The 118006-nt window shown below is 47.5% G+C and overlaps 6 protein-coding genes across 14 annotated transcripts; 3 read left to right on the forward strand and 3 right to left on the reverse strand.

The window, feature by feature from the left end:
- Window positions 1–3099: 3099 nt before the first annotated feature.
- On the reverse strand, window positions 3100–65761 carry GRID2IP (Grid2 interacting protein). Of its 4 annotated transcripts, none has more exons than XM_028706907.2 (23): window positions 65201–65761; window positions 62438–63030; window positions 52775–52929; window positions 37411–37665; window positions 35340–35425; window positions 35003–35072; window positions 34576–34670; window positions 30911–31094; window positions 29624–29778; window positions 26003–26110; window positions 25076–25173; window positions 24844–24961; window positions 23553–23881; window positions 21726–22166; window positions 20989–21076; window positions 18984–19061; window positions 17998–18194; window positions 16154–16309; window positions 11812–11898; window positions 10647–10776; window positions 7927–8045; window positions 6866–7030; window positions 3100–5368 (listed from the first exon to the last, which is right to left on the reverse strand). In XM_028706907.2, exons 1-23 carry the CDS (start codon window positions 65214–65216, stop codon window positions 5294–5296), a joined length of 3798 nt encoding a protein of 1265 aa, XP_028562740.2. In that variant the 5' UTR covers window positions 65217–65761; the 3' UTR covers window positions 3100–5293. The 4 variants fall into 4 exon arrangements, with proteins under 4 accessions (XP_028562740.2, XP_028562739.2, XP_028562738.2 ...); XM_028706906.2 differs by having other exon boundaries at window positions 18984–19073; window positions 26003–26104; window positions 65201–65760; XM_028706905.2 differs by having other exon boundaries at window positions 18984–19073; window positions 65201–65760.
- A 5032-nt stretch (window positions 65762–70793) lies between these two features.
- On the forward strand, window positions 70794–81788 carry ZDHHC4 (zDHHC palmitoyltransferase 4). 4 transcript variants are annotated; one of them, XM_028706919.2, is made up of 7 exons: window positions 70794–70914; window positions 72477–72605; window positions 73630–73703; window positions 74936–75114; window positions 76483–76608; window positions 78601–78845; window positions 79747–81788. In XM_028706919.2, exons 2-7 carry the CDS (start codon window positions 72483–72485, stop codon window positions 80017–80019), a joined length of 1020 nt encoding a protein of 339 aa, XP_028562752.2. In that variant the 5' UTR covers window positions 70794–70914; window positions 72477–72482; the 3' UTR covers window positions 80020–81788. The 4 variants fall into 4 exon arrangements, with proteins under 4 accessions (XP_028562752.2, XP_077775300.1, XP_028562754.2 ...); XM_028706921.2 differs by having other exon boundaries at window positions 70905–70939; XM_028706920.2 differs by lacking the exon at window positions 70794–70914 and adding an exon at window positions 71007–71860.
- On the reverse strand, window positions 81586–92498 carry E4F1 (E4F transcription factor 1). Its single transcript, XM_077919169.1, has 14 exons — window positions 92225–92498; window positions 90992–91116; window positions 90265–90365; window positions 89366–89567; window positions 88320–88440; window positions 87819–87971; window positions 87163–87329; window positions 86247–86474; window positions 85899–85998; window positions 85161–85378; window positions 84410–84608; window positions 83734–83894; window positions 83309–83371; window positions 81586–82500 (listed from the first exon to the last, which is right to left on the reverse strand). The coding sequence occupies exons 1-14, from the start codon at window positions 92391–92393 to the stop codon at window positions 82147–82149; spliced, it is 2361 nt and encodes a 786-aa protein (XP_077775295.1). The 5' UTR covers window positions 92394–92498; the 3' UTR covers window positions 81586–82146.
- Window positions 92499–92541: 43 nt separating this feature from the next.
- PGP (phosphoglycolate phosphatase) lies at window positions 92542–97746 on the forward strand. The gene is made up of 2 exons (XM_028706926.2): window positions 92542–93503; window positions 95463–97746. Exons 1-2 carry the CDS (start codon window positions 92906–92908, stop codon window positions 95786–95788), a joined length of 924 nt encoding a protein of 307 aa, XP_028562759.2. The 5' UTR covers window positions 92542–92905; the 3' UTR covers window positions 95789–97746.
- A 125-nt stretch (window positions 97747–97871) lies between these two features.
- On the forward strand, window positions 97872–107413 carry BRICD5 (BRICHOS domain containing 5). The gene is made up of 6 exons (XM_028706928.2): window positions 97872–100019; window positions 101497–101628; window positions 102371–102523; window positions 103605–103712; window positions 106033–106186; window positions 107007–107413. The coding sequence occupies exons 1-6, from the start codon at window positions 99981–99983 to the stop codon at window positions 107099–107101; spliced, it is 681 nt and encodes a 226-aa protein (XP_028562761.2). The 5' UTR covers window positions 97872–99980; the 3' UTR covers window positions 107102–107413.
- Window positions 107414–108316: 903 nt separating this feature from the next.
- Window positions 108317–116282, reverse strand: MLST8 (MTOR associated protein MLST8). Of its 3 annotated transcripts, none has more exons than XM_077919176.1 (9): window positions 115924–116282; window positions 114641–114780; window positions 114475–114523; window positions 113294–113456; window positions 111868–111943; window positions 111067–111219; window positions 110505–110629; window positions 109825–109988; window positions 108317–109233 (listed from the first exon to the last, which is right to left on the reverse strand). In XM_077919176.1, exons 2-9 carry the CDS (start codon window positions 114767–114769, stop codon window positions 109115–109117), a joined length of 978 nt encoding a protein of 325 aa, XP_077775302.1. In that variant the 5' UTR covers window positions 114770–114780; window positions 115924–116282; the 3' UTR covers window positions 108317–109114. The 3 variants fall into 3 exon arrangements, with proteins under 3 accessions (XP_077775302.1, XP_028562756.1, XP_077775301.1); XM_028706923.2 differs by having other exon boundaries at window positions 114475–114526; window positions 115924–116276; XM_077919175.1 differs by lacking the exon at window positions 115924–116282 and adding an exon at window positions 115818–115838 and having other exon boundaries at window positions 114475–114526.
- Between the last annotated feature and the right edge of the window lie 1724 nt (window positions 116283–118006).

Below are 118006 nucleotides of genomic sequence, written 5' to 3' on the forward strand. Positions count from 1 at the left end.
CTTGGTAGCTGCTCCCAGACTTTGGAACTCCCTCCATAGAGAAGCCCGGGATGAAAATGTAATAAATAAATGCAAATAAAAGCATAAATAGACACTCAGAGAGTTCCCCGGGAAGAGGAGTTGATTGCTAAACCACCTTGGGAATTGTAGCTCTGGGAGATGAATAGGCATCCTTAGCAAACTACAGCTCCCAGAATTCTTTGGGGGAAGCCGTGGCTGTTTAAAGTAGAATCAAAGATCTTTAAATGTGCAGTGTAAATGGAGCTTGACTCCCTCTGGGGTTTCTGGCAGGAGACATTCCCAGCCCTTACACAGAATACCACTGGGGATTGAACCCAGGGCCTTCTGCATGCTGAGCAGGTGCCCTGCCACTGAGCTCAACCCCTTCACTGCAACGTCTACATCCTGGGGGAAACCCATCGCCTCCCACGCTACAGTGGTTGCATACTTGAAGGAGGATTGACCAAAGTTTACCCACCAGTGGAAGCACCATCATCCTCTTGGGACAGAAGAGCAGCTGACAAGGCTCCATCGCAAAAGCTGAGCTGACTGGGCACTCCGGAACTCTCTTCTCTCTCCTTTGGCGTTGTTCATTGCTACACCGTCCCCCATCAAGACAAGTGAAAGACGGGCCTCAGTTGCCTTGCCACCCTCTTGCACAAAAGAACAGCCGCCCCACCCCTGGGCATTGTGCCCAAAGTGATCTCAGGGCATCACATGAGCCACTGTGCCACCCTACCCCTGCTCTCCTTTCGGGGCTGGTGGGGGCGAGAGGGGAGTTAAGATCTTCACAAAGCCCTCATCTGGAGTTGCAGACATTTTTGCTGGGAGCTGCTTTTTAGGAAATTGCTAAATGTTGGCATTCTGCAGAAGGTTTTGTCAATAGACTCGTGGTTTACTCAGATGTGGTTTGTTGCTCTGGCTGAGAAATTGACATGCCAGGTCAGGGCAGCCAAAGGCAAGACGAGACTTTTATCCTTGCACAACACCTGGGCTTAATCCATCTTCCCATATGAGATGCAACGATCAATAAAGACAACTTCCCCAGACCCATGGAAACAGCTGGAGAGACCTAGTGGACTAGAGTCTTTAATATGCATTATGAGTAGGTTCTAAGTTGTGGATCCATTCTTAAGGAAATCAGCCCTGAGTGCTCACTGGAAGGACAGATCCTGAAGCTGAGGCTCCAATATTTTGGCCACCTCATGAGAAGAGAAGACTCCCTGGAAAAGACCCTGATGTTGGGAAAGATGGAGGGCACAAGGAGAAGGGGATGGCAGAGGACAAAATGGTTGGACAGTGTTCTTGAAGCTACCAGCATGAGTCTGACCAAGCTGTGGGAGGCAGTGGAAGACAGGAGTGCCTGGCATGCTCTGGTCCATGGGGTCACGAAGAGTTGGACACGACTAAACGACTAAACAACAACAAAGTTGTGGTTCCAACTTTAAGCTGTGGTTACATCTGCAAGAAATGACAGGCGAGCTGCTACTGCTTACATATTTTAGATTTAGATCAACACCTAGACAAACAAAACAGCAGCAGAAAGAAAAGTGCAAGTGCCCCGTGCTGGCAGTGGGGCCTGCTGAATGCCAGGTCTGTTACTGAGCGAGATTTTCAGAGGACCCAGCAAAACGCAGCAGGAGAGAGCCAGGGTTACTTTGGAAGAGTTGCTGTTTTTCATTGACCCACTTTCTGACCATCAATGAGCAGGTGATGTGGCTGACCTGCTCGCAGTTAATGATCACCCCTGCCAAGGCCGCCAGGGCTCCCTTGCACATGACCTCATCAAGAAGACTTTGCATTATCAACAAAGAACCACGTGCCCATCGAGAGACAGATCCGCTGCCAAGGCGTAGCAAAGAGCAGGCGACAGACCAGTGTTTCTTACTCCTGGCACGCTGACTGTCACGGCAGACACAGCAGTGGCTGTGGGCTAAAGCTCAGGGCAGGCTGTGCAGGAAGTTAGTGGAGATCTGGAGCTGCAAACATGCTTGGTTGGTGGCCACGAGCGACGGGTGCCATTCACGCTGGACTGGCGAGGCAACCCTCTGGGGAGGGAAACCTGCAGCTCTCCAGCAGTTGCTGGACTACATCTCCCATGATCACTGACCATTGGTGATCCTGGATTGGGATGAGGGGTCCAACCAGGGCCGGCCCACCCAAGAGACACGTTGAGGCAGTTGCCTCAGGGTGGCAGGCTCTCAGCAGCTGGGAGGAGTGACAGAACCGCCACTGCCACCTCCTCTATTGTGCATCTGCCACCCTCTGGGTGGGCAAACGGCAGAGGGTGGTGGGCAGGCACATGGCAGAGGAGGCTGGGGCAGCATTTCAAGTTTTGCCTCTAGGAGCAAAACAACCTGGCTGGCCCAAACAACACCTGGATAGCCAGCAGTTCCCCCATCCCTGCAGCAAAGAGGACAATGGATCTGCATTGCCTTCCTTATGTTTCTTTAACTCGCATCTCTGTGGCAAATGTCACTGTAATCAGCTGTGCTTAAATTGGAAGTGGGTGGCTCTTGAAAGGTCACCTTTCTCCCCTCCTTGGATACCTCCAGACGCACCTGCACCAATGATTAGTGAAAGCTAATGGATGGACTGTTCTCTCCATTGACTTGCAAGGGGGGGGAGAAGAGGCTGTACTCTCAGCAAGGGCTGCTGTAGAGAAGGATGAACACAGCTGCATCCCTCCCACTGGGGACCCAATCAATGCCTGGTCACCTCTTCCTACCTGCCTGCTCAGCTTGTAAGATATCACCAAGCCTTGCGCTCACAATCACAAGCATATCGTCGCAACCCAAATGAACCAGAAATGTGTGTTTCAAAAATCTGAGTGTCTCAAGAAGCTGCAGCCTACACAATGCCACACTCTGCTTTTCCTGCCTTTGTGCACCATCAACATCCACCCACCCACCGAGAGAGAGAGAGAGAAAGAGAGAGAGAGAGAGAGAGAGAGAGAGAGAGAGAGAGCTCTGAATGCCACCAAAACCACATTTGCACTGCAGCAATCTTTTGGCCAGCTCCAGAAACAAACCACAATTTCCCTCTCTAGAGGCTTGGTCTCACATCAGGGATCAAAGCAATGTAACATTGCACATGCAAAAGGTTTTGCTGCAAGGACAGCATCACTTTATTGGAGGGGAGCATGTCAGGTTGGATGGAAACTCAGCTCCAGGCATATATACATCGTCCTTGATAGGAGCTCTTCAATCCTCGAAAAACATCACAAGAAGATATTGTCTGGAAACAAAGAGGGGGACCTGGCTCTGTCACTTTGCAACATCAAGTCAGAATAGTCATACAACAGCCTCGAAAAGCTCCTTGAACAAGATTAGCTGGACACAGCACAGATCATCCAGTGGCAAGGCTGGTTACTGGTCAGCCTTCCTGGTAACCCAGCGCCCTCCCGAGATTTTGAACTCCAACTCCCATCAGCCCTAGCATCATATGGTCACGCCAGCTAAGGCTGATGGGAGTTGTAGTCCAAGATATCTGGAGGGCACCAGGTTGGAGGAAGGTTGGAAGAACCACAAATGGGAACCTGGGTGGCTCAGCTATGGCGAAGAGAGATGCCAATACCTGGCACTTGAAGCAGCGCAAGACGAAACAGTTTGCAGCGAGGGGATGGTACAGCTGGGCAGGGTTTAAAAACAACAACGGAAGAATTAAAAAAAATGAGAAGCCCAAGAGCCCACTAAGGTCAAGTGTAGTTAATGCACTGGGTGGTGACGAGTCTGTGCTTTCGGCCAAGGCTACCAAGAAGCTGCTTCCTCCAGAGTGGCATGGAGAGAAAAGGTTAGGTGGGAAAGGTGGCTTCTTCCTGAAGCACAACGGGTGGTGGGATGGAGATAAAATAAAGTCCTGGGTTTGATTTCCATCTAAGAGAACCTAGAGTAAGTGGGGCAGGTGGGGAATAGAAAAGCTTCTGCTTGGTCCTGGGCTGCACACAGCATCCCTCAGTATAAGGCAGCTCCTTGTATTTCATGGAGCGATGAGCAACTCCACTCGCTCTGCTGTGCTGAAAGAGGCTTTGCCACAGCCCAGGCAAGCATCCCCCGGCTTGGTGCCCCTCATGTGGGCTGGTGTTGCCATCCGAAATATATGGAGAGCACCAGATGACGATTAAGCCTTCCCAGGGAGCAGAGTGCAGCTTCAGGGAATGATCAGTCCTGGATGCTTTCCGTCTTATTTGCCAGGGTGAACCGGCTGGGGCAGAAGCGTTCCCCAGACGACTGGCCTGATGTGTTTCTGATGATATGGACACCCCTTTTGGGGAGCAGGTTGCAGAGCCCAGAGGGTAACCAGGACTAGCTGAGGCGAAAGAGCAAAGCGTCTCAGCCTAGACAACTTTAGATACCTGCCAGGGGCATCAAAGAATCCCCCAAGGAGAAGCTGTTTGGGGAATTGGTGCACAAACCTCCCTCCTCCCGCCCTGCCCAGATGCAACAGTAAACTGGTTGGATGAAACCAAAAGCCAGACTCCTCATGAAGGCCCATGAAATTTAGGGGAGAAATGAAAGGCAGTTCTGCCTGTCCCTCTCTGTGTCCTGGGTCTCACAGCTCAGGGCAGGGGTGTTGCCAGAATCAGCCCTGTGATACAAATATGCCAAACAGGATTTGCATGTGTTGATTTATACAAATAAATGCAAATTTTAAGCTGAACTTTTCAGGGAATGGAAGCCCAAACTTCTTGCTCTTGCTGTCAGGGCTTACTCTGAGCTACCAGATACCAAACAGGGTTTTCTGGGTCTGGTGCCCTCTATGTGGATTGGGTCACACACAAATTAGAATGGCGAGTGGGTCTGGGGTCTTGCCAGTACTGCACTAGGCAGTGCGTCCAGTTTCCCTATAAGCAAAGTTTTTTTCAAAAAAGTTTATGCTTTAAAAGAAGTGGGGAGAGAAAGGGTGGGAGATCTAGGGCTTTAAAAAAACAACAACCCACAGGGATTCAGTGCCCTGGGCAACCCACTAACATGCCAGGCTTAGGATTGGGTGGGCTGAAGGAATGCATGTCCTGAATGGAGGGGAGAAGAAAACCTGGTCCTTCAACAGTTTGTAGAAAGCCACGAACACCCAGAGGGTCCCACAGCCAGCAGGGCCGCTGATGCAACTCCTACTTCCTGCTCTCTTGCATCCAGGTCCACAATGGGGGCCACAGAGGTGTTTTCTCCAGCACCAGAAAGAGCACAAAGCGATGGTCCCTCATTCTCTCTCTCTCCTGCAGTTCCCAAGCCAAGCAGAGATGCAGCCCCCTCATCTTCTCTTGGCCACACCCAACGGCTGACAGGCTGTTGCATCACCAGGCAAGAGGCGGGGTCATCCTGGGGCTGCGCTGGGGCTCACCGCCAGCCTGCACGTCGCTGAAGGCGCGCTGCGGGGAGAGAAGGAGGAGGTGTGAGAGGCAGCCCTGGGGGTTCCCCAAAGAGAAGACCAAGCGAAGAACACACAAGGGGGTGTCCAACAGGGAAGGCTTTCCCCTTTGGTGCAATGGCAAGCTTCTCTTAAGCTCTACAGGAGGCCTGCCAGTCAAAAGGGGACAACTCAGGGCTTCTGGCAAATCACATTGTGGCAAATTGCAACCCAAATGCTGGAAGCTGCCTTATACCAAATCAGACCTTTGGTCCCTCCAGCTCAGTATTGTCCACACTGACTGGCAGCAGCACTTCAGGGTTCCAGGCAAGGACTCTCTCCCTGCCCTACCTGGTGATGCCATTGGGGATTGAACCTGGAACCTTCTGCTTGCAATATAGGTGCTCGACTGTGGGTCACTCCAGCTTTCCCAGCTGATGGGAATTGTTATTCTAAACATCTGGAGTCGCCAGTTTGGAAAAGGATGCCCTTCTCCAAGACTGTCCTGTCCTCTGGGGTTTCTTAACCCTTGAGGTTTCACATGCAGAGCCAACTATTCGCTCCAACCAGCAGAAACCCCCCTCACCACCTGCATGCGATGAAATTGCCTGGCACACATCTTTTTTAATGATTGTAAAGTGCTTCTGTCTTTCTTCATTTCAGGTTGTATGACGTGCGTCCAACATTAATTTCAGTGGGTCTGAATAACAATACAGTGGTACCTCGGGTTAAGTACTTAATTTGTTCCGGAGGTCCGTTCTTAACCTGAAGCACCACTTTAGCTAATGGGGCCTCCTGCTGCCGCCGCACCGCCGGAGCACAATTTCTGTTCTCATCCTGAAGCAAAGTTCTTAACCCGAGGTAATATTTCTGGGTTAGCGGAGTCTGTAACCTGAAGCGTATGTAACCCGAGGTACCACTGTAATAGACATGACACACTTAGGTCCTTTAATTTCGAAAGGCCTACTCTCTGAGTAGAACTAACGCTGGATATAGGAGGTGTAAGAAGACACCGTTTCCCCTTCTGCCCTGTATTTGTCGCAAGCAGTGCTGTTTCCGTTCTGCTGCAGTCAACCTTCTGCCCAAAGTGACATTATTCATCTCACAGTCCACTGCAGTGAAACTGCGCAACTTAGTTTACAAAATTAATTACGTAAGTTATGTTACCATTATTCTCCCATCCCATTCATTTTGGTACAAGAAAACAATGCAAAGGGCGGTGCGGTGAATGCAATGAACTGGGTCGCTTGCAACAACAACAGTGAATCCCAATCATATAATCCCAATCATATCTGCTGCTTCAACTTCTGTTCTAGGCATGGGACAACTAAGCAAACCTCAGCCATTTTCACTCCCATTTCACTCTTCGTCTGAATTTTCCACCCTCCCTAGTTGGATGCAGTCCTGCGTTTTTATGGTATTATGAGCAGTACTGACCAGGCCAGTGGCCACAAAAGGTAGCATGGAAATAATGCATTTTAAAAATAATAATTGTATTATTTGTAAGTTGGAAACAAACCTCAAACTTGCTCATGAATTCGGCGAAAATGCCGAAGAATGCTTCAGAGGTTGTGACTTTGGAGTCCTCCCCAAAGAAAGACAAAACTTTGCCAAACTCATCCATGGCTCTGTGTTGCAGGTCACTCAGGGACTGGATGGTGGGGTGAGCACTTTCCAGGAAAGCCTTGAGGAGGATGGCTAAGGAGGATAAACTCTGCCACTGTCTCTGCGTACCTGGGCTGCCAGTACTTAAGAGGAGAACCACTGAACAGACCACAGGAAACAGACTCCAAGCAGCCCCCCACTCCATTTATCCCAATTATGAGATAAAGAAAACAAACCCACAGCCATTTTATGCACAGGGATACACATGGGAGCCCAGAAGTGTTGCTAAGCACTAAAAAGGTTCATTTCATAAAACTAGCATAAAATTATCAAATGCCAATTTATATGAACAGGTGCAAATTTAGGCTTTTAAATGTCACAGGCAGCAGAAGCCACCTAATTCCCCATCCAAATCACACTCACTCATTTCCTTGGTTAATTTGCACTCCACCCTAAATCACTCCAGATTAGCTCCTCTTTAAATATTTCTCCCCCCACTTATTACTTCCAAATTGTCTCCAGATAACATCATTTCAGACTAATGTATTCACTCAAATTGATATCCTACCTAGGTATCAAGAGCACCTCCAATTAAAATTCCCCCAAATTCAGAAATGCTTGGGGACAATAGTGAAAAGGTTTTTTGGGGGGGGGTCCATGCCCCAGGGGGGCTCCTGCTAACAAAGCTCCTGCAGGGGCCAAATCAATATGAAGACAAAGGGTCTGTTCAGTGTCACTATTTTGCAGGAGGAATTTGAGTGCATAACATAGACTTGGGTTTGTGCAATTAAAGAGGATTGAATTGCTCTGTCTCTGCAGCACAACAAATCCACTTTGAAACTGAATCCAGCATTTTGCACCTCCCTGTGTGTGCCCAGGGCTATAGTGCCCCTGCCCCCCCCCCCCCCCACTACACTACACCCCTGGGCTGGAGAGGATGTCCGCAGCGCACTGGCCTTTTCAACCAAAGGATACATCCATCACTGTCACAAACCTGTCCTCTGGGGAATCCCCCATGTTCTGGCAGGCAACCTCAATCTCAGCAATGGTGGTGTGCAGGTCGTGGAGGTCAGCCATTAATGTTCTCTGGTTCACTGCGGAAGAAAAAGCAGTAGAGAGAAGAGGATTCTGACTGATATTTTAAAAAAATATTTTTATTAAGTTTTACATAACAAATTTAAATTAAATTCAAGCACACATTCACCTCTTCATTTAGAATTCTCTGCATCCTTTGACATCCCTCGGCACTTTCATGGTTACCATTATCAAATCTTTTTTTCCCTACTGCTTATCTTATTTTCTCTAATTTGTTAAAAAAATTACAAGCATTACTCAAATCCTACCAAACTTTTTAGTTGTTTACAATGTTCTCCTAAATACATTGTAAATTTTCCCCTTTCCTTCTTGAATTTCTTCTCTTCCTGGTATCTGATTTCCTTCTTTCCTATGACTAGTTCACCACTAGAAAGTGTGTGATGGGGAAAACTAACCTGGAAATGAGTTAACTATGGGCCTTTTGGCTGGTTGGTTCATAAAAGATATTTGTATACCACTGTGTCATAAAAAATATACATCAAAGTGGTTTATAGCGTTAAAAACACGGAACCACACCATTAAAAAGTTAAAAACTTATATCAACTAACCATTGTGGAAAGATGTATTCTTAATTGCTTGCATAGGCCTGGCAGAATAGAAAAGTTATCAGCAAGCATTTAAAAGCTGGCACAGAATGCACCTGCTGAATTTCTAGTGGCAGAGCATTCCACCGGACTGGGCTGTGTCATGTGACAAAGACACATGAGAGCAGAAGCAGTAAAGCATGCCTCAAATGGCTTGGTTTCTATGTTGGATGAGCCTTGCCAACCTACGGAATGATGACCAATGCTCTTACAATTATCTCACTGATCGAGCTGGGATAGAAGGGTTCAGGCGATCCCTACGGCATCCAATGTAGTGCAAATCAGCATAAGGTTTTAAGCTTGGGCAATGGAACTCCCCCACCCCATCTCCCCGCTCCCCAAATCTGCTCCAGAGAGTCCAGGACAGATTTAGGGAGGCGAGTTCCATTGCACAAGTTTAAATCCTTGTGCCAATACAAGGATTTAGCTGGCTATTTGCGTGGACAGGCGGAGTCCCCAGATCCCGCGTGGTCCCCCCGTCATGTGGAATAACGACTCGAGACAACGTGCTATGGGATTAAATTGGCCACAACTTTATTAAATTTCAAATGTGAGTAGACCTTGGCTCAGGCATTGGGAGTTCTCCCTCCCCAGTCCCCAGCCGGGGACCTAGGGAGCATCAGGGTTATCCAGTGGGGGGGGGATGGGCCAGCTCTGGAGAACATATGTTCAAGCAGAGATAGCCGCCCCCGTTACGCCGCAGGGGAGAGCAATGACGACCTTTCGGTGTACGGCCAAAGCCTCCCTTCAGAAAACCCCTTTAACGGGGAACCCTGGTATCACCACTGCAAAGAGGAAGATGGACTAAAGGATTCCGCCCAAGGCCTGATACCGCCAAAGTTGTGACGTTTTGCTACGGGAAAGGCGAAACCTGCCAATGCAGGGAAATTCCTTTCCGGCCCTTTAACAGCGACCTTGCGTAGCAGCGCCCGCATACCTGTGAAGAAAAGTTAACCTGCAAAACCTGTGAAGAAAAGTTAACCTGCAAAATAAGACATTAACTGAGGGTGGGTAGGGTGGGAGAAGCTCTGGAGCCAAGTGAGGACTCCCAGGTAAGATCCTCCCTCTATTGTGTGGGCAGGTAATCCCTCCCCTACCTGGCCTGGTCTCCTTGGCAACGCTTCCCCCAGGTGGGATTGGACAACTGACTGAGGTAGGTGGAGACCTCCAGGTATCCCACCTGAGGGAAGGCAAAGCCAAGCCTATGCTGTTGGAGCCGCTCCAGATCTAGGGGCTGCACGCATCCACGCAAAGGGCGCCCCCCCGTTTAAGCGGGGAGCGGTCATTCCCAAAGCCTCTCCCAGCCACTCTGCCCCAGTCCCCGAAACTGTCCCTGAGGCAACTCACAGAGGCTCATCGAGGGGGAAACGAGACCCTTCCTCACTAATCCCCCAGCCCAAATCTATGGGAAACAATGAAACTGGAAGCTTAACCTGGCAGGAGGAAGCTTTCAAGATGCCTGGGGAAAGCCCTTTGCTGAACCAAACTTATTACTGAATAGGCATGATCCATTTCTTCTGTAAATAATTGGTTTTTTGCATTTTTAAAAAAAGGAATGATGAAGGGATTAAAAAGCTGTGTGGAACCTCTGTTTAATTCCAGTCAAGTGCAGGAAGGCAAGGAATAAAAGAGTCTAGTGTGGGACCCCTCATGGGAAGGGCTGTAGCTCAGTGGTTAGAGCATCTGCCCCAGGTTCCATCTTCAATGGCATCTTGGGGATGGGGGTGTTCTGGGAGGGCCCCTGCCTGAAACCCTGGAAAGCTCATGCTTCCAGTCAGTGTCAACAATATTGCACCAGTTGGACTAAGGGCCTGGCTCAGGAATAGGCATTTTTCTATGGACCAAAATAAGGGCTAGGCAGCCTTCCTGCAACCTGATGCCCCCCCCCCCAGATGTTTTGGTCTATAACCTCCATGAGTCCTAGGATGGCACAGCTGGCTGGAGCTGATGGGAGTTGTCGTCTAAGCCATCTGCAGAGCCCCTGTTTCCTAGGTACTCCATCCTCGTCCGTTTTACCTTTGGCAGCATGTGGCACGGTGGGCAGGTCCTTGGCAAAGCCCAGGAGTTCTGGGAAATGTTGGCTAAGCGATTTGGCAAGAATGTGCAGGAAGGTGGATTTTCCATCGACAGTCTTGGTGGTATTCAGCTGGAAGAAAGCAAAGGGAAGGTGGAGGGTTGGAAGTGAAGGCTGCCAGGGGAACTTCAGGCCACAAGCAGCTCAGCCTGAGAATGTAGCTGACTCGGCGCAGGCATTTGCCACTGCATCAAAGCTTCTAGTCCACATGGGTGCAAAAAAATCATAGAACGAATTCTGGAAGTGACCCAGAGGGTCATCTAGTCAAACCTCAGGGCAAGCAGGAATAAAAGGACAGGGCAGTTCCTGCCCCTTTGTTTTGCTGGTGAATTGCACTGTGGTAATAATCTGCAACTATTTCATGAGCTGATTGTGATTTAAATGTGAAATGTTCTAGGCCCAGCGGTTCTCGACCTGTGGGTCCCCAGATGTTGTTGGACTACAACTCCCATCATCCCTTAGCTCTGGCCTTGCTAGCTAGGGGTGATGGGAGTTGTAGTTCAACAACATCTGGGGACCCACAGGTTGAGAAAGGCTGTGGGTTTGTCTTTCCTTTTTGTTCTAAACCACACTGAGTTCCCTATTGGGAAGAAGGGCGGGATATACATTTCACAAGCAATTGTTGCGCAGAGGTTGATGATTTCAGCAGATGAAACTTGCAAGGCAGGCTAGACCAGGGGAAATCCCTAGTCCTTCGCAGCTATTAAATGGGCACAAGCACCACCCTCTTCCCCATCTGGACTTCTGGTTGACGACTGTAACAGAGAGTATCTTGAAAGCGAATATTCTGTCCACACAGAAGCCTGAGGTTTCTACAAATGCACTCATCTCTCTCCATCCTCTGCCCAGGAAGCAAGAAGCATCACCCTGTTTGAGGACACATACCAGCCCAGGCAAAAGCACTTGAGCTGGTGAGAGGTGTGGCCTGGGGATGCGGGCCTGACAGATAGGCCTGGAGGGCCGCATTTTGGCCCCCAGGTCCAGGGACCACCACTCATGCCATCAGCCAAGAGAGAATGCCTCTCCCCTTGGAGGGCTCATTGAATCCCAAAACTGTCAAGTTGGAAGCCCCTTGCAATTCAGGAATGCTGCTCCCACTCCACTTACCTCAGTGAGGAAGTTGATCTTAAAGCCGGTCGTTTTGTTGGTCTTCGGTTGCCCATGATTCAGGTAGTTGCCCATGGCCAGCACAAACTGCAAAGGGAATTTCTTGTGAGTAGCCAGTCAAAAGGGCCTCCTCTCTTCCCAACCCTGAGGTCGAACCTCCCACAAGATGGTGGCCTTCAAACACTTCAGACTACAACTCCCATCAACCCCAGCAACCTAGAGTCATGCTGGCTGGGGCTGATGGGAGTTGTAGTCCAAACCACTGGGAGGAAATCAGGTTGGCAAAGGGTGGTCTACACAAGACTGAGGTCCAATTCTGCACAAGGCTTCTTCATTGTCTTCACAAGTCAGACCAACTTCTGCTACACAAGGAGCTGAAAACACATCAGCTGCTCAGATCACCTTCCAGTCCACCCCCACATAGATTTCCCCGCAGAACCAAACATGCTAAATCCCATGAGGAATTTGTTCAGGAGAAGCTGGTCACAGAATTGTAGACTTGGAAGGGACCACAGGGGTCATCTCCTCCAACCCCCTGCAATGCAGGATTCACAGCTGAAGACTCCCCGAAAGGTGGTCATCCAACCTCTGCTTAGAAACCTCCAATGGCCTTCCATGGTAGTTTGTTTGACTGTTGAATAGCTCTTGCTGTCCACCAGTGCAAGGTGGGGCAGAACCCTGCCATATTGTTTTCTGCACTCGAGATCCACAGCTATGTTTCAGGAGTCCTATATGCATAAATTTCTTATGGAATTATACAACTGTAGAGTTGGAAGGCACACACGATGATCTAGTCCAACCCCCAGAGTCACAGATCCCCCAGAGTCCTTCCTGTCCATTTCTCTTGGTAAAAGCAGAACTGGGAAATGACAGGTGCCTTTAGGTATTTGATGCTGACCTCTGGAAATAGGGAACCTCTAGCTGTTAAGTTTTTCTTCTCTGTTGCTTGGGGAAAGTGTCTTAGCTCAGTGATAGAGCATGTGCCTTGCATGAAGATTCTAGTTTCAACCCTTGGTATCTCAAAGGATGGCTGGCAAAGATTCCCTCTCCGAAACCCTGGAGAGCTGCTGCCAGTCAGTGCACACAACACTGACCTAGATGAACTAGTGGGTCTGATTCAATATATGGCAGCTTTCCATGGACTTTTGTCAAAGAACTGCTTAAGCGTACACTGAATTTTTTTGCAAAGGAGGAGAACATAAGAATAACCTGCTGGATCAGGACAATGGCCCACCTAGTCCAGGGGCCAACCAGATGCCTCAATGGGAAACCAGAAGCGGAACATGAGCACAAGCCGTGGTTTCCAGCAACTGGCGTTCAGAAGTATCGCTGCATCCAACAGTGGAGCCAGAGCAGAGTCATTAAAGCTAATAGCCATCGATAGCCCTTTCCTCTGTGAAATTGCCTAATCATCTTTTAAACCCACCTAAATTGGTGGCCATCACTGCTTCCTGTGGAAGGGAGTTCCACAGTTTAAATGCAAGAAGAATGGCTTTTTAAAAAATCTATCCTGCATCTTCCAACATTCAGCTTCATCAGATGCTTACGAGTTCCAGTGTTACGACAGAGGGAGAACAACTTTTCTCTCTCTGCTTTCTCCGGACCATATAAAATTTTTTTAATTTTAATTTTAAATTTCTATCACGTTGCCTCTTGAAGGATGTTGCCTCTTGAAGGAGCACCTCCAACCACATCGTTCAGCCCAGACACTGAGGTCCAGCTCCAAGGGCCTTCTGGCGGTTCCCTCACTGCGAGAAGTGAAGCTACAGGGAACCAGGCAGAGGGCCTTCTCAGGAGTGGCACCCACCCTGTGGAACACCCTCCCATCAGATATCAAGAAGGAGACAAGTAACTATATAACCTTTAGAAGACATATGAAGGCAGCCCTGCATGAGGAAGCTTTTCATGTGTAATGTTTCATTATGTTTTTATATATGTTGGAAGCCATCTAGAGTGGCTGGGGCAACCCAATCAGATGGGTGGGGTACAAATAATGAAACATTATTATTATTAAGCTAAGGAAGGCTGGGAAGAGACCCAGTAAAAAAACCCTCTGCCTCTGGTCACCTTCCATTCACTGTGCTGTTGCCCCAATACTCCCTGCATTTGTGTGAGTTTCTAACCCCTCCCTTGGGTCAAAGATGAGCTTTATGTCTCCAGGAGTCCCAAGGGCAGACCAAGACGGGGATGGGGCGAGAACCCAGTGCATGCCACGTCTTGAACATAACTTTTGGGTTAATCAACAGCCGGCTGAGGACGCTGTGCTGTTAACCAGGCGTGATTCGTGGCCTCATCAGTGGGTGTGAAGAATAGTTTGGGAACCCGCCAGGTCCTCTGGCCTCTTTTTCTCCCTTGGGGGGCCAACTACACACTACAGGTGAACGAACACGTGTGGCGAAGCCTCAGAGCCGCTCACAGTGGAAGGAAAACAGCTTGGGGAAGTGAGGATTTGGAGAAGAGAAGATTGTTAGGAGCAGGGGTGCTTCACTCCTTCTGATGGCCAGCAAATTGGGCAGCTTTAAATAAGGGGCATTATTTAGTTATTTATTGCCCAGCCTTCACCCAAAGGATCCAGAATGGGTTACACGTTTCAGCGTTAAAATACTATATTAAAAACTTTAATGAATTGGACTATGTGGAAATGGCAAAGTTGACGGCAACATTAAGAGATTGAAATAATGAACTTTTTAGAGTAGAATGGAGGCCTTTTGTGAACTATTTGAAAAAAATAAACCAGTCAAATGAAATTTGACAGGGCAGGATTCAAGATAGGCGCAGTGGAAGAAAAACGATAAAGTAATTGTATGAGACAGGTTTCTGTAATAGAGGAGAGTTTGCTATATAATGCAGTAGAAAAGGTCTTGAACAAAAACGCTGTGGAGGTTTGGATGGGAAGTGAAAACATGAAACAATGTAATTATTCCATTTGAAATTAATTTATATATAAAAAAGAAATTCAATAAAAATATATTATAAAAACTCCATATTAAAAACAATTTGAAGCTACTTACAAACATAAAAATAAGGTGCATCCTACAAACATACGCATCCCAGTGTCAAAAGCCAGGGTAAAGAGGCGCATCTTCAGCATTCTCCGAACACTGTATAATGAAGGTGCTAGGCACACCTTTGTGGGGAGGGAGTTCCACAACTTAAGGGGCCACCATAGAGAAGGCCCTGCCCCGGACTGCCACCACCTGAGCCTCTGAGAGTGGAGGAGGAACATTGGAAGCTGACACATACTTGGTCAGACCATGGTCCATCTAGCTTAGTATTGTCTGCACTGACTGGCAGTGGCTCGCCAGGGTCTCAGGTGGGAGATATTCCCCGCAGGTCCTACCTGGAGGTCTAGCTGGGGATTGAACCTGGGACCTTCTGTATGTGAAACAGCTGCTCTACCACTGAGCTACAGTCCTTCCTCTCACACATAAGATAGAGATTTTTATTTTTATTTTAGAAAGCGGGCTGGGTGGAGAGGTGGGGAAGGAGAGTACAGGCTAGCCAAAGCTATCCCTGGCTGCACCTGCATCCCAGCAAAGCTCAGCTGAAAACAAAGGGGCATTTTGGACTGCATTTTTTCCCATTCCCATGTCAAGGAGAGACTCCATCAGGCAAGGCCTCTTTCCACCTGCCCTGTCCCACCCGCTGGCTCTGGGACTCCTTCCACCTGCCTTGCTCCACCCTCTAGTCTCTGCTTTTCAATTTGTATTGTATTATTTCATTTACTGTGGCTTGCCGCTGTTTTATTGATTATAGTTTAGAAATTATTTATCGTAAATTTAAGGGTGAATTTCTGTAACTTTTATATGCTGATATTATTTTATATTACTCCAATGGTTGTTGAATGTTACTTTTTTGATGTAGGTTGTTGGTTCTAAAGTTATGTTCTATTATCACATTTTTGTATTGCATTAGATTGTTATAAGATGTACATTTTTTTGTTTCTTCAGCTCGTAAACCGCCTTGAGTATTGTAAGATAGAAAGACGGTATACAAATTAAAAATGTTGATGTTGTTGTTGCTGTTGAAGGAGCAGTCCTTTGCAAAAGAAAAAAAGGAAAAGATGCACAATCGCTCCAGGATTGTGCTTCTGTTCCATTCCTTTGTCAGATTTCTCAAAAAAAAAAAAAAAAAAAAGCACTTGAAAAGCATGGGAGGACAATTCTGGAGTAATAAAGATGTCGGGTAAGAAGTGAGTTTGCCCGTTTGCATTCTAAATGCCTAGAGTTGTGAAGCCCTGCCACCCCTGGAACCAGGAGGGAAGGAGCCAGCAAACTCTGGCTGAGTGAGAAGCGGCTGCCCCCTGGTGGTGCACACAAGCAACAAAACCAACTCTCCTGACCTCTAAGATCTTGGCCAGCTTCTTGCTGTTCTTCAGCTCCAGGGAGGCATTGTAGATGCACTCGTAGCTGGCTGTGAGCTCCTCCATCTTCTCCGGCAGGGTGGTCTTGAAGTGGAGGCTGCGCAGGCGGGTCTTGTAGTCGGGTACCAAAAGCATCTGGAAGAGGAAGGAGGAAGGGAATAGGGAGGGGAGTCCCCACTTTATTCTACCATCTCTTTTCGCTACCACCAAAATTGCTGAGGTCTGGGCAGGGCAGGAAAAATTGCTTGGAGTGGGGGCTAGATCAGGCCGCTGAACCAAGGGCTAGCTGGCCCTTCTTTCAATTGACCCTCCCCACATTTGCTTTATAGACAAAGTGACAAGGGTGTTTAATAGAAACATATCTTGGTTATCTCAAAGCCAGCAAGGATGGGTGGATCTATCAATTTCAGTTACTCGTTTATCCAATCTTAAGTGTAGATTGCATTACATTAGTTTGCAGAAATCCTCATGAAAATTCATCTGCAAATTTATCCTAACATACATATATTTGCAAGGCAGTTTTCCTTAACAGAGTGTGATTTTGTGTGTTATTTTCACTAACATACACATTTAATGTAGGCTTTACCATAGCAAATGTGTTTTAGTACACGTTACTGGGCTGGAAAACTGGTCTGCAAAATTCAGAGAAGTATTGCTTTGTACAACAGTTTCAGAAAGTGTGACACAGGCCTTTTAACTGCAAACTGAATGGGATCCCCCTCCCAGTTCTTTGTCAGTGAGCTTCTCCAGACCTTAATGTCAGAAGGGAATAGATCCAGCTTGAAAAGCATTTACGGGAGTCTCCAAATTGTTAGTAATTTGCAGTGTGCCAATTTGGCCAATTGAAGTGGATTAAAGCATTCTGCTGCTCTTGTGCAAGAAATCTACCTGGAAAAAACAGACTGGGAAGTGCATTGAAAAGTGTGGGACAAGCAAATGATTGACAGAAATACATAGAAACACCCCATAAGCAAAGGAGCACGAATGTTCAATGTCATTTAACCTCCCCACAAACAATTAAGGATGAGTGATCAATGGAGATCAGGCTTGGCCGAACCTCTGTACAACTTTTGCGCAAACAGATCAGGGTGAGTGCTCAGGAGCTTGTGTGTGCTTATGTCTCGTGTGTGTGTGTGTGTGTGTTTTGAAGAACAGACAAATCTCACATGGTCTTTCGATGAACTACACACCTGACCTGAATCCGTTCATGGCCTGGTGGGTCACAGCCCCCCCCCCCTCATGCAGCCAGACTGACGCTCTCCCTCCTCGCCATGACACTGGGCCAACTTCCCTGCCTTTGTGTAGCACCTTGGTTTTCCCAAACTTAGGTTGCCAGCTGTTTTTGGACTACAACCCCCATCATCCCTAGCTAGCAGGACCAGTGATCAGGGGTGATGGGAGCTGTAGTCCAAAAACAGGTGGGGAGCCAAGTTTGGGAAACCCTGGTTTAGACTAGTGGTTCACAAAGTGGACAGTAGTGCCCCCTGGGAGGGGCAAGGGGATTAGCTAGGGGGTTGGTAAGAGGCAAGGGGATGTCAGGGAGCTGCTGGAAGGGTAAATTGCTACCAGACTTTGAAAAGCTGGGTTCACTGGATCAATCTCATGCACTTTGTTGCATTAATTAGACAAAATAGTTTGAATTGGATTTTGAATGCATGTGCATTTGTTTGTTGCTGTTCTGAATTTTATTGTGTTACGTTCCTTAGTGGGTCATGCAAACTGCTATTCTGAAGACTGCTTTTTATAGGGTAGACGGGACTGGGGATGCGTTTATGGGACCAAGGGGGCCTGAAAAGATTCGGGAACCACTAGCTTAGACTCACCTGCAGCACAAACTGGTCCGGCTCGCTGAGTTTGCTGAGACTGCCCTGGTAATTGTGGTACTGCTCCACTTCCTCTGCGTCAGGCGCATAGAGCAGCAGCTGCTTGATGTGAGAAGCCTCCAGGCGGTCGCTCTCCATGGTCAAGAGGATTTGGCGCAGCTCGATGTGGGAGAGCTTGAGGTGGGCAATTAAGATGGCTGGGCAGAGAAGAAGAGCGGGGTGGGCGCCCTGCCAAGGATTTCCAACCCAGAACCGAGAGACTGGGCCAGAGCACAAGTGCACCCATGGAAAGGACAGGCAAATCTCAGGTTCTCATTTTCTTCCCTGTCTTGTCCTTTCCTCCCCCCCCCCCCATTTTCACACCAGGATTTTGGGGTGTTAGTCCTACTCAGAGTAGGCCCACTGAAGTTAGTAGGCCTGGCTAACTGAGACTCATTCATTTCAATGGGTCTACTTTGTGTAGGACTTAAGAGGCCATGCTTTATTTTATATTTGTAAGTCTGCATGAAAATACTTATGCATGCTGAAGTTTCAGGAAATATGCACGTTTTTGCGTGCAATTTCCCCATATGCAGTCCGTTTTGGTTATTTTCACGAATATATGCATTTTTGTGCTCACTTTACCCTAACAGGCACAGTATATATTTGGTTGGCAAAGTGCATTGCAAAATTCAAGCAAGGGAGAACTGCATTGTGCATGCTGCTTTGGTTCAGGAACCATGAATTAGGTTGGTTCCCTTTAAAAACACAATCTGCGCACATTTCTTCCGCACCTTTAATGTTCCCCAACCCACAAGGGGAGCACCAGAAGGCCTTGCAGTACTTCAGGGGATTGGCACCCCTAAAAATATCACAGTCTCCAGCCCCACCCTGAGTCCTGCCAAAAGAGACCCCAACCAGTATTGGCTCAGACATCTCTCTCTCTCGTTTACCTGCCTGCCTCTCGGCCCCTGGACCTGCTGCGTCCTTCACCAGGCGCTACTTACATGTGTTATAGGCCTTTTTGTGTGACAGAATCTCAACCACATCTTTCTTTTTCAAGGACTCTGGCAGGGGGCTCGGCTCTGGAAGAGAAACTGAAAGATTTAATCAGAGATAAGGACAGGGGTCGGAGGGATTCGGGAGAAGAGAGAGAAAAAAGAAGCAGATGGGATCAGGATGGGATGGAAACAAACGGAGCTTGCAGGGCTGGAAGTTTGCATGCTGGGTGGGGGTTCCTTGAGCGCCGTCCTGAGCTTGCCCACCCCCGGCTGGAGAAAGAAGGACACTCGGCTGCAAAAGGCAAGACAAGACGTCAGATACACAGGAAATCCCAGACCCCGGTCCTATCATGGCTCACCCACTCTTTGTCCTATTTCTCCACCTGGGGTTCTCACATGCAGTGCTTCTTCCTCAAGAGAGTCCCCTCGGCTTCTCTCATTTGCCTGCCAAGCCTCTTCGCCTTTGCTGTACCCCCACTAGCCCCCTGCTCCTTAGCAGAGAGGTGAAGGTAAAGGTAAAGGGACCCCTGACCTTAGGGTCCAGTTGCGAACGACTCTGGGGTTGTGGCGCTCATCTCGCTTTATTGGCCGAGGGAGCCGGCGTACAGCTTCTGGGTCATGTGGCCAGCATAACTAAGCCGCTTCTGGCGAACCAGAGCAGTGCACGGAAACGCCGCTTAGCTTCCCGCCGGAGCAGTACCAATTTATCTACTTGCACTTTGACGTGCTTTCGAACTGCTAGGTGGGCAGGAGCAGGGACCGAGCAACGGGAGCTCACCCCGTCATGGGGATTTGAACTGCTGACCTTCTGATTGGCAAGCCCTAGGCTCTGTGGTTTAGACCACAGCGCCACCCATGTCCCTTTAGCAGAGAGGTAGTGCAGAATAAAATAACTTCTGGGGCTCCTTCAGGATTAGGGGCCCTGAGGCTTAAGCTTCATTAGTTTCAGAGTACATCTGCCCCGCCCCCTTCATGCTATGTATAATTTTATAAATAGTAAAAGCTAAAGGAGTGTTGGATGGTTAAGTCCAGTCAAAAGTGACTATGGGGTGCAGCGCTCATCTAGCTTTCAGGCCAATGGAGCTGGTGTTTGTCTACAGACAGCTTTCCGGGTCATGTGGCCAGCATGACTAAATCACTTCTGGCGCAACGGAACACTGTAACTGAAGCCAGAGCACACGGGAACATCATTTACCTTCCCGCTGCAGTGGTACCTATTTATCTACTTGCACTTTGACATGCTTTCAAACTGCTAGGTTTGCAGGAGCTGGGACAGAGCAACAGGAGCTCACCCCATTGCAGGGATTCAAACCACTGACCTTCCAATCAGCAAGCCCAAGAGGCTCAGTGGTTTAGACCACAGCGCCACCTATTACCCCTGACTCACCTTTTCTCTGAACTTAAAAGTCCCAAACATTGCAACCCTTATTCATAGGGGAGTTGCTCCACCCCCTTGATCGTTCTGGTTTTCCTTTCCTGGCTCTTTCTCAACTCTGCAATGTCCTCTTTTGAGGTGAGGAGACCAGAATTGCACACAGCATCTCAGGTGTGGAATCTGCCTTTTCCACGGTTGCCACCCTCACATCTTCTCAATCTATGACTCAAGGTGGGCTTGAGTCCTGGCAGCCCACCCAAAAGGGGAGGACGCACAAGACACCAGGATGATGGGACAGAGAAAACAAAGGGAGCCCCCGCCCATTGAAACACAGAGGGAAGACAATCCCCTTAAAGAGACAACCACCCCCTTGGAGAGAAGACAATGGCAAGGAGATGGTCATGCTTCTCCCATGTCAACAGCCAAAGGGCAGCAACAGAGTTTGACAAGGGTTCACAAGCAGCCATTGTGCAAATTGTGCGCCCTTCTCAGGACCATGGAGGGGACTCTGGCAAGATCCCCAAGACGAGATTGGCTCGGCTCTTGTTTCTCTCCCTCCATCCCCCCACCTGCCTCTGGCAGATGAGGGCTGCCGGTGCTTGCAGAGAGAGACAGACAGACAGATGGAGGACTCACTCGCTGGCTTCTGGGTTCCAAAATGCAACTCCAGGTTGAGGTATTTGACCATGTCGCTCAGTTTGTCGTAGTCCGAGTCTTCCCCGAGCTGCGCAAGGAAAAGGCGTGGTCAAGGATTCCAGAGGCCAAGAGCAGAGGGTAAACATGCTCTTTCTTCCACATCAGAAGCATGCAAGAGGGACTTGGATGGTGCTCAAGCAGGCCTTTATCTGGCAATTTGGGGTCAACCACTGGGACACACACACACACACACACACACACACACCTCCCCTGCAGAGAGGGATTTAAAGCAATATCATAGCTGGGTCTGGAAGTGGCTGGAGAGAGCAGCCTCCCAGACAGACTTCCCTTGGGTTTAATACAGTGATTTGTTATCTGCAATGTTCGTCTGTCTCTTGCAGACCACAAGGACAGCTCCAGCCTCTTGCTATATATTTGGGGCACTTCTTCACAGCTAGAAATGTGGAGGTTTGTGCCCCACAAAAGTAAACAAACGAACACCGCCCACAAAGTACTCCTGTGGCCCGCTTGATATGAAAAGTTGGAACACCCTGCATTTTCCCGCACATTACTCAGCTGGAAAATTGGATCGCAACATTCAGAGATGAGCAAATCTCAAAGGATGGTTGTGGTTCGGTCTGTTTATTATTTCAGAGAGTGCAAACTGAGTGGGTGGACGTGGTGCAGGGGGAGATGTGTCTTTAAATGCGAACTGAATGGAGCTTCCTCAACATTACCTGTCCCCAGATGGTGCCTTCGGAATTCTCCACCTGCTCCCAGCGCAGCCGCTTGACGCTCATGTGCTTGGACTCGTTCCTGCGCTGAATGATGCCCTGAGTCACCGGAGGAAGAACACAGGGGACCGGAGGGGGCAGGGGAGGGGGAGGGGGTGGAGGGGCTTGCTGAGAGTGGCTGTCTGGGGGCTTGGGGTGGGGGGCGGAGGAGGAGGGAAAGGAGGAGGAGGGAGTCTTCTTCACGGCCTCCGTGCTCCGGTGCTCCTCTTTGGGCTCGTGAGAGTGCAGCGGAGGCGGGAGTGGGGGTGGGCTGATGGGGGGCGGAGGGATGTGATCGGACAAGGTGGAGTAGGTCAAGGAGCTGCCTTCGCTGCTGCTCAGGTACTCGCTGGCGCTGCTCATGTCGTTGGTGACGTAGCTGCCCTGGTCGTCGTGGAAACTCATCTGGGGAGAGAAAGACGAGAGATTAGATGGCTAAAGCACTCTGGAACTCCCTGCCAGTGGACGTCAGGCAGGCACCTTCGCTGTTCACCTTTTTGCCACCTTTTGAAAACACTGCAGTGGTACCTCGGGTTACATTCGCTTCAGGTTACATACGCTTCAGGTTACAGACTCCGCTAACCCAGAAATAGTACCTCACGTTAAGAACTTTGCTTCAGGATGAGAACAGAAATCGGGCTCCGGCGGCGCGGCAGCAACAGGAGGCCCCATAGCTAAAGTGGTGCTTCAGGTTAAGAACAGTTTCAGGTTAAGAACGGACCTCCGGAACGAATTAAGTACTTAACCCAAGGTACCACTGTGGTGTTTAGACAAGCCTACCCAGAGGTAGAGAATACTGGTGTGTGCTTTAATCTGCTTTCAGTTTATTGTTGATTTTGTCCTCTGTTTTACAGAGTTGTTCTTGCTGATGACTTTATTATTTCATTCTCCATGTGAACTGCTTTGAGGGTTTTGGTGTGTGTTTTTTAAAAAAAACAAACAGTGTATAAATTCCATGCAATAAATAAATAAATAGATGGGTCATCTCAAGAGGCAGCTCCAGAGCACAAGAAGATGCCTTTCCCAAGAGGGGTTCTGGGATGCAAAAGGATGCCATTGGCATTGTTAAGGGATGGCCCAGGGGGACAGAGGCCCACACCATTTGTACTGGGCCTTGTTATCTCCTGGACCTCCCTTCGTTGGCTGGTGGGAAGGGGACTTCACTGTAAAAACAAACTTGCTTACAGGGCAGCTCCTGGACTGGGCTAGCCTGGCCTCAGGTGCCTGTGCTCTGGTGGCATCCTGTCTGGGTTACTGCATTGTACTGTGTGGGGGGCTGCCCTTGAAGATGGTCTGTAGGGTTGGAAGGGACCCAAAGGATCATCTAGCCCAACCCCCGGCAATCAATATCAATCAATAATATTGTTGCTGATATGCTTGCTGTCCTGGGAACCTTTGGGAGTAAGAGCTGGATATAAATTGAAATTATTATTGTTATTATTATTATTACGACACCAGTTACCAGCCTTCATTTATTGAGAGGCCTCCATGCAAATAAATTAGCATATGCAAACTGTAGTCAGATTTATTCCATGGGTCTTCACCCTATGTCCTATATGCACCAACCCACAATGCCCCTGGGCATCACCTTGGTTTTGCCCACAGTTTGAAGCATTATGGGATGCCCATTCCACCATGTTCCAGCATTCCCCACCTACACCATCGAAATTGCTGGGTGCAGGGATGGGTGGCAGGGGGCGAGGTTCCCGGTCAGAGGATGAAGACTTGCCACGGAAGCTTCCCCCCAGCACTTTTTACCGGAGCAGCAAAGCGCCACTCTCTCTCTCCCACCTCCTCGTAGTCATTCTCGGGCGTGAGGAAGTCATCCACAATGGTGATCCGGTGCCCCAGCTGCTCACTCAGAGCATCCAGGAAGCGGTCCGTATCCCGGCTACGTGGAGGGCGGGAGAAAGTGAAGAGCTTCTTCCTCCGGGAGAGCGGGCTGAGGGCGTAGCCTGTGTGCTTCGGGGACGGGGCGGGGCTGCAGTCCAGGCTGACGTAGGGGTTGGATTCGGTGCTGCAGGGGGAGGGGATCCCACCGTGCGAGTGGTAATAGCACGCCTGGTCGGGTGGAGGGTGGTCGTTCTGCCAGGAGATGCTCAGGCCCGACTTCCGAGTACCTGCAGAGGGATAGAAAGGGAACAAAGCGGCTCCGTTGGATTTGGCCTTGCCCTGCAAAGGGGGCGGGGCAGCCGATAATTATGGCTCTGAGTTTGCTGAATGTCCACATGTGCAGACCTTGGAATGGAATCAAATCACTGCAGAGTAGGGAGTTAATATGCGGAGACAGCATAGTGTAGTGGTCAGAGGGTCAGACTAGAACCTGGGAGACCTGGGTTCAAATCCCCATTTGACATAAAGCTCATTGGGTGACCTCGGCCCAGTCGCTGCCTCTCAGCCTAACCTACCTCACAGAGTTGTTGTGGGGAATAAATGAGGAGGGAAAGAACTATTTGTGCCACTTTGAGCACCTTAGAGAGAAAAAAGATGGGATAGCAATACAATAAATAATGGCTATAGCCATCCCAGTCGATCCCATACAGCTAAACTTGTGGCATCTTAAAAAAACAAGCAAACTTGGTGCCAAGTTGGGATGGGTGAATCTGTCAATTCGGGTTTTTCGTTCTTCCAACTCAATGCTGAGCTCTTCATACTTCTGCATCTGTTTGCATTTTTTTTTAAGTGCTCCTGAAAATTCACCAGGATTTTTGTGTACATCTCTCCTCCCTTTTGGAGCTGCAGAAAGACACAGCCAGCTCCCTTAACTGTTCCTCACAAGGGTTTGTTTCTGGACCCTTGACCATCTTAGTCACCCTCCTCTTAACTCCTCCTTCCAGCTTGTCAATATCCTTCTTAAACTGGGGTGCCCAGAACAGGAGACAGGGCTCCAGGTGGGGTCTGACCAAGCAGTTGAATAGAGTGGTATTATCGCTTCCCTTGATCTGAAAACTATATGGGTGAAGTTATCCCAGCATACACCAGTCCTCTGACTTTTGTGATGTGTTATGTGCACCATCTCAAATTCACAAGTCGCTTCTGCTGCCAAGCCAAGACACAAGGAGGGTGGGGGGTATATTTTCACCTGCTGGGTTTCCTTGCTCTGGAATGGGAGGTGATGTCCTGTGCATGGCTAAGTTGCCCAGCTTCCCTCCAAAGCCAGTGGTCAGCCTGGTTTCCAGTTCTGCATAGACAGCAGACATCTGAAAAAGAGCAGAGGGGAGGAAGGAGTCCCTGTGCGCTTAGCTGCCTGCCTGGCCCTGTCTCCCACCCTTCCTCACTAGCTTCATCTTCCATAAGCCAGACCCAGAACTCACCATTTTGGGGTTGGGCGTCTCCGGAAGGGAAGTCCCATCCCCTGCTTGCCTCTCCCCTGCAGCCAAGCGGACTGGCACCTCGGAGGCTTCGCTGGGACCTGATGGGAAGAGAAATGGAGAGGCAGCAGGGGCAGAGGCTGCCAGAGGTGGCTGGGGACCAATTGGGACTGGCAGCGTGGAAAGCAGGGGCACAGGTGAAGCCAGAACCAATGGCAGGCAGAGCCAACACATCTTAGTTTTTGTCCCCATCCTAGTGCCCAGCTGAGTTCTGCAAGGCAACATCCAGGCTATGAAGGAGGAAGCTGGCTGCCAGTTCTTCTCCACAGCAACACTGTCCTTGTTGCACCATGGCCAAACAGCCAAAGGTAGGGGAGTCCCAAACAGGAAAGCAGGAACCTCATCTTCTCAAGCCACTCAAGAGCCACTGTGCATTCCACAGCATGTCCCAAAAAAGTGAAGAGCTGGACTGGGGAACCTTTGGGAGAGGGTGGATGTGGCCCTCTAGGACTCTCTGTCTGGCCCCCAGAAATCTCCCCCAGCCACACCCTTCCCCACAAAGGAAGAAGTGCCTTTATTGTTTAATCATCATGAAAATTCATCAGTGCGAATTTCTCCTAATAAACACTTTTTTGCAGTTTTGATTCATGTTCACATTTTTGGAAGCAATTTCCCTTAATGCGATGCAGTCTCACTACATTGCTTTCGCTAATATATGCATACTTTACCTTTGTACATGCACATTTATAGACATTTCTTGGGCAGGGAACTGCATTGCAAAGTGTGTGGATTTCAAAGGAGGGCTGAGCTTCAGCTTTCATATTGTTTCAGGAAGTGAGAATTGGATAGATTTGCCTCTCAATGAGAGCTAGTCAAAAGTGGGAAGGAACAGAAAGGCAACCTTCTGAGAACACACAGAATGTGACCTACCTCCAGCTCCACTGCCCTCAGGACTGTGGGTGGGGACACTTTCCCGGCACGCTGAGGCCCCCCGCATGGAGCTGCGGTGCCGATCCTCTGCTTCTGTCTCAACTGCGGCTGAAAAAGAAGTGGAACTGCCTGAGGGATGCCCAAGGCTGCAGTGTTTGGGACTTGACAGTCCCGATTTAAAGAGATTAAGAGGAGGCACAAGAGAAGCTTATCAAATCCTACACCACATGGATGGTTTTTGTCTCCATCCATTGTAACTCATGGGCATCCAATGAAGCTGAACGTTGGAAGAGTCGAGACACACAAGAAAGTCTTTCTTCATGCAGCGCATAATTAAACTATGGAACTCCCTTCCACAGGAGGCAGGGATGGTCATGAGTTGCAATGTTAGGAGAGAGGGAGAAAAACTTTTCTCTATCCACTTTCTCCAAATTATGCATAATTGTATAAGTTTCCTCTCAGGGTTCATCCACACTTCCTCTGGTCCAGCTGTTTCCCCCCAGAGAAAACTGCTCTTCGGTGCTCAATCGGAGCAGACAGCAATACAAGTGTTCTATGGATTGTTGTTTGTTCTGATTTAGAGCTAAAGAGTAGATTTTCCCTGGGAACGGAGTGTGGCAGAGAGAAAACCGCAAGCGGAAGTGTGGACGAGCCCTTTATATCCTTTTCTCTAACTAAAAATCCCCAGATGCTTCCATCTTTCCTCAAAGGGGAGTCATTGGGGTTGCTCTTTTCTGAACCATGAGGACATCCAGCAATAACAAGTGCATGGAGGATAAGGCTATCAGCAGCTAGTAGCCACAATGGCTGTGTATGACCTCCAGTAACAAAGGTGAGATGCCTCCCCATATAACTTGCAAGGAATCATAAGTGGGGAGTGTTGATGTTGGACCCAAGGTCCTGCTTGCAGGTTTCCTGGAAGAGGAATCCAGTTGGCCACTGTGAGAACAGGTTGATGGACTAAATAGCTCCCCCCTCCCGCGAGATCCAGCACTGCAGGGCCCTTCATAATAACAGCAACTATTTTATTATTTGTACCCCACCCATCTGACTGGGTTGCCATAGCCTCTCCCGGTGGCTTCCAACAAATATAAAAGCATCATAAAACATCCAACATTAAAAGCTTCCCCATACAGGGCTGCCTTCAGATGCCTTCTAAAAGTCGTATAGCTATTTATCTCCTTGACATCTAATGGGAGGGCGTTCCATAGGGAGGGTGCCACTACAGAGAAGGCCCTCCACCCGGTTCTCTTCTTATAAACTCCCTGGAGGAAGCATAGGCTATAAATGACAAAAGTAACATTCAGGGCAAGGGCATGGAATAGAATCCAGGGGGGTGGGCTTCAGCAGCTCCCAGCCAGCTATGGCTACATCCAGCACAGCCACACTGGGGGTTTCTGGTCAAACTCTGAATCTATTCATTCCAAGACTACAGCAGCTGTTTCTGGAAGGGCTGTAGCTCAGTGATAGAACACCTGCTTTGCATGCAGAAGGTCCCAGGTTCAAATCCTGACAAAGGTTATATCTAACCTTCAGAAGACATCTGAAGGCAGCCCTGTCTAAGGAAGCTATTTAGTGTGGTGGTGTTGTTGTTTCCAGGTAAGGCTGGGAAATGTTCCCTGGCTGAATCCCTGGAGAGTCCCTGCCAGTCAGTGTAGACAATACTGAGCCAGTCTACAGCAGGTTCCCATGATCTTCCTCATGGCTGCTTTTGATCTTTGTGACAGGGCTGGTGTGTTTACACACATCCTCTCAGGCGCCTGCTCTCCCAAAGCGCCCTCTCCCCTTTGGCCTCAACGGCGTTTGAGCTGCTCCCTGGTGTAAAAATAATCTCATTGCCACAAACACGGGCATTTGCTCGCAAATAACTGTTCCCCAAAGCCGAAGATTAAGACCTTTCATTCTAAATTTACCCTGCTGGGGATCTAATGCCCACAATCCCCTAAAACACACAGCTGGTGCCGAGGTTGCCACAGCAACTGGAGAGAGCAACAGTGAGGGAAGGAGGTGGGGTGGGCCCTTCACGGCAGGAACTCGGGTGATGCGTTAATACCCACACACCACTGCTACTGCTCTGTAGCAAGGACACTTTCCCTAAAAGAGAGCTTTGTGGGCTGGTGTTTTTACGAGCTGGCTGGATTCCTTAACTTATGGGTGGCAAATGCAGCCCTCCACACCTTTCTGTCTGGCCCTCAGGACTCTTCCCTGAACGCTTTTGTTTGGTTGGAATGTGCCCAGCACTGTGATAACACCTCTTGCTTGTCTGGGTGCAGAGATATAGATGGATGCCACTCCTGTGTGGCTGGAATGCACCTGTTTTCCGTGGATTGTGTCCAGCTAAGTTTTAATCGGCATTAGACCCATGGAAATGAATACACCTAAGTTAAATCACACTCACTGATTTCAATGGGTCTACTATAAGGGTGACTAATGCTGGGCACAACCCCATTGTATTCATATAGAGCATTTCGTCCCAAGTGGCCTCAATGTTATTTACACGGTCGTAAATCTAATTCCAAGTTAACAGAATGTACTAAAAATAGCTGCAGGTTATCAATAACAAAACTAAAAACAAACAAACCCAATAATATAATACAAAGCAGGCTCAAAAACCATCTAACTAAAGTCTGAAAAGTGAAAGAAAAGTAAATTTAAGCATTTCATGCCAAAAGCAGCTCTATCTAGAATAGCTGTTTTGGCTTGTATCTCATTCCGAGAAGTGCAAATTAGGTTGTTTCCCATTAAAGTGCAGACAAAAAAGACCTTCTCACCCACTGCTATCTTGAACATGACAACATAAGAAGCACCTGCTTGCTGGATCAGGCCCTAGGGGGTCCATCAAAGCTCAGCATCCTGTTCTCATTGTAACCAACCAAATGCCCCACTAGGAAACTCAAAAGCAGGCTTTGCCCAGGCCCTCTCCTGGCTTGTGATCCTTGCTGACTGGCACTCAGGGGCAAATGCGCTCTGCATATGTTTGGCTTGAGTAATATCCAAGGCAACACAATGACCAAGTACAACAATGCAATCTCAATATGAACTCTTTATATAATCTATACAGAACATTGAACAGTATGAAATATATGAAATATGCACTCTCTGCAAAAACAAATAAACAGAAATCTTATAAATCTCTGAAAATCACAAAATATGCACTCTTGATGGATTCTCTTGAAAACATAGAACTCTCTATATAATCTATACAGAACATTGAACAGTATGAAACATTGAATCTGACCCATTGCTTCTTTCAGAGACTTGCATAGTCTACAAAGACTTTCATAGACTTATAAGACTTATGCTTATTTGGTTCTATTTTTTCAAGAGAATCCACCAAGAGTGCATATTTTGTGATTTTCAGAGATTTATAAGAGTTCTGTTTATTTGGTTTTGCAGAGAGTGCATATTTCATATATTTCATACTGTTCAATGTTCTGTATAGATTATATAAAGAGTTCATATTGAGATCGCATTGTTGTACTTGGTCATCGTGTTGCCTTGGGTATTACTGATAATTGTTTGCAACACAGGGGTTTAATATGTTTGGCTTGAGACAGACACTCGAGCTCCTAAGCAGTGCCACCGACGGGCGCTCCTCCCCACCAGGTGCTGGCTGCTCACCCGCCACTGATTTGTAGCCAAGGAACCTGGTGATCTTCTGCTGGCAGTGCTCCTGCTCCTCATACGTCAGCAGCTGGTAGATGAACTGCCAGATGACCTGCTTGGATGGGGTGTCCAGGACTGGGTAGACGTCCACTATGAGGGTGTCTATGTTCCTGGGGGGGATGACAAGAGAAAATACAACAGTGTTTTTTGGGGGGGAGCTGGAAAATAGGATGCAATGTTCTTTGGTGCCACCAGAAGATGCCGTGGTCTCTTGACCTCTGCTGCCCCTGTGCCTCTAAAAGGAAATCGGACAGGCAGAAATTAGTTAGGTGAGGCTTCCCACATTGCTTGTCCTCCTTGCCAGCAAGAAAGCCTCACTTTTGTCAGGTTGCTACTGAAGGCACTTGAGAATTCAAAGATGCCTCCCATCTTTCCGTAGGAAGATTTAAGTTCTGTCTTGCTAGATCACAGCTTTCAGTGTGGTGTAGTGGTTAAGAGCAGTGGACTCCTAATCTGGTGAACTGGGTTCGATTCCCTGCTTCTCCACATGCAGCTGCTGGGTGACCTTGGGCCAGTCACACTTCTCTGAAGTCTCTCAGCCTCACTCACCTCACAGAGTGTTTGTTGTGGGGGAGGAAGGGAAAGGAGATTGTTAGCCGCTTTGAGACTCCTTAGGGTAGTGATAAAGTGGGATATCAAATCCAAATACATTAGTATGTTGGCTGCAGTGTGTAGGTGTGCCAAATGAACACTCCCCATGCTCCTTCTGGGGCTAGAAAGCAGTTAGCTTAACCTCTGGTTTGCTAGTAAAACTGAATTACTGTCACGAAATGATGTAAAACTGAATTACCGTGTCACAAAATGATGCCTGTCTATAAAGTGTGTCACCAACATGAAAAGCTTGGAAAGCTCTGCGCTAGATAGTGCTATCAGGAAGAGACAGCTCTGCTTGGAATTAGGTTAGTTGCAATAAGGCATATGGGCAAGTTAGACCTGCCTTAGCCCACTTGCTGGCACATGGTGTCAGAAGTGGGACATTTTCTTAAGAACATACCTCTGGCGGTGGTGGAAACCCACCCACCAGCTCCTGGTGCTAGCCTTGAACTGCAAGCCCCTGGCTCCTGATGAAAGGAATCGTGTGGACTCAGCTGTCAAAGTGTTGGGTCTACAAGAACCACACTAGGCCCGGATGCAGGACTCAGGTAACAGAGAGCACATGATAAATGGATGCTGCTGCAGGTCCTAACAGGGCTTTGGATGCCCCACTCAGAAATGAATGGAGGGAACAACCAGCAAGGCTACCTGTGCTGGAAGAAACTCTCCAGTGCTTTGCAGATTGTGTAGCGTTCTGGCGGCGTAAGCAGGTGTTCCAGCTGCTGGTGGAATGTCCTCCCTTGGATCTTGATGCTGGAGGGCAGGATCTCAGCAACCCACTGCAGGGAGGTGAGTGCCGAAGAGGAGTTGGGGCTCTCCGATGACTCGCCGTCTGCACATAAATGGATAAATCATGGTAAAGCAGGAAAAGAGGCAGGTGTGCCTTTGAGCCAAGGTGGGAGATTGGGGCATGAACCCTCCAGTGACCATTCAGCATAAGCAAGGGTTTGGGGAGGGTTGCACAATAAATGAACCCCTTTCCCTCTTGTTTTGACTGTGCAAGTCTTTGCATTGCCCCTCAATGTGGTAGGAAGAGAAGACGCTGCTTTAGTCAGACCCTTGGGTCCATCTAGCTGAGTACTGTCAGCGACCTTTTGCATCCACAGCATGTGATCTAGCACTGAGATAGAGCCCTTTCCCTAAAAATAAGATTCTAGTTCTCATGGTTTGGGATAAAGGGCCAAATTATAAGGACACAGGGAACTTCCTTTTCCCGGAAGTTTCCTGGTCCATCTAGCTCAGTACTATCTACACTGACTGGCAGCAACCCTCCAGGATTTCATATATTTTCCCAGCCCTACCTGGAGATGCTGGGGATTGAATCTGGGACCTTCTGCAGGCAAAGCAGGTGCTCTACCACTGGGCTACGGCCTTTCGCCAGACCTAGCAAAGTGACTTATCTCTCTATACTTCCCATATACAGGAGTCATACAAATGACAGCGCCACTTCCACCGTGATGTGCATGAGTTTACTCATGAGTCCATCCCATTCAGGGGCTTACTCACTAGTAAGAGTGCTTAGAGCTGCAGCCTTAATGCTCATGGATGGCATAGGATTTGGACCGTGTTTAAGAATTCGAGCAATACTCTCCCCATATCCACCTGGCAGCTCTATGAAGTTTCTTGCGATTTGTTTCTGCGGTGCCAAAGGAACGGATGTTGACTTCCATTACCTCCCTAAAGCAGACAACCGCCTATTTTGCAAAATCACAAGCTACAAACTGCTCCTGTCCAAAAGCTATGTAGCAGGTTGTTAAACCTTCCTGTGCTTGAAGAGATGTGGTCCGGAAAGAACCCCCACCGTGATAAATCGGAGTTAGCATTCCCCCTGGAAGTTTAGCTGACATGAACCATGCCCAGTCCTCACCACCCTGGTGTAATCACTGTTCTGAACCTGTCTTTTAAAGTGGCAGGGCTTCCCAGTACCTCCCTCTCAAAGCACATGACTCCATCCCAAGTAAAACAACAAAACAAAAACCCAGCTGAATCCTCTTGCAAATCTTTGGCCGCTCCAAATATTAACTTTCCCCAACACAGAGATCACTCAGGGTACTGATAGCATGTCATCGCTTGTGTCCATCCTTTGAAACAGCCACATTCTCCTTTCAAGCCCTATCAGGTAACTTTTATTTTATTTTATTTTATTTTATTTTATTTTATTTATTTTATTTTATTTTATTTTATTTTATTTTCTTGAAACAAATTAACTAAATACTAAACCTCTTAACTACAACAGTCTCTAAGCCAGGCATAGCCAAACTTGGCCCTCCAGCTGTTTTGGGACTACAGTTCCCATCATCCCTGACCATTGGTCCTGTTAGCTAGGGATGATGGGAGTTGTAGCCCCAAAACAGCTGGAGGGCCAAGTTTGGCCATGCCTGCTCTAAGCGGTTTGCGGAGATAACAATATTTAAAAATAAAAATCAATATCAGGCAGGTGCCTTCCCAGTACACTTTTCAGCACCTACTAATAACGTTTTTGCTTAGGCAAGCCTACTCAAATGCTGAGAATCAGTTCTCGGTTTATTTTAACTTTTCAAAAGTCTTATTGTCATCCATTCTTCTTATTGATAATTGCATTATTTTATCTTTTTGTGAATCGCTTTGAAGGTCCCCCCCCCCCCAATTAAGCAGTGTATAGATTTTATGAAATAAAGAATGATAATAAATGGAAATAAGTTGAAATTATAAAATCAAACATCAGTTGAAATGCCTGCTGGATTATTTTATTTTTTAACTCTTTAATAGAAACTGGATGTTCAATGGGGGAAAGAGGCTTGTTTGACCTCAACCAGAAGGGACTTTCCTAAAACTGGGCCCACAATACTGAGTGTGCAGCTGCTGGTGAATATAAGCCTCGCATCTAAGTCACAAGGGACCACCGACCAGGGTTGGAAACTAAGATATGAAAGCTAGGAGCTAAATGGCCCCTTAAACCTAGGTTATGGGTGCAACAACAGAATGTCTAGGCGTACCTTTCTTTTATAAGAATACAGTACAAAGCTGAAAATGAATGAACTGCAGCTAAAATATTATGTTTATTTTTCACATGGTCTAGTCCTTCCCCTGCCCACACCCCTAATATTCTTAAGAGGGTCTCTTCTCCAGACTTCAGAGAGTAGCTGGAAGTGGAGAGGCAGAAAAAGGTCCTCCTTTCCTTCCACTCTGCAGTTTTAATCTGAAATCTTAGGTGCAGTACTGCACCCAGAGCTCAGAAACTGCTCACACTAATGAAATTCCCTGTCGCAAAATGCGCCTTGAACAATGGGAGTTTCGAACACTGCCACTGACAGACAGCCCTGAAGACCTAAATGACCAGGTATGGAAACAGGGGGTCCTTGAGAGCCAGTGTGGTGTAGTGGTTAAGAGCAGTGGACTCGTAATCTGGTGAACCGGGTTCGTGTCTCCGCTCCTCCACATGCAGCTGCTGGGTGACCTTGGGCCAGTCACACTTTGAAGTCTCTCAGCCCCACTCACCTCACAGAGTGTTTGTTGTGGGGGAGGAAGGGAAAGGAGAATGTTAGCCGCTTTGAGACTCCTCAGGGTAGTGATAAAGCGGTATATCAAATCCAAACTCTTCTTCCTGAGGTATCCCAGGTTCTTAAGGTCCTTGTAACCTGCATGCTCCCTCCAACCCCAACACACAGAATGCTGTGTTGCTTATAAGCAACATGAGGTTTCTCATAAATAAGGAAACAACAAAAATTGCCACATCAGGAATAGTAAAAATGTGAAGGGGCCCTAACTTGGCAACTTTTAAGCCCCCTGACTCAGTTGCAGGAACATAGGAAGCTGCCTTATACAGAGCCAGACCAGGATCAGCCCATTGAGCTCAATATTGTCTACACTAACTGGCAGCGGCTGTCCAGAGTTTCAGGCAGGGGTCTCTCCCAGCCCCATCTGGAGATGCCAGGGACTGAACCAGGGACCTTCTGAATGCAAAGCAAGTATTCTGCCGCTGAGCTGCAGTCTTCCCCAGGCTGATCTTCTCTTTGCCACCTAGTTTTGTGAGCACCTTGACTTAGACTCTTAGAAATGCATGACTGTATTCAATGCTGTGCCTACTCAAAGCAGAAGCACTGAAATTAAGGGACATGATCAAGCAAGGTTCATTACTTTCAGTAGTTCTATTGTAAGAAGAACTTGGTTGACACAACCCATAATTTCCAGGGTTGCTACCTTGGGAGTCCTGCAAGCTGCAGGTGAGAGGTGGCAGCTCGCCTCATGCAGAGGCTGAGAAGAAAGTAGAATGTGCTCCCCTCCCATTCCAACCCTGGGACCAAATCTTCCCCTCGACCCATCTGTGTTCTTACCACTGGAAAAGCTCACAATGCCTTCTTCAACCACCAAGGTGGGCATTGCCCCGCTGCCCTGGAGCATGGACACAACCTTCTCATGGGAGCAGTTCCTGCAAAGCGAGAGAAAGACTCTTGTGACATTTCAAGGAGAGCCACAGCCGCACAAGAAAAGCCCTTCGAGGAAGGGCAGGTGGGTACTGCTCTGAGCAGGTTTGCACAAAGTAGGACAGCGTTCATCGACCTGGTGCCCTCCAGACACATTGGACCACAGCTCCCATCAGCCTCTGCCAGCACAGCCATAGCATCTGGAGACCACCCACCAGGTCAACAAAGGCTGAAGCAGGATAATGCATCTCCTTATTGGGATGCAGCCTCCCTGGGTGCAGGCATTCTAGAGCCCCAGGGGTGATCATGGGTAGACACAAAGGAGCAGCTCCTTCACCTCATATCTAGGCCGTTTAGGAACAAGATCCTGTCCCCAGCTCTCAAGGATGCTTTGTCAGCTGGACTCCCTAGAGATGGGGGCAGAGGGAGAGAGAGCACAAATTGATCAGTCATTCAGGACTGGGCAGATGATCCCCTGCCTCAAAAGCAGAGTTTCCTGAAGATACAACACCCACACCAACCACACACCTTTCTCTTCCCTGGTTGCATTTATGGGCTTAAAGTTTGGTCGGAGAAATGAAAAACACACAGAGAACTTGGAGTTAACCTGCAAGTGCCATTTCTGGAAATGAAACCATCAGTGGTATTCTGCAGGACACCTTGGTTCTCCTTACCAGGCAAGACGGACTCTATCCACACGGGGGCATGTCCACGCAACGTAAACCCAAAGCTCCTGCTGCCTTTGTAGACACGAACAGTCCTGGGGGAAAACAAGCAAGTTACTAGTCCTTATCAGTGGCAGAGCTTCATGCTCCAGCACCGGGGGGGGGGGGGCGGACAGCAGGCAGGGGCGGGGCTGGCACATGTCCTGGGGGTGGGTCTTGCCACCTGCAGAAGCATGGTGCCCAGCACAGGCAGGGGGGCAGCCGCGATGGCACCCTACCAGGATCGTGCTGCCAGGGGCAGTGTGCTCCTCCCACACTCCTCTTCCTCCACCATTGGTCCTTATGTTGGTTGGCACTGGGGCAAGAGCTTCAGAAACTCCAGGGAAGAAGAAGCCTTTTTCTGACTTCTATTCTCCAGCCCCACCTCCCTTTCCTTGTGAATATGAGTCTCCTCTCCCCCCCCCCCCTTTTTTAAAAATAATAAAATGTTATTAAGACTTTTCATAACACAATAAAACAAATTAACTAACCTAGCCAAAAGAAGAAAAGAAAGAGCCCGGGAAATGAAAAGAATTTAAAGTCCTCTCTCACAGGTATATCTTAAAACTTTTGTCCCATACAGAAAAGGTTGTACCTTCCCAGCTCTCACCTTCCCCCAGCCTAGGAGATCTCGCCTCCCCTGCCCCCTTCAACAACCGTCTATCATAGGGGTCAGCAACCTTTTTCAGCAGGGGGCCAGTCCACCATCCCTCAGATCATGTGGTGGGTTGGACTATATTGGGGGGGGGGGGTGAACGAATTCCTATGCCCCACAAATAACCCAGAGATGCATTTTAAATAAAAGCAGACATTCTACTCATGTAAAAACACCCTGATCCCCAGACTGTCCGCGGGCCGGATTGAAAAGGCGATTGGGCGGCATCCGGCCCCCGGGCCTTAGTTTGCCTACCGCTGATTGGCATGCAATTCTTCCCAGTTCTGCCATTACTACCTCTGACTGTGGCTAGTGGCGGCCTTCTCCAGTTCTATGAGGAAGAGGCTCAGGCACCCTCACTGCACCTTGAACTCGGATGTCAGGGTCGCAGTTCCTAGCATGGTTAGTAATTCTCAAGCAAGGTCCTGCATCAGATAATGATATACTGGATGGCTGAAGGAGAGAGACATAGAGATGGCCTCCTCTGCTTGTTGCCATGGTTGTTGTCCCCACCATTGATGGCTTGCTGTACAAAGGAAGGTTGGTGTGGCATGTTACCTACGCACACCCCACAGCATCAGCATCAAGAGCATGGGGAAGGCCACCAGCTTAGGAAAATGTGACAGATTGTTATTTCAAAGCCAGTGCTTCTTTGTTTGTTTATGACATTTCTATTTAACCGCAGGTGAAACAACAGCAGATAGAATCAGGATTCAAGGTGACCTTAACAGGTAAGAGAACTGGGCCAAAACTAACAACATGAATTTCAACAGGGACCAAGGTAAGTTTCTGCAATTAGGCAGGAATATTCAGATGCACAAATGCAGGGTGGGGGACACCTGGCTTGACAGTAGTGCATGTGAAAAGAATCTAGGTGTCTCAACTCTACAATTCTAGGATCAACAGCTGGCAGCCTTGTACGGCACCTGTTAATTCAAGGGTAGCCAATGTGGGGCCCTCCAGTTGTTAGAATCATAGAATCATAGGGTTAGAAGGGAACCTGAGGATCATCTAGCCCAATCCCCTACAATGCAGGAATATGCAGGTGCCCCATACGGGGATCAAACCTGCAACCTTAGCGTTATCAGCACCACCCCCTAACAAACAGAGCTATCCTATGAGACTACAACTCCCATCAGCTCCAGTGCGCATGGCCATTGGCTAGGGAGTCTGGAGGGCACTCCATCGATTACGCTCCTGTGCTAAATAAGTCCATACATAAAACAAAACACTTAAGAATCACACAGGGGTTTGTTTTGCAGCCCTTAAGATTCTGCGGCGATGGCTTCTTCCTTCATTCTATAGATTCACAGATCTATACTGTTTAAATCACAGAATGCAAACACCTGCAGTGAGTTCCAAAGGTCTGTGGGAAGGGGGAGTTACCTGCGAGCAGCCCCTGAGCCCACATTGCTGGCGATGAGGGAAGTCGCCTTCCTCAAGCTTTTGCCGTTCTCCTCGTGGCTCCTCGGCACTGAGCTGGCCCGCGTGGAGACCAGGAGGCGCTCATGGTGGTCCTCGCTGCGGCTGCGCCTCAGCCGACTGGCAGAGTGCTTGCTCTTGGCGTGGCACAGTTTGCTGATGAGGCTCTGGGAGACCACCTCGTCGAAGCGCTGTCGGTGTTTCCTGGGGATGAAGATCCTGGAGAACATGGCAAGGGAGAAGCGTTAGGAAAGTGGCAGAGAAAGGGCAGGGTGGGTTCCAGCAATCCAGAGCCTTACAAACCCATCACGGCAGAAGAAAACCCAGCATTTATAAGAGCACAGAGGGAGGTGAAGCAGAGTCCTCTGATCATCAGCTGCTGCGTCCTGTTATTATCGGAATCAGATGCACAGCTCGTCCTCCTGAATGCTGGATCTAAACACCTTGCAAAGAGGAACGAGCTTCTGAGCTCACTACAGCCATGTGCCGCTTGCAATTTGGTGCCTTTGGCTGGCTGGTGTTGCACCAGCTACCCTTTTATTCTCCCAACATAGGAAGTACATCTGATCTGGCAGGTGAAATCTGCACACGGGTGACACGCTTGCCGTTTGCAAGCCAGCCCCAAAGTGTAGAGTATTTTTAAAGCTCAACTCACAGATGGTGTTTTCTCTTCACTACGGTCTGACAGCAAAATCACAATGAGCTCACCAGCCCCGCATCCCACCCCGCTGAAGGCATCTTTGCTGCGCTTGGCATTCGGGAACGCAAACGCCCACGCCAAGCCTACCCACGCAGGCAGAGCAGCTGAGGACGCTTTGGTCTTTTTGCAGGGCTACTCGGCAGCTACCAGGATGCCCAACATATTGGAACAAAGTCGCTGCCAGGCGGAATCGAGCGTGGGTTTTAATTTCCCATGACCTCTGCAGGGGCATACAGGTTGAGATGGACCTCACCTGAGGCTAAAGGTGTGTGTGTGCAGAGGTGGGCTCAGTGGAAGACTGATGGCATTACTGTGAGATAAGGTTTAATTTATGCCAATATACAGGATGAGCATAGGATGAAAGGATGCAGGGGTGGACTACATGACCCTTAGAGTCCTTTCCAGCTCAGCAACCCTACGATTAACACTCCGACGGGGCCTATTCCCCACTTGGTGGTGGGGGAGGTAATCACAGGGCTGTTGAAGGGACCCCAAGAGCATACATTGGGCAAAAGATTCCTGCATTGCAGCGGGTTGGACTAGATGACCCTCATGGTGCCTTCAACTCTACAATTCTAGGGCATCCACCTAACCCCAGTCCTACAATATTTTTCACTGACTGCTTTGTATGCAGTTGGGCTATTCCCCCCCCCTCCACATGTGGCAGAGGTTGCAGGGCATGTGGGGCACCAGCTGGCAGACCGCCTGAGGGGCTCCTGCCACTTGAGGCACCAGCCCCACCCTGCCTAATGGCTAGGCAAGTTCTCCTCACCACAGGCGTTCTTTGCATCGCAAATGGCTTTGCCTGATGGGGGGTCACCACTGTCCTCCCCTTTCCCCTTCTTGCTCCAGAGATGAGAAGGCCTTGCACCTTTCTCCCCCTCCAGCCTCCTTGGTTCTCCCTGCCTTTCCCTTCTGTCTCCAGTGCCTGAAGCCCAGGCAGGCAGCCTCCCCTCCCTCTCCCCCTTCTCCTGCCTCTTTCACAGAGCTGCCTGTTTCCCATGGAGGTGACGCCACTGCAGCTTCTCTGAGGAAGAGGGCTCCAAAAAGCACCAATTAATTGGCCTCAAATTACATCCTGTGATCAGGGGGAGAAACTTCACACAGCAAAAGTATTAACAGTAGCAGCGGGAACAGCAGCTATTCTAGAAAAGGCAACACGTACTAATAGTTCACCCTTCGCAGAGTTACCACTCCTGGCTGCCCTTAACAGTGCCCAGAATAATTTGAGGTGAAAAAAAATATGCTTGGAAGGAATTGTATGTATGCAGCCGATTGATTTTGTTGCTGGGCTTAGCTGGACAGAAGGCCTGCCCCGGGGGGCTGCTGGACCTTTCAGCCCCTTCCTCCTCTCCACCGGTAAAGTGTGTTGATCAGGGCACAGACCAGTGATATATTTCCCTGGCGTTAAAAACTGAGCCTGTCATAAGGCCAAGGGCCCGTTCAGTCCAGCATCCTGTTCTGACAGTGGCCAACCTGATGCCTCTTCTGAGAAACCCACAAGCAGCGCCCAAGTAGACGTCAATAACCTTTTCCTCCATGAATTTGTCTGATCCCCCTTGAAAGCCCTCCATGTGAATGCCATGCTTCCTGTGGCAGTGAGTGCCACAGTTTAACTATACAGTCGCTCACTTGAATCCCTCTCCCACTGAGGCAAAAAGGAAATTGAATGAAAATAAGGCCAGTGGCAGGGGAGGAGGGGTAGAGGAGGAGGGGAATGGTGACCAGTGCGCTGCTTGTGGGCCTAGATCTGCTGCCACTCCCAATGGCCCAGAGGCTGAGGCAATTGCTCCACCTTGCCTCATGGGAGGGCCGTCCCAGCCCTCTCCTGATTTGTAGTCAAGTGATGGGCCCAGACTGGCACATAATCAGAGAGTAGTAGCAGGAGGTGGGATATTTCTATCTGCTATTTCTGCACCATGCACCTCTACCATGTCTCTATTTTCTTGCCTTTTTTCTAAACTAGGAAGCCCCAGAGGTTGCAACCTTTCCTTATCTGGGGACTAGTCCTAGCCCTTTGATCATTCTGCACAGGTATCGTGCAGTTACGCTTTTGCACAAGAGGGAAAGGCAGGCAGCTGCTCAGGGCCTGGCCTTGGATAACAACCCCTCGAACTTGTTTCAGCTGCTGAGGAGGTTTAAAGAGCCGAATAGATGGGCTGAGTCAAAGATTCACTCACATCCATGTCAACAGGCATTGTGCAGAAGACCCTCCTGGTAGACTGTGATCTGTCATCTACCAGTCCCCAAACCTCCTGCCTGATGTGGCTCTTCATTTTTCTTCATTCTGGGTCACCTGTTGACAACTCAGTGAGAGCTGGTGGACAGGAGGGGGATGAGTGGGTTATCATTGCAAAAGCAGCTAAAGTGCACCTTGGACCTATCAGCTCCACAGGAAGACACATCTCCAGGTAGATTAAATACATCGCACTGGATTACTCTCGGTTTATAGCGTATAAACCCAGCCAGGCTGCCAGATTGGGAGGGGTGGGAGGAGGGATGAAATGCCATAGCCTCAGGGGACTGCATTAGCTTGAAACTAAGGACCAAGTTACCCAGTTATAGCTGCCACAAATGGCTGGACTTGGCCTGGCGGCCAATCTTGCCAATATCTCTGATGCAAACTGAGATCCTTGAGGCCCATGTCTCCTGCTGGGAAAGGCTCCGAGGACTGTGTAGAGAGCATCAGAAGGCTGGAGTGGGCAAAGGGATTGTTTTTTAAGAGCAGGGAATGGCATGGTAGAGGCAGCATCGCTCTTCACAAACACAGGAATCCGCCTTACACCAAGTCAGACTATGGTCGCCTTCACGCCATGCATTGAAAGCCATATCATACCACTTTGAATAGTCATGCCTTCCCCCAAAGAATTCTGGGAACTGTAGTTTGCAAAGAGTTTGCTGAGAGTTGTTAGAAGGCCCTTATTCCCCTTACAGAGCTTCGGCTCTCAGTGTTCCCCGGGAAGAGGCATTGATTGCTAAATCACTCTAGGAACTGTACCCTAGTGAGGTTCTCCTACCAATTCTCAGAACCCTTCACTACACTTCCCAGGATTCACTGGGAGAAGCCAGGGCTGTTTAAAGTGATATTGGTGCTTTAAATGCATGGTGCAAATGTGGCCAAATTGGTCCATCTAGCTCGGTATTGCCTACACTGACTGGCAGAGGCTCCCTGTGGGCTTCAGATGGGGACATTCCGCAGTCCTATCCAGAGACGCTGGTCCTGGAATCTGAGGCCTTCTGCATGCATAGCAGACGCTCAACCAATGAGCTGCAACCCTTCCTGTAGGAATGCAAGAAGCTGCCTTCCAGAGTCAGACCACTGGTTTATCAAGCTCAGTGTTATCTGTTTTAACTGGAAACGGCTCTCTAAGGTTTCAGGCAGGGAACATGCCCAGCACTGCCAGCAGACGCCATTGAGGGCAGAACAGAAATCGGTCAAGTGAATACAATTGGTCTTAGCGCACATTGTTTTGGGTGGTGGCTTTTTTTTTTAAGTCTGCAAACAAAGCATTGCATCGCATTGATTGCATTTATACCCCACATTTTCTCCAAGGGGCTTAAAGTGGTGTACATAGGTCTCCCCCCCCCCCATCATCATTTAATCCCCACAACAACCCTGTGAGATAGATCAAGCTGAGAGGCAGTGACTGGCCCAAGGTCACTCAGTGAGCTTCATGTCTGAGTTGGGATTTGAACCCTGGTCTCCCAGGTCCTAGTACAACACTCTAAACATTACACCACACCGGCTCTCATGCAAAATTGATTGTTCTGTTTTGAAGTTTCCTTTGCACTGAAATGAACGTAGGTTGCATAAATAGTTACATAACTCACCATTAAGTAGTGAGCAGTGATAGGAATAACATGGTATTTGGCAGAAACTGAACTGCATTGGAACAAAAACATAGGACAGGGTGGAAATTATTGTTTTTTTACATCGCTCCCCAGGAGTAGCCTTTGATATTGTTGTGACAACTCTGGGAAATGTTTTTGGCTGGCAACAGATGACAGCTCCATGCTCCCCCCCCCCCCACTATCACTACAGCTTTTTTTATGACGGGTTTAGTAGGGCAACCTCCTGTCTGCATTAATCCCCTCCGCGCATACCCCCTGCTGCCATCTGCCTGGCTTGCCATCGCTTCACATGGCCCAGGGCAGGAAGCCAGAAGAGGGGGAGGGAGGAGAGAGGAGAGAGGCCTCCAATGCTCTGCCAGGTATTTGGGTGACCTTCCCTATTAATAGGCAGAAACTTAGTCCCTGGGGTGCTATCACTAGACTGACAGCTTGGTGGACTCCACAGTCGGCTGGGATGCATCAGAGAGGGGTGGGACCTGCTGCAATGCACCTTTTGGTAACCAGAGAAGATCCTGCCTTCCCTGCTTGGGGAATGTAATACACACTGATCAAGTGGCTTTTGTCCTTCCTCCTCTTCCAAAGGGTGACTCTGCCAGAGGAACAGCCAAGAGGGATGGGAAGAGATGGCACTGAAGAGGCAAAGCACAAATGGCGAGCAAGGAACCTTCTGTCCCCAACTCCTCTCTTCTAAGCAGGCTTTCATAGGATCCTAGAGCTGGAAGGGACCCAGCGGATAATCTATTCCACCACCCCACGCCCACCCCCGCAATGCAAGGGTCTTTTGCAAAGTGAAAACAGCAAGCTTTTTGCTCTAGCTCAACCTTGTCACTTTCTGGCTGGCACTGTCCCCAGGGGACCTTCTGGCCACATGCCATGTGGGCCACTGCACACTCCTTGACAAAGCCAATGCAAAATTCCTTCAAAGGGGACAGAGCCAGCCGGTCCTACCATGCTGCAGGGGGGAGCAGGGTGCTTCAGGTGCAGGCGGAATTTAGGGAGATGGATGAGTAGAGGAGCTGGTGTCCAAGAGATGCAGCTTTTTAAAGTTGGCCCTCAAACGGATGGGGGCTAAGGCCCTGAAGGGGAGTTCCAAAGGAAGAGTGATGCTCCTCAGGAGAGACTGATCAGGCCTTGTTTTGATAGTTGGGAGTGTAAAGCTCCTCCTTCTCCCCAAGCTCTGGGAGCAAACTCTCCTCACTCCAAAGTGGGGGCTCAGCTGACATTTGCAATCTTCAAAGCCCAGTCAATCGCATTGGTTGACTTGCTGTCAGTTCTGAGTTTTCCAATTCCAGCAGACTTTGAAATAATGGATCAGATTTTGGCTCCCCGCAGTGCTGATGCAAACGGAGGAAAGAAGCTCTGTGGATCAAACAGTGGCTCCTATGATCTGACACACACACATAACCAAAAAAAAATTTTTTTGACAAAACTGCAAAAGCCCTTCCTTAGCTTGCTCAAGTCTTCTGCAGCAACTAGAGCAGCTTTCCACAACCTGGTGCCCTCCAAATATTTTATGCTACAAATCCCACCAGCCTCAGCCAGCCTAATCACAGAGGCACAACCTAGAGTCCAAAACATCTAAAGGACACTGGGTTGACAAAAGCGTCATCTCTCTTGATGAATGCAAAGAAAAGTGGACTCTTTATTACTACGTTTGCAATTGTTCAAGATAAAACATATTTTGGGGGGGGGGAAACTACTTTTGACATTTTAATGGACGTTTATTGTTTGTTTACAGATAGTTGCCTTGGTGATATTATCTTGTGTCGATTGCAGTAGTAATTGTATCACCACCCTCTTCATTGTTTTATTGTTTTGGCTCCCACCTGTCTGTCTATTCTCAAAAGCAAGGGCTGCCAGCAGTGGCGTAGCGTGGGTTGTCAGCACCCGGGGCAAGGCAAGTAATTTGCGCCCCCTAACCCGTGGATTTGCGCCCCCTAACCCGTGGATTTGCGCCCCCTAACCTGTGGATTTGCCCTAACCCCAGATGTTGCGCCCGGTGCGGCCGGCCCCCCCTGCACCCCCCACGCTACGCCACTGGCTGCCAGTCTGGTTGGATGGGCTCCTTCGCCCACATGCTTGCTTAAGCCAAGGCCGCCTCAGCTCCTGGCAACCAGCACCCCCTGGCCAGCCCCAGAGGCAGTATTCGCCTGTGGAGCTTGTAGTCAGTGTTGCCACAAACAGCTGTGCAAGCCTTTGTGAGGCAGAGATGTGAGAGGGCATCAGAGGAGGGAGGGAAGTAAAGAGGGACAGGTGCCAGTGTTGCCTGCGGCACCCCTGACCATCATTCAAGGCATCTTAGGGTGCCCCGGCACACTGGTTGGAAACCACTGCCATAATGAGAAGCCCACAAGGAAGAACCGAACACAAGAGCATTCTCCCCTCCCGTGGTTTCCAGCAACTGGCACTACAGCCTCAGTGTGCTTAGTCTGACAAACAGGAGTCCCCATAAGATCCTCCCATGCCAACAGGCATGAGGCAGGATGCTCAGGGCACTTCCCCCCAAGTCTGAGAAACCAAATGGCTCCCACAGTACTTCACTGGTTCAGCTGAGCAGGGAGTGCTCCAGGTGGGTGGCAGGAGGGGCTGGGAATGAAAGAGTGTCTGTCTTCAGGCCAGAGGGTTGGCCCTGTAAGAATCCAAAATTATCCACAAGGAATCAGATTGCTTGGGAGAGACGGAAAGGGCTCAGTCTGCTCTCAGCCCTTGTTGGAGCAAGTGGCTCCTTTTGAGCTCTCCGTGGTCCTGAAACTCCTACCTTCAACTATGAACTCTAGCACCAGACCAGCAAGCAGTGAAGAGTCCTGGGGAAGAAATGCATTGGAAGGCTGGTCTGAGATGGTTCTTGCTGCCTGAAGTGCAGGACAAAATGCCCCACCCACCCCCATCAGACAGCCCATGTACAGAAATGAAGTGGACTGGCCCTTGAATCCTTACTTCAACAGCATCCTCCAGGGATTGCACAGCAAGCAAAGCTCTGCCCAGCATCAGCCTCCCCAGGCACCTGCCTCCCTCTGCCTAATGACAGAGCTGGCTCTGGTTCCCAGTCATGACTCAGGCCTTGTGACTATTGCCCCTTGCCAGGCCTATGCAGAGAGGCTTACCCAAATCCCGTTTGTTTTATGGGTTAGGGTTATTTATCCAGCAAGCCTCACTGATGGGTGCAACATTTTAATACTGTCACATTTTTAGCAGTTTCTGCTAAAACAAAACATCCAAGCACAGAAGAAGGAGAATAAATTGATTGTTCTTCAGCTACTGCTAAAACAAACTCTACAGCGTTTTCTTCTGTAGTGGAGTATGGTGTCCCTGATGGGAAGAGATTTAATCTTTGCCAGAGACACAATGCAGCTCAGTTCTAGAAGCACATGTTCCTCTGCAACCTCTGGGCAAGAGGGAAAGACAGTAGCTCGACAAAAGAGGAGGCTGTCTAAAATATGCGACCTGCTGCCCTTGCTAGCCACTGTTGGAAAAGCAACCAAAGTAATAGTGGCAAATCAAAGCCTCCATCATACTGCATTGCAGAAAGGGAATATGCGAAAGCAATAAAATCCACTTGAAGAGCCTTTTGGAAAAGGGAAGCTTAAACATATAACTCATTATGAAAGGTCTCTTGGGAGATGAATACAGATACTCTTAAATTAAGTGTAGCCAAAAAGAACTTTTTAAAGAAAATCTATTGGATGCTGAAACCACAGTCCAAAACCATTGCGGTTTGTTGTGTGAAACTGCAGTGCAAGGGTTCCTTCTGGTCCCTTAACTGAGGTTTACCTTTCCAGATACTGAAAGAATTGCTCGACATCAGTGCCAATTTTTGAAGTCGGAGTCAGTACCCTGAGTTGTTGTTGTTGTTGTTGTATAAAACCACAATTCTGCTGAGAAGAAGCTGGGTTTTATACATCCAACCATGTCAAGCAAGGGTAAGGAAACAGTGGAGATACCAGAAGGACCCATTTGAGGTTATTAGTTTGAAGACCAGTTTTTGAGTCCATAGTGTGTGTGCAGTCCAGTGTGGTGTAGCGGTTAGAGTCAGGCTAGGACCTAGGAGACCAAGGTTCGAATCCCCACTTGGCCATGAGGCTTACTGGGCGACCTCATCTGCCTCAGAGGGCTGTTGTGGGGATTAAATGGGGGGGGGGACACCACATATACCAGCTTGAGCTCTTGGGAGGAAGAAGGTGGGATATAAATGCAATATATATGAAACGAAATGAATGAAAAACCAAAATGGAAAGTCCAGGAGGTACAGCTTAGGCTGACCTGGTGCCCTTCAGATGTTTTGTACTACAGCTCTCATCAGCCCCAGCCAGCAACTTGGAAGGCACAAAGTTGGTGAAGGCTGATCTAAAGCAACGGCAGGCAGAGAAATACCACACTGTCCCTCAAACCCATTCCAATTGCAAGAAGAGAAGAGCTCAGGGACAGGGACAACCCAATAACCCTTTTCTGCATTGCAGGACCCTTTCCCTTCAATTCATGGCAGCCCATAAAGACTGACTGCTGGCTCAGATCCTTATACTTTATGAAGATAAGAAGCAGCCACATCCATATCCAGATCAGCTACTGGGGATGTTTCCTCAAGCAGAGATGCTACAGATAAACCCCAAGACTTTTGGGGAGCAAATTAAGTAGAGGCCTGAATCTTTTACTGTGCCCTGCATGTTTCTGGGTAAGAAATACATTTGGGGGGAGGGGGATGAGCAGCAGGAGTGATCTGAGTCACTAGGTAAGGTATTAATTTGAGGGAATAATTTAAGATGGCCTAATTTAGAGATAATTTGGGAGGGTAATGAACAGTGGTACTTGGAGGGGAACTGAACTGATCTGCAAACCTCAGAGGCTGCCATGTACCAAGCCGAACCATTGATCCATCTAGCTCAGTATTACCTACACTGACTGGCAGCAGCTCTCCAGAGTTCCAGACAAAGGACATTCCCAGCCCTACTTAGAGATGCCATCAGGGATTGAACCTGGGACCCTCTATAGGTAAATCAGGCATCCCGCCACTGACCTATTTGCAGCAGGATCTTTGGGGAAATTAATAAGGGTATACAAATGAAAGAGGAATTGGGGTGAGGTATTCTGGGCTGGGCTGCAAATTAAATAAAGGATTGATATGGAATTTATCTGAAGGGGAAATCAGTTAATTTGCCTTCTGTGGCATTCTAGATCCACATCTGTTCATATGAACCGGGATGGGCAGATTTCATACAAATATGCATCTCTGGTCCCATGCCCCAAATCTTTTAGGCCCCTAGCAACATCCCCGAATGCAGAATCTTCACCCCAGACCTATGCCCATTCCCCATGCTATAAATCTCTGTAATGCTGTCACTATAAGCAAAGCAGTTTGGCTGTCTGACAAACTCACCAAAAAAATTGCAAATACTTCAGTGAACTAATTACTGATTTTGCAGCATACTGTGCTTGTCATGCTCACCCTGAAAAGGTGACCCAAAATAGGCAAGACTGACTGTTATATTTATAGAGGACTGGCCAAAGTAGGTGAAAGAGAACGCAAGCGTTTGAGTTTCACATAATTCTTCATTGGGGATGTAGCAGTCTTTCAAGTACACACAGAGCACTGCTGAGTTTCACAAGTGACTGGAAAACAGTTGCCTTGCTAGGTCTGATAATGGCAAAAGCTGGAAAATCTGAATTGATAGCAGGCTGCTTGCAAAGCTAGCCTTAAAAGTGCAAAAAGTGCAAATGTTTTCCAGTAGCTTGGAACCCACCAAGCTGACTCTAGTGAGTTCACTTTCCATTCCACCAAGGGAAGAATTCTTTGAAGACTGAAAGCTTGCATACTTCTACCCTTATCTGCCCATTTCAGTTTTTCCAAGTTTCTTATTTTTCCAGCTTGCCACTTTTCTTCACGAGTGTGATTTTAAAAAGTCCTCATCAGAATTCATCAACATTACAGGACATGTTTCTCCTAAATATATACATTTTGCATGTAATTTGCACATTTTTGCAAACTCATTTAGTGGATTTTTGGTACGTTATTTTCACATATATGCACGCTTTCCCCCCAACATATAAATTTTCATTTGCATTTTTGGGGGGGGGGGAGAACCCAGCTTTTGCAATCCAAATATCAACCGATAGATGTGCTTCTATCTGCATGTTGGTTCCCCAACTGAAAATCAGGTAAGGTTCACACTACAATGCAAACTGAGCTGAACTGAATTTCTCCACCCATATCAGCCTGAGCTGGTTCAAATATTTTGCCTTTACTCCCTGCCTCTTCAGATTGTAATAACGGAGGGGATTGGGTGTCTGACTGCGATGTGTCTAGATCAGTGGTAGAGCATCTGCTTTGCATGCAGAAGTTTCCAGGGTTCAATCTCCAGTGGCATCTATAGATACAGCTGGGGGGGGTGGAAGTCCTTGCCTGAAACCCTGGAGAACCACTGCTGCGAGTCAGTGTAGACAACACTAAGCTAGATGGACTGTTGGTCTGTGTGAGCTGTGCCAATGTAATGCATGCACCCAGAAAGAACCTATTCTCACATCAGTGGGGGACCAAGAAGCTTTAGGATCACGGGTCCAGAATCACTATTTTAAAAGAACCCTTTCCCAAAAAGTGTAGCACCCAGCTTCTCTGCAACCCCCCTGCAGATTTAACAGCGGTCCAAAGTCATCTCGAGCTTTGAGCATCAGCCATCTCCATCATCAAGATTACCCACCAGCAGCCCCTAACTGCCCCGTCTTGCCACAACATCTGGTCACCCCCGCTGACCTTGGTGTGTGACAGTAACCCCATGGTGTCCAGGCCACCGTTTCCCTGGTAATGAGAGCCCGGAAATCCCTTTTTGTCATGAAACGCTTTGGACGGGAGGACTCTCATGTGTCTACCGGACTGCAGCAGAATTGTAAGTCTAAAATAAAAAGTTTGTCTCTCTCTCTCTCCCTCTCCCTCTTTAACCGGGTCACATCTGCAAAAGCCGGTTGTTTTCTTTGCTTCCTTTTCTCCTTGCTCCTAGAGGATGCCAGCAAACCTTTGCAGATGCAGTGTGCTACAATTCATTGCAGAATTAAGTGGTTTGAGTAAAAAATCATAAAGGCATTCTCTCTCTCTCTCTCTCTCTCTCTCTCTCTCTCTCTCTCACACACACACACACACACACACACACACACACACACACACAGCCTTCTGAGTCCAAGAAAAGAACAATTTGCCACTTACCCAAGACAGCTCATCTTCCGATTCTGTCGTTCTTCTCTCGCATCCTTTAAAGGGAGACTAAAAATGTGCACTTTTCCAGTGTGTGCAAACCATATGGCAGTGTTGGGGGGGGTGGAGAGGCACACAAACAGGAGAAGCACGTGCTCAGCCCCTCGCCTCCCCGCCCCAGCCAAACGGATAAAGAAAATGTCAGCAAATTAAAATCAGATAGAGCTTAATTCTGGATAAATAGGTTGGAAATCCATGGGAGCCAGAAAAAAAAAGAATAAAACAAATAAATAAGCAAACAAATAATAATGATTAAAGGGGAAGGGGGGGGGGACGAGTCTAGTGGAGAATGTGGGGGGGGGGCAGATGCAGGGGGTCGTTGATCCAGCCAGAGGATTTAGCATGTGTTGGATGTAGGGAGTCAGGGAGGATGCTACAAGCAAAATGCTATGCAAGGAAGATATCAATCGCTCCTGCGAAAGAGGAGGGTAGTGTACTGTATATAACACAAGAGGCCGTCCGGAAGAGTAGCAGTTCTCCCACCCTGCTCCCCTTGGTGGTGGAAATCAGCAATGAAGGAAGATCCAATCAGGCAGCTACAGAAGGTTCTTGTCTCTCCTTGGAATGTCAGAGATGCTTTGCTGGGCATGGGAGACTACGGTCGCAGTCAAGGGTGCGCATGGAGGGAGATGGGGAATGATTAACTATCTCACACCACACATGCATTAACACAGACACACACACACAGGCACTCTCCCTCCCCCAAAACCAAAAGCAGCAGGAAAGTTGTCTCAATCCCACAGCACAAGTGGCAGAGCTGAGCATGATATCAGAGCCCAACCCTGGAATCCACTCTGCGTGGTGTCAGTGCTCAGCCCTGGAAGGTTCCAAGAGAGAACAATAGCAGCAAAGTCTCTGCCACGGTCTCATTGTCTGACCTTGAGCAAGATTCTCTCTCTCTCTTGCTCGCTCTCTTTTCGACTCAGTTTTCCCATATGGGTAATGGGGCCACAGAGGCCCACCTCATAGGGCAGTTCTGAGAGCTCTAAAGCTTTTAAAGCAGTACTTTTTTAATAAAAAAAAGCAACATAGTAAAGATAATTGCAGTTTTCTGTTTTCCAACCCCCCACCCTCCCAATCCATTTTTCCTTTTGTGTTGTGTCTTTTAGTTTGTACACATGAGGGCAGGGGACTGTCTTATCATTGACTTTTGTAAGCCGCTTTGGGAGTTGTTTCAGGATGAACAGCAAGAGAAAAATATTGTAACTAGATAAATGATATTAATAATGTGTCAAAGAAGGTAAAATTATGGCATTGGCACTCTCACGCAGCAAGAGGCAACAAGATTCTCTGACCCACGAAGTACCTGAGTATGGACTTTATTAGAAACTGCCCAGAAACCTAGAAATTCTTTTTAAAAAATCAAGATGGATAGAGGATGTTAGAAAGAAGCCAAATTTTCAGTTGGAAATATAAAGCCCATTTCTGAGCACCGCAGTTTAAGAAGGATGTTGACAAGCTGGGACATGTGCAGAGGAGGGTGGCCAAGATGATCAAGGATCTGGAAACAAAGGCTACTGATCTACAGTTGAGGGAATTGGGTCCGTTTAGCCTGGAGAAGAGAAGGCTTAGAGGCGATGTGATAGTCACCTTCAAACATGAAAAGATGGAGCAAGTTTGTTTTCTGCCGCTCCAGAGGGTAGAACCCAAACCAAATGACCAGGAAGGAGATTCCAATTAAACATTAGGAAGACTTTTCTGATGGTAAGAGCTGGTCGACAGTGGAACGGACTCCCTGAGAAGGTGGTGGACTCTCCTTCACTGGAGGTTTTTAAGCAGAGGTTAGATGGTCATCTGCCAGAGCTTCCTGAGCTGCGATTCCTGCATTGCAGGGGTTGATGGGACCTTTGGTTCCCTTCTAGGATTCTGGATTTCAGTGTTGCTAGCTTAGACTAATGGAGAGGAGAATGTTGCCCAGATGAAGTCGCCTTCCCAGCCTGCACTATGTCTTCCCCTCTCGTATCCCGGGGGATTATTCCGCAGTGGGGCACTGTCTGCACGTGAGGCTCATAGCAGGGATTAGAGACCTTGGGAGCTCCTGGTCATTAAGCAATCAGGCCTCCATCTGGCCCTGTTTTCCCAACTCCTGCTTGTAATCTGTGGAACCAGGAGAAATTGCAATATCCAGGGGAAAAGCTCACAAAGGGTTAGGCATAGTGGGATGCCAACTAACCACACAGCCAAACAAGACAAACCTGAGACAAACCTGATTCAATTTGCCAACATTCTTCCCAGTCTCTTGAGCACAATCCTGGATATTACGGCATCTCAAACCTGCCACATTCTGTTCTCTGTTTCCCACCCCCAGCAATGTTATCTGGGCTTAACTGAATAATTGCAACTTTAAAAATAATAGAATTAACCAGTCCAAATGCCATCATCCCACAGTCCCAAAGAGAGGGGTGGGAGTGCTTATGTGCAGAGTACGCAGGTAGGAATCGGGAAGAAATTTGGTTTGGTTCACCATTTAATGCCAACACACCTAATATGTGAACTGAAATACAGTGATCCTTTTGACCTTTGCATTTGCTCTGAATTCAGCGATGCAGTTCTCCAACCAAACGGTGTGGGCAAGCATGTGTGGGCAAAAGATTCATATATACTGGTGAAATGGACATGCAAAAATGTGTGATGTTAGGGGAAATTCCTTGCAAAAATGTCCACATTAGGCAAAATTCCATGCAGAAATTTGTATGTTCAGGAGAAAAGCACCCTCAAAATTCTATGGGGACTTCCTTTATCTAAAAAAAAAAATGTAAGCTGGTGCAAGAAAGTGGCAGACTGAGCTGAAAACTGGAAAACAGAGAAACTGAGAGACCCTGGAATTGGCAGATTCACCCATCCTGGCATGCAGGAAGAGATGGAAGAGGATAACAGGGGCAAAGCAGGCCAGCAGGAAGGTAAGATGAGCCCTGCAGCTGGATCAAACCAAAGGAAGACCATCAAGTCCAGCATCCTTTTCTCACAGTGCCCAACCAGATGCCTGTGAAAAGTTCCCAAGCAATAAAAAGGTAAAGGGACCCCTGACAGTTAAGTCCAGTCGCGAACGACTCTGGGGTTGCGGCGCTCATCTCGCTTTACTGGCCGAGGGAGCCAATGTTTGTCTGGGTCATGTACCCAAGCACAAAAAGCAACCAGTTTCCAGCATCTGGCATTCAGAAGCATCGCTGCCTCTGACATTGGAGGCACTGGCGGAGGAAGAGGGGTGCGGGGGGGGGGGAAATGCACCGCCCCTGGCAGCGTGATCCCGATAGGGTGCCATGGCGGCTGCTCCCTTACCCGCGCTGGGCGCCACGCACCTGGTGGTGGCGTGCCCTGCCCCCAGGACGTGCGCCAGCCCCGCCCCCTCCTGCTCTCCGAATGAAGCTCCGCCACTGGTTTGAGGTACAACACAGCCATCAGGGATAGCCATTGAAGAAACCAGGTGTGCTGGGGCACTCAGAGCCCTTTGTGCCACTCATCTCACATGCCTATGCTGCATGAAGGTTATCAACAAGGGCAGGGAGGATAGCATAGAAAAGGTGTCCCAAACTCAGTACCTGATATTGTCTATAAGGAGGTGGTGCGAGTCCTTGGTGAGGATCATGGGGAGGGCGTAAGCTAAGTAATCAACCTTCCTCTCAGCTGCATATTGCTTTAAGATGGTGAACATCTTCTCTTTCACCTCTGGTTGGTCGCCCAGGATCTCTTGCACCTGCACAAAGGACAGAGCAAAGGGGGAAATGGTGGAGGTTGCAATTTACCGTAAATTTGTTATGTGAGATCGTAAACCACTTTGCTGTTGTTTTTGGAAAAATGAAACTGCGGTGTTTTTTACACAAAAATAGAGAGATAAACATTCCACCCACCACCTCCAAAAGGCCTCCAGACCTAGAAACAACCAACTTTTCAAGGTAGCAAATTCCTTTCCTCTGCATTCTTGTTTTAGGTACCTGGAGTCTTTATTGCTAGTGTTATTCTCTATGGACAAAACGGGACCTGTCAGGGTGACTAGGACAGGCCTAGAATGCTTTGCTGTAGAGGCTCCAAGTTAAAAAGGGAGAGAGAGCAGAAAGGCAATCCCAGCCCATTATGGGGAGATGGGGTATTGGGCTTTTGACCACCCAATCTGTTTTTTTCAGGCTGAGAATAAAAAGTTTATAAGGTCACCCTTGGGTCAACTGCATAGCGAAGGGTCTGCTCCAATGATGGCTGCAATATGGTGGGCAAATTCTGGTGCTCACCAGAGGAGGGCAGCAGAGAACCCTCAAAGCATTTTAAAAACAAAACTCCACAATGCGCACCCCACATGATCCCGACTCCAGTACCAGGTGTGCCCTTTTTTAGTCTACAATAATTGCAGATCGTTATCACCTTCCCCGGGCCAGGACCTCTCCCCAAACTCCACTCCTCATTTCCCCTGTTCTGCACTCTCATCAGAGGCTAGAATGTGCTCCTGAATTACAGTCATGTCTTTTGAGTGCCTGGATAGAGGATGGATAGATATATATTTGGTATTTGTATGGCTGGGACAACATGCAATGAGTATGTGCAAAAGGAAGGGTTGCTCCACCCACTGTGGCCTCTGGCTCCATCCACCATTGGCAAATGCCAGCCCGGAAGTTTGCCCACAGAGGCATGGGGCCCTCAGGCTGAAAAGGACTCCCTTCTTTTGCTTTAACAGAAGGTGCAAGCTGACCTCTCTCATCCCTCTTGTTGGGTCCATTTTAGAGAGCTAGTGGAACCTTTCCTGGTATGGAGCCTATTCTGCCCCCACAGGGTTCAGTTATTTAGTAATAGCAAATCTGTGTACAGTGGTACCTCGGGTTAAGTACTTAATTCGTTCTGGAGGTCCGTTCTTAACCTGAAACTGTTCTTAACCTGAAGACCACTTTAGCTAATGGGGCCTCCTGCTGCTGCCGCGCCGCCGGAGCACGATTTCTGTTCTCATCCTGAAGCAAAATTCTTAACCCGAGGTACTATTTCTGGGTGTAACCTGAAGCGTCTGTAACCTGAAGCATATGTAACCCGAAGTACCACTGTATTAGTATTAGGTAGAAGGAATAACAGGGACGCGGGTGGCGCTGTGGGTAAAAGCCTCAGTGCCTAGGGCTTGCCGATCGAAAGGTCGGCGGTTCGAATCCCCGCGGTGAGGTGCGCTCCCGTTGCTCGGTCCCAGCGCCTGCCAACCTAGCAGTTCGAAAGCACCCCCGGGTGCAAGTAGATAAATAGGGACCGCTTTCTAGCAGGAAGGTAAACAGCGTTTCCGTGTGTGCTGCACTGGCTCGCCAGAGCAGCGATGTCACGCTGGCCACGTGACCTGGAAGTGTCTCCGGACAGCGCTGGCCCTCGGCCTCTTGAGTGAGATGGGCGCACAACCCCAGAGTCTGGCAAGACTGGCCCGTACGGGCAGGGGTACCTTTACCTTTACCTTTTTAGAAGGAATAACAATGCTGCCCCTTTAAGAAAATATTGCACCTTTCCCCCTTTTTAGACCCCAAGGCAGGTTGGGAAATGTAGGCACAGAAATAGCCTACTTTCTATTGGCTCTGTCAGAGAGCGGGCAAATACCTCCTTTCTATTGGCTCTGGCCAGAGTGGGAAGAAACCTCCCTGCCGTCTAGTGGCAGTCTAGTTATGGCAAACCCAAGAAGAAGGGTGAACCCATCCTTACAGAGCTCCACAGAGAACTTCATAAAAAGTTTATAATCATCTACATTCAGAGCCATAGAACAGCTTATTTGTATGTGAGCAATATTTCTACATGTGCCTTGATTATCTTTGATCTATGTAGGAGAGTTTTGTTAATACTATCCAGAAAGAGAGAGAGAGAGAACTCTCCAGATGAAACAGAACCCAACCTGCTCACTGCTGCAGATCAAATGGCAGTTAAAGTGACAGCTACAAAGCCCAGCTCAAGTTTTATTAAGTATCTCTATCTGGTTTTTACACCAACATTCAATGGGAAAGGAACGAGAAATTCAACTCAGGTCACATTCAAAGGCAGACTTGCCTAAATCACCTTTTCCAAAACAGCATGCAAACCCATCCTTGGAAATGCATACTTTTCTGAATTTTGCAATGCAGTTCTCCAGTCAAGTAATGTGCAAAACTGCATTTACAATGTGCATACAAATGCATATGTTAATGAAAATAACAGAAAAATGCATCATATTGGGCAATGTTGCATGCCCAGATGCGTATATTAGGAGAAAACAGCACTAAATACTGTACTGATGAGTTTTCGAAAGGATTATATGCATATGTGGTGTGGAAATGTGGAGAACTGAACACAAAATTGAAAAAATGAGAAACAAAGAGAAACCGAAATTGAGAGATGCACGTCCTCCGCACACAACCAGTTGCCAGTGAGAGTGAGAAAGTGAGAGTTAAAATGCAACCAAGTATCAGCAAACTGCATCTGACCACCCAGCTCTGATCCACAGCAGGGTGGGAGCTCAGACTCCCCTTCGCCCTTTTCTGCAAGATGGGCAGAGGTGAAGCCAGGGAGCACCAGCCCCTCTGGCACTCTGTCCTTTGCGCTAAAGCCTGCCCACATCTGGGTGGGTCTTGAAGCGCAGGAGGAACAGAAAGCACCTCTCATCGCCAGCGCTCTCTGGCCTGAGCAGAGCCCAACTGCCCCCAAACACTCTGTGTGGGTACTTCAAACACTGTCCCAGTTTGGACATCACACTAAACTACGGTTGACAAGAATGAGCCAGGTTCAGGAATGGACAAATCTATCCATTTTGGTCTCTAATATCTCTAGTCTTAAGTTTGCTTCACTCCATTTCCTTCAGACATTTGCAAAAGAAAGTATGGTTTGTTTAAAGAAGCCTGATTGATATGAAGAACAAACAAGCCATATGAACAAACCATACTTAACATGAACCACAGTTTAGGGTTTGGGCAACACACTAAACTGTGGCTGGTGGAAAGTCAAAGCAAAAGCTTCTGAACTCCTCCTCTCACCCTCATCAGAAGGATGGGGTAATATGGAAGCACACGCAGTAGATGTTTGCAGTGGCTCATTCTTAACATGTTAAGCTGCATTTCAGGGTGATGTACAAGTGCAGCTGTACACCTTTCATTTGCACCTACTACAGACATTTTGTGCATACTTTCAAAAGAGCGGTAGGTTGTGTCATGACCCCGTCCTCAAGGTCCCAGTGTTAATTTGAGGAGGACTCTGGTTCAAATAATGCACGTCACCCCACTTGAGGAGTAGCCCTCCGCACTGCCTACTACACTGCCCTGGCCTGAGGATGTGGTGCAGGCACAGGCAAACTCGGGCCCCCAGATGTTTTGGGACTACAACTCCCATGATCCCTAGCTAACAGGACCCGTGGTTAGGGATGATGGGGATTGTAGTCCCAAAACATCTGGAGGGCCGAGTTTGCCTATGCCTGGTGTGGTGGCTCTCCCATCATACTCAGAGTCAGATTCTCCTGCAGCCTCCCTGCTCTACAACCACATACAACTGCAGAATAAGCTACATAACATTGACATATTACAAACAGTACTCCGGGGGGGGGGGGCAAAATCACTGGAAGGTCAAGGCTTTATAGCCTTTTGAAGGCATCAGATGACTCCAAGCCTTTGCTGAGACAACCTCTTCCCTGACTCACTAGGAGCTCTCCCAGGACCTTACGCTCTTGACTCACCAGAACTGTCCAAGGTCCTGATCTGCCTTGCCCTAGTCTCTGGTCCTATTCACCCATTTCCCCTGCATTCCCCTGGGACACAGCAGAACAGGATAGGTTTCTCCACCCCTGCAACAATCCATCCGCAATGTCGGCATGGTTATGGGAGCTGGAGTGAGATGCATAAGCAGAAGAGAGGGAGCTGTTCACATCCCCCCTGGTGCTCGTCCCACTTTGATGCTCTCCAAAGCCAATTATCACAGGCTTTTTGTAACCTACATCCAGAAACCACAAGGTACCCAGCAGTTTCAAGGCACCATCATGTGACCAGGATGGAAGTCCTAATGAGGCACCAGACATTTCAAGGTTACTACATCTGGAGCAGTGACAGCAAGAAAAGGGGTCTCTTCAAGGAAGCTGCCTTGCATCCCTTTCCATCTCTCATGATGGGGAAAGCAGGATTCTTTGGAAGACAGAGAAGGGAGCTCAGTGGTAGAGCAGTGTGAAACCCTGGAGTGCTGCTGCTGGTCAGTGTAGACAATACTAGGCTACATGGGCCAATGGTCTAACCCAATATGAGGCAGTTTCCTATATTCTTAATCTACTGCCCATTCTCGACAATGAAACTTTCCCATAGGCATTGGGCTGTAGTAACAGTCTTGCTCACAGTCACAGCCTTCAAATCCATAGCATAAACAATAAGGATGTACATCAGAGACAAACACAGGACCAGATTTTGCAGCAGAATCCAGAGGCAAATCCTGTCCCCATATTCACTTTGACAACACATAAGAACATAAGAAAAGCCAGTTAGATCAGGCCAGTGGCCCATCTAGTCTTGCATCCTGTTCTCACAGGAGCCAACCAGATGGGCCAGTGGGAAGCCAACAAAGATCTGAGCACAAGAGCAACTCTCCCCTGAATTCCAGCAACTGGGACTCAGAGGCATTGCTCCCTCTGACCATAGAGGCTATAGTCTAAACCCCCATGAATTTCTCTAATCCTTTGTTGAAGTCATCCAAGTTGATGGTCATCACTTTCTCCTGTGGCAGCGAGTTCCACAGTTTAACTCTGTGCTGTGTGAAGAAGTTGGATGTCCATGAAGTCTAGTGACATGCATCATTTTAGAATAATTTATCATGTCACCTCTGACTCATCTTTCCCCCCCTAACTATAAAGTCCCAAATGCTGCAACCTTTCTTCATAGGGGAGTCATTTTGATTGCCTTTCTCTGAACCTTTTCCATCTCCACAATATCCTTTTTGAGATGAAGTGACAAGAAACTATACACAGTATTTCAAATGCAGTTGCACCATAGATTTGTGTAACAGCATTATGATATTGCCAGTTTTATTTCCAATTTCTTTCCTAGTGATTCCTTGCATGGAATTTGCCTTTCTCACAGCTGCTGCACAAAAGGTTGACATCTTCATCGAACTATCCACAAAGGTCGTGTTCTTGGCCAGTCACACCAGTTCAGACCCCATGAGCATGAAATTAAGATTTTTTTGCCCTGGCATGCATCACTTTACACTTGTTTATATTGGATTGCTGTTGCCATTTTACCACTCACTAAGTTTGGAGATGTCCTTTTGGAGCTCTTCACAATCTCTTTTTGTATTATTAGATTCTGTTCTCTGAGCAGGGAGTTTTTTGTGCTTACCCCAATGAAGACAGCACTTTGCTCATGCTCAGAGGCATCCTTTACCATCGAGGGGGGAAGGACTCTAAATTGGAGAAACAGGGTTTTAATTGATCAGTCACTAGATGGCTCTTCTGTTACTCAGAGCAGACCCACTGAAATCAGTGGGTCTTAAATGATGATTGATTCAGTGGGACTACTCTGAATGTGACTGAGGTTGGGGATGCCCTTGGAGTTTTTAAATCATTAGTTTGTGATCAGATGGAGGCCTTCCAGTCTTCAGGCCAAATGTGGCCCTTCAGAATACTTTCTGGCCCCCAGGGCTCTCCCCAGGATACACCCCTTGCTGGCCTTGCTCCACACACTCCTCAGGTGATGTGTCCATGAACTGTGTGATGCCTCTTGCTTTCCTGAATTGGAGAGGCAGGAGAGTGCGTAAACTTTTGACTTTTGCACAGCTGGAGTGGAGACTCCTGTGCAAAGAAAAGAGCCACATCTGCTGCTCCACCCATCCTTGCATCTGGCCACATCTAATTTTTGCCCCTGCCCCCTGCTGGCATGCAGCCCCTGAGATGTTGCCTATGTGGGAGGGTGGTCCTCAGACTGAACAATCTTCCCCGGTTCAGTAACTGTACCCATGAAGGGTGGCCTGTAATAAATACCATATTTTTCGCTCCATAAGACACACTTTTTTCCTCCTAAAAAGTAAGGGGAAATGTCTGTGCGTCTTATGGAGTCAATGTGTGCCCAATCGCTGGCTCCCTTTCTGGCCCCGCCCCCTTGCCCAGGCCTCCATTGTTGAATGTTCTGCAGACGGAGGCTGTTTGTTTCCCCAGGGACATTTGACCGGCTGATTAGATTATCTGTCTGGAAACTGTAGAAATGGCTCCCTTTCCTTTCCTAAAGAAGCTGCAGAACTGCGAGTTGAACCCCATAAAAACAGGATTTTTTTTCCCTTTGCAAAGTAAGCTCAACAACTTTGAGCTGATCCTCAAAAAGGGGGCTTTTCTCCTTTGCAAAAGAAGCTGCACAACTGTGAGCTGACCCCCCCCCCCAAAATGGGGCTTTCCCCCTTTCCTCCTCTAAAAACTAGGTGCGTCTTATGGAGTGAAAAATATGGTATTTTAAACCATAAACAAACACACACAAAAATGAATCACTGCTGGGGTGTACCCACAACTGTGAGGCTTGAAGAGGTTCTGATGATGCACCCCACTCTGTGGCCATTGGCTGAGGACTGACTGTGATGTCACAAAGGCACATGTCTACTGAGTGGGCTTTTTCCTCTTCTCCAGCAGAACACAGCGGGCAGCAGTTGTGATATTCAGCATTGCCCAGTCTTCTTCCACTTGGAGGATACAAATTGGCAGGTGAGTGGCAGATGCTATGAAGGATGCTGCAGGAGGCTATGGAACGATAACAAGGCAAGTTTACTTCCTAAGAGGGATTGGCTGATATCCATGATCTGAAGTTGGCTGATGTGTGGTGATGGACCTAGTGGAAGTTGGCAGATGTATAGTGGGTGGAAGCCAGTGGGGTTCTCATTCGGAAGCAAGGCTGAATGGAGAGTGAAAGATGAGCAAATGGCGTTCTTCGTGGATGTCGGCTGGCTGTGTGTTTATGTTTCTGAATGGGAGGTTTTGAATGTGGTTGAGGCACATGGTGTGTAAAACTGTGTAAATGGGATGTGCAAAAGGTGACGGGTGGATATTCATGAATATAAGGAGCTTTTGGCAGTGGGCAGGCTGAAATTAGAGATTAAGTTTTCAGGCCGAAGGCAGTGGAGGTGCCTGGATGATGCTGTCGGATGGTAGCCATTCCCCACCACCATCTGTTTCTCCTGCCCCAGGGACGTCTGATGCCGGTGAGTTTTCCCCAAGACTGTGCATGGAAGCATGGAAGAAGGCCATGGGCTGGCTGAAGCCAACAAGGCTTTCTCAAGACATTCCCGTCCCTTTAGAAAGCATGCCAACTTATAGTTCCAAATAAGTGTTTTTCAAAATACATCCAAGTGTAATGTCTATTCTGTCTGAGTTATGTGATGTACCCCTCCCTGGTGTTAGCATAACAAAAGGAATATTTTTTAATAAGTGAGTTGCTGGTGAGATGCCCCCACAATGTCAGGCCTGGGGAGGGTGAACTGTTGCCGTTAGCTACAGATGGTCTGTGACATCACAAAAGGACATGACAACATCATTCCATGTCCTAAGAGCATCTTCGGCTGCAGTATCCAGGGTTCATATATTTGTTCATCTTCCAACATGTTATATGCCATTATCTGCCACCAGTGTCCTTCTGGCTTCTACGTAGGACAAACAGTCTCCATGTGGAAGAATTACAGGCACGAATCTGACATTAGAAAGGGCAGCTTTCAAAAGCTAGTGAGGGAACGTCTCCATCTCCCAAGATACTCCACGGCTGATCTAAAAGCTGCATCTCCCAAGACACTCAGCTGCATTGATCTAAAAGATTTTCTGACAAAGGAATTTCAAAGGTAGACTGCAGTGTGAAATTTCAGAATTACAGCTCATCGGGACTTTTTAGTCTACACCTTGGGGATGAATGCTTCTTTTTCCCACTAACACATCTTGCCCCAGCAATGCTGTTGTGCTGTCACCCAAAAATGCTGCCATGAGAGGTCTCTGCCCCTCATTCTGCATACATTTAAGATCCAATTGAATTGTCACCATCTGTATTTTTTCATTTATTTGAAATATAAACAGCTAAGCATTACAAAACACCATAGTGATGGACAGCAGCAATTAAAACACAACAAATAAGAGCAATTCTCCAAAGAGGAATAAGATTTCTTCATCCATTTCCTGCTGACCCTGCTAGAGTGTAAGACTAGGATCTGGGGAACCAGGATTCAAATTCCCAGCCAACCAGGAAGCTCACTGGCTCATCTTAGGCCACAGTCACTATATCTCTGCCTAACCTACCTCACATTTGGAACACAAATGCAGCAAATAAAATAAACAGATCTCCACATACATACTATACACCATTTCTCTTTTGAAAGAAAGAACATAAGCAGAGCCCTAATATATGCATCTATGTAGACATTGTTTGGCTGGAGAGCTGCATCACAAAATTCAGAAAAATGCCAAATGTTGACGGATAGCTGTTTTTCAGATCTCATATTGTTTCAGAATGTGCTGATCTGATGTGCCTTTAAATGAGAACTGAGCAAGATTTCTCCCCTACCTGTACTCGCTAGATCAGTGGATTTCCAAAAATAAAAAAATAAAAATTGGGGCCACTACCCCCTTGGTTCCATAAATTCACCCCCAGTGCCCCCAACCCTACCCTACCCTATAAAAAACAATATTCAAAATAGCAGTTTGTACAATCCACTAAAGAATATAATAACAGAATAAAAATTAAGACAGCAGCAATTAATTGCACATTTGTTGACAATCCAGTTACAGTGGTACCTCGGGTTACATACGCTTCAGGTTACAGACTCTGCTAACCCAGAAATAGTGCTTCAGGTTAAGAACTTTGCTTCAGGATGAGAACAGAAATTGTGCTCCGGCGGCGCGGCGGCAGCAGGAGGCCCCATTAGCTAAAATGGTGCTTCAGGTTAAGAACAGTTTCAGGTTAAGTATGGACCTCCGGAACGAATGAAGTACTTAACCCAAGGTACCACTGTATAGCCATTTAGTTTAATTAATTCAGCAAAATGGATAAACTTGATCCAGTGATCCCAGCGTTTCAAAGCCTGATAGTCCTTTGCACCTCCAACATCCCCTTGCCGCCCTCTTGCCTCTTAGCAACCGAACAGGCAATCCCACTGCCCCCCAGGAGGGTGGTACTTTGGGAACCACTGCTCTAGATGGTCTGGACCACAATTCCTTTCAGTCCTGCGCTGGCTGGGGCTGATGGGAGTTGTAGTCCAAATTCTGCCAAAGGCTCCCATTTCAGAGACGGCCTTACCTTCTTGCTGAACTCATGCGCCTTCTGCCTCCGCTCTTGATGGATGGCGTCAGCGCTTTGGACAAACTCCCGCACGCTGCTGCTGGCCCACCTCTGCTGCCGCCCGAGGCGCAGGAGCCCCAACCTGAGGCCCTTTCCCTGGCACGCCTGGATCATGACAGCCGCCTCTTCATAGAGCTTAACTGGGGTCCCGTTGATCTCCAGGATGTAGTCTCCAGCTTTGACCCCGCATTCGGAGGCTGGCGAGGCAGAATCCACGCTGCCCACTTGCAAGGGGCATCCTCCCTCGCATGCCAGAGTGAAGCCAAAGCGCCCCTCTTGGCCCGGCTTGAGTTCCACCTGCTGGATGCGCGAGACCACCCCAATGCTGGGGGGCACGTTCTCGCACTGCTTCGCCAGGGCAACCAGCGCCTCTGCGTTCATGGAGGAGACGTGCTGGCCTTCAATCTCCAGGATCTGGTCTCCCAGCTGGAGGCCAGCCAGCTGGGCGCTGCTGCCTTCTTCCACAGCCAAGATGTAGCAAGGGCCATTCCCGCTGATCTTGAACCCGAATTCCTCAGGCCACCCATCGTTGGTAGTTGGCATGGCGGTGACTGGGGAAAAGGAGAGCGTGGAAAGGTCAGCCGCTGAATCTGGTTCCCTCATGGAAAGAACGGTTCCTTGATTCAGGCCACGTTCCCACCAGACATCTAAAGCACTAGGACAGTCGTGGTTTCCCCTAAAAAAAAAAAAAATCTGGCAGGGGAGAGTTATTAGAAGACCCATTTTCCCCTCACAGAGTTCCCTGTGAAGGAGGGTTGACAGATAAACCCCTCTGGGAAGTGCAGTCCCATGAGTGGAATAAGAGCCTCCTAACATTTAGCACTCTTAACAAACAACAGCTCCCAGGTTGCTAATGTGTTAAGGGTGCTATTAGGAATGTTAGGAGACCCCTTAACCTCCCCCCCCCCCGGCCCAGTTTCCACTCCCAGAGTGGTTTAACAGTCAATCCTTCTTCCTAGGAGACTCTGTGGCCCTGTGAAGGGAATAGGGGCCTCCTAACAACTCTCAGGACCCTTGATAAGCTACAGCTCCCAGAATTCTTTGGGTGGGAAGCCATGACTGTTTAAAGAGGCATCATAGAACATCTCAGATGTATGGTGTGAATGTGGTCTTAATAAAGTTCTTTCCAACCATATGCGCAATTTCCAACACAAATGCCAATATTTGTGTGATCAACCACTCCTTTGAGAACTTTCCCAAGAGGACAACATGATAGTCTCTTCCAACAACATTTTTTAAAAAAAGTTCTATGGCTTCTGAAAGACTAGTGATTTAATTTATTTTGTGGCCTCAAGCCTACTCTGTCAGAGATATGAAGTAAGTTTGCCATTGGACCTCATTGCCGTTCAACTCCCAACTTACAATTAGATGTTCAGTTGCCTGGCTGTCTCTTCCTTATTTATCCTAAATGGGATCAGACCCCAGTTGAGATGACCTCTGGCACCTATGGGAGGGACTGTAGCTCCATGACAGAGCATCTGCTTTGGAGGCTGAAGGTCCCAGGTCCAATCCCTGGTGGCAGCTCCAGGTAGGGCTTATCCTCCAACATTTATCTGATGGAAATAAGGACGTCCCATTCCATAATGATAAATTTTACTATTTATACACCACACATCTTACTTGGTTGCCCCAGCCACTCTGGGCAGCTTCCAACATATATAAAAAGATAATAGAACATTAAACATTTTTTTTAAAAATTCCCTATACAGAATTGCCTTCAGATGACTCAGGGGTCAGATAACGCCATACCCTCCAACATTTCTCCAATGAAAACAGAGACATCCTAAGGAAAAGTGGGACATTATGGGATCAAATCAGAAACCAGGTTTCTCTAAATCAGGGAGGTCCCTGGAAAATAGGCACACTTGGAGGATCTGGCGGGGCTGGGAGAGACCCCTGCCTGAAACCCTCAAGAGCTGCTGCCAGTCAGTGTAGGCAGTACTGAGCTAGATGGACCAGGGATCTGATTATTATTATTTTTTTAAGAAGAGCTGTGACTCAGGAGTAGAACACCTGCTTTGCATGCAGAAGGTCCCAGGCTCAATCCTCAATGGCATCTCCAGGTACAGCTGGGAGAGAAATCCCTGCTTCAAACCCTGGCAAGCTACTGCCACTCAGTGCAGTCAGTACTGAACTAGATGGATCACTGGTCTCAGAGTAAGGCAGCTTCCTATGTACATCCCATTCTGGAGAACAATATTCCCTTTCACTGTTATTAAACATATATATATATATCCCACCTTTCCTCCCCAAGGGAGGCAAACACACAACGCATTAAACAAAACATCTAAAAACAATTCCAGAACAGGTGCAGTCTGGGTGGGCCTGATCTTGCCGACAGACACAGCCCCCTCAACTAAAGCGGCTACCCACAGACGATGGAAATGCACAACAGAGTCACAGACACAGGGTCCAGGTTCTGCAGGAGGGACCAGACTCAAACACTGTCCCTGTATATCCTTTCTGGAAATACATGCCCTACGGTCTAAGGCAGCCTCCTGTACACTCACCTGACTGGCCCTTACTTTGGCCCTGACGATGGGGCAGCATCCTCCAGCAGGGCAGCTGTGTCAGGGGGTGTGAAGCTCAGGACAGGCCACACACAGAGAAAAATGGCTGAGGAGCTCAGAGGGGTTGACCACTGCTGCCCCCCACCCCGGCGACAGCTGCCTGAAGAAGACACCTCATTCCTCCACTCCCAGGTCTTAAGTAAAGACTTACAGAAATTGCAGGCCATTAGGATCGGGCTGAGGTCTTGCGAAGAAGGCCGCCGTCATTTCTCTGCGGGGTCTGGAGTTTTGTGGTTCTCTTCAGCTTGGGAAGCTGCTTCCCCTACCCCAAAGCTTCACTTGCCACGGAAAATGGAGGACTTGGGTACAAGAGTCTCTCAGGCCCACAGTGCTGACCAGGCCACGTTCTTGAGAATGTGGAAGGCCAAGTCACCCGAGAAGTTCACCCAGCCTGGGTTGGAGCTTTTACCTTCCCATTCCGTCAAGCTAGGAAGATGTGACAGCTCCAGCACGGCTGAGCCCTACTCCTTCCCTCCATTGTCTCCCCACTTGCCTGCTTTTGGGGAGGGGGGAGAATATTACAACCAAGTGGGTAGATGGATCGACTAAGTCAGACCCAGACAATGGCCATGTCTTCTTGTCTCTGAGGCCTCTGAGGGGAATTAGAACTGGTCAAGAGCTAAACTGGATTAGAGGCCCAGTCTGGGTGTTGTGTGAGCAAATTGAAGTCGACGCTAATACAACAGCAGACAAGGCTCACGTGGGTTGAGACAGGAAGACAGCGACAGTTTGCTTCAGAAGGAGGTGGGGAGATGCCATCACAAAGAGGAACACTGGAAGATGCCTTGAACTGTGCCTTAGCATCAGCCCATCTAGCTAAGGCTAGCAGCCCTTTATTCAAAACCATGAGGACTGAAACCACAGCACCTGATTTACATGTAGAAGCTCCAGGGTTGAGAGACTTGGAATGCCCCTTGCCTGAAACCCTAGAGAGCAGTTGTCAGTCATTGTGTAGTAGGCAATATTGAGTTTGATGGACTTGGAATAAGAGGACATGAAAATTTTCCTAAGTGCTCTGTGTGCTTCTAAATGGGTGATCTGTTTCTGGGGAACTGAATTGGGCATGAAAGGGCAATGATCTGGGTTACTGGGTTGAATATTAATTTGAAGCAAGAAATTCGTGTAACAACTTTATCTAGAGAAAAATTGGAGGGCAATGAAAGTGGGTAAATGGAGGGGAAATGAAGTGATTTGGGGCAGGCTCTGCTGGAGAATTAATATGTGAGTAAATTGAAGAGGAACTGATTTGGGGTGCAAGTTAACTGGAGAATCTGTCAAGGGAGAGTTGGAGGGGGGCACTAATTGACTTCTGTGACACTGAAATTCTAAAATTTGCATCTACACCCATTAATTAGCATATGTAAATTTTGTTTCTAGGCCCCAGATTTTTAAATCACCTAACAATGCCACACCACAAGGATTCCATTTTAGTTGCACTGTTGCACATATCAATCAGAGCTACATGCACCCATAAAGCATGTTTATTTATTTCATAAAATTTACACACCACTAGATTGTAGAAGGCAAAAAAAATAATCAACATGGTTTACAAAAAAGATGAAACATTATCAATAAGAAGTTAAAATAACAATAAACTGAAAACAGATGAAAACTTGCTTCAACTTTCTAAACTTCTGGATAGGCTTGTCTAAACAAAAATATTTTTTTAGCAAGGGTACAGTGAAGGCACCTGCCTGGTATCAATTGGCAGGGAGTTCCAAAGTGTAGGTGCTGCCACACAAAAAGGGGAAGTTCTCACAAATAAGGAATGGGTATGTGGTGGCACCTGTGGACAGTGCCAGTTCTGCACTGTGGGGGGAGAGAGAGAGAGAGAGAGAGAGAGAGAGAGAGAGAGAGAGAGAGAGAGAGAGAAGGTAGGGCCTGCCTGCTCCACTTCTCCCTGGGTGTCAAAGCTTCAGTCACTAATTGCTGCATCCTGCTAATGCCTCAGAAATGTGTTGTGCTAATTTCCAGGGCTATTCTAATAGCCTCCCCCTCATCCTCCACCCTGACACAACTGCAAAGAAGCAGCTTGCAGTCTGTGATGGGTTTGTTATTTTTAAAAAGCTGTTGTTAGTCAAAAACATTTGCTTCCTTTTGCAAGAGCTCCTTTGACAACAATTTAAGAAGTCTTCTGTGTTGATTCCCCCTGACCCCCTTTCCCTTCCTCCACATGAATGCATGTCAAGCAAAGCTTACCTCTCTTGCGCAGGGCCTAGCCTGCACCTGTAGCACAGAATGAGGACCTGTTACCCAGCTAAACCATCCCGGCAGTTTCAGCACTTCTGGATCAATTTCAGACCTGTGGGGCAAGCGCCTGAGTTTCTATGGCAAACTCTATCCAGGCACGGTAACCTAATAGGACAGTCATTAGTAGGCTGACCTTGGCGGGGAGCGAAGGAGTGCAAACGTCTGGGAGAGAGGCAGCTTCTCTGCAGCTACAGAGGCAACTAGGGAATTTCCCAGCTCTCAAAAGATTTAAGCAGCTTAGAGCTGTTAGGGAAATTACAGGGGGGAGCACATCTTTAAAGTTGTTAAATGTTACAAATATTATGCCTGGATGTATCCTTTTGACTTGACAGCTCAGGGAAGATACCTAGCTTTATAAATCATATAAAATCAACCCCTTTGCAAAGTTCCTCCATTCCAACGCCTTTTGCCCTTGGAAAAAGGACTCTTTCCCCTGCCACCTCCCCAAGATTGAAGACATGTATACCCACCTCCTACCCCAGAAAGTGCCCAGAGGTGACAATTGCTGGGCTCATTGTTCTCCAATGGAAGCCAAATCTCATCACCAGACTTGCCTCAGGCTCCAGACATGCAAAGGAAGTTCTATTGTACTTTTGGGTGGTGGGTACTTACCTGTAAGACATGTTTGCCTATGCTAATCTTGTGTAACTTTCCCCTTTTGAAGAAGAAGAGAAGAGTTTGGATTTGATATCCCGCTTTATCACTACCCGAAGGAGTCTCAAAGCGGCTAACATTCTCCTTTCCCTTCTTCCCCCACAACAAACACTCTGTGAGGTGAGTGGGGCTGAGAGACTTCAGAGAAGTGTGACTAGCCCAAGGTCACCCAAGCAGCTGCATGTGGAGGAGCGGAGACGCGAACCCGGTTCCCCAGATTACGAGACTACTGCTCTTAACCACTACACCACACTGGCTCTGATGTAGCAATGATATATTGATGATGCTGTGCGAAGTGTATTCTGGTATATGGTGGGAAAATTTTAAAAGTCAATGTCGCCTCATGCTCTGGTTTCACTCACTGCTGTTGAACCTGTTGCGCAACAATAAAGGATCTAAGTCTACTGACTGCTGTTTTGCTCCAAATTGCTTGGCTGGAATTTCCTCCTTTTACTGACCACATGGATCCACGGGGGACTTGTACCCCGATGAGCTGCGCTGTTGAGTATTCTCTCAACCCAGAATTTTCCTTAACAGAGCATATATGGGGTGGATGCTGAACCCAGAGATGATGTGTGCATGCTGCTGCTACAAATTCAGGATTGGCTTGAACCTTTCAAGCTAAGAAGAAGCAACAGGCAATCTCAGAGACACATTTGTTAGAGCTGGTGTTCTTTCAACAAAGGTAAGCTCAATAAGGTTATATTATAAAAAGTCTCCTCTTATATTCTTGTTTACAAGATAGTAAAACATGGGCCGGAGAACGCTACTGTTAGGTGATCCCCACAGCCAGATGACTAACCAAACCCAACAAGGGCTTATGAATGACTCTGTTTCCAGGGTTGCAGATCCAAAAAATCAACACTTCCGATATGGGCTGCTATGTGTACAGATTTTCCCAGATGTTTTTGCCACTTTTTGAAAATTCTGCCTGGACACTATTTTTGATGGACGAATCCATGGTATGTCCAAGAAATTCCGGGTGTATGGCACCTCTGTCTTACTCCTTCCTCCATCTTCTGAGAGTTAGTCATATGCAAGGCAAGGCAAGAGAGTATTGGATGTTCCATTCCTGGCAGAGGTGCACTTGCAGCAGGCCTCAGAAAAGTTGAGATTGGAACGGTGATATACAAATGCACCGTGACTGAGGTTTGACATAACAATCCCAAGACTCCAATCCAGCCTTCCCCAATCTGGTGCCCTCAAAGCATTTTGGACAACAACAACACCCACCAGATGGCCACATATCCTCTACTTCAGCTTCCTGTAACTCAGTGCCATGCTGGTTGGGCCTGATGGGAGTTGTAGCCCAACACATCTAGAGGGCACCAGGTTGAGGAAGCTGAAATGCAAGTGAACGGGTGCCATGGAAAGAGCTACTTTTCTACAGAGCTTTCCCATTCACTTTTGTCTCTGTCCTTATCTTGACCCCTCAAAGAGATTTCCATTATGTCCCATAAACAGAAATCAAATATTTGCAGCCAGCATTAAGCGATTTGTGTAGGGTCAGGGAGTCCAGGATCTAAATCCAGCCTTCACCATTAGAAAAGGATTTATTGGGAAAGCCCCAGGGCTAGAGGCTGATCCAATTACCCACAGTGAGCTGCAGGAATACTGGAGAAGGCTTCAATCTTCCTCAGCCATATGGAACTACTATTCATTTTTCTGTTCTTCTGTGCTGTGAATAAACTGTATCATGAGCTTCTAAAACTCAGATCAGAGGTCAGCAAACTTTTTCAGCAGGTGGCCGGTCCACTGTCCCTGCGACCTTGTGGGGGGCCAGACTATATTTTGAAGGGGGGGGGAATGAACGAATTCCTATGCCCCACAAATAACCCAGATGCATTTTAAATAAAAGGACACATTCTACTCATGTAAAAACACGCTGATTACTGGACTGTCTGTGGGCCGGATTTAGAAGGCGATTAGGCCGGATCCGGCCCCCGGGCCTTAGTTTGCCTACCCATGACTTAGATCCACGCTATACATTTAAAGTACATGGCTTCACCCAAAGAATCCTGGGAACTGGTATGGATGTGACAATGAGGGAAGAGCTCTAGTGGGCACCCATTGATATCAGGCAGGAGACTTCGCTATGCTCTTTTCAGTGCCTACTACAAACATTATTGTTCAGATAAGCCCATTTAGAAAATTGATGCGAGTTTTAATCTCAGTAGTGACGCCCTCCCTGTGGAACACCCTCCCTTCGGATGTCAAGGAAATACAAACAACTATCTGACTTTTAGAAGACATCTGAAGGCAGCCCTGTTTAGGGAAGTTTTTAAGGATGGGTGTTTTTATTATGTTTTTAGATATGTTGTAAGCCGGCCAGAGTGGCTAGGAAAACCCAGCCAGATGGGCTGTGGTATAAATAATAAAATCGTTGTTGTTTTTACTATCTGAAGTGTTATTTTAACTGTATTCAAAAGTGCTAAATTATTGTTAATTCTTATTGACAATTTCATTATGCTATCTTTTTTGTAAGGCATTTTGAGGTTTTTGTTTTTTAAAAATAATAATAAAGCAATGTATAAATTTTATTAAATAAATGAACCGACCAAGCCCCCTCGCCCCAGCCCAGTTATGAAGGACATGAGAGAGGTGTGACACTCAGACACTGCCTGCATCACTTAATCCGGAGCAGTTATGGCCTCCCTCCGTGGTCCCAGATTAGGAAAGTCAGCTAGCAAACCTAAACCACGCCAGAAGAAGAACTTTAGGGGGTCAGCTACCCCGTCGTTTTAATCCGTTGCAAGAGGGGCGGGGCCAGAAAGGGGCGGGGCCGTGACGCGACCGCAGCAGTCGTTGGGTCCCTGGCGTCATCGCTGGCTGCTCTCGCGTTTCCGTGGTAACGCGCCCTTAGTCAAGTGGCGCCGTTAGGCTTCCGGCGCTCTAGGAAAGGACTCGCCGTTCTCCGCCCGCTTCCGGCTCCGTCATGGCGGCGCCCTAACTTGGAGTCACGTGAGCGAAAAGCGGCCTGCTTCTGGTGCTGTTGCCAGGCAACGCGCCTTCCCCAACCCCGGCAACTCTGCTTCAATGGAGGGGGGCGGGGGTCGCTCTGCTAGTTCTCCCCTCTTGAAGGCCGTTGCATGTAGCTCTTAAGGGGGGGGGGGGTTGACGGGAGCGGGGCGGGCTGTGTTCTGGCGCCGGATCTGTTCCTTCCGCCAAGCAAAGAGGAAACCTCCCACAGCCCTCCTTCAGCAGGGCCGCTCGCGGGTCTTGGGTTTAAATGGCATCAAACGTGGGAAGACGGGCTCTGCCCCAAGGAGCCTGCAGTCTCCCAAGTCCCATCATCCCTGAGCATTGGCCAAGTTGGGTGTGCTAATGGGCGTTATTTATAAGCAGTATTTTTGTAAAAATTATACACAACTGGATTGTGAAAACGAACAAACCTCCAAGCGGTTTACAAAAAAACCCCATAAAATCACCATAAATTGCTAAACATAATTTAAGACCTTTGAAAAGTTATATTTTACCCTATCTGAGTAGGCTTGTATTTAGCAGGTGCTGAAAAGAGTGCTGTGAAAGTGTCCTGCTGATATGAATAGACAGAGAGTTTCAAAGAGTATTGTTTTTTTTATTTATTAGATTTAGATACTGCCCTTCATCAAAAGACCTTAGGGCAGTTCACAAGATAAAAATACAAGATAAAAACACAGATAGTTCAAGTAAAAACCACAAAGCAATATAATATTCTACAATGGCTGAAGAATTTTAATCAGCCAAAGTCAAAATGTAGGTGCTGCTGTTCTAAAAAATTGAGTTCTTACCAGCGGGGGAGAAGTATTCTGTGGCACCTGTAATAGTGCCACTTGGGCACAGCTATTCCCCATGCCCTGCACTAAAACAAGACATACAACGTTGGGAGGGGGAACAGGATGAAACGGTGCCTGAAGGTGTGCAGAAGGTGAGCAGGGAGTTTCCCTGCTTCTCTCAGTCATAAGACTGGAACTCAGTGGGGACATGCAAGAAAGCTGGAGGTTGGGAGATTCAGGACAGGCAAAAGGAATCAGACAAATTCAGGGAGGACAAGGCTATTGATGGCTACTAGTCACAATGACTATGCTCTGCTTCCACAGTTAGAGGCAGTAATGCTTCTGAATACCAGTGGGTGGAAACCACAGGATAGGAGAGTTCTCTTGTTCTTGAATCCTGCTTGTGGGTTTCCCATTGGGATATCTGTTTGGTTGCAGTTGAGAACAGGATGGGCCATTGACTTGATCCAGCGGACTTTCCTTATGTTCATATCCTGATCCAAGAAATAGGTCCGCCTGCTCACACACCTAGCTTAGAGACCAATATCCTGGCATGTTTTATGGGAAGCTATGAATTGGCAAACCAAGAGATCAGCGCCAGACCTTGGCACACAATGGGTGAGGCAAGTGGGCAGGGAGCAGGCACAAATCTTGTTCCTGGACTGTTAGATACAGCCTTTCTTTGGTGGTATATTTGTGGGGGTTCCCTGCACTTTTTCCCTGTTGGAATTGGCTCCTCTTTAATCAGCTGCTTTTTGGATTTTGTAGGGCAGGATGGACTTCTTGAGCCTCTTCCTCCTCTATGTGTTTCTGGTTCTGCTGACCATTCTCCTTGTTTGTTTCTATTCCGGAAGGAAGCAAAGCATCCCCTCAAGGCTTATCACCTGCATAACTCAGGTAAGGAATGTTTAAGCTGATCACATCAGTTTGTCACCCCACTGCTGTGCCCACTTGCCAACAGTGGTACTTAAAATTTGCCCGCAAGGTTTCTAGCATGATGGCAAGTCAGCTTCCATCCCACCAATCTCTATTTCATGCTGCCAGAGGAGCATCTACACAAAATGGTGATGTTCAGTCTGTGTGTCAATCCTGTTCTTACATATTGCAGGTAAAGGCAGGTGTTCCCATCCATCATTGGCTCTTCAGTCTTGTGATAGAACGAAAGCATTTTTCTATGCCAAAGATATGTGACTTGTATGTGAAAGAGAATTGACTAGTAGTGATTATTTATTTACATTTAACAATTTACATTTAATACACACACACACACACACACACACACACACACAAAATAACTACAAATAGGCACATAAACAGCCAGCAGTAAGAACAGATAAAGGTAGAGCATGACCAGTGGTTACAGATGATGGGAACTGGAATCCAGCAACACCATGAGGACCACAAATTCTCCTCCATCTCCATTCTCTTTAGAAGAGATGCAAATGCCATTTCCAAAAAACAGCAAAAGGGGTAGACTTGAGTCTGGGTTGTACCATTTCAGTAGTGCAGGTAAGGAGCTCATGGGCGTGGATACTTCTCCATACAATTACAAAAACCTTTACACATAGAAAGCCAAACGTTAGGGAGATGAATTCTAGCTCAATCTTCTCTGCTATGAGCTAATTTTATATGTGGGTGAGTTTTCTTTTCTGTGGGAGGAAGATTTAGTCTTCTGAACCCCACTGGCAATCTGAAGTGGTTCACCCTCAAAACCAGTTTGAGAACTAGACCTTCATGCCAAATAAACAGTTTCTGAAGTCTTCCAGTGTCAAGAATCAGTTAAGAAATACAGCTGGATTCTGTCCATGTGGCACTTACTCTGTCGCCCCAAGAATGTAAAAAACTCAATGATTGGGGGTGTTTTATTTCCCCCTTTAAAAAAAAAAAAATCCTCCCTCCCCCTTTGTTTTCTGTCATGTAGGTGCTGTTGCGTATAGTCCCATCCCAAGTCCAAGGAGCTGCTCATTGGGTGCTTCATGGACTCTTCCATAAACGGTACTGCTTCTACCTCTTCTTTTGTGCCTACTCCTTGCCTGTCTCATTGTTAGCACTAACATTTTCGTTTTATTTATGTCACTTTTTAAATTATCATTTCAATTTATTACCATAAGGTTCCAGGGTGCAATGTTAAAACAATTTAAAACAAGCCACAGACATGAGAATAGGGTGAGTCACAAAAACATACATCTCAGATATCAAAGGCAAGGGGAAGGAGGTGTGTATTTCTATGGTGCCTATCAGTTGCCTTTTCTAAGGAGGCTCACTTCCACATTAAGACACAAAGTATTACACCCCTAAAGTCATAGTGTAAAACTCTTTGAATTGCCGTAGCTTTGCAGAATGGCTTCCGAAGATGGCTTCCCTGTGCTTTCCAAGAGTGCAGCAGGTCTTCTGCATTCCTGGTTCTCTGTTGTGCACTGATGGCCATGCTGGTTGGGGCTGCAGGGAGTTGTAGTTGGAACCATCTGAAGGGCTCCAGGTTAGACAAGTCTGTTTTAAGCCATGATTTTTCTGTATATCTTGGGTAACCCTTGGAGATGGAGAAACTTCCCTTTTTTATCTGGGTGACTGTTGCCAAGACTGGCTGCGTAATGGCGTCCGCTTCACCATTCAAGGAAATGGAGTGGCATCCCAGCAAAAATATATTCGAATTAAAAAGAAAACATGGTAATGCAAATTATTGATGAAGGCATTATGTTTTGGGTTACATACAGAAAGTGACACACAGGAAGGAACTATCAAGATAATGGGAGACAGAAACAAATAAGAGTGAGCAAATGATTTAGTAATGTGATATATCTACAGCACTGTTGCTTTTACTCCAATTTAGCAAATGCAGGTATTTTTGCTTCATTTCCTGGTTGGATTAAAGTTTCTGCATTCAGAATGTCACTGATTTCATCCAGCTCAAGAGAAACAGCAAGGCTGACAAAGGGCAAAGAGGTAGTCTTATTGTACAATCCTGTGCATATTTATTTGGAAGTGTGTTTAATGGGGATTACTCTCAAGTCTGTTTAGGATGGCAGCTTTATTTCTTTTATTACAGTTTTCAAAACAGGACCAGTTAGGAGACCAATAGCTTAATTTGGCTTTTAGGTTTCTCTGAGGACAGTTACTCTTCACCTCTAAAACACCTTAGGCTGCAATATCCAGTGCAAAACATCACAAGCCTGATATATTTCTGAGTGGGAGTCTACCCTTACGCACCTCTTTTCTTTTTGCTGCAGAAACTGTACATTTGTGGTCCTGCACTTGCTCTTGGAAACTTTGGTTTACGGGGAATATTCCTGGGAAGTGTTTGGCTATTGTCAGGAGCTGGAGTTCAGCAGTCACTTCCTCCTCCTCCCTTACCTACTCTTGGCTGTGAGCATAGGTTTCTTCATTCTGTGCTGCAAGACTAACCCAGGTAAGACTGCTTTCCCTGCAATTGTAACTCTTGGGCAGCAGGGAAGTACCCCATAAATGGCCTTGATTTCAGCGGATGGGGTGATGAACCTATGCCTGCTTCCAGTTAATATAAGACGCCCATTATAAAACCTGGGAATACAAAGAAATGAGCATTCTTCTTCAGTTGCTCTGTGACCTTACAAAAAGCTTCAGTTGGGTAGATTCTGCAGCTAGATTAGAGTTTTGGCTGGTGCCCTACCCATACCGTTTATGCCATCTTTTGCCAACTGGTGCCCTCCAGATGCTTTGGACACCCAGGCAGCACAGCTGGTTGATGGGAATTGTAGTCCATACAAGGCACCAGGTTGGCAAAGGCTGCTCTATACACACATACACCAAGGATGCATGGGTACCTCCTTCCCACTGAGTTATCTTTGGATGCCCAAAGCAGGCACCTCTCTGGAACATGCAGACTAGGTAATTCCCACCCCCCTGCAGGGAAGTTCCTTCACAGTACCACTCTTTTAGTTGAGTTCATTTATCTTGTGTACATTACTTTCCAGTTATTTCCTCCTTTCAGTTTTGCTTCATAGTTGCTCACCCTTTGCTATGTGCCTTTGCTATTTGCCGAGCTTTATGGCCCAGCCAATTGTCTTCTTTCTCAAGTGTGAGAATTGCAGCAGTCGCAACCTGTCTCCGGGGTTTTGGAGAGTCTCACCAACACGTGCAAGCACTATTATGCCTTCACCAAGCAGTTAAACTACATTATTTGCTCCCACAGGTCTTAGGTGGCCTAAAACGGGAATTAGACAAATTTGTGGAGAATACTAAGGATATAAGTGGCTACTAGTCATGATGGGATGGCTGCATACTGCCTCTGGTGCCAGAGTTTGTTATACCTTTGAGAGAGCCAGTGTGGTGTAGTGGTTAAGAGCGGTAGTCTCATAATCTGGGAAACCGGGTTCGAGTCTCCGCTCCTCCACATGCAGCTGCTGGGTGACCTTGGGCCAGTCACACTTCCTTGAAGTCTCTCAGCCCCACTCACCTCACAGAGTGTTTGTTGTGGGGGAGGAAGGGAAAGGAGAATGTTAGCCGCTTTGAGACTCCTTAAAGGGAGTGAAAGGCGGGATATCAAATCCAAACTCTTCTTCTTCTTTGAATGCCAGTTGCCGGAGAGCACAACTGGGGAAAGCTGCAGCTTTTGCACTCAGGTCCTACTTTTGGGCTTCCCATTGGGGCACAATTAAAAACAGGATGCTGACTTAGATGGACCCCCTTTGGGCTGATGTAGCAGGGCAAATTATTATATTTGCTGGATTTTGAAATCGGATGTCAGGAAAGAATCCTAGCAACAAGACACCATTTGCTACTTCCTTTCCTGGTCCAGGTACCATAACCAAATCCAACCAGGTGCAGTTTCTCCATGCATATGCCTATGACGGTGTGATGTTTGAGAAAGGGGTTGAGTGCTCCACTTGCAAAGTGAGGAAACCTGCCCGATCCAAGCACTGTGGTGAGTTTATATTATAATTATTCCCACATGACTGTATATGTGTGCCAAGATCTGCCTTGGAGGATGTCCATTTAATGGGTCCCACCATCATGGGCAGTGAGGCAGGTAGAGGCTGGAGACGGGGCCTTCTTGGTGGTGGTGTTTCAGCCCTTGAACTCTTTCCCAAGAGAGGCTCACCTGACACCAGTTAATGTCCTTTTGGCACAGGATGGAAACTCTTTCCCCTGGTCTTCTCTGGATGGTGTGTAGGTGGTCCCAAGTTCAACCATGGGATAAGGCCAGTCCCAAGGATGGGCTGGTCACATGACATAGGATTGTTAAACACCACTCCTGTCACTCCACCTCCATTTATTTTGCCTGTCTTGCCAGAACAGATGGATATCTCTTGCCTGCTTTGTCATCATGTAATAATCTGACCTTCACCTATGTTGATGAGTCTTGACAGAACTTTTGGTTACCGTTTTTGTTTATTGTTATTATTCTGTTCAATTTGTGTTGTAAAACACTCTTGAGAACATTTGTGTCTTGGGACCTTCTAGGATTAAAAGGGATTGCTCATCCTGGCATCTGTTTCTGCTCTGGCCCTAAACTCCTTGTATCCACTGTGTCCTTTTTCTAGGTTGACCCATCCCATTTTGCTTAGAAGGTGGCACCCTGCATTTGTGCTGCCCATCCCCCACTTACCATGTCCGCTGAAGCCCTGCTTACAGAGGTCACACAGTTCTGAGGGCTCTGATTCCAGTGAAAACCTCACAAAATCGTGCAGAGGCCTCACATGACCTTCCCCAGACCCCAGCTGCCTTGCTTAACAGAGGCCTCTGCATAATCTCGCAGGGATCTCGTGAGATTCTCCCTACAATCCAGAAGCTGCCATAGCCACAGGTGTGCCCCTTGGATTCTGCCACCTGAGGCAGTTGCCTTAGCCCAGTGTTTCCCAACCGGTGTTCCGCGGCACACGAGTGTGCCGTGAGACGTTGCCTCGTGTGCCGCGAGATGCCTGGAGGGAGGCGGGCGAGTCGGGCGGCGAGAGGCGGGGCGGCGGCGGCGAGGAGAGGCCGCGCCTCCTGCTGTTGCCTGGCGCTCCTCCTCGCAGCCGGAAGCGCTGCCTGGGCGCCTCCGCGCGACTCTGCCTTGCTGGGTTTGGTCTCCCAGCAGAGACGGGTCACACGCGCCCCTCCCTCCCTCCCTCCCTCAGCCTGCGCGGAGGGAAAGCCAGAGAGAGGCATCGCTCCTGCGCGGCGGGAGAGGGAGCAGCCGGAGCGATGCCCCAAACGAACGCATGGGACCGGAGGGGAAATCCTCTCCGAGGCGGATTGAGCGCAGCTGAGAGAAGCCTTTCGAGGAGCTGCCGTGTCCCCTGGAAACCCCCTTCCCAGCTCTGCCTCAGCCGCCGCCGCCTCAGTTGCCGCCGTCCCTCAGTCCCTCGCTCTGCTGCCTCCTCCCACCCCCAAAGCTTGGAGGTTCCCCAGCAAGGGGGAGGGAAAAAACTTTCACTTTTGTGCGTCCCTCCCGGCGTGACGCTGCGCGCTGACGTCACGGGGCGGGGCTTTAATGGTGGTGTGCCGCGAGATTTTTTTTTAGTAAACAGGTGTGCCGTTGCCCAAAAACATTTGGGAAACACTGCCTTAGCCTACCTGATGGCCTTGCCTTTTTAAAATGTCAAACACCCCCTCCCCCATCTGCCTTTAGCTCTGCTCTCACCCTGTGCATTGCTGGAGGCCTCTTCAGAAGAGATTTTGCACCAGGAGACCTGCCACATATGGTCAAATTGGGTCAAAAATCTTTTATTTGGTTTGCTGCTTTCTTTCCCTCCACTCATTCACACACCTTCCCCTTTAAACAATGGGGCTGTTATGAGCGACCCAGCATGCTAATAGCTCATGCCTGGTTTTTTATTTGTTTGTTTTAACTGGTATGTTTTAAACTCAGGAGGGTTATGGGTTGGTTTCTTGATAACCAGAACATCATGACCTTTCTTCTGGCTTTGATCAGGTGTGTGCAACAGCTGCGTGCATCGTTTTGATCACCACTGTGTCTGGGTCAACAATTGCATTGGTGCCTTCAACATCAGATACTTCCTGCTCTACCTCCTTACCTTAACCTCCATGGCTGTTTCCATCGCAGTCTTAACAGCCAGTTTCCTCATCCAGGTGGTCTTTCTGTCAAATATGATGCAGGGGTATTACACAGATGACCAAGGCCAGGAGCGCCCGATTGATGCCTTCTTCCTTATTCAGGTAAAAATTGACAAAGTGACGTGGGCTGTACCCAACTAAATCCTGCTCAGAGTAGCCCTGTTGAAATTAATGGACCAGTAGTTTCAGTGAGCCTGCTGTGAGCAGGGTTTAGTTGGATACAACCCTTAATTTCTGATGCCTTCATCTGTATGTAGCTGTGGACTCCCTTGAAGGGAACAGCAAGCTTTTGCTGAAAGGGTCTCACTTCTTCTGATTTGCAGAATACATTTCAAAGCCTGAATGAAATTTAATCAAAACAATCATTAATTTGGAGGCTAAATATGCCTTTCTGACGTTGACATTAAATTAACGTGCTTTTATTATCAAGGGGTGGGATCCAGCTAAACAGTTCCACTAGTCGCAAGCACTTTGGATGCACAGTGGAACTTCTTTTCCCCACCTACCCCCTAAAGCTTAAGGCTTGGGGTGACCCCCAGAACAAATATAGGGGATGCATGGGGGTGGGATTCCATTGTGCAGTCAAAAATGCTAGCCATAGTGAAACTGTTCAGATGGATACCACCCAAGAAACTAATAGTATGCACCTTCTTGAGAATAGTTGTTTTACAAAGCTACTTAGATGTGCATTTGTTTTTCTTTGATATAAGGGCTACTGGTACTAAAAGCAAAAGATAAGTGCGTATTATATGGTGATCAGAGGAACTATGGTTAGTCTGGGTTTTCTTAGTAATTTGAATTTTAGCTTTTCTTTTACTGTCAAGATAAAAGCTAAGTTTTCAAATTATTCAAGATGCAAACTTACTGATCACATTGATCAAAGTGCAGTATTGACAAGCTGTCTACCATTGAAGGAAGAAGTAGGCACATGAATCACCAGGACAGGGGGGTTAGGCTATTCTTTGTGCATTTTGACTCCAGCTGGGTATTTTTCTCTTCGCAGCATCTTTTCCTGACCTTCCCCAGGATCGTGTTCATGCTGGGCTTTGTTGTTGTCCTTTCAATTGTACTGGGCTCCTATTTTTGTTTTACTCTGTATCTGATCCTGACCAACCAGACAAGCAATGAGTGGTTCAAGTCAGGAAGATATAAATGTTCATCCTCAGAGGACGACACCAGGCAGAGGGGTTACAAAAATATTTATTCTAGAGGCATCCAGGGCAACATCACAGAAATTCTTAAGCCTATTATGAGCCCTGAAAAAAAGCAAAGGTGAGTTGCCATTGACAGCAGTGGACTGTACAAATCTTAAATTTTTAATCTAGTACAAGGGTAGTCAATGTGGTGCCCATGGGCATCCAGTGTGCTGGACACTACTTACCTCTTACGGGGCCTGTGAAAGGTCTTAGTTCTCATCACAATGCGCAGAGAGGGTGTTTGCTCTTTCTGTGCTCTTTCTTTTTGCACTGTCTCAGCCTATCCTTCAGTGGCTGGCAGAACTGGATATAGTGGCCCTCCACCCATGCTCTTGGAAGTGGCAACCATCTCCAAATGTGCCTACTGGCCCCAAAAGGTTAATGACTCCTGACCTTAACTGTTAAGTCAGCCTTGCAAGCAAGCCCCAACATACCAGTGCAACTGGAGTAAACATACACTGCTAGTGTCTGGCTGAAATGGAAGCTGAAGCTGCAGTTTGTGGTAGGGACAAGGAAATACCGTATTTTTCGCACTATAGGACGCACTTTTCCCCCTCCAAAAATGAAGGGGAAATGTGTGTGCGTCCTATGGAGCGAATGCAGGCTCCCTGGCTTCAGCGATAGCAACGCGAAGCCTCCGAAGCCTGCGCTCCGGAGGCTTCGTGTTGCTTTCGCTGAAGCCAGGAGAGTGGTCTTTGAGGCTGGCGGTGGGGGAAAGCAGAGCTTCCCCCCAACGCCAGCCCCACAGGCTCGGGGGGCAGTGGCAAGGCGCGCGACGGGGAAGGGCTTTTCAAACGTGCCTGTGGAGCTGGCGGTGGGGGAAAGCAGCACTTCCCCCCGCCGCCAGCCCCACAGGCTCAGGGGACAGCGGGAAGGCGCGCAACGCCTTCGCGCTACTCCCAGACCTGGTGGACCCGCCAGCTCCACAGGCTTGGTTGAAAAGCCCGCAGGAGCAGCCCGCTCTTTAAAGGGTGTGCTGCTTTTACGGGCTTGTCTACGGGGGGGGGGGTTCCCCCCCTCGTAGAAAAGCCCGCAGGAACCGCGCACCCTTTAAAGAGCGTGCCGCTCTTGGGGGCTTTTCCCCAAGGAGGGAAAAATGACTGACTGGCCGAGTCAGTCCCTTCTCTCTCCTGTGGGCTTCTGCGGGAGATGGGGGAATTCCCCCACCTCCCACAATAGCAGGGAGGAGGTCTGGGAGAAGTGCACAGGCTGCGTGCAGCCTGTCTGCTGCTCCCAGAGCTGGGGGGGGGGGGTCATATTTTTTTCCTTGATTTCCACCTCTGAAAACTAGGTGCGCCCTATGGTCAGGTGTGCCCTATAGAGTGAAAAATACGGTAACCTCTAGAATACTGCACTGCAGATGGTTGGATTATAGATGATCCTCATGGTCCCTTCCAATTCTATGATTCTGATTAGGAGCCCTAAGCCCCTGCTTGCTTCCTGAGACTTTAGGCACTACCCTAGTTTCCAATCATGAGAACTAGAAACTTGTTAACTGGAATAATCTAAGGCTACTGACTGCTTTTGCACAGCTAACATTCATTTCAAGAGTCTGGCATATACAGAGTCCTGCTGGATTACATTTAATCTGTAGGATAAGAGAAGTGACAGCTACTTTTTACCAGAACAAAAAACAAATAACCAGCTTTCATCTAATAATAGCTCTCTTTTTATTATATCAGAATTTTGTAGAAAATTATGTATTTTAAAAACATTTACAAACTGTACAATAAGCAATTAAATGTTACATGGTTACAAAATGTACATTGTGGCCTTTATGTAGCAGTTGCAGGATATTAAGATAACCTGTTTTCCTGTATAGTAAAGCATTTTCAAACTTTTCTTTAAAGTTTGCGTCCATTATGAATAGCTTACATTCCATGCCTTATATGGACTTACATATGAAAGGCAAGTAGGTGCCCCAGAAAGGAGGCCTCTGGTTGCATGGCATAGTGTACTTTCCCTGCAAATTCCCCCACCATCCATTTTTTCTCCTCCCACTAAGCTAAGATTAAAGTGCTTCGCTCCATCACTGCCTGGTTTCAACAAGCAGCAGCTGAGCACAAGTGCTATGAGGACACTAGTCATCAAGCCCTTTGGCACCACCAGAGTGCCCCAGCCCCATGTGACATTTTCCACAGTGCTGAAGACCACCCACAGGGCAGCCTCCAGAGATTGAATGTAGATATGGCTCTCTCTCCCCTGGTCTAGACTATAACAGTCTGAACCTCCACTTCCTCCTCCTGGGTGGCAATCACAAACTCCCCCGTGTGCTCCATTATTTCAATGTCTTCGGATGCCACCATTGTCACCGTTGCCTCTTCAGCCTCGCTGCTCCCCTCTGTGGCCAACACAGCTCCTTCACCAATGGCTGAAGCCAGCGTCATGGCAACCTGCTCCGTGAGACTCTCGGGAGTTGCTATGGCAATTGTGTCTGCATCTGTGCCGTCGGGTGTCAAGGCAGAACTTTCTGCCACAGTGACATTCTGGACAATTATCTGATGGCCAGAATTTGCTTGGTTGACGATCTGCTGAACTACTTTCATGATGTGACTGTCCACCTGCATGGAAGGAAGGAAATACACCAATGATTCAAAGCCAGATGTGCACCCACTGTATCAGAGTTGCTGCACGTGTAGTTTGAGTCCAACAGAGGATGACAAGCGTGGCGTACATTTTCATAAACAGCAGCATTCCTCAATGCCCTCCAAATGTTTCAGAATACAACTCCTAGCCAGCACAGCCACTCTTTTAAAAATGTGTCCAGAGATAAAGAAACAAAAACCATGGAGCCAAAAAGCCCTAAGGGATGGGGTATGTCAACTGCTTGACAATGAACAGATGTTAGTTCCTTTCACCTATTCTATAAAGTGCAAAGAAATATATAAGTAGACACAAATCTGACATGCTGTCCAGCTCCAAACTAGCAAGTTCTTCCCTCCTCCAGCAAAATAACAAAGCGACTTTTATTTTAAAGCAAGAGCCATTCTAAGACCAAATCACTTGCTTTTCTTTCTCAGTGCCAGGAAGTGGGGAGGTTCTCCTCTCTGAAAGGGGTTGTGGAACTTTGGGAAGTGGACACAGAGCACCTGTGTTGCACACAGAAAACCTCAGGTTCAATCCCTGGTGGATGGCAAAGACCTTTTTTTGCCCTAGATCCTGGAGGGCAGAACCGGTAGAAAGCAGCTTCCTAGATCCACTCTCCCACCCAAGAAGGTATTAAACAAACAGGCTGCCTAGTCTTTTGTGTGTGTGTGTGTTTTCTACAAAGACATCTCTTGGTAATTTTATCAATGAATTAATCACTTCAAGCGTCAAAGATTTTAGTAGCAAGGATTGTAAGGAGCCTCTTCAGGGAGAGCAACCTACCTCATGCCTTGTCCCTTCTATGATTTCAGCAGCTTCCGTGGTTTCCATCTCTTCGGTAGCTGTCTAAAAGAGAGAGAAGACAGATTTCCCCTAAAGCAGGAACTTTACTTTGCAGTGTAATCACATGCAGGTAATGTCCTCAGGAATGCTCTTTGCTCCAAGCACAATCCACCACATACCTTCTGCTATGCCTCTCAGGCTCAGCCAGCACAGCCATAGGATGCTGGTGCTCATAAAAATGGTTCAAAAAGTAGAATGAACTGGGCTGGTGAAGCCTGGCCTATTCTATTCAGAAGCACTTGACAGATTACAGTCTGGCTCTCGATGCCCCTGGACAAACCACAACTGAAAACCTCCCACCAACCCTGCAGTGTAGGAAAACTTAGTTTTCTCCAAGAGATTTTCCCTCAGTGCTGCTCAGCTACCTCAATGATGTACTCTTGCGTATCTGCCACCACCGAAGAGAACTCCACGAGGACTGTAGGAGGATCTTCAGAAATGACTGTTGCAGCCAAATTGTCAGCAGACTGACCTTCCTCTGACACTGCTTCTTCTTCAGCTTCTTTCAAGGCAAGCAGACAGCCACCTAGGTGACGGATAAGGTAACTCTTGTCAAATTAAAGTAATTTCTGTATACTGTACATGTTCAATCCTGACATGCTCAAGTCTCTTATCAAAATAACCTCTGTCTAAAAAAAAACCCTCTGTGCCAAGGAATGCCAAATTCTTGGCCCCACTGTTTGCAAATATAGCTTGTTTCCTTATTCTGGATTATTTGTTCAGGGAGCAACGAACTATTATATAATATTTTAAAATATTAAGCCATTTATATATGCTTTTAAACAAATACTCAGCCACTACAAGAAATCCAGTTCTCCCCACCACCACAGATCAAAAGATCAACCAATATTCTGACCTCTAGAAACTTCACCAGGAAGGTTCTGCACCCGCCTCCCAACCTCTTGGCCTCTAAATCTTATAGCACTCTACAGAGATGGCGGGCGATGGGGTTGCCAAAAAGCTTCTCCTATTCTAGAAGCTAGCACATGTTGTCCTTGGCTCCAGCTTGCATTTTACATGAAAAAGAGACAGCTCCCTTACCTTTGGTCCTCAGGTGCCTGTTGAGGGTGCCATGCTCTGCAAAACCACGGCCACATTTGTAACATTTGAAGGGCTTCTCCCCTGTGTGGTGGCGGATGTGGCGCACCAGGGAACCCTTTTCCCGAAATCCCTGATTGCAGAACTGGCAGACGTATGGTTTGTCATCGAGGTGTGTCCGAAAATGCACCTGCTGGGCATTCTGCAGGACAGGAGAGCATGGAAGCCATGAGTGAACATAGACAAATGCAGCAAACTTCCTACACTGGACCTCCTGAGCAGACATAAGCATTATCCATCGCACACCACTCTTAAAAGTAAAAAAATAAATAATCATCTGCTTCACTTTGAGCACTTCACAAAGCTTCTTGTCTGCCAAGAGCAGTTTTTTAAATAAAGGACAGGTGACTCCAAGGCACTGGAGGCAGACTTGCTGCAAATAAAAATAAACCACCCAACTTTTGGCACAAAGCCCAGCAGAATCCTTGAGCAGTGCTCAGAAATTTTCATTTGAGCACTTTCGGGACACTCGGAGAACACTAGCGAAGCACTAGTGCCCTTTGGACAAAATGGAAAGCAATGCTCCTCACAAGTCTCCCAGTCACTTTGAGTGCTAATGCAAAGGTAAAATTGCTCTGCCCACTTTTCCCTACTGGCACATGGCCCTCCAAAACTCACCTAAAAGGGAATGCGGCCCTGGGGCTTAACCAGGTTCCCATCAAAGAACAAGTCCCAAAAGATGTGGGGCTCCTACCTTCGTCTTGTATCTCTTGCCACATTTGGAGCAAGGATATGGCCGCTCATCAGAGTGAACCCTCCTGTGTCCCTTCACATGCGCAATTGTTTTGTACAGCTTGCCGCAATCCCCACAACGGAACCGCCGCTCGTTCACGTGCACTTCCTGGTGTTTCTTCAGCAAGTAGCCCTTGGTGAATCCTTTGCCACACTCTTCACATGGGAAAGGTTTGTAGTCTGGGCAAGGGGTGGGAGGTTTCACAAAAAAGAGGATTGGAGCAGGCAGAATGTCCAGTATTTATGACATTTGAAAATGCAAGGCGGTAGGATATCAAAGAAGAAACTGCCTTCATAGCCGCAGAGGAACTGCCCATAAATTTTCTGTTCGTAGCTAAGACGACAGGTGCCTCAGGCATGAGGCTGATTTAGCCAGAGATCTCGGGGTTGACCTTTGCTCAAAGACTAACCCGCATACAGAAGCTAAACTTAAAGCCAGTATCTGCAATACTCAGCCAAATAATTGAGACATCTACCATTTTTGCTACTGAGTAAATAATTTCTCAGCAATTCTGAGGCATTCAAACTATTTTTAGTTTTATGGTATCTTGCAGCAATGTGCACCAATCTAACAGAGAAAATAAATTATTTGCATGCCTTGGAAAGCCAGCTAGCTGCAGCCTGATAAAACTTTGTGGCTGTATAAGGAAGCAATTTGTCCATGGATACCTTGACGAGACACAACAAGATGTCCCCTTACCAAAATGTCTGCTGATGTGCTGGTCGAGGGAGCTGTGTTCCCGGAAGACTTCACTGCAGTAGGGGCACACCTGGCCCTCATCAGTCGCATCTGCATCTGGCTATGAGACAGAGGGGGGCAGCATAAGTACTTGACATTGCAAAAGCTTGAATCGGGATATCCTATTTGAAAGGCAGCATATGCCACTGTTAAAGCAGCACTGAAGGCAGCAAAAGGGGGCCCAGCTCATGAGTTAACCCGTAAACAGCTGCACACCACCAAGACCTGTTGTCATGCATCAGCCAAACCTGACTTCAGGAGAGTGAGTTAACCTAAATACAGGAAAAGCAGCCACCCTGACAAACTTACAGTTTCTGCTTGCTCAATCTTCACATACTGCTCCCCACAAAGCTTCTCAGGCATCTCCACCTCTTCATTCTTTGACTCCTCTGCAACAGTCACCTCATTGGCTTCATCTGATTTGCTCGCCTCCTCCATGGACACCTGTTCTATCACAATCCCAGAATTCCTCATGGCTTCCCTCAGCAAGTTCTCATTGTCATCTCCCTCATGGGGCAGATCCTCGGGATTTGAAGGCTAAAGAAAACCAGGGACAGATGCAGGGCAGTTAACTGCAAAGTAGAGACCAATTGTTTTAGCCCCAGAAGTTGCTAAAAGCTCTCTCTTAAGCCAGCATTCCTCAGCCTTTTGAACTCAGGAAACCACTGGCATCTCTTCTCCCGGGCCCCACAACCCATCAGAAAATGCAAATGACTCCCAGAGAATGCCATATGCAAGGTTTAGATTAACATTTAACTCTTAGATGTTCCTTGCCTCTCTGCAATTTAGTTAGAACAGCCATTTTTGATGAAGCGACATTAAACCCCTACCACTGGGCCTGCTCACTACATAATCTTTTTACCCTTTGCAATTTTACACTTACACCCACTCAGTGGTGGCCCATCTTACAATTTGAGACCCTCTCTCTTAAACAGAAAAACCAAACTGTTAGCAAACTGATCTCAGATGCCTGTGCAGAGCGCACCAAAAGTTCTCAAATTTCTAAAGAGGGAGACATTATTTAGAACCGCTTGCTTTCTTGCAGATGAGCTTTGAGTTTTGATGCCTTGTGTTGGGCTTGATATTCTCCTTTAGAATTTTCTTTCCACCTAGCCCCTTGAGACTGGTCAGGCATGTTGTCTCATCATGCCAAACCCATAGCTGGAAATCAGTGTGTGTCTCTAAGCCAAATGCCAACCTTCCCCTCATCATGGGTGGCACTAACCTCTTGGCCCAACAATTTCTCCTCTGTGATTGGGAGCTCCTGCACCTGGACGTGGACTTCATGGAGGACATTCCCTTTTGCATCCGTCACTAAATGAATCACAGGAGGGGACTCCACAGACTGAGCTGCTAGCGAGGGAACAGCCTCTACAGTGGAGTCATTTGACCCTTCAAGAAAAGCAGCAAACAGGAGTCTCAGCAAGCAGCCTAGCTCCCAAATACAACTTCCCACTTTGAGGTCTTCTCTTTCCCCAGTATCCAAAGCAATTTCCTCTGTTTGCATTATTTCTGCATTTACATGATGCTTTCAAATTGTTGAAGTACTTCAAACACCATCTTGTTTACAAGCAACTATTTAAAGTAGGCATGTTGCGGAATGCCTAAGGCCTCCTAGAGGCAAGATTTGGATTTCTGTATTCAGGGCCTGATTGTTTTGCCACCATGCTAATCAACAAGAAAAGGCCTCTCAGAAAACAGAGGCAAAGTCACAAAGGACATCCCACACGTGAGGTCAGAAATGTCCCACCTTACTCAACTGCCTTCTAGATCTGCCATAAACACAAGCTGTATCTTGCTTTGGACCAACAGAAAATATTTTCAATGAAAGACAACAAAACTGTACAAACAGCAGGGCAAGCTGCTGGTCTTTTCACTGACCTGCTGCTAAATCCTCTTTGCTCACAACTATTTCCTTGTTCATATTGAAGCGGGTTTTCTCAGTACAAGGTGTCAAGGATTTCAGGTGCCGGGTCAAGGCTCCTGACTCTCGGAAGCTTTTCCCACATTTCTTGCACTTGTACGGACGCTCATCTTAACAGGTTGAGAAGTAAAAGACAAGAGTTATGACATGGAAGAAAATGGCCCATGGACTCCAGCTAAGAAATTTTTCCTCTTCTGCTTCTCTCAGAAAAGGAAGCAGATGGGGATGACGTGACTGGATCCCGATGGGATGCTCCTTTCATAGCATCTACAGTAGGCATCCTTTTGGCAGTGCTAGCAAACTGGAGCCTTAGTGCATGGCTCTCATGCCTTCCATTGTCGCCAGCAGAGGGGGTTTGTCCGTTCTGACTCAATCATTATACACCAACAAGCACTGAGGGGTTTTCTACACACGTAGCACCATCATGGATTTTATAACAAACCAATCTGTCCTCTCACCTGTATGGCGACGATGGTGTCTGATCAGCGAGCCCTTGGTCCTGAAAGATGTCCCACATATCTTACACTCATAATCCTTCCTGCTGCTGTGAGTGATCATGTGAGCTTTGAGGATGCTGGCCTGGAGCAAGGAGAAAGGAACTATTGGTGATGCTGCCAGGCACACAGATCACCTGTTTTAACCAATGGAGAATTTCAAGCTGTAGCTACACAAGCACACACATATATTCACACAAAAACACACACACAGTTGTACCTCGGAAGTCGAACGGAATCCATTCTGGAAGTCCATTCGACTTCCAAAACATTCAGGAACCAAGGCACAGCTTCCGATGGGCTGCAGGAAGCTCCTGCAGCCCATCGGAAGCCACAACAGACGTTCAGGTTCCAAAGAACGTTCACAAACCGCAACAATCACTTCCGGGTTTGCACCATTTGGGAGCCAAAACATTCAACTCGCAAGGCGTTTGACTTCCGAGGTACGACTGTACAGTGGTGCCTCGCAAGACGAAAAGACTCCGTTCCGCGATTCTCTTCGTCTAGCGAAGCAACCCCATTAGCGGCTAAGCGGATTAGCGCTATTAGCGGTTTAGCGGCTATTAAAGGCTTAGCGGCTTAGCTGCTAAAAGGCTATTAGCGGCTTAGCGGCTTAGAAAAAGGGGGGGAAAGCAGGGGGGAAATGGCGAGACTCGCAAGACGTTTTCGTCTTGCGAAGCAAGCCCATAGGGAAAATCGTCTTGCGAAGCGCATCGCAAATGGAAAACCCTTTCGTCTAGCGGGTTTTCCGTCTTGCGAGGCATTCGTCTTGCGGGGCACCACTGTATAGGCAAAAACGATGGAGTATACATAAAAATTAAAATTGTTTCGATTTTGAAGGTTTGGCAACATTTTACTTGTATTCAGATTCGGGTTTTTTACTTGTCTATTGCAAGCCACCCAAATGCTATGAATAAATAAATCTATAATTAAATAAATGCAAATCTCTACAGTATTTTCTCATTTGTCCAGCACTATCTTATACGATCTGGTACAAACTTCAAACATACCGTTTTGAATGTCTTGTGGCACAGTTCACAGACGTATCGGCCTTCTTTATTAACCAGCAGCTTAACTTTGATGAGCTCCATGGAGGCCCCTTCTTCTGGGCCTTCAGGACTGTCCTGCCCCTCTCCAGTGTCACCATCAATATGGCCATTTGGGCTTTCAAATACATGGTCTCCGGCTACAATGACTTCTTTGATGTGCCCACTACCTGCAACCACAACACCACACAGTAAACCAGATACTATCAAACATACAAACTATCAAAGTCTGCCTAAAGGTCTTATGACAATGACCATTTTGATCCTTGTCATAATACTGTCTTGCATAATTTTTTCACTTTTTCACTGCAAGTGCATTTGATAGTTTTACCAAGTTATTCCTCACAACCCCAAATTCTCTTTCCTGGACAGCCAGTTCATTGCACCCAGAACTTGTGGTTCTCTTTGTTATTCTCCTAACTTATGTGCCTCAGTTTATACTCGGCTTACATTGAACCTCATTTGCCGTTCTGCTGACTGTTCATCTGGTTTGGAGAGCCTATCACATTTCTCATTGTTTGCTTGGATTTTCACCATCCTGCATAATTTGGTTTCATCTGGAAACTTTGCTACTTCATCAAACCCCAGGTTAATTATTAGAGTTAAACAGCTTGGGTCCCTGAGCAACAACACTGCATTTTCCTGTGTTGTGAGAACTGTTTACTCCTACAATCTTTTTGCTGTTCTTTCACCAGCTACCTATCCCCATGACAAGCTGTGAATGAAAAGGTAACTTAGGAACTTTTATTAGGGGGGGGTTGTCAAAGGATTATGGAATTCAAGCTTATACTGTTTGATTCACCTTTATGTACTTTCTACAAGTTTATTGACACACTCAAAATACCTCAGAAACTTTGGTGAACCTACCTAGTATTGCAGATGTATTGCTGATTTCTTCTGTTATTGGAGAAGCTTCAACAACTATATGAGCTACAGTTATAGGCTCTTCAACAGATGAAATGACCTGTACAGCAAACTGAGTTTTAGTAAAGGAATGCATATTGCAGTAGTTATAGCCAAACAGTGAGATGCAAAATTAAAAATATTTCTCTGCTCACACTTTATTCACTCTTCCTCAAAGTGATGGGGAATTTCCCTAGTGCAGCCAAACACTTAAGAGGTTTGTTGTCTGCACCAATCAAGTGCTGCTTGCAAAGGAACACCTGGGAACTCCTTTTGAGGTTCAGTGGTTCCTTTGGAATCATGTTCTTAGATGCCTTAAAACTTGACATCAGGTGCGGAGGTGTGCTTTGGGGGAAATGGCCTCAGAAGTCAAACTAGGACCCATGCCAGGACCAATTAGGCCCACTGGCCAGAGGCTTCCCACTACTGATTTCAACAGTAGTCAGTTGACTTACCCTGCCACTCTTGCAGTAGGACTTAAAAAAGACATCTCTGTGAATTTTCCAGGCATCAAACCTAAGCCTCCCTCAAATCCATCCAGTAATTACACAAAACTACTAGAGCAATATTGTCATGCTTTTCCCCCACCCACTGCCCTCAATGAGAAAACTTGTTCTATCAAGCTGTCTCAGGGCTAGAAGAGAATCCAGCCATCGCCATCCCCACATCCTGCCTCAGGAAACTTGCCGGGGTTGTTACTGCTGTAGTATCTTGCTGCCTCTGGCAAAGCTTTTGTAATTTGTGCTGTACAAATTCTTCCAAAGAAGTGAACTCAGACTGGCACCGACCACACTTGTGCCTGTCATCTTCATCTAAAATTCAAAGGATAAGAAAACTGTCACCATCTTCAGATGGAATAACAAGACTATTTAAAGACAAAGCGTTCAGACCAGCTAACTTATATTGGTTTCTAGCTTATATTGGTCATTATATGATTGGAAGGAAGTTGTATAAATTGTTACCTAAGCACTGATAGGATAGCTTGAAGACATACCCTGACATAAAAGCATCCAGTAAATATGAAAAAACAAGCTAAGAAGAATTTAACATTGATTAAGATTTGAACATGATTTTGCAATGCTTAATAAGGGTCAAGTGCAAAAAGGGGCAGAGCTCCTGCACCCTAAAAAAGCTGTGTAGAAGAGAATTTCAATACAGCAGATTGCACAACAAGTTACACTGCTGAAATCCCCATTCCCAGCACTTCCACTGTCCTCTCTTAAATGTGACCATGAAATGCATGCTTTCTCAGAGAAAAGATGTAGGCAGGAGCTATTTTACAACTGAGCAACTCTGGCTAAGAAATAAGTCTGTCATGTTTCTTTCCTGACACAGGCACATTAGCAGAAGCAGTGTTCCTGATCATTCTCATCCAGGCTGCGGTTTAAAATAACAGGTTTTGGGTTAGATTAAAAAGAAGTGAAACTTCAGGGATATAGACTCTGAAAGCTCAGTGCGGCTTTCGCAGACCTGCCACCCTCCAGATGTCTTGGACTACAACTCCCATCAACCTCAAGCATGCCCACGTTGACTGAGGCTCATGAGAGTAGTAGTTCTGAGAGTTGTAGAGGCTGGAAGCGAGAACCTGACAGGAGGCTGCGTGGCACCCTTTTCTCGAGGCTCAACCAACTTTTTGCCTGCAAGTGAGTGGCACGCTTGCCATTCCTCGCTCCAAAGCAGGAGGAGCGCAGGCGCGACACCGTAATTCTCAGGAGAGAGGGGCTTCCACTCTCCCATCGTATTGGACCTTCGCCTTTATTGGGTGGTTTAACGAGCTGCTGCATCGACATGCCCAAGAGCGGGCTGCGAAAAGAGCTGAGGGGACCACGGGCACCCCTTCCTCCTCGGGAGGAACATTACTTTACAGAGTAAGAGACCCCTCCCCTCCCCCGCATCCCTGCCTGCCTGCCAAGCCGGTACCTTCTTCATCGAAAGGCGCCGGGAGACTGAGGAAGGCGGCGGGCCCCTGGTTCGCGCCGGAGACCGCCTCAGCCGCACACTCCTGTCCCCGTGGCCCAACTGCCGTAAGCCCCGCCGGCCCAGCACTCGTTGCCATCGCGGCCTCCATGTCGCAAGGCGCCGCAACCATCAAGATGGCGGCTTTACGGCCGTGTCGTCATAACAACGAGCCCGGCGCCGCCACGGGGCGGGGCCGCAGAGCCCGAACTTTTGCCAATTGAGGCGAAGCTCGGGGTTTCCTCTCCTCAGCTCACCTGAAGTGGGCAGAACCACCACGGCGCCGCAGCCAATGAGGAGCAAGGGCGGAAAGGCTCTATTTCGGCTAGGCCAATGGGAACCTGGCAAATGCGGACGAAGCCCGAGCAAATGAAGCGAGGAGACGGCGTCTCACCCAATAGCAAAGTGGCTTCGCTTCATCTCGGCCAATAAGCAGCTACGGCGGGCGGGGCTCAGGCAGAGGTCTAAAGGCTGCGGTCACCTCACTCTCTCCCTCAAGGCGCAAGATGAGGCGGAGCCTGAAAAGCCGGCCCCGCCCAATCAGCGCCAGCTCGCGCCGCCTCCCAGCCAATCGACGTCGAGGAGAAGTCGTGAGAAGAAAGCAGCGCCGGTTTCTCTCAGTCCGTCCATCTGAGGAGGTCCGCGATGGCGAAGCGGTGCGAACGGCTGGGAACGTCGGCCGCGGCGCGGTCGGCGCTACGGGACGCGGAGGCGGTGCTGTTCGACTGCGACGGGGTGCTGTGGCGGGGCGAGGCGGCGATTCCCGGGGCGGCGGAGGCGCTGTGCCGCCTGGCGGGCGCCGGGAAGCAGCTGTGCTACGTGACCAATAACTCTTCGCGCACGCGCCAGGCCTACGTGGAGAAGTTGCAGCGCCTGGGCTTCCCGCCGGCCGAGACGCGGCAGGTCTTCGGCTCCGCCTACTGCGCCGCGCGCTACTTGAGCCACGCCCTTCCTGCGGGAGGCGCCGCCTACGTGCTGGGCGGGGCCGCTCTCAGCGCCGAGCTGGAGGCGGTGGGCGTGGCGCACCTGGGCGCGGGCCCCGCCCCCGAGCCGGGGTCCGCCAACTTTGGCTCCCGCGCCCCGCTGGATCCTTCTGTGCGGGCGGTGCTGGTGGGCTACGACGAGCACTTCAGCTACGGCAAGCTTTGCCTGGCCCTGCGCTACCTGATGCGCGACGGGTGTCTCCTGGTGGGCACCAACCGGGACAACCGTCTGCCGCTCGAGGGAGGGAGCGCCGTTCCCGGTGCGTAAACGCGTGTTGTTGTGTATGTGTGCGCGCTCCCGCGCGCTTAAGTGCGTCAGACCGCATTTGAGCTCCAGCTGAGCGCGACCGTCCGGAAGGGCACAGGTGGCTGAGCGAGCATAGGACGTGACGGAGGACACGTTCACACGCTCACATTTAAAGCGCTACAATATCACTTGAACAGCCATAGTTTTCCCTAAAGAAAGCTGGGAGTTGTGGTTTAAAGGTGCCGAGAGTTGTCAGTAGACCTCTAGTTGCCTCAGTTCACAGTGTAGTGTGACAATCAGTCCCTCTTCCCAGGGAGCTCTGGGAATTGTAGATATGTGAAGCGAAGGGTGGTCTAGCAATGCTCAGCACCCTTAACAATCTATGGCTACCATAAGTCTTTGGGCAAAGCCACAACTAATTAAAGTGGTGTACTGCTTTAAATGTATGGTATGAATGTGGCCTGGGTCTGGCTATATCTGAGTGCATGCAGAATGTGATGGGCCCAGAGAGACCTAGGCTGAGTAAGCAAGTAAGCAAAGTGTCTCCCTTGCCTTTCCCCTGCAGGAATGTTGCTTTTTAATGTTTTGTTATACTGACCTTGTATTGGAAGCCATTTTTGAAATCTAGCCCAATTTTTATCATCACTACCCTGTTGAGATAGATTACGTAGTCCAAAATCACTCAGTGAGCTTCATAGAGAGCTTCATCTCAGGTCAAAACTAACCCTCATCCCAAGCTTCCTCTAGCCCATTTGTTCAATTCATGTTGGCCCTCATTAGTATGGCTAAGTGTGAGGAATGATGGGAGCTGTAATAGGAACAGAGAATGCTCCCTTATACTTAGATCATTAGCCTCTCTAGTTCAGGACCTGCCACATTGACTGGTAACTGCTTTCCATGATCAGTACTTTTACGGTATGTGGGCTGCACGCTGCAACAACCTTTCCCAACTTAGTGCCCTTCAGGTGTTGCTTGGCAAATGGCTGTAACTTAATAGTAGAGCTCTTGTCCTGCATGCAGAATGTGCCAAATTCAGTTTTTGGATTATGTATTGGAAGCTGTGACTCCATCTGTCTTTCACCTGATGTCACATTTGGTGTGTGTGTGGTAGGTGTTCATTCATGGTTCGGGGGAAATGGCCTCGTGAGCCAATCTGGAACCCATGCCAGGCCTAATTAGGCCCATGGGTCATAGGGTCTCCATGTCTGGGTTGGGCAAAGAGTTTGAGACTTGAAAAGCAGAAGCAGAGATACCATTGGTAGTGGGTGAACACACATGAAAGAGAAGGAGGAGGCCTAAAATGAAGACAAAGTTCTGATTGGATGCAGACAGGTGGAGGCCTTTCTGATGAGGAGGATCTTGTTAGACCCACCACACAAGCTGCTTCCTGATATGTGGGCAGATGTTTTCATTAAAAAAATGTTTAATGTCTTTTGCCTCTGCTCTAGAACCTCAGCCCCTTAAAGGTAGCCTCACAGTTGTTTTGCTCTCAATTGGGTCTCTTCCCAACTCTTTCAAGCATTTGTCACACACCATGGCATGACCATCCTATGTCAGTCTTTAGCTGTGGGGGTTGTCCAGTGGGATGTACCAACTAGTGGCTGTTGTGGAGTACCAGCAACTACTTTAAAATGGTGCAGAGATTAGGATAAATGTGTGGGCTGGGGGTGGGTGGGATCATTTGTGAGGCTTGGCAGATTTGACCTGAAAGATTGCATTTAACATTTCTGAGGAACAGGACTTTACATTGTTCAGCCAATGTGGGAGTGACACTGTTTTCTGTATGATTCCCTGCTTGAGTATTGCTCAGCGCATGACTAGTGTTTGCCTTCTTTAGTAGTACAACATAGCTGGGTTCTCACAGCTGGCTTCCCCCACTGACAGGCTTTATAGACTACTGAGATGAGTTTGGGGTTTGCACTTGTTCCTCAGTGCTGTATCTGGCTCACAATTGCTTTGCTTCTCTTTTTAGGAACTGGCTGCCTTGTCAAAGCAGTGGAGACAGCAGCAGAGCGTGAAGCATTCATCATTGGCAAGCCCAGCCGCTACATCTTTGAGTGTGTGGGCAAGGAGTTCAACATCGATCCTGCTCGCACCATCATGGTCGGCGACCGCTTGGACACAGACATCCTCATGGGCAACAACTGCGGCTTGACAACTCTTCTGACCCTCACAGGGGTCTCTACCCTAGAAGAAGTAAAAGGTCACTTAGAGAGTGACTGTCCTGAGCGGAAAAACCTAGTCCCTGATTACTATGTTGATAGCATAGCCGACCTTCTCCCCATCCTCCAGGATTAAAAAAGGGAAGTTTTCCAGCTTTTAAAATGTATCTTCTCCCCACCCCCTGCACCCTCAGTGGCTTGAGGCTGGTAGTATCACCTCGGTTACTGCAATGCACATGATTGCTGCTTGCAACTTCAGAGACTTTTAGTGTGTAACTTAGAATTCAAGGTCTCTGTTTACAAATTCCTTTAAAATGCACTTTGGAACAAAGAGGGAAGTGTGTTGTTTTGGTTAGCTTTCAGATGTTGTGAAGCATTAAGTATGTCTTAAACAACCACAGTGTTAATGGCATCAGGGTAGAGTCTTGCTCAGCTGGGTTAAAGGGATTGGGCAGGCTTCTCTTAAAACTTTTCACTGTGGTTCTTTGTGGAAACTATATCCTCATCTGTGGGAAATTCAGGGAAATGAGCAGTAGGAGGGCAATTGCTCTTTTCTGACCTGTAGAACTTGACTTTAAGCTTGGCTTTGATGCTTACTCAGGTCCCGGTTTTAGGCAGCCTGCTTCAGATGTGATTTCAGGAAATAGAAAATCACTTGTGTGTTCAATAATTTTGTTCTTGCGCCTTTCCACACAGCCATTTGCACTTGCTTCAATATGCAAAACACGAAAGATGCTGTCGTGTTTCATGTATTCCTCTAAGATAGTAGGGGTGTGTATGTGTGTATAAATATAAATATATATATAGTGATGTGAAGAACAGATATCTATTTTAAAAGTGAATTATAATATATCAAAAATAGAATTTATTGTTCAGGAGAAATATCAATAGATTTCCAAAAGATCCTGCTTGTGTTCTTCAGTACATACCACAGCAATACCTGCGCAGTCTGCAAGATGAAGTACCATTTTAAGTAAGGATCATTTGAGGATTCCCAAATTGTGCTAATGGTTGAATTACACATGCAAAGTTACAAAAATGCCACAGTCACATGAAGGTCTTGCTACAAGTTGTAGTAGTTAATGATCCCAAGCATAAATTGTACCATCTGTGGGATCCTCTGTCATAAATATTTTGCGTTCAAGCCATTTTGAAGTCAGTGCTGATGAAGCAACTACAGTAACTTGTCCTGTGCTTCCTATTAAGATCTTAATAGTGGGTTGTTCAGAGGACATTGGAAGTCCTTTGCAGATCCACCTTGGCACCAATTGTCTGCTGAAAATGGGAGTTCAAGCCATTTTGTTTTGCTGTTTTGTAGGAAACATGATTAAATGCACTCTTGAAGTGTCTGGGTAGTTTTGTCCTTTTGACACTAAATGCCAAATTGTGTAATAACAGCTGAAGAAATCTGATATAGAGATGTAAGGATGAAAGCAGCACTCACTTTGGGTAAACAACAGATGATGCTTGTTTGCTTTCATTTTCCAAATTGTGTGCACATCCATTGTGTGCAGATTATGCTTCCTGTATCACAGATACTTGAAACTTGCATGAACTTGCCACTTTTTGATGCAGCAATAATTGTGTTGTCCACCGTGAAATATATTTTGTATTTATAAATATTATAGGTTTAGCATTGACACTTACTTAGAAGTGCTAAAGATACACAATAACACCCACCCCCCCAGCAAGGTACCCTTTATAATCTGTTTCTCAATAGAATTTTTTTTCTTCTTAGGCTTGCTGAACTGATTTGTAAGCCTAAAGGTTTTCTCCATCTTCGATGATAATGCAAACGGTTTCTTTCTTTCTGTTTGGACTGACTTGAAAATAACATGATGTCCTTTTGCTAGGACTTGTGCTTATGCAAATCTGGGGAGATTGAGGAATTGTTCCATATATGATAAATGTTGTTTAGAAACCTGTCAACAACTGCTCATACTTACTAGCCATGCAATAGAGCTTTTCACCTCTTTTCACTGTTTCTTCCCTTGTTGTGAAACTCTGCTGGTGAAAGACCAAGCAGTCTGTGTAAAAGCATCTGGGGAAATTCAGTCCTGTTCTTGAGTCATATTAAACAAGAAGTCTCTCTTTTTTCTTTGTGTTGTTGCCTTTTAATTTTGCATGCTATGAACCTCATTCATGTTCATCAAAAATAATATGCAAAATAAGCCTTTTACCCTGTTTTTTTAAAATTGGAATTGTTTCCATAAGGTTTCATTTGAATTGTCTGTAGCGTCATGATCAAATGTGGAAGAGACCTGCTTGAGAGCTAAATTGTCCAATGTTGTAAACATCCAGGAGACACCAGTGGGAAGAATATTTTTCTTTTATTTAAATTGGCTGTGCTTTCCCATTTCAAATTAATAGTTTGAATTTCTGGTTCCTAATGTAAGGTTAGTGAGAATTGTTTTTTGGTAAAATAAGACTAGCAATCCTATATAACTTTGTGTAGAAATAAGTCCTACTGTTGTCAGTGGAGTTTATTGTTTACAGTTGCAGCCTTAATCTCCCTTTTTAGAACTCCGTACCTCTGTACACATACAGACTAGGTTCAAAAATAATGGCAAATTGTGGTTTATCCATCAGGTCTGAGCCTTGTGTTTGCCTGTCACGTCATCCCTGAAGGTTTTGGATTTCTGAAAATTTTTGGATTCAGAATTAGTGCCCTAAGGCAACAGAGATCTAATTTAGCATGTTTTTACTTATTTTTAGTGAAAATAAATCTCCAGATGTTTTGTGCTACAACTTCCATCACTTCCAGCCAGCACATTCCTTAAAGAATTCACCACCCTGAGCCGGTATTTGGCTACATATCGCAAAGTTGATGACTGGTTTGCTTTTAGCTATTTAGAGACATGAAAGGGCTGTTTAGCCACAGCTGACCAGGAGCAGAATGGGTGTTCTGAGAAATGGTGCCAGAGGAAAATGTGCCCAGCCTTAACTTTGAGCCATGAAATGCACGAGTGTGTGTGTTAATTATGAGAATGAGCATGTCTGCATGAAAGCATTTTTCTTCTGGCCCCCACCCCTTTTTCTAATAGGCCTCAAGCAAACACCGCAGGACAGCGGTATGATCTTTTGCCAGAAGAAATAGCTTGGAAGCAAAAGATGGCAGGTGCTTCATAAGACGATGATGACAAGCTGTCATCATAGCCTTGCCCCAGATGATCTTGGGGCAAGCTCACTGTGGAAATAGCGAAGGCTTCAGGCCATTTCATTGGACGTGAAACAAAGTAAACTGGGCCAGTGCTGGTGAGCTGATCCACTGACTCTACAAGTAGAGGTTCTTTCTATGGGCCTTTGCATTCTATTTTTTAGTTTCTCTTTATTCCTGTTCGCCACCTATCATAGGTATGTGCCCACTTTGCTGCTTGCATTTACTGACATGGATGATCAGCCATTCTCCCCTCCTTCCTCCCAGGAGGCTGTGGTGCAACTTGAAAACTGCCAGCACCTGAAAGTACCTCATTTGAAAGTGCGCTAGCTCCTCTCACACCCCCATCTTAAAACTTGACCAGCTGCAGACAAGGATGGCTTGAGAGAAACAACCTTTTTTCTCCCCCCCCCCCCCCACATTCTGTAAAAAAAAAAAACCCTTGGATTTTTTAACATCTAGCCTGATCATTATTGGTGTGAATGGCCATGCTGCCATCTTAAAATGGGACAATCCAGTTTCCCAAATGGTTGAAATCGCAAAGTTGACTCCTACTTCCTCTTCCTTCAGAGTCCTCAAAAAGACGCCTTTCCTTGACATGCAATACTAAAATATATTTATATTTGATAATTAATCACATCAAGTAACCTTTTCCTGTTTCTGACCGTGTTAAAACAGGAGAGTCGTGGTTCTGTGCGCTGCAGAGGTTCGGAAGGTGACAGGTCTGAATGGCAGGTTCTCTCCAGGAGCAGATGTCTCAGACCTCTGGGCAGGCTGGCACTCTTCTCTACTTGTTTTTACTTCCTTCCCTCCCCCCACCCCAAATGAGAGAGATATCTGGCCCATACCAAGGGCGGCTGCCAGAATGCAAAGGTCTCACACAAAGCCCCCAATTGTGTTCCCCATGAATGTGTTAGCTGTCTCACAAGGAAGGACAGCGAAAGCATCACCATGCCCAGGACAGCATCTTTCTGCAGCCTCTGTTCCCTCCCACCATTTAGAGCATCTAACGTTTCACCACCACGTGGCTCCTTCTCCAAGTCAAGGTGCCAGGGTGGGCAGTAAAATGGGGCATGTTCTCAGGTTTCAAACCGGATTCCGAGGGATTTGATAATGCACAAGCTCTATACTGTCAGAAGGCAGAGTCAGAGGAGCAAAGAGGGCATCGAGAATGGAGGAACAGACTGTGGCCCACATCACCCCCTGTCCAGTAAGTACCCTGCCACCTTTTCTTTCCCCACAACCCAGCACCTGCCGCTCCTTGGCACCAGTAAATGTCCCTTGATGGGTTCCTGATCTGTTTCTCTTGGGATTTTTCCTTTTAAAGGAGTGGAGTGATGCACAGTCACACAGGAAAACTTGCAAACGGATTGTGTCCCACATTATTGGGACGCCTGGAGTTCTCAACTTGGGCACCAAAATACTCTGGACGTCGGGATCAGGGTAGAAGTGAGAGAACGATACAGGTTGAGAAAGGGAATTGAGAGAATGCTCTGATCCAAATCCTTTCATTGCCCCAGGACAGGGGTACCCGATGTGATGCTCTCGAGATGTTGGGCCCCCAATTCCCATCAGCCCCAGACAGCAATGCCAGTAGTCTAAGGTAGTGTGGTTTCTGGTCCCACAACATTGCAAGGGCACCATGTCGGCTGTTCCTACCCCAGGACTATTGATGCAGATCTTGGTACTCCTGGAGATTGAAGGTACTCCGTATGCAAGAATGATCAAACTTAGTGAAATCTTTCATAACCTTAGGGAAGTTATATATGTTATAGGAAGTCTTACCATCAACATTAAACTAATACTTTGTCAGGCAGCTGCCCTCCAGATGTATTGGACTATAAGCCCCAGCCAGCACAGGTCCAAAACATCAAACTACAAGGTTGGGGAAGACTGTTTTATACTTTGTGTAGGCAATATTCTGAATCTCTTGCATTCACTTAGGCAAAGTACAGTATTAAACATTTTAGTTTAAAAGCCTGCCTAAATATCTTCTACTGCAATCCTTTACTTTGGAGTAAATTCCTCTGAACACAGTGGGACCTGTTTTTGAGCAAGCCTGCATAGGATTGTTGTCTTAATTTCAGTTCTGTGGACTAAAGATTTTAAATCAGGCCAGACTTCTCCAAAAACTGATAACTACACTGCTTGAGATCCCTATGCTTTTGCAGAGTAACAACTTGAACACCAAAATAATACAAAGACTTAAGATACCAAGGGAAAGAGGAAGATGTATGATCCATGGAATCCCTGTGGATCATGACAAAAAACATTTTGAATACCTTGTATTACCTGTCTTTACATAGTCCACAGCTTTCGGAAAACCAGGGATCACTCATCCAGCAATGGGATGAGAACGAGTTAATTTCCATGTCAACAAAAAATGATTATTAATAATAATTTATTATTAATTACCTGCCCTTAGGTTCCAGGGCAGGTTACAACCATATAAACTGGGTAGGCAAGCCCTGAGCTGCTTATATCGCATAACTACACCTTCTGTAACCATCAAGTACATCCATGTTTGCATTTTTGTCATGCCATTTTATTGTACTTCATTTTCTTTAGCAGAATAGGAAAGGGTTGGAGTCCTTCAAATGAAGGTTGCATGTGGTGTTTCCCACTAATATTTTTGATGTTCAACTTGTTGGCTTCTGTTTGACTGATGGGCTTATCTTGGCTCTTAGGAGAGAGCCTTGTCGGCAGAATCCAAAAGCCCTTCCAGGACATTTTGGGTTGTTCTTTCTGTCATTTTAATCTGTGGAATTATCTGCATTGCTGTGGCAGCAACTCTCAGCTTCGCAAAAACATCTCCCAAGGTAAGGAGATTCTCTTACCCGGAGAACGCAATACTCTGTTCACCACCCCATTTTGCCTGCAGGGAGTGGCTGAAACTGTTCATCAGTCATCAGCAAAATAAGGTTGCAGTCCTCTATACCAGCCTTCCCCAACAGTGCAACCAACCAGCCCACTCCACCACCCCACCAATGCTTTGGACTACAACTCCCATGAGCTGCTTACAGCTGGAGGGTTCCAGATTGGGAGAAGGCTGTTCAGCACGCTGGCCCGGGAGTATGTCCCACTGAACTCAATGGGACATGATTTGATTTATTAGATTTGTTTATTGCTTTATATTATTACCACTGGAAAACTCTTTATCTGTATCCCCTTCCCTGTATTCTTGCAATGATTTATGTACGAACAAGTATGTGTTGCACATGAGAGAGCATTTTCTTTCATCTGCCCTGCGCGTTGCATCAGCAACATGTTCTTCTGTTTTGAGAAAGAGTAAATTACTCCTGTCTTCTCCGTTCTTGCACCAGTTGTGATTTTACAAACCTCCTTGCAAACACTCCATTAAAACATCTGTTTTCTAAGCTGAAGAGCTGAAAGATCTAAGTCTTCCTCTTTCTGGCTGTTGCCATGACTATCTTTAGCTGTTCTATACGCACACCCCCAATAAAGGACCAGGGAGGGGAGCGTACAGAATCTTGCTGCAGCCGATAGCCCAGGCAGTTTCTCCCACCCCCCACCCAGGCTTAACACTGCATATCTTCATAGCCTCTTTTGCAGGTTGTCCGGTTAAACTTCCAGAACCGACCAGGGTCCCGGATGAACCAGTCTGCTTTCATGAACAAGTCCAAGAACACAGTTACTTATTGCATAACTTCCCCAAGTAACCAAACAACATCAGTCTTGTTTGACAACAAGAATGTGAGTGTCCTGGTGGTCCCTGCCTTTCCAAATTGTGAGCAAGGGGATGGGGGAAGGGCGCACAATGCTGAGAAGTTGCTGGTGCAGCCAAAAAGCCCACCTAAGCCATGAAGCTGGCGGGTGATCCTGGCCAAGCCACTTGAATAGGAAATCCTCATGGCCTGTATGCCTCCCAGGATTTTTGTGATGGTAAAAGAAGCAATATTTGTGGCATTCCTTTATCCTCTTTGAGTGCCACAGAATTTTTTAATGAACAGGTTATATATAAATATAGGGAAAGCTGATGCAGTTTCATGGCATTCAAAGGAGCGTGGTGGAGCACCGAGGAGCTGGCGTTAGAAATAGTAAAGTGAACTATGTCAGAGCAAGCCGCCTCTTGCCCTCCTGCTGCTCAAGTGACTCAATGAAATGAGCATCCCTCTGGATGTGCAGGAGGCCCCCAGAACAAGTGTGGGTTTCAGTCTAGCTATACAGAAATTTCATCCGCTCTGAGCAGTGTTGGACATGCAGGCCCCTAGAACACACACACACACACACACACACACACACACACACACACACACACACAGCAGGCTTCATCCCAGGAATCTTTGATAGAATAAAACGCCCAGGGGCATGTGCAGAGTGCATTTTCCTCTGCACACAGCCATAAGCCCCTAAGCATGTACGTATTTACACACACAAAATCAGTATTGGAAGTCAAAACTTCCAGTTGAGGAAGGATGTGGCTTCCAGTTCAGAAACCTCTGCATCTTTCTCTCTGCAAATGAAACACACTGAAGCAACTCTCAGAGCCTGTGCCTGAGAGAAGTTCAGGAAAAACAACAACTATGAGAATGTATTGCAGGGGTGGCTAACCCACAGCCCTTCAGGTGATGCTGGGCCACAGCACCTGTCATCTCTGCCTGCCAGCCATGCTGGGACTGGGAGTCCAGCATCTCTCACGGGCCACATATTAGCTCCCCCAAGTGCATTGGCTGGTGCTACAGGAGGCAGAGAGGACAGTACTATGTTCACTTAGTCAGTGGATCAAGCAACCTGCCAACAAACAAAACAGGCTTATCTAGTTTCTTCTGTTTAGGGCTATGTCTGCTACAAGCCCTCAGAGCAGAACAATTGCTACCTGCGGATGATGGATGACCGAGACCGAGACACTGTCCAGATGTCCTTCAACCTGTCAGAACACAGGGTAAGCATAGAATGCTGAAGCAGCCTCCGTAGAATCCAGATTCCCTATACTCTATTGTCTATTTTCTTAGTTTAAATGAATTTTGAAGAAGCATCACCTGGAAAGCCAGGAATATTTCATTTCCCACAAGAGGTGATGAAAGACACTAACTAAGGCTTTAAAGGGGGAATTATTCATTCCCTTTAGGATGCATATTAATCAGGAGTGCCTGCCTAACCTGTGGCCCTCCAGATCTTCCTGGACTCCAGCTCCTGTCATCATCCCTGACTGCTGGCCAGCTATTGAATCTGAAAACCCAACAGCAACTGGAGGGCCACAGGTTATAGAATTGTAGATTTCAAAGGGACCCCTTGAGTCATCTAGTCCAACCCCTGCAATGCAGGAATCCTTCCCACAGCTGTCTGGGTGGGTTCAAAACACCAACCTTCTGGTCAACAGCAAAATGTTTTTGTCTAGCCCTTTTGGGCATTCAGAACATAAGATGACACTTCTGCATGAGGCTAGTGGCCCATCTAGTCCAGCATCCTGTTCTCACAGTGGCCAGCTAGATGTCCCTTCCAGCAGCTCATTTTCAGAAGCATTGCTGCTTCTGAGCAAGGAATCCGAGCATAGCCGTTGTGACTAGGAGCCATGGATTGCCTTTTCCTCCTCCCTCAATGTGTCCAATCCTCTTTTAAGGCCATCCAAGTTGGTGGCCATCATTGCCTCCTGTGGGCGTGAGTTCCATAGGTTAACTGCATGAAGAAGAGCTGTCCTTCATTTTATCCTTCCCAAATCTTCCAACATTCAGCTTCAGTGGATGCCCATGAGTTCTAGCGTTATGAGAGAGGGAGAAAAACTATTCTCTCTCCGCCTTCTAAGCCAAGATGTGTGGGTTACTCCTATCCATTTCCTTTAAGTAAAAGGAAAAGGAGACGAAAATGTAACATAGTGGCGGGTGAGGGGGCCGGAGACAAGGAGAGGAAACCCTCTTTCCAGCTCCTGGGCAATTGCAGTAAGCCAAGGAAACAAAGGTGCTTTTGTCAGTGATTCCACAGCAGCATAAGTCTGAGTAATGATGCATAAGAGTCCTCCAGACAAAATGTTAATGGCTTCAGGTGAGGGGCGAGGGCAGAGGTTTGATTTCGGAAAGACAGAGGCCCCTGTTCTGCCGGGAATGTCAGGACAAAGCTCAGTGGGGTTGGTTTACCGCCCCCACTTCCATTTAGCAGGGAGGCAGCGCTCCTAGCCAGCTCTGCCAGCGCTCCCCCAGAACTTTGGAAGAAAGTAAATGGGGAGGAATGTGAGACACCCGGCAACCTTGTTAATGAAAGACTGTTTTGAAAAGGTCTGGTTCCCATATGTCAGCTGTGTAAACAGAAGTGATGTCAGGGACCTTGGGGTGAAGGGCAGGAAATAAATCTTTAAAATATACAATTTCTTCACGCAGCACGAAGTTAAACTATAGAACTCACTCCCGCAGGAGGCAGTGGCAGCCACCAACCTGGATGACTTTAAAAGAGAATTAGATAATTCCATGGAGGAGGGGGCTAACAGTTATGCTCTCTCTGCCTCCACAGTTGGAGACAGCAATGCTTCTGAATACTAGTTGCTGGAAACCACAGAAGGGGAGGGGGCTCTCGTGTTTGGATCCTGCCTGCAGATTTCCTATAGGACCATCTAGTTGGCCACTGTGAAAACAGGATGCCGAATTAGATGGGCCATTGCTCTAATCCAGCAGTCCATTATGTTGTAATAATAAGACTGTTAACGTCAGACTTCCAGCCCCTCCCACTTACTAAAGGAGAGGCTATGCCATGGATAGTTGAAGGTGATGCATTCACTGATTCAGTCACTTGCCACTTTTCTTTCTCATATGTGACTTATGGATGGATGCATGCAATGCTCTGCATTTTTTGTTGAGGTTGAATGATGCTGTTTTATTATAAGACGAATAAAATATTTACCATTTTTTTAAAAGAAGGACAGGTCAGTGTGGCCTGAGGCAATGGCATGACTGCAGCTCCCCAGTCCCTGACCCCTTGGCAGAATTAGGTGCTGGTGTTCATCTGTCCACACCAGCCTTCTCAAAGCTGGTGCCCTCCAAATAATAATAACGTACCCTGCACATCTGACTGGGTTGCCTTAGCCAGATGTTTTAGACTACAACTGCCAACATGCCCAGCAAGCACTGCCGTGATATGAGCTGTAGTCCAAAACCTTTGCAGGGCACCAGCTGGAGTGAAGGTTGGCTTATACCAGCATCTTCCTTTTGATGGTCATTAATGAAGGATTAAGGAATGCAGAGCCCTGACACTTGGTGTTTCTTGTTTCTGCCAAGGTGGATCAGCTGCCGCTTCCCAATGACAGGACCCAGTACTACCGTGAGTTCCTGGGGATCGTGCCAGGGAGGCAGGTGCGACCAGAAGAGGCAGGGGAGGCTGTCAGGTCCCTGTGTGGGCAGGCGCCCATCTACTGGGTCAAGAAGAAAGACGGTGAGTGGGCTGCTGGACCCCAACCCCCAACAGACGCAGCCATCTGGGGAAGGGTCATCGTACCTCAGTGGTAGCCCATCTGCCTTGCATGCAGGAGGTCCCAGGTTCAATTGCCAGTGGCATCTCTAAGTAAGTCTGAAAAACCCTGGACAGCAGCTGCCAGTCAGTGTAAAGAACACTGAGCTTCATGGACTAAAGGTATGACTGTATAAGGCAGAATCTCGCAGCATTTTGTGAGGATGAAATAAAGAGGAGGAAGAGGCATGTAAACCTCCTCAAGGGAAAGGTGGGATAGCAATATAATTAATTGAAAAACTCCTGCCTCTCAGCATGCCCCTACATCAGCTAGGGTAAATAAAAATCATCCCAAACCAGGTTGTATTCTGAGGACCATGTAGAAAGGTGGACAACTGGTATCCAATTAAGAGCTTTCAGGCTTGCATTCAATCTGCTGAGCAGAGCTCCAGTCCCTCAGATTGAATTCCCCTGGGATGAGAAGTGCTAAACAAGCTGGGGTGTCTCCCACTGTCTTAAGAGCTCAGAGTTGGGGAGACACCCTTTCTGGAACACTGGAGTCTTTTGCAGGTGGTTTCTTAGATGGGAGATGTATAGCAGCAGAGCCCAAGATCTGCTTCTTGAAATTTAAATACGCAAAATTATTGAAAGTGGGTGGTTGCCTTTTTCCAGATTCTGCAAGAGAGCTGCGTTAATACGCAGCCTCCCGCGCCCCCCCAAATAATCAGTTTTAATAGTAAATGCTCTGCATTTGGATGCCATCCATGCACTAACCGCACCAGTCACACACCTGTTCTCCTTGTAGGTCCTCCAAAGCAGCGGCTCATCTACCTGTGCATTGACATCTGCTTTCCAAACAACATCTGCGTCTCCATCTGCTTCTACTACCTTCCCGAATGAATGGCCTGGACCACCCTCTGCACCTCTGCTCTTCTCTACTTGAACACAAGGGCAAGGCTCTGCTGTCTCCGCCAAGCCCACGTTGCAATTCAGGGCTCTGGATTGGGCAAGAAGGGCTACAGGAACCTTCCCCAACCTGGTGCTCTCTGGGTGCTTTGGACTACAATTCCCATCAGCACAGCTGTGCTTCCCGGGTCTGATGGGCTTGTAGTCCAACAGCACTTGAAGGGCACCAGGTTGAGGAAGTTTGAACTACAGCGACACTCAGTCAAGATGGCAGTATATACATATATGTGTGTGTATATACTGTATGTATATGTATACGTCTGCTTTATTTACAAAGAGTGTTGCTCTTTCAGCTATAAGCCTGTAAATAATTGTCTGTGGGGAGAAGAAACTGCGTGGTGTAGATCCAGTTAAAAATCCGAGTCAAACATTTTGTAAATCAAAGTATTTTTTAAGAAAAACCACAAACCACTCATTTTAAGGAGCTACCCTGGTGTGTGTGCATGTGTGACAATAATTAAAAGCACAAAAAATGAGGAAATGAGCAGCTTGAGATGTTTGTTAATAACAGCAAGGGAGGGAGAGAGAAAAGAGAGAAACCAAGAACTCCTATGTCCCACCCCCCAGGGCTAAAAGCATGCTTGCACTTCTCCAAGCACACTTCCCTGCTGGAGAGACCGGGATGGCAGCGATACACTGCTTGGCTAGCTCAGTTACTCAACCAGCCTTCTTCAATCTGGTGCTCTCCAGCTTTTCTCGAGAGACGTCAGTTATAAACTGCTGGATTGTGACTCGACATCAGTCACAGCCGGCATTGCCATAGGGTACTGGAGCTGATGGGAGTTGTAGTCCAAAACAGCTGGAGAGCACCATCTGGGGGAAGGCTGCATTTAAATAATCTGCTAATTAATAAAGGCACTTCTGAGCCCAGAACAGGGTGCGCCCCGCCCCCCCCCCAAGCTCCAGGGAGAAGCCATTGCTCACTCTCCCCACGCCTGGCTCCAGCATTGAATGTCAGGCCTAACTGCATTTTTACTTGCAACTTGATTCAGTTAGAAAACGCTCTCGCTCTCCCATAATGCTTTCCCCCACCAACCCCGGATTGTCCAATGATGCTAATGTTGGAAAATTCAGGAGGGACAGAAGAAAGTTATGGCAGAACTATGGGAATTCACTCCCACAAGATGCAGTGATGGCTACTGACCTGGATGGCTTTGAGAGGGGTTTACTCTAGACAATTCATGGAAGATGAAAAGGATTATCAATAACTAGTCAAGACAGTAACCTCCAGGAGCAGAGGAGAAATCACAGAATTGCAGTGTTGGAAAGGACACAAAGGGTCATCTAGTCCAACCCCCTGCAAAACAGGAACCACAGTGATGAGTTTTCCTGTGCTCACATCCTACTTGTGAGCTTCCCACTGGTGTAGCTGGCCTAGAGGGGCCTCTGATCCAATCCAGCAGTTTATAACCACAAAAGGAATGAGGGTAAACCATTTTCCTTCCATCTCCAGTGAGCCTTCTGAAGCAGGAGGTGGCAAGCTTGCAACAGAGGCAGCCTACCTTTGCTCCTGGCATGGGAGAATGGGTGTGTGTATGCACATAAATTGGAATGTCCGCTTAGCCATTTATGTTGGGCAAAGGTGAATGGAAGGAACAGAGGGCAGCCTCACCTAAACAAAAGCAGTTCCCCAAAGAGAGCAAGTTGAAACCCTGTGTTGGGAGATCCATCCCATACAGTAACATCGGTGCTGAGTGTCACAGTTTCTCCTTACAAACCACTCTTTGTTAAGCAATACTTTTGCACAAAGATCTTACGCCAAACAAAATCTGGGGGTTCTGTTTTAAAACTGCCTGCCACTGTGCAAAGATGGTTAAGGTGGCTTCAATTTTACTTGAATCCGGCTCTTCTGCAGAAAGGCAGCTGCGGGTGGCAACACAGTCTTGCACACCTGACCCCCCCCAAAAAAACAGTCTTGCAGCAATCTTGTGAGCGCATCTTTCCTTCTCAGCCCAAGACGCTGTCGTTGAAAGCAAGGCAGACGACCGCTTTCTGATGTCCACTGTATTCCCGCTTGATCTCGCCCGTTTCCACACACCAGAGCCTGGCCAGATTATCAGAGGAGGCTGGGGAAGGAAAAGGGACACCGTGAAGCCACACATACAAACACACACAACAATCGGCAATATATGGATGCCACTGAACTGCTTTACAAGGTTGCCGTAACAATTAGTGAGCTACTTCATAAAGAATTTATAGAATTATATACAGTGGTACCTCGTGTTACATACGCTTCAGGTTACATACACTTCAGGTTACATACGCTTCAGTTACACACTCTGCTAACCCAGAAATAGTGCTTCAGGTTAAGAACTTTGCTTCAGGATAAGAACAGAATTCGGGCTCTGGTGGCGCAGTGGCAGCAGGAGGCCCCATTAGCTAAAGTGGTGCTTCAGGTTAAGAACAGTTTCAGGTTAAGAACGGACCTCCAGAACGAATTAAGTTCTTAACCCGAGGTACCACTGTACTGTTTAACAATGTGTACGTTGTTCAAAATCTTCGTATTTTTAGTAGGGTGGGAAGGAGAAATGAGACGGGCATCGTTTGATTTTCTACATAAGGTCCCAAAATAGCTTGGCCTGGCCACAGGGGGCTTAATGTCCCTTGTCATCCTTCCTATTCATTCTCCAAGGAAAGGTGGGCCCACCCTTGTTCACCTGTGACAATGTACTGAGAGTCCCCTGAAAACGCGCAGTCCCACATCCAGCCGCGGGAGGTTTCCCCTGGGTTGTTGCTCTTGATGCTCAATTCTGTCATCAGAGAGAAGTTAGACGTCCTCCAGATCTTGCAGGTTTGGTCAGCAGAACAGGTCGCCAAAAGCCTGGAGCAGAAGACGGAAGACTAGTCAGAGTGGGGCAAGGCAGGTGGAACACAGGCTAGAAGTGTCACCCAAAATAACCAATAACATAAAAGTCCCTATTTATACTGCCGGATTTTAAAGAATGTATTGTTTATTTTCATCCCTTCCTCAAGGTGGCATACATAGCTCTCCCCTTCCACATTTAATCCTCACAACAACCCTCTGGTGTAGGTTGAGGCTGAGGCAGTGACTGGCCCCCCCAAGGTCCCCCAGTGAGCTTCATGGCAGAGTGGGGGTCTGAACCCTGGTCTCCCAGGTCCTGGTCCAACGCTCTAACCACTACACCACACGGGCACTAAATGGAGAAAGCTTCCATAGTTATGGGTCCCAAAAAGAATCCTTATAGGGAAGGTCTGTAGCTCAGTGGTAAGAGAATCTGCTATGCAGGCAGGCAGCCTTATGGCATCTGCAGATAGGGCTGGGAATGCCGTCCCCCACCCCCACCATATGAAACCCTAGAAAGCCAGTCCTACTCACGTGGAGTCTGGGCTGAATTTGCACTGGAGAGCATAGCGGCTGTGCGCAGGAATCTTGGTCTTTGGGATGAGCTGTGTCACCTCGTCTCCTATGCCACCTGTGAGATTCCACACGTAACAGTTTCCCTGCAATGGGAAGGGAATGAAACATCTGAGAGGACATCTGTCTGAAGGCTTAGATCTGGTTGTCACATGACACCAAGCCGTAGTTAGTTAACCTAACTGGCATGTGCAAACCCAGCCCAGCATGGTTTGAGGTAACTATGGTTTGGCAAACCGATGAGCCTTGCTTAACCATGATTTGTTTGACCAACCCACCCCAGGCCTTCGCTGAGCTACAGTGGCCCGAGGGAAGAGCTTCTGGAAAACAAAAACTTTGTGTGGCTTGTTTGTTCCTCTGTCAGGCAACTCATGGTTTGTTGAACAAACCATGGTTAAAACAAACCCTGGTTTAGCCCTACGTGCAAACACAGCCACTGTGGACTCTTTAAACAAGACGCTGGTAGAGAAGCAATAGGCAGGCTGTAGCGCATCACTGCACCACAAAGCCAGCCAGCACTTACTGAACTGTTAACGGCAGCCATGTAGCTGGCATCAGGATCAATATGAACAGAGTTGACAGAGACTTCCGGCTCTGGGATGAGCTGTTCATTGTGGTCCGTCTTCAAGTCCCAGATGTGAATGGCCCCACTCTGGTCCCCAACGATAAGTTCTGCCTGTGGACAGAAACACACCCAAAAAGGGCCATCACCTCTCAAGACCACAGACCCTGCAAATCCCCACCATTGGGAAGACTGCATGGAAAGGGGAGACGTTCCCAGGGGGTGGTCTGAAGTCACATGAGGCCACCTCCCTGCTGAAGCTAAGCAGGTCTGGGTCTGGTCAGTGCCTGGGTGGGTGACTGTCTGGAAACCCACAAACCCACCCTTTTGGATTCCACAAGGGACAAAAGGTGGAACAGGAATGTCAGAAAATAAAAGTATCTAGAATGTGTGGATGGGAGGGCTTCATGTTGACTGGTTTGGGTTTCTCTAGCCTGGTGAGAAGAATAGTGAGAGGTGATATGAGAACCACCTTCGGATATTGGAAGAGGTGTCACATGGAAGATGGAGGAAGCTTGTTTTCTGATGCTCCGGAGGGGAGAACCTGAACCCATGGATTCAAGTGAAAAGAAAGGAGATTCTAACTAAACATTAGGAAGAACCTCCTGATGCTAAGATCAATCTGACAGTGGAACAGACTCCCCTTCGCTGGAGATTGGATGGCCACACGTCAGTGACTTTAGCTGGAATTCCTGCATTGCAGGGAGTTGGACTAGGTGACCATTGGGGTCCCTTCCAACTGTACAATTCTGTGATTCATACCTGATTGGGATGGAGGCAGACACAGTTGATGGGGGCATTCACTTGGAAAATGCGCTGGCACTGGAGGTTGCGGGACCTGGGAACAGAACAGACGCAGACAGAAATGACAGGTGAGCCAAAGCATAACCCCTTCACTGCCATTACTCCAGGGGGCTCCAAAGCACTTTTTGTGAACTTCATTCACTAGGAAAGCCTCCTATGCAATCAGATCTTATATTTCAAAGGGACATCTCCTGGCCAAACCCTCAGTGGAGCTCATTAAACAATGCTTAGGGGACCACACCCTAAATGTGCAGATTCCTCTTCCTGAACTACATAGAAGGTAAACTTACATTGTGATCCACGCCCCCCCCCCATCATAATTTAAAATTCACCCTCAATAGATCCACTCTTGCAACTCAGGATAACAGTTCATGCATCCAATGAAGTGGCATGTCGTCTCCAAATCTTATGCCATTATAAATTTGTTTGCCTTAAGGTGCAACAGACTAACACAGCAACCCCTGTGAAAACCAGCAGTTTGTTCACTCCCAAAGCTCCCAAACTAGGTCAGACAAGCTGGACTTCTCCCCCTCTTCCTTCTACTCTTCTTTCTCTTGTAACATTAAACAAGACTGTCAAGAATTAAACTGGCAAGCCACTAGATGAAGATTCAGCATGCAGGCTGCAATCCTAAAACTTTAGATAACCACTTTTAATTTTGAGTTGTTCTGTATTCTATGAGCTTACTATTTCTGGATGTTTTAAATGATTTTATTGTACACCACCAGATTTTTTTGCAAGTTGGTATATAAATATTCTTATAGATAAATTAATTCACTAGGAAGGAAAGCTCATTAAACTCAGTGGGATGGAGTTTTGCTTGAGGTCACGCTAGAAAACCCTTGGCTCAGACAACCTTGTTCCTGCATCGGGAGTCAAACTTCAAGTCTCTTCCAGTTCTGTGGTGCCAGCCTAAACTGAGACAGCATCTGATTTAGGCTGAAAGAACCATTGGCCATGACCCCATGACACCTGCCTTCTTGCCTACAATGCTGCTTAATGATTTGAGGAAAGAAACTCCTGTGTATCTTGCAGATTGTCAAACTCACTGACTCTCCTTGCAGATCCATGGTCATAAGAAGAGCTTTTGATGCTGTATCAGGCCAATGGCACATCAGAAGTATTTCTGCCTCCAACTACAGAGGCAAAGCATAGCCGATGTGGCTAATAGCTATCAATATTTTTCTCCTCTACTATTTTTTTCTAATTTTCTGCTTCCTGTGGGTGTAAGCTCCATAATTTAACTGTGACTGTATGATGAAGTCTTTTCTTTTTTCTGTCCTGAGTTTTCCAACATGCAGCTTCACCGGTGAGAGTGGGAGAAAAACTTTTCTCTATCCCCTTTCTCCAGGTTATGAAAAGGAGCAGAGCTCCAGAGGCTTACCTGAGGTCCCAGATGCGGGCCATGCAGTCCTCACCTCCCGTGTACATCCAGCGACCGTCTTCATGGAAGCCAACAGAGGTGATGTTCTTGCTGACACCGTCGTAGTTGATAACAGGGTTTGGGTTATTGGAGTTCAAGTCATACATTCGGATGTGTTGATAGCCTGTCAAAAGAACCCCCAACTAGTTCATAGCTAATTCAAAAGCACAAATTTGACCTTTGCACAGAATTTTCTGCGGGCGACTGACAGAGTAAGTACTCGTATCAAGACCCACAAAACATTAAAGCAGTCATTCTCCTTCAGCTGCAGTGGCAAGTATTAAGGAGATTGGGACAGCTAACTGAAATTTATTTTGGTCTGCTCATACGCAGGTAGGTAGGACCTACACCGGCAGATTCAAAAGCAGGGTTTCAACTAAACTTCGGAGGTTTAAAAGCAAAGTTATTCTCTGTTAGGAATAAATGTTGTAGTGGAAGTTAGACTAGACTTATGAGGTCCTTTCCAGCTCTATGATTCTATGAACTGTAAGCAGTTTATCTTATTAACTAGGAATCCCTGTAACAGTAAATCCCAACACTATAAACAACAGTAAGGTCCCCTCTTCTGTGTCTGTCCTTTCTTCCTAGCCCTTCTCCCATTCTAACTGGAGAGCCAGTGTCGCCTAATGGTTAGAGTGTCAGACTAGGTCCTTTGAGACCAGGGTTCAAATCCCCACTTGGCCATGAATCTCACTGGGTGACCATGTGGGCCAATCACTGCCTCACAGCCTAACCTACCTCACAGAGTTGATGTGGGGATTAAATAAGGAGAGGGAGAACCACGGGCACCACCTTGAGCTCTTTGGATAAAAAGGTGGGATATAAATGTAATCGATCAACTCCAAATAAGGACAGGGGAAAGGAATGACCAGGGCAGTGGGGTGGGGCATGTTGCATTTCCTTCACTTTACCTGATGGTAGGGCTGGCATCAACTAACAAGCATGGGGGTGTTTCTCTGGGCTGGAAATAACCTCCCTAGCTTCTCCTGAGGCCATAGCTTTGTGATCATGGAGAGAATTCACTGTTAGATGTCTCACAATTCCTTGGCAGAGCCATCAGCATTGCAGACATCATGCCCTTGGAGAGACAAGGTTGGAAAGACAAGGTTGCACTCCATGCTCTTGGAATACGCCACACTTACCTGCAGCAGCAATCATGCTCCGATCTGGGGTGATCTCGAGAGCATTGACCTGCTGGCAAATGTGGTTAAGGAAGACAGAACAGGCTGACCCACATATCTATAGTGAAACACTAAGTAAGGTTAGCAGAGCCAAAATCCTGTTACAGCTGGCGCATCAAAAGGATACAGAATCTTGGTGCTGGACGGTCCGGGTGCATATCCCACTGTGGGCCTGCCAGAAGCGAACTGTGTGGTCATAGCCGGCAGTGGCCAAGATGACGGGGTCGCTGCCCACAGTGCCCTGTGCTGTGTTCATGGTCCAGGTTTCTAAGGACACAGAAAGAGAGAGGGGTAGGAGTCCCGCCCATGTGGCTAGAGAGGAGGTGTCCTACCTTCTCCCAAAGAGACACTTGCAGGGAGCGGGAGACTCAGCACTGCCCAGGAAGGAGCTGAGACATGGCCACTAGTCACAATGGCTATGCTCTGTCCCCACAGTCAGAGGCAGCAATGCTTCTGAATACTGCAGCAGGGGAGAGGGCTCTTGCGCTTGGTCTGGCTTGGGGGCTTCCCAGAAGAGGCATTTGGTTGGCCACTGTGAGGACAGGATGCTGGACTAGATGGGCTATCGGTCTGACCCAGTGAAGCAAATTCTTGTGTTCTTATGCTAAACTGACAAGCCAGGCTCAAGTCACACTGTTTTCCATGAAGTCACTGCAAGACTTTCTGTCTGCCTATGTATGTTGCCATGTCCCTGCATCTTTCAGAAGGAGGATGCAGGAATCTGAAAGAAACCCCAAGTGTGTGTGTAAACCCTTATTAAAAACTGTTAGGAACCTGGATCAAATTTGTAGAGCAGAGCACACACACACACTGGAGAGGGCTGGTAGGGTGAGGGTGGGTTCAAGCTATTCAGGCAATGTGGATTGGCTCAGCCTTGAATTGCAATGTTTGTTGTTGTTTTTTCATTTTTATACAGCCCCCTCAATGCACACAGCAAGCTCCCCAAATAGCAATAGTAGCATGCAGTTGATTGCTGCTTCCCCCACCCACCCAAGGAGAGGTAACAAGGCAAGGAGTGATGCAGCAGCTGGAGTGTGTCCGACTAGTCCTGGGTTCAAAGCCCAGTTCTACCGAGTCCAAACCAAACATGGCTCACAGCGTAGTTGTGACAATAAAATGGAAGGCTGGAACAGAGGACACTTTGAGCTCCTCAGAGGAAAAAGGGCATCTAAATCCAAGAAGCAAATAAAATAAGTTTGGACCGCAGAAAGCAAACAAGAGGGAAAGGGTGAGCATTGCAAAAATTAAAATGCAACATAAATTAAAATAAATATTGGAATAAGAATGAAAACTTGCAATTATACATTCTATTTTCATCGCAGAGCACTGTCTCTGATCCACAGAGGGAGATTCCCTGCCCCATTTATTGGGGACTGGCGGGTGGGGAGGGGGTGCGAAAAGGGCGCTTACCTTCAGAACCAGAGTAGGGAGGGAGCCGGTAAAGCGCATGCGCACGCCAGATCTTGCCCGGTTCAAACTACGCTTGCGTCGGAAGAAATCAAAGGGCAAATACACGCCTGCGCACAAAAGAAAAAACCCCAAGTCCTACGTTTCTAGTGTCTTTTCATAGACTTGCCAAATTATAGATGCACATCAAGTATCTGACTTCCGAGTTCCTTTTTGTGAGGCCTACCCAAACAATGAAGAAAACCGGGATTTTACAGAGGAAACCTACACATGTCTACTCAGACATAAGTTCCATGGGAGTTGCTCCCAGGTAAGTGTGTAGAACAGCACACCCTTCCCTCCAGCAATATGTTTCTCTACACTTTGGTGCATCTATGGACTCATCCTGCCTGCCGCCCAAGAAAAACAGCCCCTTCTGTTCATTTGCAGGAGGAACAGGCCGCGGCTAGAATGAGGCATGCGCAGTACGATCTGTCAGAAAAAAAACTCCAAACAGCCTTCCCCAGCCTGGCGCTTTGCAGATTTTTGGACTACAACTCCCATCAGCCCCAGCCAGCAGAGCCAGGTACGGTTCTGGTGCTAATGGGAGCGTGACCGGCTGACTGAGGCTGGTGGGATTTGTAGTCCAAAACATCTGGAGGGCACCAGGCTTGGGGAAAATAAGTTTTATGGACATATTTTGACAGGCCATTGGTAAAGGCCGCCATAAAGCCTCCAGAAAGAGAGTTATCCTGGGACAAAAACGCCACACTCCCCTCCTACCTCACACCCAGGAAGGGAACAGTTCCATGCAGGGCTGGACTCTTACATCAGGGGCATGAAACCACTTTCGTTTACACCAATCCAGGCCACATATTTTGAATTATACTGTGACTTCACTTAATTGTATTAATTGCTTTGATGAATCTGTTCTTGTTGTGAGCTATATTTATCTGCTGCTGTGTTTGATATTGCAGTGACTGCAACACTCAGTTGCTTAGAACATGGTGTTGCTAACGCCAAACTTGCAGATTCGATCCCCCAGCTGCATTGCAGGGGGTTGGACTAGATGATCCTCAAGGTCCCTCCCAACTCCGCAATTCTTTTATTCTAATCATCGTCGTTTTTTTGGTGCCACTTGGAACTCAACATTTGCTGCTGGAAAAGCAGAAGTACAAGTATTACATCAAATCAAAACATCCAGCCTCTCACCTCAGAAATGGCCTAGGGGGAAAAACCACAGCAAAACCCCCAGAGAAATAGACAAACAACACCGCACAGAAACCCATACACACACACACACAAAAAAACCTGAAACAGGTGAGCTCTCTTTGCACCCCAAGGAGACAAACTCCTCTGGGGTCACACCCCTGGTAGGTTGGCCTTATATCCTCACTTCCCCAGCACAGGTACAACTTAAGGTGGGCAGGTTTGGGCTGATGTCTATAGTGCCATGTGAGCCTAGGCCTGATGAAAATGACCTCCCAAAGACGCCAGCCTCTTAGAGACAACTGCTTTCACAAGGGGAGCAGTACCTCTCCCCACTTTCCCTGTTCCAGACAGCTGCCTTTTCCCCACTTACCTCCTTCTACTGCAGCAGCACAATTTCAAAACCCAATTGCTAATCACCTTTTGGTGTCTGCTGCTAAATTCTGGGGAAACCTTCCCTTTGACAAATCTCGATTATTAGAAAAATATGGCAAGCAGCCTCACTTGAAAAGATTTCCCCAGCATTAAAAGGTTGCCAGGGGACAAAGCACACAGGACAATTTTTTGTGTGCAATTTGGCATCACTTTATCTCCTGTGCTAATAAGGCAGAACACAATCATCCCATTGTTCCTCCAGTATACAGTATAGTCATACTTGGCTTCAATAAGAACATAGCAAAATGGCTCTCATGTTTTTGCACAATTGTGCATTTAACACCCCCCTGGAATGATTTACATTGCTGGGGATTTAAATTGCTCTGTGCTGCGTGTTGTAAACCTCAATTTGTTTCTACTTGTTCCTATAGCATGGGAAGGCAAACTAAGGCCCGGGGGCCATATCCGGCCCAATCACCTTCTAAATCCGGCCCACAGACGGTCCGGGAATCAGCATGTTTTT

Source organism: Podarcis muralis, chromosome 14 (assembly GCF_964188315.1).
Source record: "Podarcis muralis chromosome 14, rPodMur119.hap1.1, whole genome shotgun sequence".
In the NCBI taxonomy this organism is placed as follows: Eukaryota; Metazoa; Chordata; class Lepidosauria; order Squamata; family Lacertidae; genus Podarcis; species Podarcis muralis.

What these genes read in the sequence shown, in the direction of transcription:
- MLST8 (XM_028706923.2), bottom strand. Translation starts at nt 114,769, where the DNA reads ATGAACACAGCACAGGGCACTGTGGGCAGCGACCCCGTCATCTTGGCC. An exon ending in GCCCGCATCTGGGACCTCAG is followed by an intron (nt 111,944 to 113,293) that starts GTAAGCCTCTGG and finishes TTCTGTTCCCAG; the next exon opens with GTCCCGCAACCTCCAGTGCC. An exon ending in TGGCTGCCGTTAACAGTTCA is followed by an intron (nt 110,630 to 111,066) that starts GTAAGTGCTGGC and finishes TTCCCATTGCAG; the next exon opens with GGAAACTGTTACGTGTGGAA.
- ZDHHC4 (XM_028706919.2), top strand. Translation starts at nt 72,483, where the DNA reads ATGGACTTCTTGAGCCTCTTCCTCCTCTATGTGTTTCTGGTTCTGCTG. An exon ending in GTGCTGCAAGACTAACCCAG is followed by an intron (nt 75,115 to 76,482) that starts GTAAGACTGCTT and finishes TTCCTGGTCCAG; the next exon opens with GTACCATAACCAAATCCAAC. An exon ending in ATGCCTTCTTCCTTATTCAG is followed by an intron (nt 78,846 to 79,746) that starts GTAAAAATTGAC and finishes TTCTCTTCGCAG; the next exon opens with CATCTTTTCCTGACCTTCCC.
- BRICD5 (XM_028706928.2), top strand. Translation starts at nt 99,981, where the DNA reads ATGGAGGAACAGACTGTGGCCCACATCACCCCCTGTCCA. An exon ending in TCGCAAAAACATCTCCCAAG is followed by an intron (nt 101,629 to 102,370) that starts GTAAGGAGATTC and finishes ATATCTTCATAG; the next exon opens with CCTCTTTTGCAGGTTGTCCG. An exon ending in TCAACCTGTCAGAACACAGG is followed by an intron (nt 103,713 to 106,032) that starts GTAAGCATAGAA and finishes GTTTCTGCCAAG; the next exon opens with GTGGATCAGCTGCCGCTTCC.
- GRID2IP (XM_028706905.2), bottom strand. An exon ending in CAAAAAGGCCTATAACACAT is followed by an intron (nt 18,195 to 18,983) that starts GTAAGTAGCGCC and finishes TTCTCTGCCCAG; the next exon opens with CCATCTTAATTGCCCACCTC. An exon ending in AGATCAACTTCCTCACTGAG is followed by an intron (nt 10,777 to 11,811) that starts GTAAGTGGAGTG and finishes GCTTTCTTCCAG; the next exon opens with CTGAATACCACCAAGACTGT.
- E4F1 (XM_077919169.1), bottom strand. Translation starts at nt 92,393, where the DNA reads ATGGTTGCGGCGCCTTGCGACATGGAGGCCGCGATGGCAACGAGTGCT. An exon ending in CAAAGAGGATTTAGCAGCAG is followed by an intron (nt 87,330 to 87,818) that starts GTCAGTGAAAAG and finishes CTTTTCTTGAAG; the next exon opens with GGTCAAATGACTCCACTGTA. An exon ending in CAGGCACCTGAGGACCAAAG is followed by an intron (nt 83,895 to 84,409) that starts GTAAGGGAGCTG and finishes TCCGTCACCTAG; the next exon opens with GTGGCTGTCTGCTTGCCTTG.
- PGP (XM_028706926.2), top strand. Translation starts at nt 92,906, where the DNA reads ATGGCGAAGCGGTGCGAACGGCTGGGAACGTCGGCCGCGGCGCGGTCG. An exon ending in GGGAGGGAGCGCCGTTCCCG is followed by an intron (nt 93,504 to 95,462) that starts GTGCGTAAACGC and finishes TTCTCTTTTTAG; the next exon opens with GAACTGGCTGCCTTGTCAAA.